Source organism: Rhopalosiphum padi, chromosome 4 (assembly GCF_020882245.1).
Source record: "Rhopalosiphum padi isolate XX-2018 chromosome 4, ASM2088224v1, whole genome shotgun sequence".
Classification (NCBI taxonomy): Eukaryota; Metazoa; Arthropoda; class Insecta; order Hemiptera; family Aphididae; genus Rhopalosiphum; species Rhopalosiphum padi.
In genome coordinates, this window is record NC_083600.1 from 43,462,557 (window position 1) to 43,606,735 (window position 144,179).

General features: G+C 26.0%; 5 protein-coding genes and 2 long non-coding RNA genes across 9 annotated transcripts in view; 3 read left to right on the forward strand and 4 right to left on the reverse strand.

The window, feature by feature from the left end:
- Positions 1–37,581: 37,581 nt before the first annotated feature.
- On the forward strand, positions 37,582–101,074 carry LOC132930905 (calbindin-32). The gene is made up of 12 exons (XM_060997014.1): positions 37,582–37,767; positions 45,299–45,497; positions 64,604–64,689; positions 68,460–68,549; positions 68,656–68,742; positions 68,854–68,910; positions 89,924–90,007; positions 90,244–90,299; positions 90,498–90,543; positions 96,294–96,350; positions 99,713–99,784; positions 100,147–101,074. The coding sequence occupies exons 1-12, from the start codon at positions 37,597–37,599 to the stop codon at positions 100,303–100,305; spliced, it is 1,164 nt and encodes a 387-aa protein (XP_060852997.1). The 5' UTR covers positions 37,582–37,596; the 3' UTR covers positions 100,306–101,074.
- A 3,781-nt stretch (positions 101,075–104,855) lies between these two features.
- On the forward strand, positions 104,856–106,495 carry LOC132930360 (coiled-coil domain-containing protein 103). Its single transcript, XM_060996191.1, has 4 exons — positions 104,856–105,309; positions 105,386–105,524; positions 105,606–105,883; positions 105,956–106,495. Exons 1-4 carry the CDS (start codon positions 105,176–105,178, stop codon positions 106,116–106,118), a joined length of 714 nt encoding a protein of 237 aa, XP_060852174.1. The 5' UTR covers positions 104,856–105,175; the 3' UTR covers positions 106,119–106,495.
- Positions 106,496–107,218: 723 nt separating this feature from the next.
- On the reverse strand, positions 107,219–108,239 carry LOC132930909 (kxDL motif-containing protein CG10681). 2 transcript variants are annotated; one of them, XM_060997019.1, is made up of 4 exons: positions 108,124–108,239; positions 107,821–107,998; positions 107,543–107,742; positions 107,219–107,465 (listed from the first exon to the last, which is right to left on the reverse strand). In XM_060997019.1, exons 2-4 carry the CDS (start codon positions 107,964–107,966, stop codon positions 107,362–107,364), a joined length of 450 nt encoding a protein of 149 aa, XP_060853002.1. In that variant the 5' UTR covers positions 107,967–107,998; positions 108,124–108,239; the 3' UTR covers positions 107,219–107,361. The 2 variants fall into 2 exon arrangements, with proteins under 2 accessions (XP_060853002.1, XP_060853001.1); XM_060997018.1 differs by having other exon boundaries at positions 107,821–108,174.
- Positions 108,240–108,261: 22 nt separating this feature from the next.
- On the reverse strand, positions 108,262–114,130 carry LOC132930907 (acyl-coenzyme A diphosphatase FITM2). 2 transcript variants are annotated; one of them, XR_009662295.1, is made up of 3 exons: positions 112,815–114,130; positions 111,640–111,769; positions 108,262–108,382 (listed from the first exon to the last, which is right to left on the reverse strand). XR_009662295.1 is itself a non-coding variant. In XM_060997016.1 (2 exons), the coding sequence occupies exons 1-2, from the start codon at positions 113,791–113,793 to the stop codon at positions 111,750–111,752; spliced, it is 999 nt and encodes a 332-aa protein (XP_060852999.1). In that variant the 5' UTR covers positions 113,794–114,130; the 3' UTR covers positions 111,307–111,749. The 2 variants fall into 2 exon arrangements, 1 of the variants encoding a protein (XP_060852999.1); XM_060997016.1 differs by lacking the exon at positions 108,262–108,382 and having other exon boundaries at positions 111,307–111,769.
- On the forward strand, positions 108,380–111,497 carry LOC132930906 (pre-mRNA-splicing factor RBM22). Its single transcript, XM_060997015.1, has 8 exons — positions 108,380–108,521; positions 108,601–108,665; positions 109,785–109,838; positions 109,912–110,088; positions 110,157–110,243; positions 110,308–110,522; positions 110,696–110,839; positions 110,906–111,497. The coding sequence occupies exons 2-8, from the start codon at positions 108,612–108,614 to the stop codon at positions 111,318–111,320; spliced, it is 1,146 nt and encodes a 381-aa protein (XP_060852998.1). The 5' UTR covers positions 108,380–108,521; positions 108,601–108,611; the 3' UTR covers positions 111,321–111,497.
- A 19,094-nt stretch (positions 114,131–133,224) lies between the features above and the next one.
- LOC132931026 (uncharacterized) lies at positions 133,225–135,808 on the reverse strand. The gene is made up of 3 exons (XR_009662319.1): positions 135,794–135,808; positions 133,935–133,985; positions 133,225–133,540 (listed from the first exon to the last, which is right to left on the reverse strand). It is a non-coding gene; the product is annotated as an uncharacterized LOC132931026 (long non-coding RNA).
- A 5,889-nt stretch (positions 135,809–141,697) lies between these two features.
- Positions 141,698–144,179, reverse strand: part of LOC132931053 (uncharacterized) — a 4,920-nt gene continuing 2,438 nt past the window's right edge. The window contains exon 3 of the long non-coding RNA XR_009662322.1: positions 141,698–141,839. This is a non-coding gene — a long non-coding RNA (uncharacterized LOC132931053). The remainder of the gene's footprint in view (positions 141,840–144,179) is intronic.

A 144,179-nucleotide genomic window follows, 5' to 3' on the forward strand; every position in this document is an offset into this window, starting at 1 on the left:
AAACATTATTAAAATAAATTTCAATTTGTTTTGATTATGATTTATGAACTAATTTTTTTTGGAAATAATAACTCATGTATAAGTAAGTAAGTAAGTAATTACATAAAAATGGATATATTATAAACAAAATTTGCATAATTAACAATATATCTAGAAAATAATACAACAGTTACCAATCATTTAAATATTAAAATAAAATAAAAATATAACAATAATATTAATAAATAAAATAAATAAGTCAAAAATAAAATTAAAAAAATATGTTAAATTTGAAATGTATAAAAAAGAATGCACGTGGCATATCATGTGGTTTGTCACGCTGCACAGTTTCATTCCAGTGGTCTGTGTTTTGCATTCCTGCTGTTTACGACAGTAACCGCAGCAGCAAAACATTTTGCCAGTATTCGGGATTCGCCTTTCCAGAGGTACGATCTACCTTTTAAGGTTGGATTCTGTCAGTGTTTCCACCACGTCGATACCTTCCTCATTCGATGCCAAGAATTCCTCTCTATCAGGTGGCAACAATTTCTCTCCGGGCCATAATTTCTGCTTGTCAAACGACGGCAAGGATTTTGTTATCTGGAATCCAGTCATGAAAAGTGTTATCGGCGGTATAAACTCGGTGCGCCTGTTTTGCCCGGGGCGCCATCTCAAGGCTGCCGATGGCTTACTGGGCGGTCGCAGCAGTTCGACGACCGGTACCCTTTCGTACAAGTTTGCGATCCGTTGACTTGTACTGCGACGATGGTTCATCCCTTCCACGAGTTGAGGTATATCTGATTCTTGTTGAATTACCGTGTGTTCACTGTTGTCATGTCCGTCAGGAAATCAAACTGGATAATAGACAAATGGCAACTGGTCATCTCCGTCGTTGTCTAACTCACGCGACGCAGATGAAAGTCCCCAATTGGTGTTGAGTAGGTATTTGAACATCATAACAGCAGAGCGTATCTGTCGGAATGGCTCGTCCAACGGTTTTGTAATCACAACTTTTAATGATCCGTTCGTAATCGAATCCGTTATTGTATTATCTCATTAGTGTTAGCCAATTTTCATTTTTAGTTTCACGTTAACCGCAGTCGATTCAATCGATCTTTGAAACGCGCAGCACATATGCTTTCAATTGCCAGCTGATATCTGAATTCTTATATTTAGTAAAATTTTTTTTTTTAATATTCAGATTGTTTGGATTAATTAAATTGTTTAAGGAGTTACAATTTTATGTATTTTAAACCTATAACGAGGTTTGAAGTGATTAATTACTAATTGCTAGAATCTTCACACCGGGATTTACCAGCCCTAATTAATGTTTCACCTTCTTAAACGAAATAAAACAACATAAATAATTTCAATTCATAGTATGTATTATAGTGTGTATATAAATTTATACATACATGTATTTTTATACAATATGTTAACCATGTTATAATTATTAACTATTTTATAATATAACAAAGTTAAAACCTACCAATACTTATACAAGTGCCAATAATATTTCATATATAACATTTAAAAATAAAAATATCTAATTACTAGTAAGATAGTTTTAACGTATTTTAAATTGAATACGGTGGGCAATAATTTACATACTAATTTATACGAGGAGATTTATCGAGGCGTACATCATGCAATAAATATTCTGAGACGATCATAGCTTAATTCAAAAACAAAATTCAGAGGATCTGCTGTTAAGTTATAAATAATTTTTATGAATAGTTTGCAATTTTTTACGATTTTTATAAATGTTGTCAAAATTAATTCTAATGTTTTAATGTTATAGATTTTTAATATTTTTTAATTGAAAAATTAATAACTTATAAGCATAAGTTGTTAAAGAAGTTTTGTATTAATTTTTCAAGCATTTCTTTCAAGAAAATAATTTTTAATCGACATTTATAAAAAAAAAAATGAAATTTTAAATAATAAATAAATAAAATCGATTTTGTCTATAATTAGAATTGCGTAAAAATGTCCGTTTACAGAAGAATTTTATCGACAACTTAACTTATTGTTATCCATAAAAAAACATATGATTGTAAAATGAATACATTTATTACTCCACTCAGTATCTAAAATATGATAGGTTAATTAGGATTTTTCAAATAAAAGGTTTCTCGTAGTTAAAAAGTTCCAAAATATTAACATCTGCATCAAATGTTTAATTCATTAAGTTTCTATTCAAAACTTTAAACTCAAATGGAAAGCAAAACAAATAAATGTTCGTATAGTATTTATTATTTATGCATAATGAGTAAATAGTAATTACTAATTTGTAAACAAAAACGTATAGTGATACGGAGTAATGTAATATCATACACAGTTTAACATGCAGCGTACTTTTTTATATTATAGTTATGTTTGCTTAATAGGTCTCATATCAAAAGTTTAGTGTAGACTTAGTGTATTTGATGAAAAAAAATAAATTTACCGAGTTAAGGGCCTTAACATATTTCGAAGTTAAAATAATTTACGTCTATGCATTTAAAATAGACTATGTACTCGTACAAATGTATGTAATGAATATTATAATTTGATTAATTTACAAAATTCGCTATTATACTAGGTCTGTAATAAAATTCAAATTAATATTGTTTTTATCAACAATATTGTAGTTGTTCTTCAGCTAAATAGTGCTTAACTTGGTCAATCGTTAAGTGTTAAATTTTATAAGATTCGTATACGTAGTCAGAATTAATAGTGTAAAGTAAAGTCAAATTTTATTATTAATGTGGAAAAATAAGTTATGTAGTGAAATTTCAATATTTAAATAATCGTTTTGTATATTTTATTACAACATTTTATATATTATTATATAAGTACAAAATAATTTTGAACAATGTCAATACACTCAAACAGAATAAAAATATATAGAGGAAAAGGTAGTACGTATTTTATATAGTGTAAACAGACTATAAATGCTAAATTTTTACAAGAATTGAGGTTAGTGAAAATAACGTTAACATTTTTATGTGCAAAACAATATTAAATAATAATAAAATACATTGGGTAGTACTGGATTTATTATACACGTGTAAGTCGTGTAACTATTATAATATTTTATAATCACAAAAAAAATTGATACTAAAACCATTAATAAATTTAATAATAGGTGATAATATTAAATGGCTTTTTTTGTGTGCCAATTAATTATGTTTTTTTCGCAAAAGGTTTTATACACCTCGGGGATTTATGCGTATACGTAGGTACAAATTTTGCAATGTTATAGGTAATGCTAGTCATGATTTATTGAAAAAAATTATTTTTCACATAAATCCATTGGTTTACTGTTTGATGATACCACAATACTTTAAGTTTCATATAATACGTATAAAAATACATGTATGGTATCTACCTAAAGAAAAGGAAGTAAAAAAACCTGTATGGATAGGTATAATGTTTGTGTAAAAGGAGCGCGCGTTATCCGCCACGAGTAATAAAGTTCGACGTCGTCGGAAGCGATTTGTTTATTTTTTTTTTCTACTCACATCGTTATTTATTTTGCCGATTTGAAAGATCGTAAACTTTAAAACTCTAAAAAATACTACACGGATTTCTGTCTAAATCTTAACGATACATCACGAATTTGTTACAACTCGGAAACAAAAATAATGCGAACAAAGCGCATTTTCGCTGAGTCGAAAATACACAATAATACATTTTTTTGTGGCAGGACTACGACCCGTGTCAGATATTTGACAAAGTATTGTTTGAGCTTTGTATATTTTAATTAAATATCTAATATATAATACGAATATTATACCTACATATTGTAATGTATTCATAGTGTACCACTGTCCACTTCTACCACAAAATATTTCAGCTATACGCCCTTAGACGAAACGGTTTTTGAGAGTTGAAAAGTAGTGCTGGAATACAGATTTTGAGAGAATTAAAATCTTTTCTATTTTATTAAACCTATTACAGTTTAATTTTTTAAAAATAGCAATTCCCATTTTTTCTACAGCTTTGTATGGTCTATTTTTTCCAGACATTTTTTGTTCTATGAATTAAAAATTTGAAAACATTAGAGTAAGTTAAAATTTAGTTTAATTTACTAATTATCTATAATATATCATGATAATCCATTTTTATCATTTTTTTTGTTTTTATAATTTTATTTAATTGGCTTAAATTATTCATTCCAATGGATAGAGATAAGAGCAAAATATATTTAAAGATATGAAATTAGGTACGTATATTATAAATTAGTGTGTAATATTGTAAGTACGTCCTCTGTGTTTAGAAGTCCTTATTAATTTAAGAATATCGGGGATAAATGTTACATCAAAATAAAATTAATTTTACATTTCAACTTCCTTATTGTTTTGTCAATTTTGTAATAAAAAATAAAGCCATTTTCATAAAAAAATTTTAAAAAAAATTGTCTCTTTGAATGTGTGAAAAAATTTGTGGTTACTATGCACGCAAGCGCATAAAAAAAAAAATTCAAAATTCGTAAATAGGTTCATATCCTTTCTTCAGCTTTTCCGAATTATCAATTTCAATCCTATAGTTCATCGTTATGAAATATTTTGTATCTTATATTTATATTAACCTCTTAGCATAAATACACTGTATAGCAGCATGCAGTGCTGAAGGATATACAACTGTCGTCATTCGTTTTTAAGATTTATTATTCACATAATTCTACATAACGAAACTGACAATAGATATGGATCGCGTAACATTTAATTTATCTATACATTTTAAGAATAAAGAAACCGTGGCTACAGAGTTAACATGTTAATTGAAATAATACATTAACATTATAGTACAACTAGTTAAGATTAGAATTTGATTTTTTTTTTCAAAAATACTATGGTGTTGGATAATTTAAAGGAATGTAATGATATCACAGTTTTTGGGGCACTCTATCCAATATGTCAGGTATAGAAGGGTGTGGTGAGACGTATTCATGTCTCAATAGGCTATTGCAGAAGTATTGCAACTGTAGTGACTTGACGTTTTCATTAGAGACAGTGGGGATATATTTATTTCTCCCTTTCATGTTATCAGCTTTTATTTTTTATTTGAATCAATAAAATATTTTAAATACGTATAGATACATAATATATACTATAACTAATAATACGATTTAATATTATTTTTGTTGTATAGATATTAGAGATATACATAAAATTCGTTTAAACATTAAACGGTATGAGAAAATCTCGAAATGATAAAAAATTGTTACCTATTAAAGAACATAATATTATGTGTGGATAATTTTTTGACTCCCCGTTGTTGAATTTTAAAAGTCTGTGGATCTTTCAGTTATTTATAATTATTATTGTTTCATTCTAAATAATTACCTTTTAAATAATAATCTCTCATCAACATGAAATGAATTTGCTTAATAATTCTCTAAACGTGCATATAACGGCCTGTATAATATATCATGCGTAAATGCATAATATTATATATGTTATTCTGTAAATCACACACACATGGTACGTTCACATATTTCTCGCTACTGTTCGGATGAGAATATACCTTGAACAATGCGTATATGCAATAATAAGTAATGGAATATTACCCGTAATATTATACAGGGCAGTCTACTTATTTTGTTAAACCAATTTCCCAAGTCAATTTTGCACTATAAAAAAAACATTGTTTTATATTATGCATCTAATTATTAATGTATTTATAATACTACATTTAAAAAAAAAAACAATTACTTTTTACCAAATAAGGGGAACTTAATGAAAATAACTATATAAAGTTATGTTAAATTAAGCGAACAAAAGCCTGTTAAGTTTAAAAGTTTAAAGTTAAAAAATATTTAATTCGTCTATGATATTATTTTATCAAGAAATAGAACAGAAATTATAGTACAAGTATTACTTATTAATATTATTATAGTCTTTAATTATTTTTTATTTAAAACCATGCATAGTAAAACAGTAAATAAATGATATATAATAATATATTATATTAATGTTTAAAACTATTCAAATAAAACAATTTTTGATTTTAACTTGATAAGTTATTTTAACAGTTAATTAAACTAGATAAGTTCTCAAATTAATTGGAAAATTATTTAATTAGATAAGTTAAAAAGTTAAAAAGCATCCAACTTTTAAAAATCATTAAAACAAGTCGGGGGTGGTTAAGGTGATTGTAAACTCTCCATATTTTAATGACCTGTAAACTCTACTGGGTTTACTCCAGTATTACCTGGAGGAAGGTATAAATAAACTCCCTCGAGTCTATTTCAATACTACTTGAAGGGTGTATTTAAACTATCTCAAATCAGTCAAATCTATAGTAAATTCATACATAGTATTTATTTAGGTTTGAGGTATGTGTAATTATATTCAAGATACTAATAAAATAAAAAATTGTTAGCTAAATTGAATATACATTTCAATTTAATTTTTATATTAATATAAAAGTAAAATAATAACTCTTGATTTATTGTTTGTTTATTTCAATTATTTTGAAAAATACTAAATTTTTTTAATGTTTACCTTTCAAAATTACAAAATAGATTCAATTTCATATCAGAAACCACTTTTGAAGATGAATATCGAATCATTTTTTAATTACTTATCGTATATACACACAAAAAACATATATCATTGTAAGATTAACATTCATAGCTCCGCTCAGAATCTAATATAAATAAATATTTTGCTTAACTTGAACTGTTTATTTTGTTAATAATGCCCATATTTATGTTTAACTAATTTTTCCATAGTATGCTAGGGTTTTAATTAATTTAATAATAAAACTAATTATACTTTTAATTTCAAAAACAATTGCGAAATAAGTTTCTAAAAATGTTTTTATATTAAAAATATAGTATTTTATTCAAGATACCTTAGTAGTTGATGTCTGACAAAAAAAAAAATCATATGACTACAACTATGATATAAAACTGATACCTATCTAATAACATTGTAAAATTAATAGTGTTTTCAAAATACATACATTGTAATACCATGAAAATCGAAACACCAAAATTGACTTTGGAAATTATGGTGTAGTCGAATGTTTTAAATGGATCACACCGTACACACGATGTAATATTGTATACTTACCTCGTAAAAGTATATATAAAAAAATACTGTTATGGATTTTTCATTACACGCTATACAAATATTTATACAATACATATACACACATACACACGTCGCTCACACATTTATATATATATATATATAAAACACTATATAAGTACTTCAGGTGCGCCCATACATTATACAACATACTGCACATATACGTGTATTATACGTACCACAGATGAGATGAAAAGTTAAAACGGAAAACCGATTCTTAGAGGAAACGACATCCACGAAAATCCTGTTATCGTATTATATATATGTATATATATATATATATATATATATATGGCTATATCATTGTAACGCTCGATTGGTACGATGCTTGCGCGTTGCGGTATTACGTGCCCGTCCCACCATGATGATTCGATGTGCGTGTGTTTGTGTCTGTGTACGAGTTCAGTCGTCGTCGCCAAAAACAATCGTGTCACCCCAAAAGTATCGCGTTTTCAGGCCGATATTGTCGTTGCGGTAACGGCATTTTTTTTCTTTCTCTCTCTCGAATTTCACATTCGTGGCCGTAAATTATGTCAGCGTTGGTAGGTGCGCGTATACACCGTTGCGATAAACAGCCAACGTCGTTACGTTACATAATGTACAGGGTGATTTGGTAAACGCGATTGAACACCTTTTTTTTTTTACTCTCAACTAAGCGCGTTCATTCGAATTTTGACATTTGAAATTCTTAAGTACACTCATATACAACAATTTCAGATTTCAAGATTCATCATACCATTTATAATAAGGAATGTACCGTGGCAATATAGAAACTTGATTTAGTTATATCGTAATAAAAATAAAACTGTCTGCTTAAATGTTTATGAAAAAAAAATATAAAAATATTATGACAATACATTTTGGGTATATTTTAATTGAGATAGGAGACCACTTATTATGAACTTTAAATTAAATTATTAAGTATATTTACCTATTTATCAATTTTTTATAGAAATTTAAAAAAATAAAAAAAAGATCTAAAAATAAAATAAAAAATATAAAATTTCAATGGTCTATAAATAGCTCAAAAAGAGTCAAAACATTTTGAAAATGTTATCGTTAATAGAAAACGATAATATAATCAATTGGTAAATATTTAAAGTTTTTACTAGTTTTTGAATTATAAAAAAAATAAATAAATCAATTTAGATTTATTCATTGTAAAACTTTTTATTTTTAATTTTTTGTTCATTTTTCCCGTTTATAAAAAATATATTGGGCATTTTTTATGTTTAGCTTTTTAAAGTACTAACTAGATCCAATACCAACTACAAAGTTATATTGAAAATCAAAGAGTTGTATCAACTACCTATCGTTTATATATCATACACACACACTAAAAAAACAATAATAACACATAGTAAAATCAATACATTCATTGCTCCACTCTGCAGAATTTAAAAAGAAGTTTGAATCACCATAGAACACTACTCTAATGAACCGAGTTTTTGCAAAAGTACGAAGCAATTATACATATAATAATTCACTATGGATTTTTATTAGCTCCTAGATATTTTAAATATTAATAAAAGTAGCATCGACTGAAACGCTTGAACCATTTAATCATTTTTTTTTAATAACTGTGTAAATTATTTAGAAATAAGGTTGCCAGGGTAAATTGTCTGTACCTGCAGCTTGATCCGCTCTTCCAAATTGTAAATCTCTATAAATAATTAATTGCTTATTAAAATATATTCTAAATATTTTATACATCGATGTTTTCGAAAAACAATAGCTTCAAGGTGTGTAACTTAAAATAACTGCCAACTGTTGAAAAATTTAATCAATATTTGTTGAAAAATATTTCGCTTCAAAATTATTTAAATAAATTAACTACGAGAACTCTGTAGATACAGTTGTCGATTAAGATTTATAAAAACTAATATAGGCAGTAAAAATAAAAATATAATATAAGGACTTCTTATTTTCCCACCATGTATATCTTGGATGTTTAAATTTATTTAAAAATATGAAATGCTTAATAAAAGTTGATGGAAAATACGCCTAAGTGCTATTGAAAAGAGTACTCTGTATAATGTTTATATTTAAAATAAATTTAGTTTTTCTTCTGTGCTTCCACATTACACACATATAACACATATTCATATTTACTGAGTGACTGCCGCTTATTTTACGTGCTTATATTTAGTTGTGAGCATTGCTACTTAACAATATGTAAGTTGACATACAATAAAAAATCTCAATGTTTGTTGTTTGTGATTGTATCTGCGTATGCAGAGACACTAGTAAGATAAAACCGAAATGAGTTACTGCAATTTGTTGACGGAATTCATTATAGATTCTCACTAAAGATTTGATACGGTTTGACTACTTACCGTGTTGTAATTTCGTTATATATATATTTCGTATCGCACTTGGTGAGAAACACTTTATGAATCTTACAAAGAATAAATACAAATAATCGATAATAACTTAACGCAAAATAAAATAAAATAGAGATTTATATTTATAAAAACGGTTGTTCGTAATGTTTAGATGGCTAATAGCTATCAATGAGATACGATTGGTTGATCGCGTTCTTGTAGTGTACTCATCGCAACGTTTTTTAATAGCTAAAGATCTCGTACTACTGCCGGCTACTGTACTGTTGTTATTTTCTTTCAATTTCACAAAGACTGATAATATCGATAATAATTATTTATTGGTAAATAAATACATTGTAATGACAGATGAGAAATAATTAATAATATAGGTATTTCGGGATAGCTATAAAATTATTATGTTAAAACTTCAAATATTTATATTGCATGTCGTATATAAAATTATTCGTAGTAAATGGTTTAGAAATGAACGCTGGAAAGTAGTTGTATATATGGTGTATGTAGGAGCGGGAAATCCTCTTTGAGGCCTATTGTCTTATACACATATGTTAATAAATAATATTAATAATAATACAAAAGAAACTTAAGCACCTCTTCACAATTTTTAATTAATACATTTGGGCACGTTTAACACATTGTGTATCCATATAATATATTGAATGATATTATACTTAGACAACTGCTATAAAACTAGGTACTATGTGCCAATGCACAATTATTGTAATGTTAAAATAGCAAATTTTATTCTGATCGAATTCGATGCATTTGGTAAAAGCTTATTAACTTTGGAAATATATGTATATCTTTCTTAACACGATAATCAAATATAAGCACATGGAAGTTGACGTGATGTAATAGACATAATATCTGAAGATTGAGAATGGAAGTAATAGTATAACTAGTATAATTATTTAGTTCAGATTGATTCACCAATCATACTCATACTCATATTCTTTTAATATTTAAAAATACATTTATTCAAATTATGATTCCTGGAATTTTTTAGTACACTTTTGAAAATAACCTATATTTTCAAATAAGTTAGGTTAGGTTAGGTTATAAGTTTATAGATTTTTCAAATACTTAAAAATATAGTATTGAAGTGTTCTTGAAAATCCAAGAATAGTAATTTGAATAAGTTCATAATATTAAAAGAAAACAGCGATTGAACATGCTTAGTTAAACACTCTGTATATATTATTTTATGATGTTATTTACTTGCGGCATGCATATGGTGGAGAAGGGTGACTACTATAGTTATGCGTGTGATATAAACGTGTTATATTGTTTATATTGCTACCTGAGTATATATATTTTTTTATTATAAGAAAGTCTTGCAGGTATATATATATATAGGCCATTGGTTGACAGCTTTTTACTTACATATTATAATGCAATAATATGATATACACATTTTCTATTGTTACTATATATAATATATAATAATTATCTATTGTGAATTTTAGAAATTGCGTATTAAATTTAGTATTTATTTATTTCGTCTCGTCTTGCTCTAGTAGTTAATGGAAGAATTTAGGCATGTTGTTTTGATTTTTGATTGTTTCCGTGTGTTGGCATTCAGTGAGTAATGCTTGGCGGCTAATATTGTACTCCACATACTGAGTTTGGGAATTTTTAAATAAATCTAAAGACTATATTTTTAAATTTTTAAGATTTTTTTGTATTATTTACGTGTTTAGTGAGCAATACAAACTTCTGTTTTCTCAATAAAAACCACCATTTTAGCTATAAATTATTGAGTTGATAATTTTGTTTTTTAATTTTGATATACTTAATTTAAAATTTAGACTAGTAGTTTTCAGTTATTATTATGTTTATATTAAGGATAAAAGTTCTTTAAAATGGTTTTACAAAAATAAAATTAAGTGTTTATTTTATTTAGACTATGTTTACGAAATATAAATGCTGATAGATTAGTATTAATAACTAATATTTTCAAGTCGCCAACTTTTACATCTTTAATGTATAACGTTAAATAATTCAAAAACTTCTAGTTCAAATTTTGATATTGATCCGTGAAGATATTAATTAAAAATATTCATTAAATAATATAAAGTAGAAGAGAAGATGGTTCACAGGATATTCTATTGTAAGAAGTACAAAAAATGTCATGAATTTAAAAACATACAAGTAATAATAAAAGTTACAAAAAAATCAGAGTTTAAATAATTATGATATCAAAGAAAAAAGGGGTTGAGCATATTTTTTTTCAAAGGATAATTTAAATATATTTTTTGATATATTATAGTAAAAGATTGATTAAAATAATAATAAATTGTACGTTGAATAAACTATTATCAACATCCATAGACAATAATAAATAATAATTACGAATCTTTTTGAAAATTTATTGGTAATATCAGAATACACAATTGTAATTTTAATAAAATAAATACACCGAACAAACAAATCATTTTACATTTAAATTAATTTTTCTTTTTTTTAAATTATGTCTTAACTCCGAAAGTCCAAATCGTAATTATTTAATATTTTGTTTAACATTATTGTTACTGATTTAAAAAACCGTTTCATGTGTTTTTCTACAGTTAGTATTGTAATATTATGTTAACCATAAAGTATTTTTATTATCGTATATAATTTATAATTATACCCCTATCACACCGTTACTTAAAACGTACGTGAGGTGTTTGCTTTTAATAAAACGCTGACAAAATATAAAGCACTTGAATAAAATACTTTATAGAATTATGCATAACAAATAATGAAATACATAATATGCATTGGAAACTAGTGATTTTACAGTTCAATTTTTATTTTAACTTTAAATGCATAAAATAATGCTATTCATTTTATTTCATATTGTTATTAGAAAATATAGATCTGCATATCTCTATTATTTTTTCGACGAGATTAAAATAAAAAAGTAGTTTTAAAAAGTATTCAACACTAAATTATAAATACTAATTTAGAAACAAGTATTGAATACTACCTAATTATGATTATAGACGTTTATTGCACCTCGCGTAGACTTGAAATAGATCGATACACGTTTATTGTAGGTTTCCACTGGGTCTTGTATAAAGGATAGCATATAATTATATCCAGGTTAGTAGGTAATAATAACGTCGGATAAAATATAATAGGGAGTTGAACGGTATGAAAAATTCAAAACAATTGAAATAATTGTATTGATTTGTTAGCCAAAGGTTAATATTATTTGATTAATGCAGGAGTTATGAAGGGTGGGCAGTGTGTTTAAATTTTAAACCAACGATAACTTATTGTCTATGGAAACATTTTAAGAGAGCTCGAGATTTAATCAGATTTTGTTAAATACTTTTGTTTTATGCACAAACTATTTTTTAAGGTAATAAATGGAGTAAAGATTTTAAAAACAATGATGTTTTTAGGAGTTAAACATATACCACGGTATACCGACAACAAGGTCAATCTATTTAATCTGTTCTGTGTACCCATTATTATAATTCTGTATAAAATTTAATACATAGGTATGGATTAAAAATATGTATGTAAAAAAACTGTTTACCGCTTTCATAATATTTCTCGAATAAGAGATATATTTTCATTATTTTTAAATTTAAAATTTAAATGCATTTTTTTCTGGAGTAGCTGTTGATGCCAGTAGTGTACTAGTGTACACACAATGTTGAATAACACTAGCATGTTAGGGGAGATTACTGGACTACAATATTTTAATGTATCAATTCCATTAAAAGGTTTTTCATTTAGACAAGCAAGTTTTAACTTCCACATTAAAAGTTCACCGAGAGTAATTGACTAACAGTGGCGTGGCGCGAAGTCGTCAATGGTGTGAAAAATCACTAAAATTTACTCATCATAAAAGAATTAAAAATATTAATATTATATAAAATTATCTAAATAATTGATTTTAATCACTAAATAAAGAATATCGTCTATTGAGTACCTAATATTAGTTCAAACTCAAAATCAATGAGTAGCGGTGACTGATGACAGTCGCAGTATCGTATCAACATAATGGACTAATGGAGTAAATATAACGATGTCCATTAAAACCACGATAATTAGTCGTGTAACGTATTTGAAAATTATTTATATCTCAGTACCGCCACTCCTTATAATGTTATAAAAATATTAATTTCAATGCAATTTATTTTTATACTAAAAAATTTAATACACAAAATAAGAAAGAAAATTGGAATCGCTTACATCAGCGGTCTTTAACCTTTGTGTAGTGGCGACCCAAGATATTTACCAAATTTTTCATACGACCTTTTTATAAATAATGTTCAATGGCGGTTTAAATTTTAGCCGACCCATTTAAGATTATTTGCGACGCTATGGTTAAGAACCGCTGGCTTGCATAACGTCATATTTCTCATATTTATAGAAAATGCATTGTCGACCTGTACGTTTGTGTGCTGCAGGTTTGGGGGACATTTTACTGAGTATTCTCGGCTTGTTATCTACTGACGGCCAATTATCTTCAGGTCTGTGATGTGGACCACCGACCATTATGAGTGGCTGAGTGTAATTCATACTAGTTTATTGTTCTAATAAAATATAATATCCATTGTACACTCAACTTTGCATTTGGAGTCTGTTTTTTATACAACAATGGAACTCTAATTTTGACTGGAAAACGATAACCAACAAATGAAACCATCGTAATCCACGTCAAAACCAACTGCTTTTTGTGTTAAAACGACAATTTAAACCGAACGTCATATAACCATTATGATGTTTTAGCTAAATATATTATAAAGTATATATAGCTATAATTTATATATATATATATATATATATATACTACTTTTTTACCTTCATAAATGCATTAAATTATTCATATATTTAATTTCGTTTCGAATGAAAATAAATTTACCGGCTAATTTATATTGTTACTAATTTTATTAATTTACAGTATAAATATAATTATTATGTATATACGTTCATAAAATAAATATAAAAGTATTTATGAAATTTTAGTGAAAAGCGCTTATAGATAATTATATTTTAAATATTATACAGTTTATATTATATTTCTTACGTTTAAAATGAAAATTATTATCATATCATAGTTTATTGTGAGTTGTGACGGTATTACGAAAAGATAAATGTTATCATAAGGTTGTTAGTTTGTGATTGCACCACACTCGTATGTGTGCTGTGGGTAATGGGTATAATAGGTAAAACTTAACTAGATGCTATAGAATTTCGACATTTTATTCATCAATGTACATAAAAAAAAAAAATCAAGAAAGTTTGAAATCTGTGTCGATTGAACGTTATTGTTTTTTTCCAATGGACACAAGTATTTTTTCGCAAAATAAACGATATACCAATACACCCTTATTCCCTTATTTAAGTCGTAAACAAAACGAACCAGAAAATTCAATTACCTGAAGGGAAACACGTGACGTTTTCTCACTGGTAATGGTAAATGTGGTTGGGTTAAACTATGTCTATACGCACGAACAGTGTTTCAACAAGAATTTCATCGAGAAACCGTAAACCGATCTACATTTACGTGTATATACTACCACAGCGATCAAACTGTAAAAAGGTTTTATACGTGTGTACTAAACCAATTCCCGGGAAACCTAGCCCTATGAAAATTATGGTTTTTGAAAGTTGAACTTGTATATTATTATACAAAATAATAATAATATGAAACCCATGTATACACTGCCCGAGACGATTTCCGAGTCCTTTCGTTGTATTATAGTCATGTGTGGAACTCTACAAACATATATTATAGGAGGTGTAAAAATTAAATACAGTAGAAATCGTTTATTACGAGTTTCAAACGCCAGTAAATTGTCCTCATTGTACGTGAGGTACCATAGGTAGGTTGTTATCTACGGTTAGAACAAGCGTTCGTTATTCTATAACCTGTTAAAACAAGTGTTCGTTGTAAAATCTAAATGGTAAAAGAGAAATACAAAAAAAAAACAGACAATTTTATTATACACGTGGGTAGGTAATAAAACTAATGTATTTTTATATACATAAATAATTAAAAAAAAAAAATCTTATTCATGTAATATAATATACATGTGTACTTTAATTTGTATTTGTTATACATATTAGGTATACAATTTTTTTTTTGATTTAAATTTAATTTCTGAAAATAATCTTTTATTGATCATTTGAACACAAAAGTACAAAACATGTTATGCAAGTAATATATATTAACAAAATCATAGATAAAATGTACATATCAGCCAAATATAATGAACTGCAAGATGGTGTGGATATATACATACTAGAAAAAATATAACGAATTGCTCGTAATAACTGCATATTTATTCTATAATTTGATGTATTTTACTGGTTGTAGCCGATATCTTGTTATTACCATACTCGTTGTAAAAGTAAATTTTAACATACAATATAATATGGGGTCGTGTCAAGGACCTACCTAACATTTTGATCATTATAAGCAGTATTTAATTCTTATCGATGTAGTGATTTCTACTGTATTAAGAAATAAAAATGCAAATTGAAAAAAACTGAATTGCATTTGAATTTAAGTATATTCATGAATCATTAATTTGTCTTTTAACACTTCACAGCGAAAACACATCATGTTTTCTGACGTTGGTAAGGGCAAAAGAATTGTTCACTTTTAAATACTACTAGGATGGGGGGGAATTAAAACCACATGCTAAACTCTAAAATTTCGTTTTTGCAGATTATAGCTGTATTATAAACTGTTAAGTTTATCATAATTGAACATTTTCATACAATAATATGGAATTTGTAAAGGTATTATTGAAATAAAAAACAATGAAGACTAAATGAAGATTAAAATAACATTATTATTACACTACTATAATAAAATTGTAAAATAATATTTATATTATTATTATTATATTAAAATGTTGGTAAATAATTTTACGAATAATTTTATTTAAAACAAGGGAAGAACATTTAAAAAGCAAATAGTATACAATCGAAAATATTAAACATAAGCCAACCAAGTTAAACAAGATATGAAAGACGTAAAAACTGTATTTTTATTTATCGTAAGGCTTGTTAACATTTTAAAGCTAAAGAAATAATTTATAATCTTAATGCCAGCTATACAAAATAATGTACCATAATAAAACCAAAGAAAACAATGTTACAATTACGACTGAAGAAGCATAACAAATGACGGACATTCGTGTCTTTCGAAATAAAAGCGAAACAGTTATATATTTTTGTCACGAAAAAAAAAAGAAAAAAATTTCTTTTCTTATCCGTATAATGAACTGCAGTGGTTCGTTTGTCCTGGGGTGACTTTGGGCTCTCTATTGTTTCACGCAGTACCAAAACTGTTCCATTTTCGTTAAATTTACAGCGTACTAAATCAGAAATGAATTTCAAAAATGTATAATGTCATTAGGAGGTACCTATATTATGTACTTAATGTTAAAATTTATAAATTTGAAATGTTAACTGAACATTTACATTTTTGATAGAAGACTTTAAAAAAATGTCTAGAGTATGAAATATACTTAATAGAATAGCGTGTACAGTATACATATATTATAATGGCCTGAATGTACGCTGTATGTATATTAAAATTTATTTGAATATTGTAGAAACATGTTAATTTTTTCAGAAATTTCTTTTTTATATTATGATTTAAATGTTTATAAATGTTACAGAAATCATTTATCATAGTGGGAAATCGGGTGTTATGTTTAAAATCTCAATTTAGGTCCCGGAAAAATCTTCATATTTTACAGTTTTACATAACATTGTATTTTTCGATGAATATATACTAGTAAAAACGCGCGTTGTGTTGGATGTATATATTATATTTTATGGTTATAATGGACTACTTCTAACATCTCGTACGCGCTTTATATTCGTTCGGTTATAATATAATAATGGATGACTTTATATATATTCTGTATTTGGCTTAATTTATTTTCGTATCATTTTTACACGCATTGTATCGATGACGCGTATATATTGTGAAAAGTGCTAAACGAAATTTCTTCGCGCTCAGTAAATATATAATAGTATGCATGTATATTGTAAAAAGTGATTGAAGAAAATTCTGTAGGCAATTTTTGAGTTTTGAACAATATATATAAGTACCAAATGCCAACAATGTTAAACTTATCGATTTATCATATAAACCCGGTGACATGGTCAGGCTTCGAGTTAAGAACTTACTGTATATAAGTCAAAGACAAAATTCAAACAATGTGTGCACACTGTACGGGGTTTCTGTGTATTCATGGAGCAAAAGTTAGTCGTGTCCAGGACGTTTTAAGAATACACACAAAATGGAGAAAACGATATAAGAACTGACTTTAGATTATAACAGCAGCCACGCATGGACTTAAAATATTATAATCATATTCGGCGTTCGGTGCACGTTGATATGGTAAGTTATAATATGGTTGTATCAACAAACTATATCGCTTATTATATACAACATAAACTTCTATGATATCTTGTATTTTATATTATACGAACACCTCTATATATAATATTTAATACTCTATATAATCCCTAACTTTCACAACATAAGCAACACGAGCATGAACAATTATCGGGAGTTATATGTGACTTGTTAGGCGACAAACAAAACAATATGTTATATAATATATCTAAAAAGTGGTAAAGAAACACTATTGACTTGTTTTGAACACGTCTTCAACGATTCATTTGACAAAAATACGATCATGACGGTTTAAGAATAAAACAAGTTTTTCTACAAATAAACCGCATAAAGGTTTTAGGATGTTTGATGATAACTATTTATAAGAGGAATACGGTTAATTATAATAATTGTATTATCGTATACTATGCGTTAAAAGAAACCGATAAACAAAAATTAATCTAAATACTTAACAACATATTATTATCGACACTAGTAAATTAAATATAAGCAGAAAACGTTTAAATGTGTATTAAAAGCTTGTTAGACGTTAGTATAAACGTATTGATCAATGGACATTTTACAAAGGAGTATGTGAACTTTCATGTTTAAAATGCACGTCAAACGCAATACCATGTACACGCAATATTCTCGTTGTTAAATGTCAATATAGTTTGTACCAAGACAAATATTATATACATATAAGCTATATAATAAATATACTAGCTATACATTTTCGGTTGTCTAAATTAATAACTATATATACAAGCTAGATATATCATAGTATGCATTACTTGATATTATTTTTTCTCAGATTGATATGCGAAAAATTAGATAGGTACCTAAAATTATAATATAATAATATAATATTACATTTTTGCATTCAGACACTATTAAATTAATATATATAAAATATTTTAATTATTTTTAAAATTGTTACTATTATTATTATAAAACAATAAATGTATTTTATTTTATTATTATCATAATATATTATGTTGTTTTTGTCGTGCTAGCTATATTTGGCACCCTAAGGTTAGGTTTAACCTAAGTTTGCCATAATGTTGTGTTACTATAGCAACGTAAATGGCAGAGGTAATCCGCTTCGAATGAACTATCGTTATTAAAACGTCTAAAATAAATAATTAACTAAAAAAAAAAAAACAAATCAATCTCATATTTTTATAGCTTGAGCTGTTATGTATATGTTGTAATTTAACAGCCGTGCGGTGTGACATACAAAACACTATCAAAGTTATGATTGCCTTTATCCTACTTATTAAATGTTTGCATTAATGTTGTTCTACAATTTTCTTATACAAATATTAAACAAATATTATATGAAAAATAAATTTATTTAATACACGTATTGTTATTTTTTTCATAGTACCTAATTTCCATTTATATAAACATGTTATAGGTATAAAAAGTTCATAGACAATGTTCATGTACATTAATATATGTTCTTAAAATACCGTATAAGACGAAAATCGACTTTTTGGTTTATAATTAACAGTTTGATTTTTTTTTAATACTTTTCAGTTATACACATAAACCGTAATAAGATAATTTAATTCTATTTTTTTAGAGAATAAAAATTAAAAAATCTATTTCGATATTAAACTGTAAGAGTATAAGGTAATTACATTATTATTATTAATATATAGAGTTAACTATAATCACATTTGTGTTTAATTTAAAAAAAAACAGTTGTAAAATATTCTAAATACCTATTTATAATAATAATAATAATATTTCTGTATTTCTTGCTACAAAATATAATTTAAAAACACTCCTACGAAAATGTACGAAATTCAACCAACAGTTTAATACTATTATAATAAAATAACTGAGTTCATAATGGATAATAGTATATGATTTAATAGCATTAAGTGCCGCCTACGACTTAGTTGTGTATTCATCATGTCAAACAGTTTCGTATAAATGTTCATCACAGAAGCTGACAGTGCAGTGTGTGTACAGAAGACATAACTTTTGTTTAATAACGCTGACACCAAACGTGCTGTTTTATAATAAATTAAGACAAACACGCCGCAAAACACTCAACATCCTGTTTTCAGTCGTAAATTAAGACCTAAACATCTATAGGTGGTCACGAACGCACACGAACACTCCGTTATTATATTTCACAGCGGGCGAAAGTTTTATTTTTCAAAAAAACAAACCCCGGGAAGACCGATAAAATAATTTAATAATAATTGTGCTCACATACGTTGTAAAATATGGATCTTTTCAAAACTGTGTTATTTCACACGCCATAGTATGTACATCAAGTATATGTATATAATGTATATTATGTATAGTTCATACCATTATTACACGGCGGCATCTCCGATCACGTCAATTTAGATACAATTTTTAAGTAGGTATAGGACCGGTATTAGCTGTAATAGGTACGTACACGTAATATTGTGAATTGCACTACGATATTAAGGTTTTCTTTTCTTGAATGGTTTTGTTAAAATATTGTTTGAGACGATATCGGTGTTTACTATATAATTTAAAGCTAACCGTCTCTTCATAAATATTAAATATAATTATATTATACATACGAGTATAATTGAATTACCGCAGTACGTGGTCCTTATTGATTGATAAGCATAATATACAATATTGCTCTATGGAAGATATAAAAAAAATTCTAGAGCTGTGGCGGAAACAAAGTTTTGTATTAAAGTTATCATTGTATTCTTAAAAAGTTATGTGATATGAGTTCTCATTATCTAGTATATTTATAATAATTGGAGCTAAATAAATTCAATTACATTGTACACATGGTATATATTCATAAATATTCAAACTAAATTAAATTTAAAATTTAAAAATTTGACAATAATTTATGAAACCATATAATTTTAATTAGAACTTTGTGATATATTATTGTTATAATTTTTTTTTTTTTTATTATTGATCTTAATTATATTTTTGGTAGCACGAGCTTTTGATTATCTTTTTAAAATAAGGTTGTATAAATTAATTTACTCAAGACGATTGATTTGTTGAAAAGGTTTTAAAGCAATCAGACGTGCGGTCAAGGATTCCGGTGTCAAGATTGTGAGATATCCTGTGTTTGATCCGATTTTGAGTGTATTTTAAGTAGTCTATGATATCGGAGAAATCAGTTCTACAGGAATGGTAAATGGGGAAGTCCTCTTTAGTTATCAGAAATCTATGAGTGATTATGGTGTGTCCTAAGTATAGCATATTTAGAACGATTTCTTTCGTACGATTAATGATTAGCTTTTATCATCGAAAAGAACCTCTTTTAATTTCATTAAAGTTTGATATTTTGTTTTATGTAAATGTAATTCCATTTATTTTTAATGATTTATTTTATATATTTGTTTAAGTCATTGTAAGTAATTTGATCGATTAAAGGAGTTTTGATATTATTTGTGGTAATTGAGGCTTGTTTGTCTTCTATTTTGTTACCCATTATTCCTGCAGAGTAATCGGATATCCGCATACGGTATACAACTAGTTTATTGTTATTTGTAGATAATATTCTTGTTGAATTTATTGTATATAATATAGGTTCATACATTTATGAGCTTATGATAAATAATATAATTTATGTTTGATTTACAGTTACATAAATATATAATATATATTATATTGTCATTTTACAGCAGCACAAATTTAACTGAGTTTATTTAGTTGTCCTCTTGTTAATGCTATACAGTTGTTGAAATGAGGAAATTATTTTTCGGTCAACGATAGCTTTATTAAGAATATTATCACTATCTAAGATAATTATTTAACATATTTTTGTATTTTTATGATTAATATACTTATGGATTTCAATTTTATTTTAATTCAATACGCATGATTAAAATATAATTATTTTAGATTCTGAACGGGTAAATTGATTTTACAATAATGTGTCTAAAAATAATTGAAAAATACTTTTAAAAAATTAATACTTTACACTTTTAATAATTAAACTTTGAGGGTGATTTTTGATAGAAAATTTGATATAGTTTGCACTTTTGAAAGAGCTCAAAATAAAAAAATTTACGGTATTTTCAAAAAATTGTAATGTGCAAAAAAAAAAAGAAATTAAGGAAAACTAGGAATTTTAACTAAAAGTTTTTGACAAAATCGATTTTGTTTTTTCATTTCACTCAGAAACAAATAACCAAATAGAAATATTTTTAACAATAATTCAATTAAAATAAAAATATTTGCATAGATAAAATTATAACATTTATAAAACATTTTTACTCTTTTTGATCTATTCATAGTCATTTACAATATCCATTTTTTTTTTTTTTTTTGGTTTTTTTCTTTAAAAATCAATAAATCGATATGTTTCTAGCCGAAAAAGCTAAAAAATGTAATATAAGGTATTATGACAATTAAAAATATCGACAATTTATTGTCACAATAATTTTTATAAGAGTTAAAAACGAAATTCGTCAAAATTACAAAAATTTTCAAATTATTTCGTAGTTAGAGGTTCAAATAAATTCTTTTTATGTATAAGATTTCAAAATTTAATACGAAATTTCTCATAAGTTTTTTTAGTTATATAAACAAAAAAAAATTTTTACCGGAGTCACAATACTTTTTAATTGAAGTTTGAATTTTTATTTTTAAAGAAAATTAGATACTCACATGTAAAATAACCACTTATCCTCAAAATATTTATTTGAGATAAATATTTAAATTTCAAACATTTTATTTTAATAACCAAATTAATTGATGCATTTAATATATATTTTTAAATTCCTATTATATCTATAGTGTCAGATTTTTTTAATTTAAATAAATGTAATGATTTTATAATAAATAACTTTGATAAAAAAATCAATTAAATAAATAAAAGTTCTATCATGAATTGTAAATAAAATAATATTTTGAATATTATAATTGTTTATGATACATTATATTATTTTGATCCGTTGATAGGCGTGGTGTATAATCAACTTCAGTAAATCGGTGTGTAAGTAGTGCGCTTTGCACTGTATTTTTGTAATGAATTTAATATGGTAATATATTATTTTTTTACAAAACTAACCTAACCTATTCAGTGGTAATTACGTGACAGATACATTAGTTGAATAATGAAAGATGACAAATTTGTAAATTTCAAAGGACCATTTTATACATTAATTAAATTACTTCAATCTTTTTGAAAAAACATTAAAGATATAAGTAATAGAATGATAAATTGTGTTAGCCAATGAATTTGTTTTAGATTCTGAGCAGAGCAACGAACGTATTGGTTTTAACATGAGGTTATATTTTTTTAGCTAATTTAATTTAGTTTGTTCTTTAAAGGAGTTTAAGTTGAAACATTTCAAGTAATTTTTGAAAACAATTGTGAAAGAAATGGAAAAACAAGAATTTATGCAGTACCAGTTTTTAATAAAATTGTTTGTATTTTTTAGTTAAATTAAAAAATAATATTTGTAAAGAGTTGAGTTTGTTTTCAAATATTAATATAAACATTTTATAGACATGATTTTTTGATGCGTGCTTTATTATCATCAAATGTGTTTGATTATTTTATTATTATTAAAAAAATATAATTTTGTAAATTTATCAGTTGTTACTTAAATTATCATATTTTATACATAACACATTTTTTTAAATGTTAATACTTATTTTAACCTAACTATACAATATTATATTGGGAAGTTTTGAACTTTCTTAGTTTTTATTCTATAATTGTTATTAAAAATGTTTATTCTTAGTAGAAAATTATGACAATTTATAATACGATTTATTATAAATTGTTTTTATAGAAATTTAAAAATATAAAAATTAATAGTCACAACTTTCTTTAAAAACACTCGAAGTTCAAATATTTCTCATCAATTATCACAAAAATTCTGAAATTATTTGTTGGGATAAATTTATAAAATTTTAATTTTTAATAGTTCAAGTTTAACAAATTAATGCAAAGTTTATCATTAGCTGTTCTTACAGTAACCTTAAAATATATTGCTAAACTATTTTCCGGTTATATAACAAATTTGTTTTTATATATTAATTGTTAAATCCATTCTTAATTTTATTATTTAATATTTTAGATTGTTTTATTTATATAACTGAAACATTATTTTTGAATGTCAACTCGTTTTGTGAGTAACTAAAAGAAAACTTTTCGAATACCGAATTGTTGTTGTTTTCCTTGTCAATATTTTACTATTTGAAATGGTACCAACTTATTTGATATAAATACAGGTATAGAAACTAATATAATTTAGATGTGAATTAACTTTATTGTTGTCTATTGAATTGACTGAGTGATTCCATACAAACGACATATTGGATTACCAGTATCTTTGCTCTTAATAAATAAATAAAAACTTTCTATCTTCATTAAAGTAGCTATTTATTTTCTATAACATGTATACAACTTTAAGTGAGTTTTCCACAAAAAGGATAGCTTGTTGTTAAATATGATTTTTTTAAACTTTTAAATTCTGACCTACTACAATGAGAAAATGTATTTAATTAATATATAATTATAATTTATACATCAAAATTAATTTAAATTTGAAAAAAATATTCTACCATTGGTCAAATAATGGTTATAAGCAAAGGTTTGTAGGGTATATATAATTTTGTATTTGGTGGGATATAATTGAATTCAAGTTTAATATATAAATTACAGTAACTCATTTAACACATACTCAACAGCAGGGCTATACCCGCTTGCTCACCTTTTTTTATATTAATTTTTTAATATTAATATTTTATTGGTATCAAATTTCAACATTCATATATTGCACGTAGTTTCTATATAATACATTCACCATAAACTTTATAGACAATTTACAACCACTTATATACAAATAGATTGCATATTATATTATGTGTTTTTAAGAGATTATACGAGAAAAAAATCCTCAATGACTTATATTGTATCTAAGTCAAAGAATATCGAACGAACGAACAACTAGTTATCATTAGTTTTATGATATATAATATCAATGAAAAGGAGATTTTCGCACAAAAGATACAGTTCATTAATATTTTAAAATCTGAAAAAAAAGCAATTGAAGATTAAATGTAAAACTGTATGATATTGGTAATAGTATTAACAACTATATAATAATGACTAATGATAATTATAAATTATAATATACATCTTTAAAAATAAAATAAAAATGTTCTAAATTTGTATGCTATCACAAAAAAATAATATTATATTATATAATAATATATAATAAATCTAAATTTTAGTAATAATAGCATAATTAAAGTTTTATCAATAACTTTCTAAAAAAATATTTAAATCGTAATTTGTAGATATTTTATGTAAAATAAACAAATTAATAATTATATTCCGATATTTTTATTTGATTTCAAATATTTATCAGGAATTAAATATAATAATAAAATGGGAATTCAATTTGTATGGACAATATACATAATTCAATTAAAATTGTATATGTCATACTGATATAATTCATGGATTCGCCTAATTTCACCTGGATTTCGCTAATCTCTTTATTCGGTGTAAATGTATTATGTATATAATATGCTTTTACTCTTACATAGTACGTCGAGGAGGGATTAAAATTGTATTTCATTTTATTGAAACTCAAATAATAATTATGAACCAAGTCGACTTTTAATAGGTACACTAATTACTGATCTAATTATTTTAATTATTTATTAATCAAAAGTTAGGATTAGTACCATATTAATATATTATATTATATTAACATAGAAATTTTAAAACATTTTAAACGAATATAAAAATTAAACCAGATACTTTTGGTGTGTAATGACGTCGCATTTAAAAGTGATGATAAATCATCTTATTCTACCAAATGAAACTGAGCAATGACCAAAGATGGCATGAAAACGCTAGCTGAAATTTCTTTTACATTTTTCCACGATTGTCCATAGGTTTTATTTTTACTATTGAAAAAATCTAAAATTATAGATTTTCAAAGTTTCTAGAGTAGACTCTAGGTCGGGTTTTAAAAAGCAGTGCTCGACACTTTTTGAACAAATATTTTTTTTTACTTAAAAAGTTACTTGTAAGTATAACGATGGAAAACCAAAAAAAATATCAGGTTCTGAAATTTAGTTTAAAGTGTTCTGTCAAAAACATCATTAATAGATTGACAATTGTTATTAAGGCGTGTTATTATTATTTTGGTACCTTCGTCAAGCTTAACTGATTTAAAGTAAACACAGTATGTGCGCGTGACGGAGTTCAACCTTATGGTTCGATATATAGGTAATATTTTAGTTTAATAATATGATTACAATACAATTTGTCTACATTATTTGTATACATAATTACATTATTTAATAAATACACGTTATGCATATTGTGTATATTATAATAAATAGCATTATCTATATATAAGGGAATCGATAAAAACTAAACTACTTTTTTCGTCTATGTATTATTTAATATTTATATCGAACGATAGTCATAAAATGGTTCACTATGAGAAATAGGAAAACACTTATGTCTGCGTATTAAATATCATAATATATATTTTTTATTTTTTTATTGAAATACATAAGGTAGGAGATCTATTTAAGTGTCTACAGTTTTACATTTATTATTTTGAAAAGTTTCAGTTTTTTTTGAAAATATTATTTTTAGATAATTTTATTTTATTGAAAAGTAAAATTGTTGAATAAATTATATTTGACATTTTTTATCTTAATAATTTTTTAATGAAAAATTTACATTTATATTTTAAAATTCTGAATTAGAAAATTGTCCGGAATATTTCATTACATAAAAGTTAAAAATGAAATTTTTAACGAGTATAGTTTAATAGTTATAATTAGTACAATGTAATGGACCAAATTATTGTGGGGTATCCCCGTGGCCTTGTGTTTCCCAACACCACCCAACAAATCTTTAAATACAAATGATTATAACTAATTATCTAATTGATTAATATTTTATGTATCGAAATATTTCAATAACTATTTTATTCGGGATATAAAATTAAAAATAGATATTGTCATATAAAAAATGAATACAACTTGATTGAAAATAATTATTTAAAATTGTAAAAAATATTTTTTTAACATTTTATTTGTTAATTAAATCAAATTATATAAAAAATATGTTTTAAAAAAAATTTCGAAAATTTCAAAATAATTAGTGAGGAAATACTTAAATAGATCACTTAGTGTACCATAATACGTATCTATATTTGTATCGTTGATGTCAAACTCACATCTAAAATATGTAAATATATGTCTTAATTCAAATTTGTATATCATTTATTTCGAATTCATTCAGGATGAAAATTGATGGTTTGCAAAATCATTTAATTCATAACCACGGTAATGACCATGTAGTCTTGTATTTTTTTTTTTTTTTGACTATTTGTCGTACTGTATCTTTGAATATTATATTTTATTGTATCGTTTGAGCAATTATTTGTTTACAATTACAATATTAATAGTTATTATAGTATAAGAAAGAAAACGGATTGGTAAAACAATAATTAGGGACACAATGGTTTTTAGAATGAAAGATTGTATCCAAGAATGAAAATGGCTCTATTTATATATAATATAGAATGTGAACGTAACGTAATATAGGTAATAAAGAACCATAATACGACAAGTGAACGAATTTTTGCCTATTTCACAGGTTAAATAGCTACCCAAAAACCATTACAGGGGAAACGACAAAAACAAAAACCACTTGACATATCATTATAGAGGTGGATTTCTTGCATCTATTCAGGTAAACAATGTTTAGGTACTAACTCAAATGCACATACAAGTTTAAAAACTAATATATTACCTATATTGACACCAATCTTTACAGAAGTCATTGTTTGTTTTCAATTGAGGGATATAGTAAAAAAATGTACTAAATACATTGAAAAAAAAAAAAAAACGTTATTATTGATTATTGTAAATATTTCAACACAAATAATTTAAATGTAAAATCCATTCAATTTTAATAGTGAATAAAATTCAATATTATTAAGCCAATGAGTGTAGGTACGCGAAGTCCACATATTACACACACAAAATGTTACCTATAAAAACCATATATTATAATTTGTTGAGATCTGTATTTCTATTTATTCGCACACACAGTCTCCTTTTGGCTTTTAATTACAATTTTAGTTTAGTACCACGATGTGCAGTATATATTAATTTTTAATTTTTTCAATTTGATTTGTAAGATTGATATAATGAATTAATACAGTTTACCATCTAAATTTGAATAGTATTATATTTTATTTTTTTTGTAGGTAGACTAATAATATAAATAAGTTAGATTTATTACTGTGCTATGTTGTGGGACTTTAAAATTATCGTGATTTTTAGATCGGTGATTTTCCACTGCAGTGTTCATATAATAAATTTCCATACTATTATTAATTTTACTAATCAAAGCCCTTGTCCCTATTTTATACAATTTATCGTTTCGGCTGTTTCGGGTACATTTTTCTGAAATATATATATATATAACCATAAACTAAAACTGGCACAAACCAATGAACTGTATATGTATATATATATGTTTTGTAATATAATATATATATATATATATATAGTTCATATAGTTGCGATAAAAGTTTTGGAAAACTTATAAGACGATCGTTTTGATATAAGAGAATTTTATTGAGGTCAGAGCGGGAGAGTCAAAAGTTCAAGAGAAACCTATAGGTTTCCAATAAGACTTATAAAACTAATAAAACACAATGGCATTTAACGAAAACTATTGTCTTTTTGTTTTACACAAACTTACATTTTTTCATTGTAGAATTTCGAATTCAGAATTATATACAATTTCAAGTAGGTATACGTCGTAGTTCCAAATTAGTTATAATAACTATTATACTATTATAGGTGTGCCTTAGTCGTTTGTCTGTCACGAGTTATATTTTATTTTTTTTACATTCGATGCCAATAATCATTTTATAAATGGCTATTTCCAATATATTTTTTTTCGTTTTTATTGTTTATTCGATCAATTAATTAGCATACAATGCGTTTATATCACGGAATACTATTTGTCAAATTGATTCATTGATTTCTTTTGTTTAAAGTGAAAAATTATTTTGCATTCGGACACATTTAAAGTCATAAGCTGTATTAATGTTTATAATTTAACAAATATTAAACAAATTTTATAACATAATGCATTTAAAATAAATAAAACAATTATTTTTATACTATTACAATATTGTGTTGAGAAAAAATGGTAATTTTTTAGGCCCCCAATTTTATTGAAATTATGTTTTAACCATTATTCTTCCATGTTCAATAATATATTATACATATTATTTTACATTACCAACTTTAATATATATATATATATAAAGGCACTAAAGCAGTAAAGTTATAATACAATGTCATAATTTCATTTATTATAATATATTTATCCCAAAGTTTATCCTAGTCATATGATATTGCACAAGTTATAATATAACAGTATTTATGTGCTTTGTCAATAACTATATTGATTTTTAGATTGTATTGATACAACAACTATGAACAACTATATTATTTTCTATGCATATTGCTTCAATAATGTTTATCTATTAATTTTAGTGTGATATACTACAAGCAGTAGTTATATCCAAAACATAAGTATAATACTGCGAAAGCAAAATATCCAACAGGTCTTTTAATGTGTATACTTTTAAATAAAATTAATTTTATGTTAGGTGGGTAAACATTTTTCAATTTTATTTTCAAAATAATTAAAGGTTATCGTTAAAAAAAAAATGATCCATACAATCTAACAATTTAGGATTGTTTTTTTAAAGTAGTATTTAATTTTATATTACAACATATAAAAAAAAAAAAATTAATATTGTAAAGAAATATTTTTTCACTTCACTACAAATTAAAAAAAAAAATTAAAATAATTATGAAAAATAATGCTTTTAAAAAGATAATAATAAAATTATACTACAATTAATTATAATTTATAGTTAATTTTATGAAACGAAAATAAAGTAATTATAATTTATAACTATTACCAGTATTACCGAGTACTATAGTAGCGTAACTGACATTTTAAATGTTTTTTTATCAGTGTATCGCTGATTGGACATTTCACTTTATTTAGATAGGTATACAAAGTAATATATTTGTTTACATTACGTTTAAAGAAAAACAAATTCAAAATATTTAACCAAAAGAAATATTTTTAACTTTTAATATTTAATAATATACATATTTTACTCGGAATTATATTATATTTCATGTTATGTATACAATATTGATGTTAGGATGTTTCTCGATATTCTTATATTTTTGTATTTTGAGAATTGTAACTCCACTCCATTAATTTTACATCTAAAAAAAGTCAGAATATCGTGAGACATTTTATTTTTGCAGTATAATGTACATCACACATGTTACAGGATGTTTTGTAGAAATTCCGCAGCAACTTTTTGAACAAATAATGATTGATTATTGCTAGAAAACATTTTTTTGCAAACCATACTACATGACACACCACAAAATATTGTCTTATTATTTGACATAATCCTTTCAGAAAAGTACACCTGTAGGTACAAAGTACATAATATAATATAACAAATTTTCTACAAAATTACCATACAGATTATTCAGATAGATACAAACAATTTAATATAAATTATAATTTAATTAGATAATTAATAAAATAATTATATTTTTTTAGACCGATAACTCACTTAATTTCTACATTAGATTCTTGTATACACGATTTTGTTGACAAAAATTGGTAATTTTTATTATATTTATAATAAAATTAATATTGGCTTGTTTTAGTTTTTAATTAATTAATAAAAAAAATATGATGATGATAATTTGTAAATAGTTCAATCATCATAATCAATTAATTAGCAAAATATTATTAGCGAATAGATATTCAATTATACAGTGCAAAGTATTTTTTGTATTTAATACAAACTATAAAACAATTTTTAATTTTAAAAGTATTAGTTAAAATCAAAATTAAAAAATTAAATACCTGTTCCGATTTAAAATGAAAGATGTAATTAAATTTACGTTAAATATACATTTATTATAATTTATAATACCTAATTACAAGTGTTATCCCATTTAAGTAATACAATAAAAAGTAAACTATCATCAAATTAAACTACAATTAGCATTACATTAGTATACAATTATTTAAGCTATAATATCTGCATCAGTTCTGAAGTTATCATATTATTAAAAATTATAAACGTATTTGAAAAAAAAACATTTAACATTGTTTTTATTTTATTCAATGTAGTGACGTTATTGTACAAAATAATAACAAACATTTCAAAAAGAAAAATAAAATAAAACTTCAAGTTAATATTACTTATAAAATATATACTTTTATAAAATTATAAAGATTAAATTATTTATTAATAATAGATATTAAAAATCAGTTAAATATTCAAGAATTTTTGTAATTCTGAGATAAAATATTCTCTTTATAATAATAAAGAATTCACGATGTGTACCATATTTGAATACAAATAATTAATGAAACATACATAGCTAAAAAAAACCTTGTCATATATAGAAATATCACGTCAAATTAAAATATGGGTTTTATTTTAAAAGTATTTTTAGGTAAACTTTTTAAATTAAAAAACTTTACAGTAAAATTTCCAAAAATATAATAATAATCACTAAAAAAAAAAAAAAATAATAATAATAAAATAATAATCCAACAGATTAATATGTATCATTTTCTTGTATTGACAATTAATATTCCATTGAATTAAATGACATATATAATACAGATATCATGAATTTATTTATAAATATTGTATTCTATAAGCATTAACACTAATTTATATTGATTTTAAATTTTCGCTGTTAAAACATAATTTCTTTGTGTTATGAATAACTTTCAATTTGAAAAATAAAATTATCGAGACCTAATTTTATCTAAGGAATAATTTGCGATATGTGAGTATATAAAATATGTAGTAAGTGTATTAGACATATTATAGTGCATTGTACTTTGGACTTAATGTTTTGTGCTTGACATAACATATTATTACGTTATAACGATACCACTTTGTTGTTTTACATGGTTTAATTTAAATACACGAAATTTTTCTTTTATTTTTCTTTATATTCAATTTTAATAATATTTTCATACATCTGTTCCTTAAAAGATTCGTTGGTATACAATTGTGTTCTATATAAAACAAAAATGTGTGTGTTTTTTTTCTAAATTCTCAAACGTGTGTATTTTTCTTGAAGATTAACTTACTGGCTTTTCAAACTCAATGATGCGTATTTCTCATTAAAAAGGCACAGCACCATGTACTTCAGTTGAAACAAAGCCTATTCTCGGCTGTCGAATAAGCCTTTACCATATTAATCACCGTCAGCTATACGTATTTTTTTTTAAAACAGTTTTGTCGACTTAGGTTACGTTGTTTTAAGAATTCACTACACGTACTTAGTGTTTTTGCTTACAAAAAATGTATATTACATGAAAAAAGTAATTTGCGGTTAAAAATAATAAAACTTTTTTAATGTGGCGTATATTATATATCACACATTTAGATGGCATGTAAAAAATTGTGAATAACGGATTAAATAATATAATGTTGATAGTAGTTATACATTTAAATTGAAAAAAATATGTTACCTATTATTTTAAATTGTATTTATACAATATAACTCGATATTATATGTTGGAGTTATTATATACCCCTCTCCCCCCCTATAACAAGATTTTAATTTTTTAAATCATATTTTGTCTATTTATACATCGAAAACTAAAATATAATCATTCAATATTTGAAGTAAACAATTGTATTGCTCTATTCTCTATTTCTTCAGATTTATTTGTTTTTATTGACAACTTTTTCAAGAACCATGCATTGTATAATACTTACGATAAAACTAACATTTACTTTACCTTACCTTTTTTAAAGTAACACAGATGTTGAGTTTTCAATCGAATGCACGCCTATATGTTATTGGCCTATAAAGCAATTTCACTTTAAAACAATTGTCGAATTACGTTATTACAAAACCAATAGCTTTTTTGTTCAAAGTATAAAAAGAATGAAATATAGACAAATTAATAAATCTATTAATTAAAGGTGCAATGAATAAACAATTTGACATATAATGATATATTATATTCATGATTTAATAAAATATGAATATAGTTGTGAATACTAATGTCTAATAATGAAATAATAAATAATTTAAAAAATATAGTAATGTCTATAGGTTTAAAAATGTTGATTTTATAATAACATTAGGATCGAATATAAGATATAAATAAATTAACCTGATTCGCTTGTTGATGTAATAATTATCATATATAGAAATACTTATAAATATGCAATTATTTAAAAATGTAAATTTATGCCTTCGAATTATATTAAATATACATATATTATAATACATTTACATCAAAGTTATATTTTCAAGGATTAAATACAATTCGTTAGAGGATTAATGCACAATAATTGTATATAATTATTATATTAAATTTTCTTCGTATTAGTATTACATATCTGAAAGTATTATAAAAAAATTTATTATTTCATTACTTTAAATTTTATATTTTATAATTAATTATGAAATCATAATTGACTGTTTTATTTAAAATACCACGACCACGACTGTACGATGTATACTAGGTAAAAATTCAATAATTCATGCAGAGTCAAAACTCTCTGTGAAATTTTTTGTTTAAATTATTTGGAGTAAAGTTGAACGAAAAAGTTTTAAATTTTAATTTCTTAAAAATCTAAATAAGATTTAAAAAATAAAACTTTTTCGATGATCTTGTCATATTTATTATTTATTATTATATTAGTAACTCAAGACAATGCTAAATGATCATTTTTAGATTTTGTTTAAAGATTCATGTATTTTAATCCACAGATAAAAACAAATAATAATAACTATACATTTAAGGAATATATCAACTTTTTTCAGTTTCTGAGCGGAACAATGAATGTATTATGTATTGATTTTACAATAATATGTGTGTGTGTGTGTATGTTTTTTCTGTATAAGCACACGATAAGTTATTGATAAATTGCCTTGATTTTAAAATTTGAGGGTGATTTTGGATAGAAAATAGGATATAGTTGTACTTTAAAGAGGTCAAAATTAAGTGTCTCAAGTATTCTTTTTATAATCCGTAAAAACAAACAAATGTTTACCTTAAACCAGATTTTGACTAAATTGATTTCTTTATTTTGTTATAATTTAAAAACGAACAACAGTCGAAGCATGATATTTTCACTAAATGTAATTTTCGATAGATGGTATAATTTTCAAAATATTTCGACATTTTTGAGCTATTTCTAGACAATTAACATTTTTTTTAAGGGACAATAAAAAATATATGAATGGATAAAAATGCTTAAAAATTGAGTGAAAGGTTTCTAATAAATAGATTATTTTCATATAAAAAAATCAACAATTTATTGTAAAATATAAATATAAATTTAAAGTTGTTTATTTATTTAATTTTTTTTTATTCTTAAATTTAAATTTAGAATTTTGACAAAATTCATGAAAATTTCAAAAAATATAAGTCATTTTCAAGTTAGAAATTCTATGTTCTGTTTATACCTAATATTTAAAATTTGAATGCAATTGTTCAACCTATATGTATATATATATATATAAAATTCTACTAGAAAACCAAATTAAATTATTATGAACATTTTAAGTTTAAATTTTTTCAACATTCAGTATTAAATTTACTCATATAATAACTACTTTTTTCTATACGGTTTTTGTTTATTGTTGTAATTCTAAAACGAATAACCGTAGATACTCAAAATTGTTATAAAATATTTATATTATCATTTGAATTATACGATAGAAAATAAAATGTTTTTTAAGTTAATTTTAAGTTATGTATGGACATACCAATTTTTAATTATTTTTATAAATGTCCATAAAAAATTATTTACTGGGTCAATATTCTTAAAATTGTAACACAATATTACACAGATGTGGTTTATATTAAAATTACATAATCTAAAGAATACATAAAAGCAATAATTTTTATAGACATTTTAAGTTCTGATTTGGACGAAATTACTTATTTGAATAATAAATAACAACAAATTAATTATTTTGTAATAATTTAAAAACATTATTCGTAGAAACTTAAAACTTTTATATATATTTTGTTATTACGAATTTTATTATACGTAATGAATTTTTTTATTTAATTTGAGATAATATTTATTTATTTATTTAATTTTATTTATATTATGAATCTATTTTTGGTATTTTACGGTATTTACAAAAAGATAAAATTACATTTCAAGTTATATTTATATACATTTGTATGATTATAGTTATACATGTATGTTATTATAATAATTAAATTATGCATTATCAAAGAAAAATTATATAAGCATACCGTAATATTAAAATTAAAATAAATGATTTTAATAACAATATAAAAAAATACATATTACAAAATATATTTAGTGATATTATTGACTGACAGACCATTTCCGCTAAGAATTGTTTTTTGTATATACAATTATAAATCATTGAATTCTAATTTAACATATATCCACAATAGTGACACCTAATGTGCACCAAAGCGGTATCCATTTGCCTACCTTTTTTAAAAATAAAAATCAATATTTTTAAAAAAAAAATTTTAAACAAATAATTTTTGAAAATGTCTCTAAATCAAAATTTAAACAAGTAGTTTCTAGGCTATTATTCTTATTCATCGTAACAGTCAGTTGTGTCAGATTCCTTTTTGGAGCCAATCATTTATCAGTTTTATTACTTCGTCAGTAGGTTATCTAAAGAGGTAGTTTCTTTCACATTGCGTGTTGATCATACCGCACTGCAGTAGGTGTTGGTCGTCTTGTTCGTCCCTACATTTGCATTCTACGGTATCTTCTATTTTACATCACACGAGGTTCATTTTTGTTCTTCCTACTTCTACTCTCAGACATCATTTTCTAAGACTCTCATCCAGGTTATTAAAATGTATACACAAAGAATAATATAATCCTTAAAAATTATTCAATCAGCTAATATATTGAATATTATATGCTTACTACTAAACATATAGACTTAAATGGATTATATTAAGCGTTATTGTATAGTTTATAAATAATAATAGCCCCATATCTTCCAAACGTATTATAATGGACATATTACCATAGGTTCAAAACTATGAAAATATTAAAACTTCTCTTTAGAGTTTTGATTTACAATGTTTTATCAACATTTTTTTTTAAAGTCTTCGCTTATATATTTACCAGAAAAATGTGTAGTTTTATTTTTAAAAATAAAGTTTGTATCACCATAGCACTTTTTAAATTGTATACGAAATATAAGTATTTCAAAATAATATTTTCCTTAGGTAAACTGAAAATTCCCAAAATTTGAATAAATCCATTATTAAAGAAACATGAAAGTAAGTATACTTGGTAAACAAAGTAACAAAGTTTCTATATAATATACAAAAGTTATCTGGATTCTAAGCGAGGAATGCATAGGTTTTATAATTACGTTTTTTTTTTATTTTCCTTTTTCTGTTAACATTGTTCCAGGTAGAAGAAGAACTAGGAAATAGTTTCATGTCCGGTACTATAATCAAGTCTGAATGGTATTGTCTGAAGAAGTTGTTTTTCAATTTCCTCAATACATATTTTACATACAAAGGAAAACTATAATTATAAACATTTAACGTGTTTTAAGAAATAGAAAATGACAAAGATTTTTAATAAAGAAGATCCCTGCAGCGTGGTACGCTTGTTTTTTTATTAAATAACTAAAATGCATGGTTTAATGACCACTATACCAATGCCTGTACCGAAACGAGAGTCGACGCCCTATTTAAATAAAAATAAAAAAGCATTACGAAACAATAACTATATTATGAGATGACTTCTATAAAAAAAAATCGATCTTTAGGTTTTATTTATTTATTTTTAGTTTATTATGCACTTTGTGATTTTCCAGGGTGTTCTAGTTCCGTGCGATTGATTTTGAAGAACAAACAAGTCAGCATGATATAAGATAACTCTAAAATATATAAATATAATCGGAATCGAAAAAAACTGATATAAAATTAAATCACATATAGTTTTAAAACTACATTTGTGCAAAATGAAAAAAACAAAAAAATGTATCAAAAATAAAATGTCAAACGATAATCAATCAAATATACATTATGTATCCTCTGGCTGTCAATGAGAGTAAGCCAATGGAAATAATAAATTTCAATAAACGTCACGCGGCTTTTTCGCATATAAATATTTTTTCATTCATCATTAAATTCGTTCTAATAAAACTCACAATTTGAAATATCAGTAATATTCCTACTCGCCGGGGAGTTATCTCGTGCATTGTATGCGTCGTATTTATTGCTATTATTGATAAACATTTAACGTACGTCACGTTATCCGCGAAAACCTTAACGTCAAATAGTTTACCACGTTTTATGCATCGTTAAACTAAAAGAAAAAGAAAACTTGTACTCAATCTTTAATGTGAGGCATTTTTATTTATTTTATAGCAAAAGGGCGATGAGACGAAAATGCTTTAGGACATTTTAGCGAGGAACGACCTTTTTTCCTATTGAAATATGGTAGGTACCATATATGGGTAGTGAAAGACATCAGACGGGCAGGAAGATTTAAATATTAACAGTTCTAAGAGAAACAAAAAATAATAAAAGAATCTTCTCGTTTAAATTTTCGTACTTAGGGTCAAGTTATATTTTCCGTGGTATTTGCATATGCTTCGGTGTAATATATAAAATTGGCCGGCATTCCGCAACGATCTGTTTCCCCTCTGTGCGTATATAAACTTAAAACTTTACAGGGAAAAAAAACATAGAGGAAAAGGGCCAAGGGTTTGCTGCATTATGGAGCCGCGCAAGCGTTCTAGACGCGAACAAAATAGCCGGGGTGATCGGCAGCAGCACAGCTTTAGTCCTCCACGACGAGTACAGGTATCAACACCCACGCACCACCACAAAAGTCTATTGTCACATTCTCGCTCAATTCCACGTTGCCCTCCATTCGATAACACCAAGGTAAACATTATTTTTTTTATAAATTGTAATAATTTTTATCGATTATGTGTCAATAGGGTTTTTACTTATTATTATTCGCAATATTTTAAAATAATTATTTTTACAAGCAATTATTATTAATTGTCGAACACTCAAAAGACGTATTCAGAAAAATTAAAAACCCGATCGCCACACTATTACCTATATTTTATATACATTGTTATTATTACAAAGTATTATTATCATCATAATTTGTAATACTTTTATTATTATTATAATTATTATTTTAACGATGTTAAAATTCGTTAGCTCGAAGTAAAAACTCACTAACTACTAAAATTTGTCTAATATTTTTCGAAAGATTTAGAACTCAATATCAAATTGGCGATTTTATGCTCAAAAAAAAAAAAAAAATACATGCATAAATTATATTAAAAGTATCCTTAAATCAAAATCTCATTATTGATCAGTTTAGTCTCTTTTTAATATTTGAAAAAAAATGTAAATATCTATTTTTAAAAGCATATAATATAATTTAATTTCCCGACATTTCAGTTTTCGTTGTGGATGAGTTCTTACTTCAAGCTAAAATCTAATGAATTTTAATACTGTAATTGTACGTCGAAGTGTATACCAGTGGTGGCATTTGATGTGTATTCAGATGTTAAACGTGGTTTACGTTACGATAGGTCTACAGGTATAAGAGGGGTCGCGCGCAACAAACAAGTTAAATATACTTGAGCCCCAGTTATCGAATTTGACGTACCGATAAGACTACGGCTGCTGTCGACTACAAACGACGTATAATATATAGTAATATTATAATGCCCGTGTAATAATCCTTTGTGCAGATTTCCGATTTATAATCGTGATCGGACTCGAATTCGCAATAAATCGGACGCGCGACACCCCTCGCGTTCGCCCGCCATCGCGGTATTTAAACCATCGTGCGCGTGTGCGCATTTATATCTCATAATATGTTATAATATTCACTGTGCTCCCTCTTGAATTTCGGTATACGACGCACGTAGGGTAACACGCATATACAACAAACGCAGTATATGTACCCTGCAGGCCGAGCAGTGGGTGGGTGGCAATCGAAGAGCAACGCAAATAGTAAATACTACGCGCTATCGAATCGTGTGTATTATACTGTACGGCGTTCAGTCCGTCGTCGGATCAACCGTTTCGTTTGACACGATGTTATAATAATATATTGCGTGTAGTACGTCATGTTCAGTGTGCGCGGACAATGTCAGTATTATACACTGCGATGGTATAAAACATACCTACAGGGTGTTTACAAAAAGCGGGAGGGGAATTATAAAAATCAAATTTGTTTAAAAAAATTCACTTTCATGAACCGTTTGCACCAACCGTCGAGAGCAAGAGATTACAACGTCTCTAAAAATGTTCGATGTTACCCACACCAAACACGCTAAAGACACTTATTATTCGGTTATGCGCGCACAGAACGCCTTCTGTTGAGATATAGTCATCGCGCTAGGAACTGATAGGATTATAATAGGAATATGAAAGCATTCCTCTATCAGTCACAGGATCAGCGTACCAAGAGCCATCTATCGGCGACTAAAACAAAAAAAAATCTATCTCAATCCTTGACGACTGTAGGTCTCCGATCTCGTTTGCCTCGTCAACTTCCCGCGATGCGATTTTTCCAAATTTCCATCAGATTTTGTAAGCCCCTGTACATACAATACGATATTATTATCCGGAACAACATAATCGGACGCCAAAAGAGCTGCCGAAAAATGTTGTCAAGGCGTGCGAGAGAGAAAATGTATATTATACGGCGGTGGTTGTAAAAGCTCATCCACCGCACGCGTACCTATATAATATTTTCGAACGTCATCGTGGGTAAATGCCAGGTGGTAGGGACTTTCTGACCGCGGAAAGGCGGAGGGGGGTCAATGATTTGAATAAGTTTTTATGTAAATCGGTGTCTTTAATATATACATATACATATATACATGTATATAAAACTATATATTAAATTGTAATGTCCGCACGGTAAGTGTGTTTGCGCGCGCGCTTCCGTCAGCATTTATGTATATTATTATTATTATTATTATTATTATTATATTATGCATACACATTAGATTTGGATTTGTGTATACGTATCAAGACTGCATTCGGTCACGTGACCGCAATATCGGATGGCTTTACACAAATCGATGTGACCAACTGTGACCCACAATATATTATTATTATTAAAGCAGTATCACAAGTATAATATATGAACGATGTATATTATTATGTATTATAGTCTATAGCTGGTAAAGTACGTGGAGCCTATTTAAGAATGATTTTTTTCAAAGAAAATTGCATACTTGATTGTAATGTGAATAAAATGACGCATGAATGGTTTATCCCGTTTATATTTTGTTGGCGTTTTATTAAAAAGCTTTTAATAAAAGAAAACCGCGATTTTCGAGAAACGTTGTAATAGGTATAATATCCGGTAATAATAATATTTTATTGTGAACATGGTAATATAAAATTGTGAAAAAATACATAAAATTATTTTTTTAAATCAGTAACATTATTTAGGTAGTAAATACTATATTTTTATAAATTGTAATAATAATGTTCATCGATTGCTTAATTGATAGAGTTTTTGCTTAAAGAAATAATATTACCGTTTGAACTTTTAGAGTTTAAATGAAATGAAATATAATAATATATATAGTTAAATTAAAAATGTTTTGTTTATACAATGTGTTTATTTCATCAAAATTACAATATATTGTTATTTTGTAACCTAGAAATTACGTAAACATTTTCAAAAAGATTCACTGTGAATACGTCTTATGCGTGATGGGTGTTTAAATATGGTCCTTAAAAGTATATTTAAAAATTCATAAAATATAAATTTGGATTAATTTATAAATAAATGAAAAAATAAATGAGTATACTTAGTGGACCATTGTGTATATACTTATATAGTTATATTTGAATACAATTATTTTTGAAGTTAAATCCATATGAAACGTATTATTATACTATTATTATAGCTGATAGTGAAAGATAGTATTATTTAATAAATGCACACATATATATATATACATATATACAGCAAGCAAAAAAACCATAAGTAAAACATATTTAAAAAAATACATATTTTCAAAAACATCAGTTTTCTTTTAGCACAGTAAAGAATAATTTTAAAATTGTATGAATATGGTGTGTTTTTGAACAATATACGTCTTTTTTATATCATGGTTAAAACACATTTTTTGTCAGCGACAAACTAGAGTCATGAGAACTATTGATATTTTGTTTGTTTGCTATAATGCGTTCTTTATTCCAATCAAACGAAGAAAAACATCAATGGCATTCCATCCATTGTTCGGATTTTTCAAATACGTAGCCACGTATTTAACGTGATTTAGATACCCTTTTGCGCAATTATAAAGTTATAACTTATAATTTGTTTTTTGTTGTAATATATAGTTTATTAATAACAATATTAACGATATAGAAGAAGTTTTAAAGACTTTGGAACAGATACATAAGCACATTAAAAAAAAAAAAAATTGCAAAAACAAATAAAATAATTGTTCAATTGTACTAACGTTATCGAACATTATATTTAAAAAGTTAAAATGCATTATTTAACGAAGCATTTAATACAGTCTTAACAATACAATAACGATTTTTCATTATGTGTTTCCGCGTATGATGATTGTACAATACGTGCACTGCGTATAATTACGAATTCAATTTAATATTCGTTACGAATTATTAAGGCTATATTTAGGGTTAAATTTTTCAAATAAAAAAAATCGTAATTAAAAGTTGGTATAACTACTATTATAGTAAATGTCAAACTTTCAAACAATTAGCACCGATATTTACCTTGTAATAGTTTTTAAAATATTTGCATGAAACAAATTATTAACTAGGTCGTTATGAGTTTCAATTTCAGATCTCAGAATACTTTGTTACTGTTTCTCATACTGTTGAGAATTTTTTTACAACTGCCGTAATTTTTCTTTGATTTAAATCCAATTTATGGTGACTCGTTTCGAAATATTATAATTAAATCCTATGCTATCTGATTGAGATTTAGTGAGATAAGGTATAAAATAAATCACACGGTAGAAGTGGCAATCGCTTACAAGAATGCACAGCGTAATCATGTTTTTGCTGAAATAACCTATTCAGTTAAATCAAGAATAATCAGAAAGTTTGTTATAATTACGTATGTCATTATTTATAGATACTCCATTGTCTCACTTTTTTTTTCATCAATGCAATATAAAGCAAATATGTCGTTATTAAATTATAATTTACAATTCCAAATGATCACGGTATGCTTAAGAATTCCATCAAGTAAGCAATACATCAACAGTAATGTTGATAAGATCAGGCGTGTACGTTTATTAGGTACCCATTTCTTTTAGATTCGTTCGCTGTTGTTTAATGTACTTTTTCTAAACTACTGAGGAATTTTGTTAAAACGACCTTTTTAAAGTTCAATCCGTGTTCAATGTACAATCGATTGGTATAAATGGCTCTGTGAACAAGTTTCCCCTCTTTAACTACTCAAAAAAGTATCTTCATAAAAAGAAAACGACTAATAGACACACACACACACACACACACACACACACACACACACATATAGTGCGCGCGTGTGCATCCATACCATCTTAAGATGGTATATATATATATTTATTATATTAATACATATTATGTATTAATAAAAAAAAATCGCGAGAATACGTTTTAATGTAGATAAACAACAGCGGTAAAAACCTTATCAGCGATTTAAAATAATTTTTTCTTTAAGGATGTTGCTTATGAATACTTTCGGAGGGCTAACCCTCTTCCACAAAAAAATCATACATATTTTTTTTCCACACCTATACATGATTTTTAATACTTAAAACTACTTTTTAATAATTACCTGACATCTAATAAGTATTAAATACCAATACAATTGAAATTACAAATAATCATAGAATATTTTGTCACTGAAAATTTTAATAGATAAACGGGTCGAATCTCGAATATCGTCATAAATCTAATAAGTATACGCTAAAAAACATCTAGAAAAACGAGTGACTCTACCACCTTACTACCCATTGCACACATCTTTATAACACAATATATTTCTTCCTCATACTACCATAACACTAATTATTAGCTTGTAGATTTTATTATACTGGATCACACAAACTTAACAGCTGTAAAACACGTTACCGTTATATTATTAATGATTTTGAAAGTATTTATCTGTGTTGCAGCGGTGACACTTACGTGACAGCGTTCACTTTTCATTCTCACACCTTTATAAAATTATAGACATCCGCACGTCTTCGTCTGAAAATACATCAAAAACCATTAGACCTCATTTCACCTTTTCCCACCCAGTCCGTGGACTTGTTTTCAAAACGGTTTATAGCCACACTGCACGGCCGTTAATAAATAATAATTTACGTCAAAATGAAAAAGGAGGATGTACGCGTTAATGTTGTAAAGAATGTCGAGCTAAGTAAACCACGAGCCTACGTTAAAAGCTATTGTATGGTTTTGCACGCAAGGAAAAATCAATGAATTGCCTGTTGATCTATGACCTTAAGTCAAAAGAGACTTGAATTCACACGTCTGCCGTAAAATTTATCGTTTGAGTACTGTACATCAAAAGTCTCTCAAATGTACGAAATTAAAAACATCAATAACAGACCATCACTGAAATATTTTTGATTTCAATTTTTCAAACACCAGCACTAATTTAAGAAGATGCTGTTAATATACATCTGAAATTTAATACAAAATGTTAATACTTGTTTATTTGACTTTTTATGATAGCTATCTTAATTGTGTCTTTTTTAAGTTCATAGTGAATAATCTGCAAACTGTGCACTTTTAATATGGCTCCGTTTACATTGGGTTTTAAGCAAAATTAAGAAAACTATGTATTTACATGGTCTATGATTTAATTATATAAGAACGTTATATTTTTTGATTAAATTAAAATGGGATTAAATTATCGAAATATAAATACACTGGAAACATTTTAGATGGAATTATAAAATCATAAAAGTATAGTAATTATTGTAATAACAATAATAATAATAATATGGTTGTGAAAAGGGACACAAATCTGCGGGTAATTAAAAAACAAAAATTAAAACGGGTTTGTAAGAAACATTTTAAATTTTTAAATTATAGAGGTCAACAAATATATAATTATGGTCTAATTAAAATGTAATCAAATACTTCACGTTTATACTTTATGGGACTAAAATAACAAAGAAAAACGAAATTAAAATGACTTATGAGTAGATATTAAAGTTGATTGATATATTTTTTAAAGAATATTTATTATTATTGTAGGTATTAAACTTTATCAAAAGATTATTTTTCCATAATTATTGTATTAAGTTAAACTCGTAGCACGTAGCCGTTCATAATTTATCTATTATTGTGCATGAATAGTTTGCCAACTTTATACTATATAAATAATATAATACAGTATATAATATATAGAGGCGTATGATAGTGCATTGTATAAATGTAATCATTCGGTAAAGATTGTTCGTTTGGAGTAGGAAATTCTCATTTGAAAAAATGATTGTTATCTCAGCTTAAAAATGTATATTCAATTGAGGATTTAACAGTTATATTTATTATGCTCACTGAAACGACGATACGATTCAGCAAAGGTTTCATATTTATCTTTATTTTAATAAATAATTACTTAAAGAATAATAAATAAATTATTGCCAGCGAATGTTTTTGCATATAATTGTACACTGCTATTATACGCAACGTATCTACCTAGCTATCGACATAAAATAAAATAAACTGTGCCCGGTGAATAATAATAAAGCATTCATTATTATACTATGGGCGCGTATAATTTAATATATCCGGCATCATATACGCCTTTTGTAATATTATGCGGTGCCGACTTGTTCGGCCGAAAATGTAGTTACAAACAGAAACGTGTTTATATTTTATAGCACGAGGAGAACAAGGTTTGATCGTCCTTTGCTGAACTTTTTTTTTTCAATTTTATGTACCGTATTAAAAGTTTTCAACAATTACTTGAGAGAAAAAATTATCTAACCTTCCCTATAGGTACATAAAACTTAAGCCACATTATATGTCTATAATATATTATTAACCTTTTTTAGAATTACCATGTACAGAATTATTGAATTGCTTTTATCGCTTTTACGGTTGTAAATGATCATTATCATCACACGGGTACAGCACAATATTATATCATACTGAAAGTTTTTAGTTTTGATATTTTGTGTTTTTATTCATAACTTGGCCTGTTCTAAACACAAAAATCTTTATAATAAATATAAGACAACACAAGTTGCTCACGGATGTATACACGTTTCGCAGATGTATTTTTTTATTCAAAATAAATATATAATACGAACATCATAACTTTATTTGGATTGTTCAATATTATATATATTTTTTTTTAAACCATCGCGTGTTAAAAATTGTTTTTTGTATATATTATTTCATATTATGTTTTTTTTTTTTTTATGTTATCACGTAGAAAATATACAAAATGAGTTTCTCTTCGGACGCCTCTTCGGCATCGGCAGCAGTGGACGCGGCGGCGGCGGCACAGAAAAAATTGAATTTAGAAAAAGCGACCAACTTTATGAAGCAATACAGAGACCCGCACAGCCGTGAATTGAAAAAATTGTCGGCTAACCAGTTCATGGACGTCTGGAGCCACTATGACAAGGACGGTGAGTTTGTGAGAATAAAAATTATAACAATAAGTTCTAGTTTAAAAGAATACGAAGTTTTATCAAGGGTTTGTATTTAAATCATTTATTTAGTTTTGGGTTTCTGGTTCCAGAACTCAACATTTAAAGAAATACGCTCATAACCCGTTGTTATTTGAGTAAATGAGGTTAAATACGAATGTAAAGAAGTTCATGAAAAATTTAATTCGAAAAGTATGTAGTTAAAAATTATTTTTTAATTTCAAGATGTCTGTCACATACCGAGTAGTAACGTCATGTCGTTACTATATTCGATAAAGCATTCTGAATTTTGCATTTTTTATTTTGTGCGTCAGTCTTATGTTATTGATACGCCATCAAAAGCCGTCTAGTTGCGAAGTGACCACGGACAGCGTGATAAAGATACGCGGTGCGTCATCCGTGTTGTCCTCATTGTATATGTTATTAATTTGATTAAATATTATTAATAAATTAAAATGTTGACATAAAATCCACAAAATAAATAAAACCAAAAAAAATACATAAAAAATTATATATTATCATATGTAAGTAGTAAAATAATAAAATGTTCAGGTTTCATTAAAACCAGTGTATCGGAAAAAATCATTTGGATTTTGAGTGATAGAATTTTTAAGAATTGAAACTACGAACCTTGGCTCTTTGAACGCATTTGAAAATGCCAAAACTCAGAAATCAACTAAACGCAAAACAGATCTAATTTTAGAATAAAATGAAAGTGCGCTTACACATTACCCTATGAACTAATACTATGTGCTATATAGTTTCATATTTTATTTGCCGCTAGACGTTTTTTTGGCTACGGTCGCGAGAACGTTAAAATATAAATTTTTGGTTTTATCTATGTGAATCATAAATCCCAACGTAACGTATAACGATGACGTGTACACATTATAATATATAATAGAATAATCCTGGAAAAATAAAAATACACAAGTGTGGCGTGGATGGGTGGATGGCCTCGGAAGTGCGTAAAGCGACGAGTGGAGAGGGCGAGGGTCGATTGATTTACGGCGAATCGATATAATATATAATATATATACCGATTTCAGTGTTTTTAATAAACGACCAAACTAATTTCAACGCGGTCCGAGCAAATACGATTTGAACGTGTTTCCGTTCCCCGCTGTGTAGTATATACACGGCAGTTATTTTTACTTAACCGCCAATACTCAGCGCGTCTGGCGGTACGTGGATGCCTAAATTAATTACGAAATCTCGACAATAACGCCGATACGGCGATAAGGAAACGTTTAATAAAAATGTAACTGTTAACGTTCTTAAATAATACGTGACCCGACAAATCGTGTTGTAAATCAAATGAGCTGATGTACGTCGATCTAACACTGCACGTAGTGATCGACGAGACGCCAACAACATCGTGTTGTAACGTAATAATTTATCATAGTAATAATATTATTACAAAACGATGTGGAAAACGAAGGGTGAAGACGAGAGAAATAGTTGTTTTTTTTTTTACAATTCAAACTCCTCAACGCCATAGTAACCTTTTGTAACTTGTCGCGATCAAACGTGTTTGTTTCGTGTTTTTTTATTGATGTATTATTACTATGATACGTATTTCAAAGCGATTTTTTTCACAGGTAAACTCTAATTTTCTCAAAAAGTAATAACGCGTTTGAAATATTAATTTTCATTATGTAATTCAAAAACATTACAAAATCCCATTTTCGAAAAAGAAATTGTATTTTGTATACTTATAATTAATAGTTTTTATTTTAATGACGGCAAATTTTAGAGCAGAATTCTTTTCTGATATTATTTCAATGTAATAATATTAAAGTAGAATTCGAACGAGACGTTATAATTAGTTGTAAGTATACATGCATTTTAGATGAGCGAAATAGAGTAGCACAAAGGTACGCCACAAAATGTTAGTCCACTACGCCGCTCATCAGAACTTTAAATACGTTTATAACTAATTATAACTTCTCAATCTAAATTAGAATCTTACGCATCGAACATTTCAAAAAAATTGTAGCTCCGGAATATGAAAGCAAAAATGTACGCTGTCGTTCAAAAATATAAAATAATCCATTAATAATAATGATAAAAAAACAACTTTTGGGTTTAAAAATGTTGTTTTTTTAATGACTTAAAACTATCAAAAATAAAATAACATATTTCCAAAACGATTAAACTTTTTGTGGTAATGAGTGTTTATTCATAAAAAAAAAAATAAATCACCCTACCTCTATATTGTACACACCATTAATCAACGTTAACACGCGTAATACGTTTCATAAAAATATGATGTAAAGCACAATCGTACAGAAAAATTATAATATTACAGAAAGTTCTATACATATGGACGCAGAAAACGATCGTCGCATTTAAAAGTACAATTTTTAATCAAAACAAAAGTTTTAGAAACAATTAAAACATAATATACAGATGTTGGACTGTCGTAGCGACAATACTGAATCGACGAAGAGACAACGATGATAGGAGTGCGATATTGTTTCGTAACTATTATAATAGTCGTAATATACTTTGCCGTTCAACACTATAATTCTCGCTAAGTTGTTCATGAAATATCATGGTGTGTTACAATAAATACCTCTTGGAATGAGTCAGCATGTATTTATTTATAATTCAACCACGAAAACAGAAAACATAACATTCGAATTGTAAAAATTACATTTTACGTATTTAGGTTTTCGCTTAGATTGGTAGTTGAACTGTACTGTAACTGTATAAATATATAATAAAACATTAAAAGAAGTTTATATATTATATGGCACCGATATACATTATAATATATATATATATATATACAAAAAAGAAATTTTACAGTAATGTGTATGATATATAATATAAATGCATTAATATTATAAAAATCTAAAAATTGAATTTATTATGTTAAAAAAAAAAAATATTTTGCAAAATAAAAATGTTATGATTTTTATTTAGGTGAATATAACATTTTAACGAGAGGTTCCTACTGTTCAGTGTTAAATTGGACAAAAAAAAAAAACGACATTTCATAAACAGAGTATTATTTATTAATTATGAATAATAATAACTTTGATATTTTTTTTGATTATATTTTAAATAATTGTGTCTGATTCTTATCAAAACTCTCTTGCATTATGTAATATTAGTTATTACTCATGAAAATAATTGTAAAAAATATTTATTTTTTTTGTGAAAAAAACAAAATTATATTTAAAAAAAATTAACTAAACAATAAATGCTTAATAATATATAGATTGTTAATAACAATAATAACCTTTGATTATAATAGTTTTTGATTCTTGAATTTCTAAATGTAAATAGGTACTTAATACTCACTATATTATAAATTGTTCTCATTATTTTCTAAACAAAGTCATATTATAATTTATAATTTTGTAAAATATTAATACACGTCTAATGAACAGATGTCATTAAGTTATTATATATTTGACTGTATCTTTTAATGCGTTTACAAATCACTTTCAAATGACCACAATATATGCAATAAGTGATGAAAAAAAATAATATTTGACTTACCCACAAACTAACTAATAAATGCATTTTATATTGTAAAATGTATAAATTAAAACCTTTTGTTTGGTTTTACTAATTAATTGTTTGAATGGAATAATTAAAAGAGCACTTGGTAGTTTTAAATATTATGACAGTGAAATTTAGAATCTAAATTAAGTTGAACGAAACGAAAATGAATATAAATTTAAATTCTATCGCGGCGTTGCAATATAAATATATATCTTATCCCACCGTGTAATATAATACGCCTCAACCTCAAACCGTCTTTAGTTTCTGCAATAAATCATTGTCTACCGCCTTAATAATAATAATAACGCCATAATTCAAAACACCCGAATTTACGAGTATCCCAACATCAGAAAACTGTTAAATCGATAATGCTTTAATACTATTACAATAATCCCGATAATTCTCAAATCTGCTTTAATAATAAAATACGTTTTTAACCATACTGCAAATTATTATTTTTTTTCTCAGCCATCGTAAATACCTACGCGCAGTGAGCAAAATATCGCATTAATTAAATTAGATGTAGTCGTATATCCGTAACGAGGTTTTTTTCTTCTCTTCAGCAGTGGCGTAAAATAATCATTACGTTTATTCCGAACGGGCATTATTTACAATAGTTATAATAATAATAATAATAATAATATATTGTACTACATCGGTATAATATAATGTCATCATTAATTCTCTTGTTGGTTTTAAAAGAAACAATTTTCGAGACAAACAAATATTTGAATTATATTTTGTTAAAAAAAAAAAAAAAAAATGTACGTGTAGTTAATGCAAGTATAAGACACGATATAATAATAGAATATAAATTGAAAAAAAAATACACGCGACCATAACAATGTCTAAAAGAGCGTATTTGTTAGATGCGCATAACAATATAAATGCTACAGCAGCACAGCAAGTAGGTACTTCGATATAAAATATAAATAAAACCGAATGACAGGAACTTGGCACAAGATATATGAAATTAAAAAATGTTTATTTACAATACAGTACTAAACACGTTTTATGTATGCGTGCCCGGCTCAGTGTTCAGTGTATTATAATACGCGTGTAGTATGAGAGATTCCCCACGAGATTCGGATTTCGTAAAACGATGCCACGAGAACGATAAAAACTTTGATCGCGGTGGTGTATATATAAATGCATATAAATATAACGTATAGTTTCTACGGCCGTCGTACGTGCGTTACACTATTTGAAACAAAAGTCAAAATATTGTCTTAAAAAAAGCCTATACGTTCCTGCGGGTTCAATAGATATGCCGCAGGCAATCGAATCGTTTCGTTCGCACTGCACACAGTATTATTGTTTTAGACTGGAAATCGACACAAACAATTGCCTTAATCGAGTTTAGAGATGAAACACTTTCTCATAATTATTATTGCCACATTATACGGCAATTTTAAGCACGGGGGAGCATATAAAATGTATTTCATCAAACTAAGTAACAGACTTATAGTAAATATAAATAAAAAATAATTTTTGTGATAGCAATAATTAAGAAGACGATTTGCAGACTTAATTACACTTCATCCCCAGCATATAGACAATGGGCCCATTTGTTGTAATAACCACGATTGTTTACGGTTGGAGAAAATATGTATGTCGCACACAACCCCGATTAGTATAATCCTATAATATACTGTATAGGAACTTATCTACGGCCAATTAAAGTCTACCATAAAAAAGTTTTTAAAGACTTATAAATAAAACATCGTTGACAACTTAATTAACACGGTATTATTTAAAACAATAGTGAAATGGAAGATTAAAAATTAAATAAATAAGTTCAAAACAAAACAAAGAAATTTCGCATCGATCAATGTTGATAAAAGAAATTATAATAATTGTTTGCGTATAATTAATACACAAGTATAAACATTTTATTCGATTTTCAACCAATTTTATTACCTACCAATAATTTGAATTATAAATTGTGATTGTAACCAATTAATAGTAAATACGACGATATCTCCACATGTTATATTGATATTCCCCCATTAACAATCCTACATCATATATCATTACTTAAGAACAGTCATAAACCATAAATCAATCTCAAATTAACATAATATAGTTTATACTCGTCTATTAATGGATTCATGTATTCAATACACGCGAGACCATGTAGTTTTTTGAGTTTAGAATGAAATATATCACAATAAAAATACCAAAATTCCACCATGGTCAGACTCGTGTATTAATATCTATCTTAAGTTCAAATATTACACTATCAACGCTATTATCATAAGTAAAAATTAATTTTTGATAAAAATATCATGACCTTTTTAAAGTTAAATTATAATAATATCAAGACCAAACTAATGCATTTTTAGCAAGAATTTATTTTTAGTAAAAATATCATAACATAAAAAACATCTAATCTCAGATTCAGATATCATGCATTATCTTATGTTTGAAAATTACTCTGTCAAGGACAATCTTATGCATTTTCAGCAATAAAAACTTTTCACTTTTTCAGAATATTGTAGTACAGATTTTAGAGTCTATAATAATTGTTCAGAAAGTTAGGAACTTTAAAAATTCATAGTTAAGGAACATTTTTTTTTGTTTCCCCTGAAAAGTTGAGAAAACTGAGATTAGCCATGATAATTCTTAAGTGACGATAATAAAGTGAATATAAAGCTCGTGGAATTAATAAGACAATAATACTGTTTCTACTTTAAAATCATATCCTTTTATTACTTTATTTTTTTATTCCTGTTTGTACTAAAAACTATACCACGAACCAACTCCTTGTAAGTTGACAACGAGGTTCCATAATTTTGGATTAATTAACCCAATTATACTATGTTATCACTTATCATATTATTCAATTTGCATTTATATTTTAGTTTCTGAACGATAAACATATTGACTTATTTACTATAGTGTATTGATGTGCATTTGTTTTCTGTTTATACCACCTTTAATAACAGTAAACATGCTTGGATTTTCAAATTTGGGGGTGGTTAGAAAAAGAATTAGATTGTTTTTATTTCAAAAACGAATAACCGTAGACTTAAAATTTTCACCAAATGTTTATTTAATTAATTTTTATACATGGTATAATTTCAAAAATCAAAATTTTTTACTTTTTTTTTTAGTTATGCTTGAAAATGTAATACGAAGAATACGAAGTTTCTAATCCGTTGTTTGTATATCTGAATAATATTTAAAAAAAATATAATATGGTATTTAGGATCACATATAACGAAAATTTATAAAATACTAATGTTTTGTAATATAAAATCTATAAAGTCTTAAATTTGTATAGGTAAGGTTTGAAAATTTAACACAATATTCTCATAAGAATTTTAAACTGGAACTAATAAATTAGTTTAATCAACCTACCGTAATACTAAAAGTGAACAATTTGCTTTAATAGCAATATAAAAAAACAAATTATCACGTAATATATTTTGGTAATATAAGCTGACAGACTGTCTACACTCAGGATCCTTTTTCATATACAATGATATTATATCATTGAATACAAATTAATACATCTATTACAGTGATCTTTTTGATACCTACTATACAACAGAACAGTATCCACTTGCTCATTCGTTTTTATGTTATTATTGAATTATTTTATATAATATTTACTGACTTTTAAGTAACATGTTATAACTTTGGGGAAGAGCCTATATTTGTAAAAAAAAATAAGCATTTTAATGATGCAATACTAACGAAACAATTAATACCCATTACAGTGATTTTTGATTATTATTCATATAATATTATACAATAGAAATTTGATACTGTCCGGTAAACATGGTTGTTCAAACGGTACATTAATCCATTAATGATAACGAAATGTCCAAGTTCCCGGAACATAATTAACATATAAATCTATAGCAAATTGGTTATCTGATAAGCTCTTGGACCACTCCCTATATTTATGATTTTTTTTCACTAAAGAATAACTGAATATAAACTGGAACCTTTTAAAACACTAAATATAATAACCTATTATGTGCCTATTCACTTTTTAGATGTACATTTCTATATACATATTTCTTGTAATTTGCTATCAGAACTAATAAATAAAGGTAATGAAAGTAAATTACTTAGTTATTCGAGAACCCTTGAATAACTTACAAGCTACTGCCATCCGGACCACTCGTTAATTCTAGCAGCTCTTGGTATGAATTAATTAGAACACTATCAAGTTTCCATTGTATAATATGTATATTATATTATGTCGTTGTGTTACATTTATTTTACTATCAAGTGAAATGAAAAATAATAGTATTATAATATCAATAAAACTTGACCGTTTTATGATATGATATAAACTACTTTTTTAAATTTTAAATAATAGTTGTTTTTAACATTAAAAAGTATAATATACGTCATAAAAACTTTATATTTTATTAACAATACCTTAAGTGCATAGCGACACTGAACAGCTATTCAGCAAGCTAATCACTTGCTTTGCATATTGATGTAAAACGGTGTAACATTTTTTGGTTGATATCGAGTCAAAAATCTAAAATACAATCAAACATTTTTCGAGTGACGCGCTTGTCAACGTTCTGTAGAGAAGATCAAAGATTTAAAACAATTAAATAAGATACATTTCCCAGGTGGATAATTTTTTTCGAATGTTTATCGAGCGCAGTGATTATCAATAATTTAATGGTGTTAAATTTCCGATTATACGCGTTGCCAATGGATTTGATTAATAATAATGATATGCTCGGAAGTAAGAAGAACAAATAAAAAAAGTTGAGCGTGACTGCAAATTTTATTTGCACATTATTTACCATAGATTATTTATAAACCATGGACTTATGAAGAATGCTATATCGTAATACACGCAAACGTATTGAAAAATATTAATCAATTATTGTATTTAATGATTGTACGTGTTTAATTTATAACGTAGTTAACTATTATGCGATGTAAAAGTTTTATTTTATTACGAATACATTTAGAAATAAAATAAAAAATTAATCAATAGCTATTAAATTATCAAACTATATTATTGAAAAAGGGTTGCAGCGATCTGTGTGATCCTTGTATTATTATATTATAAAAGTTTTTGGACGAAAAAAACATAATGAATGAATGGACGTATACAACAAGAGAGATAATTATTATTTTACTTTTCACAAAAACTGAATTTTTTATGTGAAAAGCAGATTGTTGTTATAAACTCGATAATTATATTATACAGTTTTTAGTTGCTGTAATTATGCATCAACACATATTTGTCTTGTCATTGCATTATTGTTTATTTGGTTTCTAGTAGTATATTTCCATTGGATGTTCGGTGTAATTTATAAAGATAATTTTATGATCTTCTCAATTTTTGTAAAACGCAATAGAAAAATAAGAAATAATTATGAAAACAGCTATAATTTACGACACACCAATTTTCATAAAAATATATTTTTATTTTTGTATCATTTAAACTGTATTAATATTAAATACGTAACATATTAATCTACGTAATATATAAATATAATGTTATTTATTTGAAATTTTAAATACATAGTGGTTCTACATGGTTATTTTTAAAATATGATAGTTAATACTCAAAATATATAAAATTCTTTCCATTCATATTATTCTGTTGAATTGTCACACAAAGTTAATTTCGATGTGTTTCGCTCAGATTCATTATACTAGTTATATTGATTGTTTTAAAAAAATTCTGACTGTTTTCATGTAGTGAATTTTATATTTTTTTATTTTAAGTTTTAAAACAACAAAAAACCACAAACACAACATTGTTTGTTTAATGAATTATTTTTGAGTTTAATTGAAGAAATGTTTATTAAAAAGTACCTACCATCCACATATAATTTAGCCTACAAGATTTGCAATATTTAAAAGATTAAATATTCAAAATTTTAAAAATATAGATCTATTTAAATTTGAAAAGTTTCTTATTTTAATTTTAATCTTTCAACTATAATAAAATATATTAATATAATTGTACCATTATGTATTTAATTACCCCAATTGAATATATATTTGAATTGGCAAATATTATTTATGTATAATTATTAAATATGCAAAATTTTAAAATATCTATTGAGGGATATACATCGTACCCATAATATAATATATTAATTGTATACACATTGTTTGGCACGTTACACGAATATTCTGCTTCACTAGTTTTAGACACAAATAAATTCCATACAAGTATCATATAATTTATGGAACATAATAATAGTGCACAGTCATCCAAAATATTTTAATGTGTAAAACCTTGCTATATATACTCGCTACCAATATTTTTTTTAATATATCAACATTTTCAAATTATTTGTGAATATTATAAAATGCGTATAATATAACAATAATAATAAACCTTATCTAACAAACAATGTATAAATATTGAATAGTCAAGCTTTATGCTATAGTATATTGTATTAAAAAATAATTATAAATGTAATTTTAACAGTAGAAATATTTAATGATGTAACATTTATTTTAACAATAATTTTCGTTACCAGATATTATAGTTTCATAAGTCAATTTTATGTTTAATGGTGGAAAATAATATGCATACTTGACAGTCAAAACCTAAAGACAAAAACATTTCATAAATCTTATATATATATATCAAGACTTGTTAGGTACTTTTAATGAGATGCTATATTTTTAAGTATTTAACTAGATTGGGTTAATTAAGATTGCAATTAGTTTAAGAAAAAATGTTTTGTTCAGATTTCGCATTATTATTCATTTTTTAATACTTTTTTATCTACTATGTATTACAGATAAATACATTTTTTTTTATTATTCATACAATAAATATTCTTGTATATTTATATGATTTATTATTATTATTATTATAAATACTAAATTTAGAAACGCTTAAAACTAGAAAATGCACTAACGATTAAATTATATATATTAATATTTTTTTTCTTAATTGTAATTTATTGAAAATAATTTCCTACGTACATTCACACAAAATGTACATATTTCTTTAAAATTATTGTTAAATTGTATAACCAAAATTATATACATAATAATCAACACTAAAATGTATGATATCAATATAATATGGTTAAACAATATATTTAATATTAACATTTTAAATCTGTTTTATGATATAACATTAAAATGTTAAATTAAAAGTATAATTTAAAAATATTTCTTATTGTTTTAATGGATTTTAATTGTTTAAATATAATATAATATCTAAAATATTTAGCTTCTATTTTTTTAGTAAGCTTATACACTTTTATAATAAAATAAAATACTTTTTTGTCAGCTTAATTAAACTTACACATTTATTAAATTAAATTTAAAAACTTATTTTACCAGATTAATATTCAAAAGAAAGTACAAACTCTACAACAAAAACAGGCTATTTATATAAAACAAAATGTTGTAATGTACATAATATATCAATTATAATATATTAAGAATCATATTTCCTAAGAAAGTATTTAGTCATTTTTATAAAAGAAAAAAAAATAATTATTATTACATTTTATAAAGGATACATAAAAGAAAATTATAAAACTTTAGTGTTAATAATAGAACTCTGATAGCACTCTGGAGATATTTCTGTTGAGCAAAAAAAAAACGCCAAATAAAACATAAATATAAAGCTTGGAAAAAAAGTTGGAATGGTGAAAAAAAATTACAATTACAATTATAATATTTCCTTATGAACCAGACTTCGTTTTTTCATAATTATTTATTTATTTTTCTTATGAAGAATTACATCAATGTCTGGTTATTATTATTATTACTTGATTACGTCTTGTCGAAAGAGATAATCTACTCTTGCGTGTAGCGAAAATGCCTAACCAAGACGCCGTCTAACCACACATTCCGAAATAATATTTTGTCCCTTCAGTTGTTATTATACGTTTAACTGAAGTTAAGAAATATTTGACAGCTATGGTTTCTTAGACACACTTAAATTGTCTATTAGTATCCAATATTTTCTGTTAAAAATGTTGACAACTGATTTATAAGACTTAAATATAAACTTCAATAAATAAATTGCGTAAATAATAACATATTATCTTATGTTATTTCTCATATATTTGAAGTAATAATAATATGATATAATGAGTTATCAAAAATATATTGCTATTGGCTGTAGATTATAGCAATATTATTATTGATCATATAAGTTTCTTTTTGTATAAGCGTGTTTCATGATTTCAAAATCAATACAATTTAAACCGATTGTTGATTAATAATTTATTATTTATTAATTGTAAATCATCATTTTTTTTTATGTGTAAATATTTTCCTCAGTGTATATCACGTTGTTGAAAATTTAAATATTGAAATCACTATGACAATATACTATATGAATTAAACTTCAGTTTAAGTTTTGCAAAATACATATTTTATAATTAAAAAAAATATATATATTTTATTTTATAACTTATACTACGAGCCAAATTTACGAACGTATTAAAAGTTAAAAGATTTATACTTGACAATAAAATTATTTTGGCTGGAATGTTATCGCACTCTTCAAAATAAAACTAAATAGCTGCACAATAGCTTTAATTTATTATTTTATGTCGGCTATTAAATTCAATATAATGCTCTGGTCGTACAATAACTATTTCGTGTGTACGTGACTAAACAATACATGTATAATGACTTATAATATTAGAAATACAAATCACTTTCATTACCGATTTTTAAATCTTATAAAATAAGAAAATATTTTATAATTAAAAATATTAATTAGCCTTATATTAATTTATCTAATAATTCATTTCGATTTATACGAGTAAAGTTATATATGATATCGTCAACAAATGTGAAATTTTGTATAACAAAGTACAAAAAGGTAGACAAGTGGTTACCGGTCTGATTTACATAACGTGTCAAAAATATATCATTGCATACAAAAACGATTCTGAGCGGAAACATTCTGTCAGACTATATCACTAAATATATTTCATGATATGTTTTTTTTATATAGCTAGTGATATTATCTAACATGGTTTTATACAGGTTTAAGAACAACTGATGTAGGATCGTGTATTACATTTTCAATAATTTTGATCAATCGAATATTTTTTTTGTTGACATTTATAGAATGTAATTTTTATATAAAATCGTACACTGCGTATAGAAAAATTATCTTTATGTATCGTATAATATATTATTATTCTTAATTATAACTGTATTGTGGTTTTAATAAAAATCGACCGTGTAATAAAAACCTAATCCCAAATAAAATATTACAACTAATGTTAGTGAACTACCGTATAATGTTTATTTAAATAAATAACTGTAGCACCATTGTTCATCAGTTGTTAAAAAGCAAACTACCCGGGTCATTAAATATCCATATTTTTATAATGTAATAGGTATTTTATAAACGAAATAAGTTATCCCGCGTAAAAAACATATTGTCAACATAATGAAATATTTACATTTATATTATATTATAACAATTTTTTGAGATATAAATAATGTTCTCAAATTACTACGAGGAAAAACACAATGCATTGAAGTTGAACAGTTTTCTTTTCTATTTAAAACGAGACAATTTATTATAAGTACAATAATACAACAATGAGTAAGCAAATAAAATAAATATACAATACGCATCGCATGCAAAACATGATGAGAATATCACACATTTGTAACACTTTTAAATTAAATAATTATAAATATTTCTGTGATATAGGATCCATATTTTCAGATAGATGTAAATGATTTTAATAAATCCAATATAAAAAAATAACCAATTTAAAACTAATTAATCTTAAATATATAACTAATCTATGATTTAATGTCCTAATGTGGTGCTTTAGCTGTCAGTACTTCTGCATTTAATAGGAAAATGTGTTGCTGAAAGAAAAGAACCCATTAGTAACTTGTCCAAAGTTTAGCTACATACACTTTCACGCGCACACACACAAGCACAAGCATACAAGTTTAAAGTTCACAATAGATTGTTTTGTGAAAAATAACGAGAGTATAAAATTAAGACGTCGAAAATGTGTTCAATGTTAGTTACGTCACAATTCACTTAGGTGGAAAATAATAATATATGTGTAAATGAAATCATATTTTCTCCAGAGATGATGGATTAAAATAAAAATTACGAAAAAGAAAATGTACCTGTTACGGATATAATAATTAAACAGTGAAATTAATAAAATGATAATATTTTTTTTTTAGAAACCGAATTCAAACCAAACCGTTTTGAACCTAAACATAGGCTACCTATTTCTTATATATTATAATAGCTAAAATTGTATAATATAGAACGTATATATTTTATTTATTGTATTCTCGTCGTGACGTGAGCACAATAACCATGCATCTATGCGTATATAGTATATTATACAATATACTAAACTACTAAAATAAACTATGTACGCATAAAAAACACAATCTATTTCCTCCTTCGATCGGCACAGGAAATTTGATGTGATATTAACTAGATGGAGAATCAGAGGCGTCGTTCTTTCGCACATCCTAGTTTCCTGATGCCTAAACAAGATCCCGCTCATCCACGGCCATCATCCTGTGTCGCATTCACATCCGCCAAACGTAAATATATACATGTATGCGTACATATGCAATATGCAAAGGTGGATATTAACTAATTAAAAAGTTAAAGACAGCTTAGAAAGTTAATTATCATTCAAACTTTTAGATTTACTAATTCGTTAATTTTCTAATCAAATTAATAACTTAACTAATAAATTAATCTATGATAACAACACTTAGATTTTTTCTATTAATTTAAAAAATAATAAGTTAAATTAAAATTATGTTTATAGGTACATAATATCTATAATTGTTGTAGAAATAAATTAATTAATTACGAATTTTTGTTTAATCACACTGTATACAATAAACGGGTACAAAAAACCAAATATATATTCTTTGATAATAGGGAATTCAGTTGACACAAACGTGTAATTTTCTAAACCATTACAGCTAACATAAAACTTCTACCTTTATACATACAAAAAGAGAGAGCAAAAAATGTATTTTTTACAAAATAAAATGTTAAGTTTTTATTCAATATATTTAAAGTTCCGCAACCACTATAAATCTAAAAACCCAAATTTGCTTGAGCTAATATTTTTTTCTATATTATAACTTAAAATGTTCAGATATTTAGATATTTCGTTTAGTATAATATTGTGACTTAACTAACTCGATTTAACTATTTTTATCAACTTGTCCACCTTCAACAGTATTATATAGGTATGCAGTATTATGTAACATTAATATTATGATAAATACACCTTAATCGTATGTCAAATTTTTCGAGACAATCAAATTAACGTTAACCACCGGAGATTTGAACAAATTCATCAACGCTCGTTCTGAAGCTTATACAGTCACATTTATCAAATCGGCCAATCTCGAAAACACGGTGGCGATATCAAATAAAATCCATGTGATTGTGGTACTTTATTAATGTTTCAAATTATAAGTATGCCATATTAATACTATTTCCTTTGTAATTATCATTATCATTAATTGTAATATTTGAAATTAAACTCGAACCGCCTAATAGTGTAAGTTACTATAATATGATACAAATTAACTATACGAATATTTTCATCAGGATAAAAAATTAATGATATAATTCTTTGAAAATGAAAAATTGAATGTTAAATTATTAATAAAAACAAGTATCTTACATAATATATAGTTCATTAAATAATCAATAATAATTTTAATAGTTATATGTTAAATAAATTATTATGAATCGTAACTTTAAAACAAATGTTATAATCCATTAAAGAACGCGACTGAAATTTAAAAAAAATAAAATTACAAAATATGTTTAAAAATATAAAAATTAAAAAATTAAAATAAATATTTAATTAATAAATCCGAAAATAAATAATATATTTTATAATTATACAATATAAATTAAAACTAAAACTTATTAACTTTTTTATCGACATTTTTTAGGGATTCATAATTTATTATAATTCTTTGTTTCATTTAAGTTGTTGTAATAATTTTACAATATATATAAATATTGGATACATTATACAGACTTGTATTTTGGGTTAAAATAAAACATTACAGTAATATTTCAATCATTTTTTGCATGTTTATCATTTATAAATTCAATTTTTTAGATTATTGAACTAAACTATATTATGCAAATGAATGCAAATATTTTTAAATAAAAGGTGCTATTTAAACTCAAACGAACATTATAAATAGGCAATATATAATGTAATCGACCATTTATACATAAATAAATCATTGTATAGTTCTACGCTATACAATCGTAATTGAATGACAGGTACATATTATAATATTATACCATTCATGTACAAATATTGATTATACATTGATTTATATCAATGACCCAACCTAAACTAACATACGCAACGATTAATAGTCGATTCGCATAAGCCTGTGTTATTTCCAGCTAATATTGAAATAGAAAAAAAATTACCCGTACCTATTTAGGCATATAAATTATTACAAAACATAAAACATAGCACCTGGCTTTACTAACTATGGCGTGACACTCCTAAATAATTATTAAAAAACATGATCACATGATCAGAGGTTTCCTTGCACAGAGTTTCAATATTCAAAATAAAAACTAAAAGGTTCCTACTTAATTTTCATATAATCAAAATATACAGATATTCATGAATCATCGTAAATATCGTGAAACACACGAGTAAGGTTTTTTCACCGAATTTGTATCTTACAAAATACATACCTAACTGTGTTATTGATTGTTCATTGAAATTAAAATTAAAAAAACAATATATATTATTTCAATAAACTAACGTGTTGTACATACGAAAAATGTTCTAATATTATTTTTTTAATAAGCCAAGCCTTAGTTTAACCATTTTGTATTATTAAAAAACATACTGTTGATTTTAATTTGAAAAAAAACGGGTCTGAATTCAACGAGAATGTTTTTGAAATTATTTCATTTATTCGCATATTTATTATACGCACATATGTATATTTGTTTTTTTTATTTATGATGTTTATATAATAAAAAAAAAAACATATTTTATTACAATAATTTTATATAATTTTATAACGAAACAATTTATTATTTCGAACAAATTAAATTTGTGTCAATATACTAATCCGTTGTACGCAATTTACGTGTTAATATTATTTTCATCACTCCAAAATATAGTTTTATCGTTGCGAATCGTTATGTTTCGATGTTTGTTGTACCGTTGTACTTTAGATACATGTTTCAATTTTTACTTTTATTCATAACTAGCCATTATAATATTCTGCAGGTGTAGATCGTAGTATGACCATTTGATTATTGATCCGTTAAACGAGAAAGTGCTATACATTTTAAACATGGCAATGTCCTTATTTCCTTAATGCACTCTACATTACAACTAACACTAAAAACTCATTTATTCATAACACCATTCGCACAGTTACAGCTGCGTATAATAATATTACATAACACGCGTACCATATGCACTATGTATCCACCCACTTACTTTATTCAACACGTATGTTTGCTCGCCACCGATGGAATTAATTTCCATGTCGGATTTTTCTACTCGAGGTGAACTTTTTTTTTTCTATTTGGCCGTGTAATACAATTTTACTACATGGCGGTTTTACTCGATTATGCTTTATGGATGCAATTTTTACGCGTAACATCATGCGATGATAAAAAATAAATGTTATGAGCTATTTTTCATCATATAATAAAATATTATGTACGGTGAACGGCTGTGGTCTTACCGTATTTTATATTATATCATGTACCTATTAAGTTAACTTTGAAATTTTTATTTTTATTTTTTTTTTTGCTATTTCAATATTATTATGTTTTACTCATTTTGTGCGCAACCGTTTTAATCAGAAACTCGCTGCACGCCATCGCGTACATTTATAAAACAGATTCGTACAAAATAATTTAACCAAAGGCAGTCATTCGAAAAAAATGTTATAGAGGGCGGGAAAAGTCCTAATAGATGTACATCAAACAAAAATATTTAATAATGTTCGTGTCGAAAGTAACTGTCATAAAAAAAAAATCGAAGTAGAGATTAATATAATATATGTCCCTAGTGAATCCCTATGACTGCATATAAGTAACAGTTATTATTTAGTGAATACATACCGATAAACTAAACAGTTAAAAAATATAATTGTTTCTGTAATTAGTACGTTTGTAAATTTACTATAATATTATCATAATAAACAAATTTTTAAAACGAATAACTGCCCAGTAGGCGTGTGTAGAATTCATAGTTGGCTCATATTTCATATTATTTTTCAAGTGAATGGTTATGCTGCAATATTTTTAAATTCATACAACGGTGTATTTGTTCAGAATAATAATTATTAATAATCAATTTTTCACTATTAACGAGGAAAAATAATAAACAGAGCTGACTACTCTGTTTTCTCGTCTATAGAAAATAATGATGTGAAAATTAACCCTGTACGCGTATTATATGAATTGAAATTTGAAATATGTTTAAATTAAAACTAATCAAATAATAGAATTTAAAACATCTGCAATTGCAAAATACGTTGATTTATATCGACCGTATTATGATATCGTGTCGTATAAAACGAATATTTCACTTCCATTCAGTTAGTTCTGGGCTTTTTCCATTAATATAATGTTAATATTTACTTCCAACTGTCCAATACGTAAATGTTTATTTTATAATTTCGATCAATAACCAGGAGAAAATATCTATTAGTATTTGTTGCGGACGTTCGTTGTAAAAACGTAGAATTTATTTATTCTATTTATTTACGTCCGAATTAAATGTAATATACGTTCCTACTTTATATTATAATATATTTCAGTAAAAGCAAAACACGGCCATTTGATCTATCGTTTATTTTTTCGTCAATCATATTGTATTCTAAGCATTTAATATTATCTATATTAAGCTTATTCAATCGATTTCAAAGGTAACCCTCCGGCAATTAATGTGTGGTGTGCCTGCGTCATATGCATGTTGATTTGACGTGTTGTCATTAAGCTATTTAAAAGGGCGTTTGTTGTCAGTAAACGAATCTATTGAATCAATAGTCGGACAATTAAAATCATTTATATTTTAACGTACGTTGTGTACCTATAACGTTGCTGCCGATCGGTTAAGAATTAAATTATAAGAAATATTAGATATCAACATCGGCTTTTAACGCAATATTAATGCATTGTTATCGGTATTTTCGGTGTATAACGGAAACGCATTAAATTATACAATGTGCAATCATTGACGGATGAAACACAAATGCCAGTGTTTGCGTTCGTCCTCGCAGTTAAATCCTTCGTAACTGACACGTATAATATAGGTAGAAGGCCATCGGTAACCATAATAAATTATCGAGTCTATTTAAACTGACTTCGAAACAGTATACCATCCCTAGAGAATTTGTGTATATTGATAGAGACTATAAACTATATACCGTATTCTCATACCGAATCAACACACACACACACAAACACACACACGCGCGCGTACGTACATCTACCATCGATATAAGTGTCGTATAGAACAGTGAGTTTCGTGAAAGTTTTTTTTTGCTTCTCGCTGTATTTTTATCGTGTGTTTTATATTTTTATTTTATTTTTCCCACAGGTAATGGATACATCGAAGGAACCGAGCTGGACGGCTTTCTGAGAGAATTTGTCTCCAGCGCTAATACCGCGGACGTCAGCCCAGAGGTAAATTCTACACACGTATATATATACTATCGCTACTATATGTAGGTTTATATAGCAGCCTTGTGTCATTTAAGCACTCTTTCTTTTAAATATATATATGTATATATAAAAAAAAAATAAAACATTAATAAAATTCAAGAAAGACCAATACTGGCGAGAAAATTGGAATTACTTTAACAGTTTTTTCTATTATTGTTGGTCCACCGATAAATAATAAGTCCGTGTTTGAAACGAGCGAAATACAAAAATGACACCGTAAAGTGAAAATGTAAGAAAAATAAATAAATAAATACAGTAAAACGCACAGGCACGGCTAACTAAATGTTGTTCGCAACTGCAGAAACGAAAGAAATAATTTGTTTGTGAATGGTAATATTCTTATGTATAAAACCATAAGAATGATATCAAATATGTTTGAGTATCATCATGATTTTTAATGCCCAATATCATTATTCTCGTGACCAGTGGAAAAACTTGACGGTTGATGGCTTACATCAATAATTACTGCAAATAATTATGATATTAGAAAAAAATTCTGGAAAAAAGTTTGAAATCAAAAAAGAACATTGATAAATTATAAAAGGCAAATCGAAACTAAGTGTTAATTATTGGTGGAAAGTCTTTGTTTATAAATTAATGGTTTCTACAATACAATAGTTGATTTAATGGATTAATAATTGCTTTCGTCGATACCATGCATTATGTCACAATGCAATTTTGTAATGATATTTATTTTGCCATGATAATGTTTTGTAGTTATATGTTATAATACATATTAACAAATAAAAAAAAAAATACTTAATTGTAAGAAGATTTTAACATTAATTAACGACAATAATGACTGAAAAACAGAAAATTTTGTAAGTAATTTATAATATTAAATAATGAAATATATAGGTATTTTAAATAATTTTTTCACCGATGTTTTTTCCCGGACTATTTTACCGTTTACCATAATTATTAATTTATGGTAAAGAAAGAACATGTCATTGTCATCGTATATTCATATACCCTATGCTTGTTTCATTTAAAAATATTTCAGTTTTGAATATTATAATAAATAAACGTCATCTTTTATTTAAGTTTTAATTGAAATGCATTTAAAATTATAGGCTTAAAGTTTTCTTTATGGGCACTTGAAAACAAACCAAGTAAAAATTATTTTTTTTGTTTTTCATTAGTCATCACTTTTAAACTCGGAATTATGAAAATATGTATATTACCGCATATTTTATTCACATTAATACATTTAAATTTTTATTTTTAAACTGATCTAATATACGTAAAATATCAATACTTTAAATGGAAGACTACTAAAATATTTTCATTAATAGTTACCACCTTAAATTCATCGTGTATCGTATAATAGATACGAGTACATAGTGTAATTACCACGTGGTTGTAACCTAAATCTGTTGAACAAATTAAAAAAAATAATAATGTATACATTATATTATTTCTATGTACCTTGTACCTGGTGTTTTAAAATTTAAAGGGTATAGAAAACTACCGTCGCAACTATCGTCCTACGCGCACTATGTTCATATTGACCCATTGTTCGCCTCTCAACCGGAACATCCATACACCGTTCAAAAGGTCATTTTCGTTTCCTTTTTTCATCCATCCGTATTGTTCGTGCTTTGAACGCTTTTGAAATTGCCCGTGTAAAGTGTTAAAAATTAATTTTGGCCCGTGACAGACCGTTTTACTATACCATAAGACGGGTCGTACAGGGTAGGACACAAAACGATTTCGTTTATTTTTAAGCTTACCCACCTTTTTCATAGTAACACGCAACAATACTACGATCCTCAATACCATTAAGTTATGTATGGGATAGCGGAAAATGACTTTACGTCGGAAGATAAAATTAAAAATAAAAATACTGCGGTGAAAGAGATCGATGGCTGCTATGACCGCGTGTCGACAATGATTCATCATCAAGTTTCGTTTTAATGCAAGTCGGTGATTTTCGGACAGCCAATAGGGTTTTTATTTAAACTCGGCTTCGTTAAAATGATAATTATTTATATACTTATAATATATAACCGTTCTTACATATTTTTTTTAAGTTCTACACGTTTATAATAATTTTGCTATTCATTTTTGAGCATTATACGTATATGCATATATTTCTTAAAGTATAAGATTTTATAAAAAAACGAATTAACTGTTGTGTGTGATTACACTCACTCTGATAGGATATAACATATTAATAAATAAAGTATTAATATAGATAGTGACTTGAAGATTAATTTTTGATCTACGGCAGGCGGCTGAATAAATGTTACAAAGTCACTTAATAGTTAATACCACTGCTACATTGCATATAAACTTTTTTAAGTACTTATAAAATATTATGTACTATACAGATATATTATCCTATCCGACTTAACTATATTCTCGCGCGTATAAACATTATAAAATCTGCCTTAGTACGGATTTATCAAGCAACCACCGACAGTTAACCCGCGATCATGCTCGATTAAATTCAAATGGTCTGAATATTTCATTTGTATTTTGATGTACGGCTTCAGTTTACAAAACAATATTTTCAATGGAAAACTAAAAATACATTATCAAAAATATTAAACTGCAAAGTCTATAACTTTCTTGTATAATACTCAATCTTATAGCAGAGCAATCAATAATAATGCCAAATACGTTAAAAATATGATACTAAATAATTATATATATTTAGTGTATATATAATAAATGAATGATCGATTACAATTCAAAATATTTATTATACAATTTTAGAAATAATTTAATAAATAACTATCTTACAATTTATTTTCATGTAAAAACATATAAATATATATATATATATCGTACATATTATATAAAACAAAAACATAGGTACTTACTCTTGAGTATATTATATTATACGTGTATTTTCACCTTATGTAAGACTTATTCTTATAAAATTAATGTTGAAAGCAAATTTCAACTGTCAAAATGTAATTGAGTTATTATATTAAGCAACATACTTATTACATTTAAATTATCTAATTAGTTTTAGCATTTTATACTCATAACTATTAATAAGCGAAAAAACTTGTTTTTTTATTTACTCTAGTTTTATAGTTATATAACGTACGCATAGTACGTATTTAATATTATTTATTTAACATTATAATCATAATTTAAAAACAATTTGATTTAAACTATATTACGAACAAATTTTAACGATAACGTTTTAAAAATATTTAAATCAATTAACGTGTATTTATTTTCGGTAGGTACAAAATTACATATTATATATATATTTATAACTTATAAAATATTAATGTTAAAAAAATAAAAATGTCTTATAAAAGTTTCAATTTTTAAAACATATACTTTTGTTTGAGTAAGTTTAAATAATAATAATAAAAAAATACAATGTCAAAAAAATATAACGAGTACTTAACTTATATTACTTTCTTGTACCTAATATTTTAAATATAATTAAAGGTATGTTTATATTTTCAATCACTTGAAAAAATATTTATTTACTATATACTTACTAAATTATTATAACTAGAAGCTTGAAAGTGTTCTTTTTAAGAGATCCAATATTTAAACGTGTTGTTTAAATTTAAAGATTTTTTTTTTACTCTATATTATTTTTTATGTACAATCTATAAATATAAATAATGAATAAATAAATAATTCTCTTTTGAATATATCATTAAGTTTAAATAATATATTAAAATTAAAATAAATACCAATAACATGTCGTCACAAACGTGTTTATTCAATATTTATTTTTAATTTAACAATTATAGGCGGTTTCGGATGCCATGTTGGTGGAGCTCAAGCAATGTTTCATGGAGGCCTACGACGATAATCAAGACGGGAAAATTGACATCCGTGAAGTAATGAATTGTTGTTGATAGGCGAAATCGTTATTTTGGCGAACACCATTATCCTACGCCTATCCTTTTCCTAGTGTGGGTGATTAATCGTCATTATATTTTACAGCTTGCTCAACTTTTGCCCATGGAAGAGAACTTTCTACTTCTATTCAGATTCGATAATCCATTAGACTCCAGTGTCGAGTTCATGAAGGTATAAGTTATACATTTCTATATGTTTAAATAATTAAAATATAAGTTCTCAAGTAGTACTACATCCGTATATGTTAATCAAATATTTATCATTAATTCGTACCTGTTCTAGATTTGGAGAGAATACGACACTGATGGCAGTGGATATATTGAAGCTGACGAGCTAAAGGTAAATAACTATATATATATATGTATATATAATTTACAAATACTACAGATAATCATATATTTGTATATCATAATGGTTTATTGATATTTAAATTAAATTACAATCGATAATTTCTATTGTAAGTGCTACTCATACGATACTAATAGTTTTTTACAAGATAATATTATGAAATATGAAGATTTATTAAAACTATACGATCATCGTTAACAATTTGCAACTAAATTTATTTGATATATAATATTATATATCTAATTGTTAGCATTATTAAAGTCTTCGTTTTTCATATCCATCTACCACAAATTAGTGACAATATAACATGCAAAGATAATTTATTATTTTATAAGAAGATAAGTATGCTAACCCTTATCTAATTATTTTCAAATAAAGTTCTTAATTTTTTTACTTATTAATGAAAAATATAGAGGTAAAGAAGCACAGTAATTTACTCTATATAAATTATATCTAAAATTATTAATGCAATAAATAGTAGGTACAGTCGAGTCACGATAACTCGAAAACCTTGACAATTCGATTTTTTTTTTATTCCCCTAGAAATATAAATTAATATAAATTTGAGTTAGATACCCCGAATAATACATATTTTAAAGCGAATTTTTATCTTCCTTCAATTTCAAGTTATCGCGACTCAACTGTATATAGTTTTTTTTATTAAAATTATTAAGTAATTATAAATACAAATTTTATCTTTCGTGACAAAATTAAGATGTACCTATTTGTTTAATTATTATTAACATTTATGAACTTTTAATTAAAATAAACCTTCAAGCTCTAGTCGAGATAGTTATTATTCCTTTGGCGACTGCAGTCTTATATACATTTATGGGTTTGTAGAACTGAAATAGAAAAATAATAATAATTTTAATTTTAATTATTAAAGTATATTTTATTTCATGGTTAAAATATCGAATAAACACGGCAAATTGAATATAAATACAAATATGTTTATATTTTATGTTTATTTTTCTTTTTTTTTAATATTTAATATCTATAAGGGCACAATAATTACTAGATTAATAAATAAACATATATTTTCATTGAAGCTTAGATATGGGAAGTCCGTTTATATTGTGAAAATAATAGTTTTTTGCGATTTTGAGATAATGTTGTACGTCCTGTGTCCTAAAGTATACTTATCTATATATGCGTATATCTCGCCAAAACTAGATTTTATATTGTTATGCGTGGAATGTTATTTGATGCATATTATGATGGGGTTAAAATATGTAACTAAAATAACAGAACTCCAAGTAAATCCGACATTATTCCCACGTGGTATTTTAATTATAATTATTATAGATACCTCCTACCTATTTATATGTATAGCTACCTACGAAAGTTATATAACTGGCACGAGAACAAATGGATGAAACTCGAATATTATGAGGTACAAATTCCATTAAGTTCTGTGTAAATGTCTCGCAAAATCTACGAAATAATCATTTTAAGTCATTATAATCAGTCGCTGGGTAACAGTTATGCAAAATCATTCTGGAGGGATAGTTTTTAATTTTTTCCAAGTTAAAAGGTATATCGAAAGTGATTACCGTGGTAATGTAACAAAGGATACAAAATCCGATCGTACGTGCCCCATAAATTTCATCTGCTGCGCATATAGTCCTTTTAAACCAACCACATATATCTACTTGTGTATTATAACAACGTGAACCTCAGATAATAATTACTGAGCTAAATTCGCTCTAATTGCATTCAGTAGGTAATAAATTACAGTTCCCAAATTGGATAAAAAAAACGGTGGTTGGCTCGATTTTTATTTGTTTCTATTTAGCTATAAAGTCGACTGAAAAAAAATACTGAACGTGATATAAAAACCATGAGAACGGAATAGATAATCTCTTGAATTCGCGTGGGGAAATGATATGTAGTTATACCTTTTGAAATCTAAATGTAATAATAAATTTCAGCTTAAGAAAACGAGATTTTCTGAAAGTTTTAACTCACTTATATTGGTTTAAATTCTTGAAAAGTTTCAAAAAATTAAGTGAATATAAAGATAATACATAAATAGAGATTCACTATTTATAAAAAAAAAAAAAACAAATCTACCACGTCTTAATATTAAGAAGAGATACTTTTTCTAAAGTATTTATAGATTTACTATTTTTTGAATAACAATCTGACTTAATCGTATTATTGAAGTTAAAAAATATATGATAATTTACTGAAAAAATATGACACTTATGTCTTATACACGAACGAATTGCAAATTGTTTCAAAACTTATTAGCTCAAAGTCTTAAATAACATTATTTCAAACTGTGCTTTTTTTATTTTTCATAATTCATTACTCGACATTTAACGTTGTTGGTGTTATAAAATATTAACTTATTTATCTAAATTTACGAGTAATAAAACCTACATAAAATATATAATCATGTTTGCGATATGGGTAACGATATTATTTTTGTTACTTCTATCTGTAAATAAAATTATTATCGATTTGTATGACATAATAAAACTGATTTTTATAACTTCATTTTAATGTACATGACATTATATTGAAGAGGGTTTATTTTTTTAGTTTTCCGTATATTACTATTAATAATCGAGTGTTATGGAAAAATAATTTTATTTTACAACTAAATTGGCACTTTTTTACATCGCTTATAATTTTGAAACTGCTATCTTTTCTAAATAAATTAATTAATTAAAATTAAAAACCATTTTATACGAACATAATATTATCAACAATATTTTCGGTTGTACAAGCATTGTATAATATATCATCGATTAATTTGCCATTAAAAATTCATCGTGCATAATAATATAACTATACCTTTTTTACGCCAGATACGTGTATACAGGAAACTTGTTTCTAAAAATATAAAACAAACATTTTAATTGGTTAAATCAATCTTAATTATGCATCAGGGCTTTTAAAAATATGCAAATTAAGAGTTGTGCTAATGTTTTACTTTATCAGAGATTTTTTTTCTTAAAATATTCAATTTTGAAATTTGAGCTTCTTGAATTTTAAATTAAATAATTCTTTACAAAAAAAAACTTAATTCAGTCAACAAATACTGTGTCACAAAAAAAATAAATAAAATATATTAATAATAAAAAATAATATTACCCTGAATATTTACCACAAATAGTAGATTGGTTAAGCGCTACCAAATACCAATCCAATTAAACACTGTTTCTGTGGTATTTATGAAAAATTCAAGTATTGTTTTAATAAATCGGCAAGTTATTTATAAAAAACGACAAAATACGAAATATTCAAATTATGTTAATCAGTTCTAAATTAATGTAATTTTCATTTCTATTTATTTTTATAGTGAAAAGCTTATTATACAATAAAACAATTATTACTTATATAGAGAACGATAATAAATAATAAGATTAGCTCAAAATACATATAATCAATGTTCAACAGTCATTTTACTATTTCATTTTTTATTATTGTATGCATCTATTACACAATTTACACACCGATTAAAAATAGTATTCGATTAAAAGTTTTCCTTCAAATGAATCCAAATAAATATTTATTTTCAGTAAATTAATTTCTCATAAGTAAAATACAAACGACTTTACGATTAATACATAAAATAAAATAAATGCATCATCCACAGATAGTAAATAATTTGATGCTTCTTTTCACGGGTTTTAAATCTTGATATATTATTATTGGTATCAATATACTTTATACCTCAACAGTTCATTAATCCAGAAAATAATATTTGATTTAATCATTTAAAATAATAATAGTATTTCGAAATCTACATCGAACGTGTTAAAATAATAAATTATTGTTTTATTTATTTTACATGTTACAATCGAGACATCATAAATCAGGTCTTTTTATTTAATAAAATATAATAATTCAGATAATATAAATTTAATTTGTATTATTAAAAATTACCTATTAATTATAAAATAATTACAACAACCAATGTAAATAAAGCCAAAATTATATTTACTCAACGTTGAGAAACATTTAGATAGTGTAAACTAGCGATTTTGCGGTATCATTAGCATTCAAATTCTAGCTCTTTGCTTATGCGATTATTTATGTCCTACGTATTATATTATTCAGGTAATACGGTTTGTATACAACTTACAATAATAAAATTTCACAGAAGAAAATTACTATAATTGCATTAAAGTTGCATTAATAATAACAATATTAATAAAACAATTTTGTCAGGATCAAAACTTCAGTGATAATATATTAACAATAATTTATGTAATAAACCAAAATTTAATTATGACCAACCCCTTTGTTTACCCATATTGATTTATTCGTCCCATCGATTCAGCCACAGACGTGGTCATTATGGTCCCACAGACGTCTAACTAATATATCAAACAATATATTTACGACAAAACTTCAAAGTAACATTATTGTGACTGATACTACGGATTCAAATGTTGGTCACGTCATAACACATCGAACATTCTGTGAAAGCTTAAAATCATCAACCTTAACATTTTATCGCTACGCTGCTTCATTATTGTAAACTTTTGGATAACATAATATTATAATATTGCGGTTCACTTACATACATAATTACCAATCATGTGAAAATACTTTTAAAATTTTATTGAAATACAGTCTCAAATACATCAATTCAAAAGTATTTAAGCGCAAATAAAAGTACTCAGAATGCATAAATAATAAAGAAAAAAAAAACAAAATAGTTTTCAAATTTATTTATACAAGTATACAAAGTTAATTTTGTAATAATTTATTTTAAACGTTACTGTAATGTCATTTATATATATATAAGTATCATTAAAACTTTGTACTATACCTACTTAATTTTATACTGAAATAAATTTAATTTTTTTTAATTTAATTAAAAAATAAATAAACTCATGACTATTGGATATCGTATATCTATAAAATTACGAGTGAGACGATAAAAAATATTGCATCTTTAAATGTTCAAGTGAAAAATGAAATAATATATGATTATCTACAAACAATAATCTAAATTGTAACAAAAATATCTTTTGATTTTTGAAAAGTATTTATTTAATAATATTTGATTTTTAAATACGAATACATCTAAGATAGTATTTAAAATACTTTCCAAGTATATAAATTAAGCACACTGATCGCATTATCATTTTGGATAAAACAACATTGATTTCAAGGTCCCAGTAAATTTCCCAAAACCTATTTGTATGTACAAAATAACTGGTTATAATAACATTTAACGACATTATCATAAAAATCAGCGCTTATAATATAACCTGCGCTTAAACGACCGTATAATATTTTATGGCATATATTAATCTAATATTATAGGTGTAATCAACCCCCAGGCATATCACATATAAATGTATAAAAAAAAACAATTTTGAGTGTAACGACAAATTTTTAACCTTTTTTTGGGTATCGTTAAAAATTATACCAACTGTATTTGAATACGTTAACTCAAAAAAGTTGTCTATTATATATTTTTGTGTATTAAATCACACACACACACACACAAATTAAACAGTATGTCAATATTTATATTGTAAGGACACCAAGTCTATAGTCTATACTACCACATTTTCTGCGAAAACCAAATTTAACTTTACGTGCTTTCTCAACGCCTCGCATACACGCAATATGGGTTGGATTTTCAAGTTTATACTTTTGTTTTAATCGATGAAAGGTCACAGAAATTCACAATTCTAGTTTTAGTTCTCCACACCTTCTGCATGTACGTGTTGGATAACTGTGAATTATTTGACACATACCTAAATCTCGTCGGTCTTACTCGGAGGTGTGGATGACGGGTTAAACGTGTCAACCGCATACATGTCAAAATGTCTACACTTATCATCACGTCAATTTCTAATTTTTCATCACTTTTGTTAAATGTTTAATGCTATATTTTAAATATATAATATTTAATGATGCTTTTGCATTAATTTTAATTTGTAGAGTGATTACATTACTTTAAATATTTTTTTTTAAATAAAAAAAATATATAAATATGATAATTTATCGTAATATACCAATAAACATAGACACATATTACATAGTTTTTGATAAAAGTATACAGATATTTTGAAATAATCATTGTGATCACCTTATAAATTATAGACAATTAGATATTATAGCAAATTGATATGATTATTTTTATTCTAACAATTTCTTTAACTAAAGTTTGGTAGTTAAAATTTTAAAATGTTTATTTATAAATATATATGTAGTATGATTTTTGTAATAACTAGATATAATAATTTAAAAAGTATACATGTTAAGAGTCAAGTTATTAAATTCCAATATCTTTGAAAATATACATACCCACTATATAATCACAATATTATACTACTACTTCTGCTATTAATTTAATTTGACATTTAAAAGAGCCAGCGTGAACTCAGTACTCGTATTTATAAAATATAATTTTAAACAACTTTAGCTATTAATATAAAAATCACGATTCTGTTTTCATTGCCTTTAATGGAAATTGACAATTAAAACTCTTAACTTTGGTATTGTATAAAAGCGTTTTAAATAAATTTACATAAATTATTTTTAATTCAGTCCTTTAGTGTACTGTATTAAGTCAATACCGGAACAACATATTTTCATTGAAAATTGAAAACAAAACAATAAATTCAATGTTTAAACTGTAAATTAACCAAACAATTATTAAGCGATGTGTTCCACTTTTGTTCCTGGATTTGAATATATTATCAATTTAACATTTGAATCCGCCGTGAATTGCGTAACCTACTACATTAGTTTAAATAACCCTACATAAAACATATTTTTAACAAAATAAAAACCAATAAATGCTTTATATATTTTAGATTCTAATAAGCGAAGTAATTATTTTACAATTATTTGTGGTTTTTTTTTTGTGTGTGTATGTAATATGTATACACGATAAGTAGTTGAATGCGTTTTAATTATGCGCTAGTTACATTACATTTTTTGAGCATTTGAATTATAACTTTATATGACATTGGATCCATAAATAACTGTCTTTTCAAATATTTTTGGTATTTTTTTATAATTCAAAAACATTATTGTTGGGTACATTATACAACTTTTACGTAAATTATTATATTTTGTACACACAACGGCATTTTCGAATAAACTAATTTTAACAACAATTAATTCAACGTGCTAAATTACAAATAGCAAAATGAATTACTTTATAGAAATATCGAAAATATAATATATAATTAGTCTATGTCTGATAGATCGTCTTCGCTCAGATTTATTTTTCGTGTACAATGATGGTATATCACTGAATTTCAATTTAACACATCCATCACAGTGACCCGTTTGACATCTATACAAAAGTATAGCAGAGCAGAACTCAATTGCCACCTTTTTTTTTACGTAACTATGTTCTGGGAGTATATTAGAACGATTTTAAAGCTAAAAATTGACAACACATCAACGGTACCTTAGTTTGGGCCTTAAACCTTAAGAGTATATAATATAACTTTTTTTTTTTTATCAAAACCTGATTTTGTGTTACGAAAAAACGTCGTCAGATAAGCAGTTATTATTAAAATAAATACTCTTATTTGTATTCAAAATAAAAGTATATAAAAATTAAATAATAAATTAAAGCTGAAGAATATTGAAATACGGAATAATAATATTATAATGAGCTTTTGTTGGAATACAAAAACATTTTAAATGTCTAATGCTGGAAAAATGTACAATAGGCAGGCGCATTACTATAACAATTTGGGACAATTAAATGAGAGATAGAGAATATCACAATGACACAATCCGTAGGCTCGTTGTATAGTATGCAGACTACAGAGTGGGAAGTTATTCGACGAAATTTAATATAGTTAATTAATATTATTATACTATATAATGGGGTAATCCTTGTTAATATGGGTGAGTTTTTTTTTCAAAATACTTTAGACGGTACCCTCTAGATTTTCAACCCTTTCAAGTGTCTTCCCTGTGTTTTATAGCCTATTAGGTAAAGTTATAATATACACGGTAATAATTTAATACAAACTATATTTATTATATAATAATATTCCATACAGCTTTATTCAAATCATGTCTAATAGCATATAATTATGGGGTTTCGGGGGCGAATGTCGAGAGGATGATGAGAAGAGCTTGCCGGATTAACGTCGTTTGGCGTGTTGTTAGTACTCAAATTTTCCCGGTAAAGGTATCAGCGTTCGATCATTATTATTATTTTTATTATTACCGTTGCCGTTGTTGTTGTTGTTACATCGTTGGAATTTACGGATTTGTCGGAGCGAAAAGTCTCGTCGGAACGATAAATTTAATGCCTTCGCCGTACACAATAATAATGGTGTTTCGTGTCGTATGTTTTTTTTTTCATCGGTGTGCGGAAAAGCTCGGAGCACGCGACTGCCGTCCGGAATATTATCGAGTCGTCAATTTTTATTTTTTCATTTCTTTTGTCGCGTTCTTATACTTTTATCATAATATAACCGTACATTGTTATTCCGATCGGAACGTCGTCGTAGTATTACTGCACGTGCATACAAATACAATATACAATGCGCGCGGATATCGAAATGGGACGTGCGCGCAGACGTATAAATCTTAGCTGTCTAATAGTAATATTAAAATTTCTGATCACCGCTTGGCCCCAAGTGTAACGAGTAATGACGCGTCATTATCGCACATAGCTGCTATGAGCCCGAGGCTGTTATAACTCGCTAAGTTCAATTATTGTAAATGAATGCAAGTGTAAAAGGTTTAAAGTAAAGAATTACTTTTCTTTGTTTTTATTGTTTTTAACTTGTAAAAGTTAATTAGAAAAAAAAGTAACTTAACTTAGTTAAAAAATAAGTTACATTGTTTTTCAAACTCAAAATATTTTACAACCCATTTATGTTTAGGTATATCATAGTACGATAGATAATTTTAATAAAAGTTTACAATGCAGATACACAAAAACAGATATATCTATATAATAGAAATAATAAATATAAGAATAATATACAGAAACGGATTAGGCAGTCTCGTCCAATGATAATAAATCTTGTTAACTGATACTGTAAATTATTTAGGTTAATTATTAATTAATAAATTAGTTTTTAAAAGATCACGGATCTAACATATCATTAAACATCGAACTGGGTCACCTAGTTATGTTATTGTTATGAAATTTAAAATTGAAAAAAAATCGTAATTTTTCCATGGAAATACATAATTATAGGAAAGAACTCGTATACATTATATTTTATCCCTATCGGTATCCCATTAATAGTGCATTAAACTCTTCGATAGTCTACAATTTGTTATTTACAATAAATAATACTCATTCAGATTATTATTATTATTCCCATAAAAACAATAATTAATATATAACAAATTATATTTTAAACCTATATAGTGTTTATTTAGGTAAAAATTAACTTAATATGACAATAAATTAAATTACCTGATTAGTATAACTATACAGTATTTCATGCTAAAAAAATAACTCATTAAATTAGAAATTAATTTTAAAAGTAATTTGTTATGTAGTTTAGTTAAACATAACACTTAACTTTTTATCTCGTTAATGCCTATACAAAATACTTACCTATAATCAAAGCCACCCACCACCACTCTTTCGATTGCCACCAACATACATGTTATACTGTAGTGAAGAAGGTAGACATAGACGAATGCGTCCCTCGAGAGACGTGAAACCCCGCGACGACCGTGCCAAGTGTAATACAATTATAAATTATATAATATATATATATATATATATATATGCAATCTACTGAAGCTCACTGACCTATCATGCTCAAGGGAGGGTTTAGTAACCTCTCACTGCCACCTTCTTGGATCTGTTTGTTTTAGAATTTTTTTTTCCGTCATCCGCATCTCTATAGAACATTGAATAATAATTTGTGATAACGGAAACAACGAGAGGTCATATAAATTGTATATTAAAATATGTTTGTGTATACAATTTTCAAAAATTTCTTATAAGTAAGGACATGTACGTAGTTTGCTGAGTATACCACCTCAATTTTTTCTTTTATTACTGATTTTATTCAAATTTTATTAATTGGAATTATTAAGGACGAGTACAGCTATACTCCATATTTTCAAATAATTACATTTTTTATGCAATTTAAGAGTCGTCCTGTGCCGATACAAACTTAATTTTGATCAATTTTAATCATCATCTTTTGTATTGTAAATCTTAAAGGATGTAATTAATTTTGTTTAATGTTTATGTATGTAAATCGAAGTTCTCACAAGTAGTTTTTGATTTATTAAAATATACGTATTGAGGATAATTACATACTATAAATTTATAAATAATTATAGGTATACCTAATACATATTAAGTATACAATATCCTGAACGCATACCTAGTTAAAATTCCATAATATATATATATATGAAACACGCAAAATTCGATAGAATCGAAACGGTAATTATGTGGTATATAGGGTTTAAAGAGACATCGACATGTACATCATCATCACAAATTTTTAATTTGTATAATATATACCTTATACCCCCCCCCCCCTATTTTATGTGTATGGCTCCGTTTTGACGGTCGTGCGGATTTAAATTATTATACTGTAGTCTGTAATGTGCACGCGTGCACCACGATAACGGAAGGTAACGAATAGTATCGCGGATACAGACAATAGTGACGAAGCTTGCGAACGCTTTTCTTATTTTCGCGGAAAAAATATTACGTAACAAATGGCTTGTCGGCAAAATGCGCTCACGTAAACGTATACTGAACACATATAACAATATATATGCGAAGTATATTATACGAAACCGCTGCAAGTGCACGTTTGAACACATTTCACAGACACTGTGACTGTCGACGAGAAAACTTCATGACGTGCATGATATATTATTGTACTGATATAATATAATAATATATAATATTTCGTATATATATATATATTATAACAGGTGGTGGGTATCTAATATAATAATGTATGCTCACCTATACGTAGTTTACGCGAAAATGTTTTAAATTATTCGTGGTTGAGTATACAGGACGATTCACAGAGCGTTAGATGATAAATGAATCCAAATTCAATATTTTGGAATTTTTAAGTATATTATTTAAGGAACATGTAACTAATTGAGTATTTTTCTATGCGCATCAAAATTCAAATGGGTAGTTTTTGAGTTATTATTTAACCTTATTTACAACAAATATAAAAGATCCACGGTAATAGGTGGAAATAGAAGAACCGTCAATGATAATTTGAAAATCAAAGTACCTAATTAATATAAATCTATTGACATTTTATGATATTTATTAAAAGTATAAATTCTGGATCAAATATTACATAAATATATATTTTATATTTTTAAGGTCTATCATTAGCATATACACATTTAAAATTTACAAACCGAAATACCACAGAAAAGGTTGGTTTTTATTTAAAAGTATATTCTTAAAAATCTCTAGTAGATAAACATAACATCATTAATTATAATATGTCTTGTGACAGGCCATAAAACACATTACTGATCTTATGTCGTGATCTTGAGGTATGTTTATTTATATCAACAGGTAATTGTAAGTAATAGTTTATGATAGAAAATCTTTTTTCGACCCCGAGACATAAGATATATTAATACCAAAATAAATTTAATACTCATCTCCATACTCTATAGAGAACTCCATAAATGATACAGCAAATCAAAGTTTTTGAAAATATAGTGCTCAATTAGTCAACTGATGATGCTTAAAAACACCAAAAAATTAATTAATTAATAAATGAAAAAATCGGGTTGAGCGCATGTTAGGTGAATTACGTGATAGCACGGTATTTCGTGTGCGCCACAATAAGAGTCATTTTTCTCGCAACGTACCCGTATAATAATATTATAATGTAATGCATAGCTGATAATATACATAATACACGTCTTACGTTACATTTCAGTTCGATATGATGCACAAAATATGTTCGCACAAAATATACACATATTAAAAAAATATTTCTATTGCGAGATGGTGAGAAAGAGAGAGAGCAATCGCGATATATATATATACGTATACATCCGATATACCTATACTATCCGATTATTATGTTATTAAAGGTACAGATAGGAAAACATTTTTCTCGTGAGATATAACTGTACATGGTATGAGTATTGAAATACGCGAAACTATCCTATAGAATGGGTGAAAGCATGGTGGAGCGAGAGAGGGGTCAATAACGGTGTTATTTGACTCCTTCTTCTATATGGTTATCGATTACAGGTCTCGTATACAACACCGCCTCAGCGTTCACCCAAAGATAATATTATTATTATTATTATTATTAGTGTTATTTATGTCGTAATCATAAATATCCAACACAATTTGCCAAAGTAAACAATTTAATTGAAGACGCGCAGAAGAAAATTACGTTATATATATATATATATATATACATATAATGATTACGGACTGCGTAATGATCATAATACATTTATGTGTGATTTTCCGTTTTATAGAGGTACATTTTTAATTAATTTTCCCCGCAAGTACCTATTATTTATCAAACAAGCAAAAACATTTTAACTCATTTAAGTACGTTCTTTTAATATAATATTTGTTTAAAAATATATTCACTTTGTGCGTCACATAAAATGTTTTGAATTTAATTTTAATTCTATTAACAATAATAATGTACCACAAAGAACCTATACAATAACAAAAAACGATAAGCCTATATATATACATATATACATTATATTATACAGGTTTACAAAAAGTATTATAGCAAAAAATATTAATACTGGAATTAATATTTTAATTAGACGATAAAACATGTGCAAAAAATAATTTAAAATAAATATAATACATCATGTTTTATTTATTTTAACGAATTCAATTAGTTAAATTGTATACAACTCGAACACTGTTTTTTATTAATATTTATTAGTTTATTACTTATTAGTGATAATATTACAAATTTAATAATATATTTATCGCCTCGTTAACCAAATCAACAATTGTAACTATGCACCAATAATTACTGACGGACAGGCGAACACAACAAGAATATAATATACCTAAACTTGGACGAACTAACGCAAAATTGATTTGAAACTTATTTCGTGTGGTTAAATTAATCGATATAATGTTAAATATTCAGTGTAACGTGTTCCGTAAAGTCGATAATATATTTCATGATAATAACACACGTGTATTGTATACGTATTACGAAAATATTTTATTCTCAAAACTTTTTACCTTTACGTTCCTCGGATGGAACATGTAACATTATCGTGTTTAAATTTACGATATACCTTTGTACTAGGCATAGTTTATTTTCCGAGTACGTCAAAACTTTATAACCAATACGTAATAATTTTCATCATGGTTTTGGATACACCTATACCTTCATTTCATGTTAATATATATTTTAATGCATAACGTCTCAGTTCGTGATTTTCAAAACTCAATGTCTAAAAGTTCATGACGTGTGGTTAAAATATAAGAACGAACCGTGATAATGTGTACTTGAAATATGGCTCACTGGAGAATATAATATATTTATATATATATATATATATATATATATACATATATTAATCACCTAAGTGCTGAAATCATTAAAATTAATGTCAGATAAATTCAGTTAGAGTCTAATTTAAACGGACGTTTTACTCGAAAAATAACTGCAGGTTGGTAAGCATATTACAGCCCATTATAAGTGCGTAGCATATTAATTCAATTTTGCATTATTACGTCGGCATGATTTTAAAGGAATAAATATACATGATTTGAATAACAGAATTCCGATATAATATATTTATAAGAATGGTAATACTCGAATTTTCGTTTAAATTATTCAAACTATATAGATGAGCCAGTCAACTCTAATAAATGGACGGATCCAGAAGATGCGGGGGGCTAAGCTCACCTCGTCAGACTTCACGCCACGCCTATATACTTATATACATATAATATTATGAATCCACATTTATCAAAATAAAAAAATTAGTCTAATAATTTATTTATATAGGTAATTTAATGAATTTAAAGAATTAAGTAAAAATAATAAAATCTATATTTATTTCATACTTGAATTGCACTTGAATCCTGAAATATTAATAAACAAAATAAGTACATATATATAATATATATATATATATATTACTATAAAAGTAAGAAATTTAAAATTATAGTGTAGTACAAAATGGTTCAACGAGCAAAATCTCAAAAAAAAATTGTTTAGTATGCTATTGCGTACCTATGTACCATATTTCCAAATAGATGATTTTAATATATATAAATTAAAGTTTGATCGAGTAGTTTCTGAATAATTATTAATATGTTTAAGCTACGGATAACAGTTCTTAAAAATAGATTTACATAAATATAAAACTTATGTAGGTAATATTAAATCTAGTTTTTACGTATTATACTCTAAAACGTTTACATTATAAAATGTCGATGAGATAATATTAATTACTGAAGTTTTCAAATCATTTTAACCCTCCTATCTTTCAAACTTAACATTATCGTATATCTATTATCCTTAGTAACAAAATTAAATAACTCAAAAACTACTCGTTCAAATTTTGATTTAGATACATCAGCAGTTTTATTTTAGTCATTTAATTAACAATTTATAAAGAAAAAAAGGATTATCTTTATAATAATGATTTAAGAATAAATATAAATAATGGATTTGATACTAATATTTAAGAATTAAGAATTTGTACAATATGTATGACGTGAGTTTAAATAAGTGCCCTACCCTCAAACCATAACTCTGGATCCACCCCTACTCTAATAAATAGTTTAATCGTCAAACTAACGTATCCGTCACTTTTCCACATACATATTCCCGATAGGTGGAAATATTTTATTGATTAGGTATTCATATTAGTGTTCCGCAAATAACCGTGCGAGATTCTTCAAGAATATTATTTTTTACCAAAAACATTGACCGTCTAGTGTCAGCCTACCGATACTGTTAGTGTTGCCAGCCCCATTACAACCGTGCGTGCACGAATTCCCATTCCAATTAGTCAACCTTCATGTCCCGCTGTATAGGGAGCTAAACAAGTATATATATAATATATATACATACATATATGCTTTGAATTTTATTTTTTGTTGAAGTTTAACAATATCTAAAAGCCAGAGAAGCCGCGCGTGGACCCTACTTTATTAGATTTCATACGCTCCCGGGGGGGCCCTAAATGGGGATTTCATATGCAGCTGCTCCTTCCCTTCATATATATACACAGTCCACACAATGAGCATACGTCCGCCACCGACAACGCTCTAAACTTTACTAGGTCAAAATCAAATTCACGCGTCCGCCTGCAACAAAAGTAATATAACAATAACAACGTGTAAAATAGCCAATGTTCATAAACACTTGGGACGCGTTGATTTATGCGAATGAACTATATTAAATTATATTGGTATTGTGGTATGTTGTATACGTTAATATATATACAATATATATTATGTATTATATATTATATATATATATATATATACGCTATACAGACTTGTCTAATTGATTCCGACGGGAATAGCATTCGCCATATACAAAAGTTTAAGTCTACAATTGTCAGAACAAAACCATAATAGTGTACTTTATACGATGTATATACACTCAACAACGCGCCACGTATTATAGGTTTTAGTAACAGTTGTAGGTACACGAGTAGGTATACTCGGTGAAATAATCGTATAAAAATATGATTTACGTAGTAAAGAAAAGGGCAATTCTATACTGGAATATTGCGCAGTCTGCATGACTCATATATGGGTCACAATAATACATTAATTCATTTTAACGCTACCAAAACAATACTATACAATATATCTATATAAATAATAATAATTATACAATGAATATAAATATATATAAATTATGGGAATAATTTCACCATAAATTATAACTTAAATCGAGAAAAAAAAAGTAGGAATATAAAATAACAATAACATCATCATATCCGTGAATATAGGTTAAGTATACCTACACAGCATCACGATCCATACATTGTAAACGGGCTTTCATACGTGTTCCTCGATAACACATTATAATAATGAACTCTATTGATGGTTATACACATATTAGATACAACACATTTTTTTTATAAAAAAATAAGCTCCTACTTACCTATTAATTTTTGTAATTAACCATAAAACAAACCATACATAAAAGCATAATAATTCGTTAAAAAAATATATATAGGAGCCGCAACTATCTCTTCGTAACGTGGGTGAACGAATAAAACAGCAATACATATATATCGTTCCGATTGACAATTTCTTGGCTCAGTATTTAAGGAGTAGGTACTATATATTATTATATTTAATATTTTGTGTACGTGTGCACAGCGTATAACTAATATAAACGTATATGCTAATAAAAACTTAAACGGACTTCTATTAGTTAGATTAAGTATGACTATTTTATAAATTAACTATTCATTCAAAATTCGATATTATTTTACATAAAAATTCTCAGAAAAATAAAAATGTTTAGGAATAAGACGAAATATAATTAAATAAATTATTTTATCGTTTAAAAGAGTAAAAGAACTTAAAAAATCATGACGATAAAAAATAATTAAAATTATGTTATGTTTTTCAAAAATGTAGTTTTATAATTACTTCAATTTATGTAAAAACATTTTTAAAACGTTAATACTTCCGAAATGATGAATGTTTGCCGTTAAAAGAATCACCATGTAAACATGTATAATTACATAAGTATAATATTGAATAATAATATACACACGTTAGTTTATATAAGTTCATCGTCGTAGCTACAGCTGACCTTCTGTTACAGCTCGTAAACCAGACTAATCTTGAATTTTCCCTTTTGTATCCGAACGTAAATCCCTTCCATTTATTAAATACACTCTTGTACTGCGATAGCATTGTCCCGTGTGTATATACGCATTGTTTTTTCAAGGATTAATTTCGGGACATAAATGCCCTGTCCCGATTTACTGCGATTCTCAGTCACAGCTGATAGTTTCCGCCATCCGATTAGATTTGCACGAATTAAATTATATTCCTATTCAAATACCCATTATAAATTGTGCACGAAGATTACACGCAATAGTGCAATACTGTGTACAACGTAATAATATAATCTGATTCATTGTGAGGCCGTGAGGGATTCGTCAAATTAGAGGTATCCAATTATTATTTACCACAGAAAATTATGTAAAAATCAAAATAATATCAACCGTATAACAAAATAGTGTACGATAACAAAACGATCACAGTTATTTATACAATAATAGCATTGTGCCTACATGCCGATAGTAAAATCAATACGAATTGTCAATGGTGCAACGATGCAAAAATGTTGATGTCAATGTTTCAAAAGTAGATCTGAAATGTAAAAATTTGTATTTTATATCGTGCGAATTTATAATAAAATTTTCAAATAATTATAGACCATATAGTCATCATAAGATACACGTCTTCGTAGTTAGTATATTAACATTTTTTTGCTATTTTACAATATTTTCTATCGAGTAAAGCGCATTTATCACAAATCTGAAAAATAAATAATCGAGATATAAACTGTATTGTAAAATGTATAAAGGAACTGTTTAATGTTTAAAGTGAAAAAATATTGCATGAGAAACCTTTTTATCAATATAATAGAAATAAAAAAAAAACTATATTATGCCCACAACAATTTTTTATTTCATTGTGTAACTAGAACACATTTTATAGTCAACAACTCTTTTTTATTGCTTTTTACAATAGGCATATATAATATATATACGTATAATACATCCAAAGGTATTGTAATATAGTAATTTCATACTTGCACTTTAATCCTTGTTCAAAGTATATGATATAATATAATTAATTATTTTAACCTGGAACCAATAATGTACATCGATATAAAACTTAACGTGGATTATTAAGATCCCAATTCCCAATAGTGCTACATATATACTCGTATACATTAAACAGTAATCTTCCAAGGGGTTTGTCCTATTTTCTCAATCAACTTTAATTAAATGTACCATTTGATACCGTCTTTAAGATTTTCTGATTAATGATAAATTCGCAGTGTAATTGATATTTAACTATTGTACACTAATTAAAATGAATACACTTACCGTATCATATTGTACCATTCATAAATAAATTACATCATTTCAATATATCTAATCGAGGCAAATATTAGTTTAACTTAAATTTTAAAATTAAAATAACATCATATTATATTAAAATCCAAAAGTATTTATATGCCAAAGTTCGTTTAATTCGCATTGATTATAATAATATAGTTGTATAAATAACAAATTGTAATTTAATTTATGGTTTATGAATAGTTTATAAATGTAAATGGTACCTTCTGTGTATAATCATCATTAAAGTATAGCTGCCACGTAGCAATCAAAATATTTAACATAAAAATATATTTTTTTACACAAAATACACGATTCTATACAGTTTATAACAATTTAATTAAATTAAATTATATACATTATTTTAACAACCAGCTAAGACTGAAATTTATTAAAAATTAATTGTCGATTATGAATTCTAAAATCGATTATATCTGTAAATAAAAGTTACATATCACTCATAAATGTCCAAAACCGCATCATCTTAAGTAAATATAAATAAAAAATAGACGTATCTATTATAAATAAATTCACAGTAATTTCATTAGATGTAATACACAATAGAGATATAATAAATAAATACCGCAGGTGGTTTTTTTTTAAAGTAAAATATATTTAAGACATTTCTATTTAACTATTTATTTTAGCAAATAGTGAATCACCTTTATATATTAACGGATGAAATCTTTACATAATTTTAATATTAAATTCCCCAAGAAATTATTTCTATGAAAATTATGATTTTATACACAGCATAATATTATACGTTTTATCATATCTGACTATATTATAATGGTTTACTAATAAGTAATTATTTTTGGTCCTAAGTAATGAAACTGGGTATTCCCGCGTGTTTAAATAGGCCTTTGTCATTTCGTAATCTAAAATAAAAACATAATTATAATTTATATAACTAATAAGCCCGCGAAAGTAGTCCAATATTAAGATTGATGCACGTATAAAAATGTTGAGAATAATAATCCCGTTGCGGAGAGTCTTAAATTTTAATTATAATAGTTTCCGTTTAAAAATCGTGAGTTTGCACTTTTAACTTTTAACAAACAATAAGGAATGAATACACTTTATTATTATTATAAATAAATATATACCAAATTAAGAAAGAAATGTAACAATATTATGATACGGTCGAATACAAATACCATAAATGCATAGTGTTCTAGTGTAGGGTCACTCGTCTCATTTCACACAACTCACTGCAAGCTATAGTATAATTATAGAAAAAATCAATAACTTTGATAAAATTACAAGTATCTAACATTTTTTCCAAATAAAATGGTCAGGATATCATGCGTTTACCGTACGCTTGTGTATATTTGTATTTTGTTGTTTCTTGGCTACATATTTAAACTGCTTGGAAATGCCAAAAACCAACTCCTTAAAGTGAAATATACGTTTAACTTTTGATACGAATACAAAGGTTGCACAATTTGGAAAATTCATACTGTTTGCTAAACAGTTTTCTGGAAAAAAAAAAAAATACAATCGTTGTAAAATCAATAGTACATCTTCGCCTCTCCCTACACGCTGCGCTTGGAATCTAATACGAATTTATTTTATTTATTGAGACTTCGAGATGTGTTACTTATACATCGTCTAATTTGGTTTTCAGAAATCACGCTTATCTGTAAGCATATTGTATCATTTGTATCAAAGTAACTTTATATAACTAAAAATATTTTATAATGGATAATAATAATTAGTCGATCTTAAGTAATATTCAATATCATTATGAATTCATACTTCAAATTACATTATTACTTACAAACATTACAAATGTCGCACGCATAATATTTGTACACTTCTTGTTATTGTACTCAATGCTACACGCATATTTATTTTTCATAATAATTAATTATATTTTGTAAAAAGTTCTAAGTACATTACACTAATGGTTCTATTTTAAACTGTTTTAACGTTAGTAATATTCAACGTTTTAATAAAATAAATACACCTTGGAATATTTTAGAGTATACCTAAGGTAAGGACTTTGATTTGTTTATACAATTAAAAAGTGGTCTATGATGATACAACATGTGTGTCTAAATCAAAATTCGAACGAATAGAGTTTCTGAATAATTATTAAACTTTTAGTACTATAGATAGTCACCATAATAAGTAATGAAAATATAAGGTTATGTTGAATTAAAAACTAAGATAATTAATATTAATTTATTAAAATTTTACAGTTTGTAAATATACCCAAAGTTAATAAGTATTATACTAAATATTACATAGGTTTATATTATATATTAATTTTATGTAGATATTGAACCTTTAACGTATAACCTATTATATTATATAAATTGTAATAACTCAGAAACTACTCGTTCTAGGCTTACCTACGAAAATTAAAATGTAATATACTCGTTCGAAATTCAATTTTGTTGCGTCAATATTTTCAAAGTAATCATTTTATAAACATGGATTATAACAAAGTACACGTTTGTATGAAAATAAATGACTAAAATTTCCAAAAACAGAAATTTGAACATTATTATAAAAAAAGGTGATCATTTTTGGTAAATCACTCTGTATATTATAATACAAAATGTCATCTCCAAAAATAAAAAAAATGTTAACTTTAACTTTAACAAAAGATGATATTACAGTTAACATTCACACACACACAAACTCGCATATTTATATATATAATCCTATACACTTTATTACAATCAATCAGAAGCTTTTAACTTGATTTACCGTTTAGATAAGGACGTTCTATTTGTGGTGGTGACAAATATTAACTTTGAGGTTTTTCGTTCGCTCATATTATATAAAATGTTGACACAAAACTAAGTGGTCGCCAAGCTTTTGTTTGTTCTAAAAATATCGTATCGAATGAGTTCAAAAATTGATAAAATTACATCAAAACTTAGGAATGAAATATATCTATATAATATATGTGTATTTAATTTTAATGTTATGATTTCAGAACTTTTTAAGAGATTTGCTGAAAGAAGCGAAAAAAATCAATGACGTGTCAGAGGACAAACTCATCGAATACACCGATACAATGGTATTTATAACGAATACGTAGCACACCGTTTTTATAATTAAAGTAGCTTTCGAAACTATATGATACCTACCTATATATATCATTATATTTGTATCTCGCGTGTATTTGTTTTCGGCTTCTGCTTTTATACATTTATTTTGCCCTCAAACCAACGAACGATAAATAATCGTCGTGTTTATCGACACTATTCACGCCATGCGACTAATACATTAATGTTGTGTACTTTTATTCCCCAGTTGCAAGTATTCGACTCAAATAAGGATGGGAAATTGCAGCTTTCTGAGATGGCCAAGTGAGTGTTTAGTTGTATGGTGTTGTGTATTATAAGCACGCACCATAAATAATAAACGCGCTGTGTGGCCGCCCCCGCAGATATCGACGATTTTCATCGATAATATTATATTGATTTTGATCGATTCGGCGGCGGTGGTGCGCGCACAGCCGTTGCAGTGTTCGTAAAATATTAATCTTGTACCTTATCCTCGTTAAGGTTGTTGCCCGTCAAGGAGAACTTTTTGTGCCGGCAAGTGTTCAAAGTGAGTATAATATCAATGTATAATAATATTATTATTGTACACGCGTGTTATATAATATTTTACTAGGTGAACACTCATTGTTTAATATTTATCAACGATTTTGAACATATTTTTTTCGCATAATTTTAAGTTGTTACAATAAAATATTTTAGAAAAAGTCTATATATTTACTATTTTTATTGTAATCGTGTTTTAGTTTTTACTATTTTTAATAACAAAATTTGTTTTCAGTTCCACATGCGAAAACAGTATATTTTCAGAGTATTTTACTGGATAAAAATTTACGAATTTTCGAATTTTAAATAAGTAGTTTACGAGTTTTGAGTATTTCATTTTTGGAGAAACGGAGTGGTATAAGAGCAACTTACACAATGTTAGTCAACAAATTTCGTTTTGTAACGACTTAAAGGTATTTGTAACAAAAAATATTTTCAAGAACAATAATAATATATTAAATAATGAGTGTTCTTCCACTAAAGAAAAATCCTATTATATAAATATATGTTTGCCGTGTACATATAATATGTACTGTACGTGTACTGTACGGTACGTCGGGCAAACTACGTAGGTGAATACGATAATAAAAAAAAAAAAAATCAACAACGAAATTAGGTACCGTAATCGCGTGTTAACAATAAATATACAAGAAAAAGGATAGCGCTCGGCGCCTGCGCGAACGACTTCATCGTAGCTATATGAACCATTTAAATATATATATTTATATCCGTTAACTTTTGCCTGCAAATAAACGACCACGATAACAACAATAATAATAGATACTATAGCAATACGCATATTACACGGTTATTATTATTGTATGCGAAAAACTATAAGTACTATGCGCACTACCCTTACTCGTATATATAATATATATATATATATATATATATACCTACGGTCAGTTTCGTTGATATATACAGTGTAATTTATCAAGCATGCTCACCTTCTTTTCAAAATCTGAATTTTTAAATAGGTATATTTACCATAGTTTAAAATTGTTTAGATATTTTACTAGGTACCTTACTTAAGAAGTGTCGTGTGGAGATATACACCTCGCTTTTTATCGTAGCTGATATATTTTCTGAAAACGTCAACGTATCAAAATCAAAATTCAAACGAATAGTTTTCAATGTATTTGACTTTGTGTACTAAGAATAATAGGTTTAATAACATAGGTTTGCCGTTTGGAATATTTGGTGAATAATACGGTAATCTAAACTAAAAGTTTAATAACTAAATAACTACTATTTCGAATTTTAAATTAGATGTATCCAATATTTTTTAATATTATCCAATAAATAATTTACACTCAAAAAGGACTTCTTTCTTTGAAAAAAAAACAAGTTTTGTATAAGAACGGGTCACTCCTTATGTAGTACAAAAAAATCTCTAGAATTTGAGTGAATTTATTATTGAACAAAAAATAGGGATAAGTATCCTTGTTGGATCACTCTGTATTATATTATGCACGTAATATAATAAATCTGCGAGAATACAAAGGTTTCAAACACGGATTACGTGTCTACGATACAATATTAGTAGTAGTGTTTTCGAGTATTATCAAGTCCAGCTTAATGGCAGAGAGTGTGGTCTGGTCTCGTAGTCTATCTTTAACTACAAAATGTTTTTTTAATGCGCATATTCAAAAAAATTTCAATAAATAAACTAAAATAATATTCAATACAATTTCGGAAATATTCAAATTTAAAAAAATTTAAAAATAAAATAATGTCTTTGTTTTTTAATATTTATAAATATTATCATGAACACTTAAAAGTGATTTTGTATTATATTTTCTAAATTTTTGGATCACAATAACTATTTTTATTTACACTTAAAAATAACTAACGTAATATTAAGAAATAATATTATCAGATAATTCTTCATAGGTATGCTACGAGGGGACCATAATTTTCTTGGATTAATTAAAAAAATAATAATTATTATATTATGTCTGCGTCTGTTATGATAAATGACTCCTTTGACACGCCTTTTCCTTTGTGTATTACATATTACATTTATCAATTATTATTGTCATGTTTATGGAAATCAGCTGAAAACCAATATTAAATATGAAATACTACTCATATTATAATATATTATATTTTATGAGAAACGTTAGGGACAGAGAAGCCAACATTTTTTTCCCGGTTTTCGACGTTCTTGCGCGCACAACGAAACGTCTGATACACGGACTTATATATAATACAATAAAACAGCCACGGGGTCAAAAGGTGTTGTGATCGAGAGTGAGGTCTGAGAGTGTTGGGTTACTGAATCGGGTCCGGATATGACAGACGGAGACGAGTATACAATACGCGGCACTGAGTGTTAGCGTTTTTTCTTCAAAATTATCGATCCGGCGAGAGATATATTATTATTGTATATAGGCAGTAGTACCTACTTATATATACCTACACCGTCAAGACGCCACTGCGTTATTTAACGTATAATATACATATATTATGTTTGACGCAAGACTTCGGACAGAATAAAATTCAATTTCCTAGTTTTCCACACCCCACGCGTCCGTCAGACGATTCTGTAACAAACAATAAGTTCATAAGTCCATTTTTTTTTTTTTAGTGTCTCTTAGTCACAAGCGTTAATAAACACTTTCGTATCAATACAATCATATTTTCGTAAACGATTTTAACGGTCCATCGACATAATATTTTTTTATTTTTTCCCACTTTGTGTATTAAAAAATAAAACCAACAATTAAACATGAACAAAAAATAAAAATGTATTTATAAATATATTTTATAATATTCATTTATTATAATATATTATATATATTATATATTAATTAATAATGCCTTACTCGATACTTGATTAAGAGTGTTGCATTAAACGACGGTATGATTTGTTTTAAATTTTCGATACAACGATGACTCTGTGTCTATTTGTTGCTAGTAAGTTCTACGATAAAGTTTAACTTTAACTAAAGTTATAAGTTAATTTATTACTATATTATTACTTATAAATGTAAGTTAATTTAGATACCCATCTTTTAAACTTTATAGGTACCAATATCCAATTTACCATAATAATTAACCGATAATTTATAAATTATTCCCATTATCTATTTTAAAATACAGTTGATCAAACTCAAATTCAGATCCCGTTAATAAACTATAAAATGTTTTTATCAAAATGCGTTAAATGTGTGCTTAAAAGTTAAAAGTAATAAAAACTAAAATATACATCGCCTGCATTAAATAAAAATTGAAAAATAAATTATACTGAAATTTTGAACATTTACATCACAAAACGAATTTATATAGAAACGAATTCTATAGGAATAGGACCTTAGAAAAACATGCAAACTCATGAACCTCGCCATGAAGTCTAACCTTAAATTTACTGTTATGTAGAACCATCGGTTTGATTACCATATTTTCGCGATAATTCCATGACAAATTGTATAATATAGTAAAACAGTATCTACTTATTAGAAACAAAACCATAGTGTTGAATAAGTTAATTTTATTAAGTAATAAGTTACTTATGTACTCGTTACTCAAATAAAATTGTAATGGAAATGCTTTATTTTTCGCCTTTACGTTAAAAAAAACAATTCATACGTATTTCTCTAATTTATTTCATCAATTGTGATAATCAATAAAATAGAAAACTATATACAAGTTAGTAATGATTATTATTCAAAATCTCGTTTTTAAAATGTTTAATATGCTTTATAAATATCATATATTTAAATTCTTGAAATTAGTGTCCCGTGAAGATGCTAATTTTTATCTTTGAAATAACTACCCATTTCTCCTATCCAAATTATTTAGTGAATAATTTTTCTGAAATGTTGACGTATCAAAGTCAAAATTTGAACGAATATATAAATTAAATATAAAAAATAATTTTCATTATATTTTAGTTAAATTTTTAACAAAATTAAGTATCATCTTACAAAAAAAAGTATCGTTGTTACGATATAACGCGTTATCTACTATCGTTATATTTCTAACTCAACACTATAAAATCTAATATAAATCTAATATTTATATGTATTTAAAAATTATGTTATGGATACTAATATCATTGTAATTTTGTACTCAGTGGTTCATGGACTCATGGCCAGTTTTTTTTTTATTTATTTTGTTTATTCCGTTATGATTTCTAAATAAAAGCTATTTGTTGTATTAAAGTATAAATTTTTAATAAGACGTGTGAATCAGTCGCGTACATGTCAACACGCGTCAATTAGTCGCTCACGTTATATTTACTTATTATATTATACATATTATAATGTCATTCATTTCGACACACGTCAATATTGTAATATAGCAATTAATTATTGAAGCTTTACTTGGTGTGTACACAAAATTCCATTAATCATGTACAAAGTGATTCCCCAAGCATGCACACCCCTCTATAATCATTTAATAATATATATTTTGTTCAAATTCTGATATTTGGAATTTTTAATAGTATAGTTGACATATGGCATAATATACTCAATGACCATATTACATTACATCTAGATTTTTCTATACCAAATAAAAAATATCATATAGTATAATATATACTATAATATATATATATATATATATATATATATATATATATATTATAAATAAACGAGTAAGAATGTATTTTTTTTTATTAGCTTTAAAATAAATGTTTAGGAACCGTTATACAAGTTAATATATATTGGTAATAACTAATAACTATTCATTTTTATATTACACCAGTGATACTGATCAGATTTCATATGAGATTTTAAAAGTAGAAGGGCCCACACTGGGATACTAAAACGGGACTGTTTGGTCTATAATTTTATCAATAAAAATAAATAAATACGATAAACAAATTATTAATAATAAATTATTATTATATAGCTCTAGTGCCCTAGTAGTTTCTATTAAAATGAAATTTAAAAAAAATGGGAAGATGGTGATTCCTTTGATGTACGATGTCGTAATATTTTTAAAATACTTCAGCCTCATAGTAGTCACACACACACATTTTTTCTAGATTACGTCATATTTTAAGATCTATAATTTTGTTATGATAATAATTAATAATTTAATTACCGTTAAAGGTTAGATTGTCATGTACGCTCAAACATCATAATCCACTATAGTTTAATCCAAAGAACATTACACGAATTTAGCCACTACCGAACCTATTTTTTTCTGATAAACAGTATTTACTTGTTGTATACATTAAAAATTATAATTAATAGTAGCATACGCAATAATATCGAATATATTCTAAATAAGGTTTAGTTATTTTAATATAAAAAAAATATCCCCAGCTATGCTAAATTTAAACAGAAATAAATTGTTGATAAACATAGGTAGATTATCACTCCTAATAAATACCTAAAACCTTTACTTGATATATATTTATATATATATATATATATATTTCTATTTTAAATACCCGAATTCTTCAGATCCTATAGAATCATTTTTTTTATATAAACAACAATAGTTATATATATAATAATATCTACCAATCAAAGTAAAACTTAAATACTAAACAATTCTTCTTTTTTTTTTTTTGTCGTCAAGAGTAATAATTTAAATATCATTATTATGTTATGGAAATTTATGGTTATAATTAATTACTCATAAACATAAAAGACAATGTTCAATTATTTAAAGTAAACATTTTTTAATGATTAAATTAATATGCAAATACCTTAAAACTAATCCTTGTTTGCATATTATAATTCATTAATAAATTTAAAAACTTATTATTCATTCATAAATATTTATTGATTACAGGGAGCAACAAAATTGACAAAGGATGATATCGAAAGAGTATTTTCATTGTATGATCGAGTAAGTATAATATTAATATTAATATAAAGTATAAGATTTATTTTGAATAATTTCAAGACATAATAATTTTTTTATAAAATAGGTATAAGTATGTTAATTATTTGAACTATATTTAATTATAGCAACTATCTAAAGTCCAAATGATTATTTTATTAATTGTTTAAAAGCAACAGATATCAGAATTATCAGAATATCATTATCATTGTTTTCAATTTTCACTTTGAAAATATTAAATTGTTTATTTAATTTATTCCCTACAAATTCAAAATATTATCTTATATTAATTATTTGTATGACTATAGATATTTTTATACAATTTTATAATCAAATTTATTGTTCTTTTTACTTTTTATTTTTTCTTCAACCTTTTAATAAAAAAATAAATAAACTGTGACAGAGCACATTTTTAGTGACCTTTGAGACATCTTAAAGACTTAAGCGGTTAATTGAACTGTGTAATATCTAAACCTATGGTTAAGCTTTTTATTAAAACTAAAACATGACACAAAAATGGTATGAAAAACATTTCTTTTAAATTAAATTACACTGCACAATATAAAAAGGTTAATGGCTTTTATATGGTACATTTATTTGAGAAGGCTGCAAGAAACAAATTAACCATTAAAAATATTTATTAGTAAGTAGGTACCTACATAATTTAATAACGAAGTGGATTTTTTTCTTATCTGTCTTTATATCTCTCGAAATATTAAATGATATAAATTTATATTCAGTGTATACAATAAGTATTTTTTTTTTTTTTTTTGTAAATATTTATATTTCAAGATTTTCATAATAAAAACATTAATAATAGCATTACTTATAGGCTATAGCTGAGTTAACAAAAATCGACAGTAATCCGTTTAACTGATACTATCATAGTGTTATCACAAAAAGTTGTTTTAATAAAACATTTCAGTAAAAAAACTTTTATTACCTATCTATACCTAATATAACAGATAACTATTTATAAACTTCTACAGGATATACTTTTTTGGTGAAATAAATTACGTATCGTTGGAGTAAACTGGTCGAGTTTGATTTCGATATGAAGTAAAAAAGTCATTTAATTGTACCATTTCTTTTTCAAGAATTGTGTACATTTTACATTTTCATACTATTATCATACTTCTATATTTGATTTTCTGAAGAAAATTACATAATTTTCAAGTGTTTATTATAGATTCATCAAATAGCTATTAAATTTAATCAAAACATTGCAAAAATTGTATTAAATGAACTGATCTATAATGGATACGAGTATAATCATATTATTATCATATTACCAAAATGGTCTTTCGCAATAAGAGACAATAATATTATAGACATGATTTTATAAGTTATTTTCCGAATGAAAAATTCCCCAATAAAAGAACATTTTATAAAAAAAAAACCTATTGCTTACAAACATTTTCAAACTACGTCAAACTTTATTCGCGCAAAACGATTTTTATTTTGTTGCTTACAATTTTACTGCATCATTAGACAAGATAGTCCACATTTAGTAAAACATTTAAAAAAAGAAACATAAATAAAATGCATTACTTTATGAACAAATATATACTGAAGATATAATATAATTAATAATTATACTAATTTATACTTGTGGCTTTTTATAAATTATAATATCATATAACTGATGCATTGCTTTTTGATGTAATCTAATATTCGTATAAAACCAAACACGAATAATAAAATATACATTTATTTAATGAAACAGATCTTAATTTTTACTTAAAACTTATTTGTCTACTTTACAATTTTGTTTTACAGAAATGACTTCTACGAAATTATTTCGTAATAACTATAAAAATATATTAGGTACATATTGCATATTTGTATACAAAATATTATGATGTATTAAAATATATTGTATTTAATTCACACAAAAGTTTTCAAAATAATTTTATATCAAGATGGTTTTAAGTTAAATTATTTAATAAATAAGATACATAATTACATTTTTAATCAAAATACATATATATATATATATATTTATAATTATATATAATTAATTAATATTTTAATTTTTAACTAAGTTATTTGACAAACTTTTTACATAAAATAAGACTTTTAAAATAATTTAATTAATTATAATTTATAACTGTCAGAGAATAATACCAGTATTAAAAAACCGACTATAATTTTATAAAAACTAAAAACATTATTACCGTCTACTTAATATAATATATTGTATTTTTAGTCTTGTGATTTACACATAGCTGCACACGAATTGTTCAAAACCCTAATAACTTAAAAAGTTTACTGTGTCGCTTTTTTTAACGGATATATGTGGATATCAAGATGGATGAAATGGATTAAGAAGTATGGTAAAGCAAGTCAAAACACGCCTCTCCAATAATACGCTTAAGTCCAAACATTTTACTTTTACATTATGTCCATTGTGATTTTGGTCATTTGACAATAATATGGTCTTAACTCTACCGAATCCTTTTTCGTTTATATATATATAATATAAACGCAATAAGAATGGATAAGAACTCTTGAGTGCAAGTGCGCTCTTGCGTTAACGTACATTGTTTAGTTTTTAAACTATAGACAATAGACATTATTCATAATAATATGATGTATACTGTGAAACTTCTAAATACCAGACACTTTCAGTCACCCAAATTTCTTTTACTATTTAAAGGAATTGGGATGAATGAAAAAATGTACAATATCAATAAATATTAAAACATGATATATATTTATTTATTTGTAATTATATCCACGATTTTTGTATTACTAACACTAAATTTGTCTGAAAACGCAATAACACACGAACGCTAATACTTTTGTTGCACAAATGTGAAATTTAAAAATGTTAATTTTTTCTTTTAGTGTTAACAGTTTTCTCTTACTGGCCGTTGCGTACAACAATTTACTTCTATAAAAGACGTGTTCAATTTAAAACCCACAAATACGATTAAATACAAATTCCCATTAGGACAACATCACATGACAATAAAAATATTTTAAAAACTTTTTAGCGGATACGCCGAATGTGATGGCCAATACCTATGATAGATAAGATAAATTATAATAGTATATAATTATATGCAAAATGTCCATTGTAATAAATATACTTAGACAATATTACAATAAAAATGATCAAAATCTAATTATAAAAACTCCATTATTTAGGTAGTGTCCCGTATTTATAGGTTTTTCTATAGATGAGACGTAGTGAAAAGGGTCCTGGTTCTCGAAAAAAACTATTTGAAAGTATTTGAACTATTTAAAGGTGTCCGTTAAAGGAGGTTTCACAGTTGTTGTATACTACAGCATGTGTACGTGTACACATGTTTTGAAATTAAAAAGTCTAATATAGCGCCTATACTCATGATGATTATTTGCAGGATAACAATGGCACGATTGAAAACGAGGAACTTCGCGGCTTTCTAAAGGATCTGCTCGAGCTGGTTAAAAAGGTCTGTTATTTTATAATATTATGCGATATTATTATATGTGCCTACAGCCTACAGGCTACAGCATGCACAATGTATACACACATATACTTAATGCGCCTATAGTATATACGGCATATTGCTACTCGCAAGGTCCTTAAAACAATAATATTTTATTAACTCTTCAATTTTATACACTTATATGTATATAGGTATTAGGTACCTATATATAATACCTCTTATACCTATAATGCCATAATGCCTGTATAGACTTAATGAAATTGTCATCGCCGGTGTATTGTTATGACGCGTGTTGTTATAATATTATAAACTTACCAGAAAGGTATACTGCAGAATGTTATAATTACTCACTGTTGGTTTTGTAGGATTATGATGCTGACGACTTGCAAGACTTCGAGGAAACTATACTGCGAGGGGTGGATTACAACGACGACGGGAAAATCAACAGGAAAGAGTTGACAATGATACTCCTTGCACTGGCGAAGCACAACCAGGAGGACGACTCTGCCGCTAAAAAGGAATAACTGTTTTTAAACTCAAACCAATCGTCGTATGCAGAAAAAAAAAATAATAATAATAAGTAATCGTGCACACTATTGCGTATTTCCGTGACGAAATCCGTATGCATTTGTTGTTATTTTGATATTATTATTAACTAAACTTAAGTACGTTTGTTGTTTTAAATTTTAACTGTAGGAATATTATTCTGTTTTGTTTTGTTATTATCATTGTAACTCGGAAGCAATAATTTCCATTCCATAATAATATTATATAATACTAGGTTAATGGCTAAGAATTTCATTCTTATTGCACTATACTTGCACTTTTGTCTTTCAATTTTCGTTTTAATTAATAACTAAAAAAAAAATCATCTCTTCCAGAGGTAAATGTAAAACAATAATCATACCTAACAGTTGTTTTTATAGCATGCATAGATGCTGTAATATTATAAAAGATCTACTATACTAAAATAATTAATACGCTACTTTTTGCCAGTTTTCATAGCCTATTAATATAATATGATTATAATTGTATTCATTTTTAACTTATTAACGTTATACAGTAGTCATTATTTTAGTGAATAGTATTAAATGTTTAAAACAACCGTTACTCATTATAGTGTTATTTTAATTGATTGTTTCCGATATTCTGATATTAGTGCAGTAGATATAAATAGTTATATTATGTTTAAACTTTAAACGTACATATATTTTAAAATTTTAAATCTTAAGTGTTCTTTTATTATTATAACTCGTTTCCGTATATACAAATAATATAATAACTATAACTGAATATGCACATAGTTTTTAATTATTTTTTAACTCTAAAATATAATAGAACTATTATATGGGGATGAAATTACAGCATTGTGGACCCTATTTTTACTATAAATTATTTTTTGGATTATGTTTTTGAAAATATTAATGTATCAGATTAAAAATTCAAATGAGTAGTTTCTCTGGTTTCTCGGTTAATAAAATGTTTATACTAGACTACTAAAACAGTTATTAAAAATGTTTGCTCTAGTATATTATGTTATAATTGAACGATTTTTATAAATTATTAATGTTAATACTTTAAGAGTACACCATACCCGCAGTTGTTTCTGTATTACTAACGTACATCATAACAAATTTGCGTTCAGTAAAACACATTATGTAATGTTAACTTTAATATTAGAGTAAATTTACCTATTATCAAATTTAAAGATGAGAATATTATCAAGAAAATGACAATGCTTTTATTAATATAGTCATTTTAAAGTGAGATAAAGCTATGCACAATATTACAACTTTAAAATGTTCATAACTCACTTTAAATTGATAATATCAATAAAAAAATATGTCATTTTTAGATAACGTTCTTACCTTATTAAGGCCAACATCACAACATGTAGTGAACGCAAATTTGTTATGATGTACGTAAAACAGACAACACATGCGAGTATGTAGCGTCCTCATAATATAAATCACTATTCACTAATGAGTTTAAATCACCATAGTCATATCTTTCAAACTCATTATTATGAATCTATAATCCCTAGGTTAAGTTAGATCACAAATAACCAAGTTCAATAACTCATAAACTTTACGTTTGAATTTTATGTCTGAAGTGTCACATTATCCACTAAATAATTTACAATAGAAAGGGGAGATTATCATTTGAAAAAAATAACCAGAAGTTTGTATCACCTTAAGACACTCTTTTACTACATAAAAACTCAAGAATTTTAAAATATGGTTTTAGAGTAAAAATATCATTTCTGAAGAAAAATATGGAGCGTTTATATTTTATACCTATTTGAAAAACTCTGTGAACATAATATTATCTGCAATCATGGCATAGAACTGTTGACCACCCGCAGGCACGTATCCAAAGGAGGTTCGTGAGATCTGAACTTCGCAAGAAATTTTTAAAAATAAAAAACAAAAGGTTTAATCATGTAAGAAAATAAACATCAAAATTGTATTCAAAATTATATAGACCACCCCTCCCCCTAGGTTAGGTTACGAGCTGGCCCGGTAATTAATATTTTCCCCTTCGTGTCCCACCAAAATATTTTATAATTATTATTGTGTAAAAAAAGCAAAATAAAACACATTTGAATGTCCACATAGAATTTTATAATAAAATTGAAGCATTAATTTGTAACAACAATGTAATAATTATAATATAAATAATATAATTACTAATTATATCAAATTATCAAACTAAATGATAAATAATACAATTTAATATGAGAATTTTATTAAATTCTGCGACCCGGTGTTATATTTTCGTGGCCCCGTAGTGGGTCGCAACCCACCATTTAAGAAACGCTGTTGTACAACAATGTGTTCCACTCTTGATTCCATGCAGTATTGCAGTATGCACTATTTGCACTATAGTCTATGGGGGATCATACTTGTACATAATTGCACATTGTCTGGTAAATATAATTTCTATCACAAGCAACTCAAAATTCAAATATATTTACAGGTTTATAATATTTTAACAGTAATGTTCTTTCTCTAATGGCAGAGTATAGAAAAATTCTTATTACTTCTGAAGAAGTTTAATATATAAACAAATTGATCAAAATAAAGAAAAGGAAATTACATTTAATAATTTAACTATAAGTTCACATAGCATATTATACATATTTTTATATCAAAGCGTATTAAATATATATATATATACTTTTTATTATTAATCATTACAGTTCAGTGTAATGTTAGTTGTGAATAATAATAATTATTGTTATATTTAAGCTCAACGCTCTTTACATTTTAAAAGGTCATTGTTGTAACTGTAAGACATAGGTATAATATGAAGCCAGTAATTTAAATTTAGGTTGGTTTTTGTACGTCTCGTATAGTCGTATACCTGTACGGCTTTTACGACCATGAATGAAATATATTTTAAAACAGAACAAATAGCATTTTATATGTATATCTTCATAATATATTAAATGCATTTAAAATTCAAAGAGATCATCTGTACAACTTTAACGATGAGTGCATACAATATCTTTTGTGTGTAATCTGTGATGTTCTTTATAATTTATTTTTAACTTTATATTCTATGTAACAAATGCAATCCCTTCAAAAATGTATATCGTCACTATACTATGTACGATCAGAAGCATAAATACCATTTTATAGGTACCCTATACGTTAAAAGTATTCTTTTCGAGTTAAAAAAATTTAGTTCAAAATTTTAACCTATACTTAAATTTAATACTAAAAGAGACTACAACGAATACAATAAATAATTTAATAGGTATGTTAGATTAAATAAATAATACTTATAGTTGTCAACTATGTAACTTAGCTTTCAGCGGATATCAAGTGTACAGCGTAGGTACCTATTACCTAATATATAGTACCTATATGGCTATATCACCGTAATATATGTGTTAAACTTGAATTCAATGATAAATCATCATAGATTCATAAATAATATAACCCATATAGGTACGATAAAAAACATTTTAAATTCTGATGAAGACAGTTTAATGTTTATACTATAACTTTTTGATAACTAAGGTAGTTAGGTTAGGAAAAATGTCAATGACTGTCCGTCTGTCCACCAAAATTTTAACGAACCATTAATAAAACAAAATTAAAACTCTTGTTTGGATTTGGAAAATTAAGTAATACATTACATTTTTTTATAATAATAGCAATATAAACCATATTATTATAATAAATATTTTTACATAATAACTAACTTAATCATTTTAATTTTAGAAATTAGAATCTTGCTTTTAGAATAGTGAATGATTTTATGATAACTTCATGTCTTCATTTACAAAAAGACGACTCAATTGTTAGAATAATTGCCTTTGAAACAAAGCAGTTCGCGATAAGAGCAATACCACCGGGATTGTTGAATTAAATTTAAATATGAATTCATGCATATTATATCCAACACGGTTGACATCCAGTATCTCGGTTTTGTGGCCCGCATATTCTATTTTTCTATTTATTATAATAAAAAACTGTTTTTTATACAATGCACAGAAGACTCGTGGATTATTTTTACGATTTATTATGACTATAAATTTTAATGAATCAAAGTAGATATTATAATATAAGTATATTATTATATAGGTACAATTATTTTTCGTAAATATAAAATAGGTAAGGACTTTTCTATTTTTTTTTTATATACTATACTGAGTATTATAGGTGTTAATCGAATTATGTTTTTGTCAATTATTTTACACAATATATTACGCGCTTTTGACTTGGCACATTAATACCTATAATAATAAGAATAATAAATTAATAACACCACGTTTGCTGATTATAATATTATTTACCTATATATAGCTAATATATAGGATCTATGCACATGACGCCCCTAATCCGCACTGCCAGTCTCTGCCGCCCACCGAAAGCAGCAAGCTCCGGGAACGGTTTTCCCGGGCCGAAACATATAATGCGGTTTTTTGATCTCGATACCGTAGTGTTGTAGACTCGGGATCCCGACACCCGCTACCGCCACCTGTCTCAGCAGGCGCTGCTATCAAGTCCTGGGCACGGTCGGCATGGCGACGGGGCCACCGAAGTAAACAACACACAACGCCGCGCGACCCGCTCGGGCACACCACAACGAGCAGCTCATGGAGAAAACGAACCGCGAGGCGGAAAAAGGAAAAGGTAATCAAATTTCGACAAGCGATATTGATAGATAGCTGCTGCCAAGCGCTGGACAGCCGCGGACGGTGGTTGTAGCAGAGCGTCGACGGACAAAAGACGACGGTAATCGTTTTGTTATCGAGTGCGAAGAAAAAAAACACATCGTACAGAGTGCTGCTTTGGCGCACCCCGTGTTCGCGGTATAGTGGAAGTACCCCTCGACCGCTGACCACCGGCATCGCCGACGACATCCCCCGTCCCGGCACTAATGGGTTCATCTGCCGATTTCAAGAGTCTCGAAGATGAACTGATCGACAATGTGGAGAAGGACGTGCGTTACTGGCAACAGAACGACGCCAAGTTGAGGGCCGTGAAGAGCGTGTCTACTTACCAAGAGTTCAGGTAAATTTCGGGCTTCTCGTCCGCGGCGGCAATCCCTCACCAGACATAGATTTTCAACGCACGCCACCTTTTGCAGCGATATCGTCAAGGCGGCTCATTTGCGTCCGCTGTCCAAGAAAGAAATCGAGTGCAAGAGCAACCCTTCCTCGGTGTGGAATAACGTAGTGGCAACTCACAACATGCAGGACAGCAAGCAGCTGAGTTCTGATTTTGTGGTGAGTACCCGATAACGATTTCAATCTACAACCGTGTACGTTGTTTCATGTGCGAACTGTTTTTTTGTTTCCTTCTGTTAGGTTGCCGATGTCGACATCAAGGATAACATACCGAGCGCTTGCTCTCCAATAGTCCAAGAGTTTATTTTGAGTTTCCACCGTCTTAGCACAGCCAAACACAGGTACAAGTATTTGAGTTTACATGGTGCTGAAAATGTGGCCGCTACGTTTCATACCGAAGAGATACCTCCATCTATCCTTGTCGAACTCCTCGAAACACTACTCATATTTCCGTCAAATAGTGTTCCCGACATAGTTGCAGTCACCAGACTTTTAGATGTGATCACCGGTACAAAAAGGTATGACTACCTCAGCTGGAGTGAAATACTACTATAGACTAGTATTTTATTAATTTCTCTTTTTTCATTTAGATTTGAATTAGCCATTGAGTTTTTGAGTTCAACTGAATTGGACACATTGTGTAATCTGTTCAACAAACTAGAGGAGAGTCTCAAGTCTGGTCAACAAGATTTGGCTGAACAAGGAGTGACTGAATGGAGTTTGAGTACACTGAGAAGAAAATATAAAGTTTAATCAAATAACGATCGTTCAGTTTTAATAGTGAATATATTCCTGATCCTCCATACCTTATACTTACCTACATATCACATAAATCCTTTTACCATTTTAAGTGTTTATAGCGGAAGAATAAAATAACGACTGTTATTATGGTCACATCATAGATGCAATTTCTTTATAACATCCCATTTCAAATATCCCAACACACAATTTGTGGCAATATGTATTATTTATTTTATTTTTATTATGAAAGACTGATTATACTCCCAATATAATATTATAATTATACTGGTTATCATTTTATTTTGCTTTATAATATGTTGACAAAAATTTGTATTTGTTTTTTTTTATGTATTCATTATTACAAAAATATAATATTTAAGACCAAATTATGTTCTAGTTGATAGTTAAATCTGGAAGACCTCTATCAATTCCTTAATCCTAATATTCTAGTACTGTTTTATAATTTTAAACATATAAAAAGACCTCTTATGAAGTAAAAACACATTATTTAGTAAACAAAAAAATTAATAAGCTAAATTATTAATTTAGTATTGTAAAAAAATATTTTTGATGATATTAAAATTTAAGTCACTGACTTAAGGAACAAAACAAAGAGTATCAATTTATTATTGTTATTTGTTAAATTTATAATTATGTATCGAAATAATTTTTTTATAATTTAAATATTTATTAATTATCATAAATTGCTTATACTTTTTACTTTTGTATTTCCATCAATTCTCTTGATCATAATATCATAATAGTACTAAGTTTAAAAACTGATGATAGTACAATAGTATTTGAATATAAAAATATTTTAATAACAGCTAGTTGTTAATAATTAATAATTATATATATTACATTACACATTATTTGACTTTACATAATGTACCTACTTTGAAATTTTAAAATTTGTTTTCCATTTTTTCTTAAATCTGATTATATTCTGTGATATTATTTTGAATTATTATTTTGCTTGACCAGTAATGCTATCTTTACCAATATTATTAGTTATAGTATATTATTCAATATTGATAGTTTATCATTTAGCTTTATTAATCTTTTACTAATAAACCTAAGAAAATATAAAAAAAATATTTTAAGCTAAGAAATTTAACAAAATATGTTTTATATTTGAAACAAATAATAAACATAATATATTATAAATAATCAAACTGTACAGCATATATTAAAATTGTTATGATAAATTTACTGAGATCATGACTAAAAATTTTGATGAAATAAAAAATGAATTTTAATTTGTATCGGAATTATATGGAGAAGCGGTACTTGCGCTACCACTAGATGAACTATCAGCAGGCTTTTGTTCTAGCTCTTTTTGCTTTTCTTCTAAAATACCTGTAATCCATCAACAACAATAATATTAGTAACACACGCCTTAAGTTTACAATGTATCACAAAAATAAAATCTTTACTTTTTTGGAAGTCTGGATATTGGACTTTAATCTTGGACCTGATCGTGGCTATCCTCTTAAATGTACTATCTAAGTCTTTGCGTAACTCTGTCAACATTTGAGTGTGCTTCTTTAGTTCCTGACTTGTGGTTTTTAGGTGATTCATAGACAACGCATTGCAGTTGGTGAGCATTTCGTTGGTTTTCTCAAAACGCTGCAACCTTAAATCAGAGACAAACACACATACACCATCAGAATAAATAATGAACTCAAAGTTTTGCACTGTGTTAATGGTTTACATCTCTTTTTGGGCAATGATCATGGACTCCACATCTTCCTGGTTTACAATACCGGCTATACCCTGTATGAACACCTCGGGTGCGGTATAGTTCTGAAAGCACTCGATGCTCGGTGTTTCATCTAAATCGCTAGTAGTGTCTGCCATCGAGGATGCTATGGTCAGATGATCGTATAAAGCTAAAATTGATTTATAGACAATAATTACTACAGGAATAAAGAACTGAAACCGTATTAGATACGTAAACAGTTAAATCAAGTTTCGATAACGAAATATTAGGATTGACAGGATTTACTGAACTTACACACAGTCAATTCTAATTTTTTATTTAGTAGTAAATAATAAATAATAATAAAAATTAAAAATCATCATAACAATACTACAATAATAATTTATAATAATTCGCAGGACAGTAGTAAGTTGATTAGAGATAATACATTACTATCTACATCTATAACATCCGTGGTAAAAATCAAAAATGTAACGTCTTTGATTTCTTATCAACTTTTTGAGGTTCTGACTTCTGAAAAGTTTTGTCTTCACTCTTCTGTAGTTTTGTGTACCTAAAGGCCAAATTCATAAATCACAGTTGACACAGTTTAGTTTACATTTTCAATAGTTAATGTTAATAGTTATACTTATAAATTAATGTTTGTTCTTATCCATTAAAAATAAATCACAACAAGCCGTGAAATCGATCGAGTAAGTTAACAATATACTATTTAATAATAATAATAATAATAATGTTGTAATGTATTGTTTCGTTTTGTTTGATCATCAGCGTTTTCAAATATGTCGCTGTCCAAAACGACAAACACTTATAATCGACAGAATTGGGAAGACTCCGTAAGTATCTCTTTCACAATCTATTTTACATGACATTTTTAGCGAAGGCTAAATTATGGTTTTATAAGTCATGTTATCATTACTAAGTGAATTTTGAAAGTTTGAATTTCAACAATATGAATGTGTTAAATTTTGAAGAAATTTACTTGGACTGTTTTAAAAACTTTTTTATTGATAATTAAATAGTTATAACTTGTATCTGATATTTTATATGATTCATTAACATTAAAGTTAATAAATATGTGCTGTAAGTACACCGTATTTATGTTAAATAGGTGAAATAGTTTTAACAGATGTACTTAGTACTTACATATTTTTATCAATTTATAGTTTTATTAGTAAGAAATAAAATATATTATATAATTATATATATTACATGACTTACATAACCAAGTATTTTTCTAAAGTCATTTTTATAATTACTTATTAGAAAAATAGGCAGAGTTGAATTAAGGGTTTTGACACCCATAAGCTTTAATACATTTGTCTCCTAATTCTATACATTGATATTTTTCTCCAATAAAATATTATCGCATTTATTAATGTGTTATACTAAAAAGGTTAAATTCAGATATGAATTCTAATGACTGGAAAATTAACATTAATAACTAATAATATTTGGCTGTTGTTACTTATTGTTGATATTTCTACATATCTTGAATAAATAATTCTTGTTATTAAGTTAAATTTAGGTAGTGGTTCTAGTGTTCATTTGTGAGATACAACTAATTATGAATAAATATAGTAATATACATAACTACGACTATGGTTTATTTTGAACACTATTTTGTTGATATTATTTCATAAGATTATAATATATTCAAATTACTTATGCTTTTATTTTTAAAATAATGTTTCAACATCAAATATTATTTTGTGTTATATCAAAAAACAATATGCTATTTTGTTTGTTGCCACCATAGACTGTAGGCCTAAACAGCTTCAATGGTAATACAAACTTAAAAATAGGTACAACAATTTAGTGTTCAATATTTAAAGATTTATACAATAAACATTTACAATAAGTATCTACTGCTTTTGACAATTATGTTGTATCAATGATGAATTCTAATGATATTAGTTTTATAAAAATATCCTAATGTCTTAAATTTGTTTTAGGACTTTCCAATTGTTTGTGAAACATGCTTAGGAGATAGCCCTTATTTGCGAATGGTAAGTGTATTTATCTAAAATAATTTGACATTTTTTAACTGTTATTATTTTTTGCTGTCCTACTTTTTTTTAGGCAAAAGAAAAATATGGTAAGGAGTGTGAAGTTTGTGCAAGACCATTTACAGTATTCCGTTGGTGCCCAGGTGCTAGAATGCGTTTCAAGAAAACTGAAATATGTCAAACATGTGCACGTCTAAGAAATGCTTGCCAGACATGTTTATTGGATCTCGAATATGGACTTCCTTTACAAGTACATTTATTTAAATAGTAGTCGATTGATTTGATATATTGATAATTTAAAATTTGTATTAATTATAGGTTCGAGATGCTGCATTAAAAATTAAAGAACAAATTCCCAAGTCTGATGTTAACAAAGAATATTTTGTTCAAAACATGGATTCTGAAGTAAGATAATTTAAATTTATATTTACCAAAAGTGTTAATAAATTAATTTATCTATTATATTTAGTTAGCCAAGATGGATGAAGCTGGTGGAAAATGTCAAAATGCTAGTGATGTATTGGCTAAAATGGCTCGTAAAGCTCCTTATTATGAACGTAACAGACCACACATTTGTTCATTTTGGGTGAAAGGTGAATGTCGACGAGGAGAAGAATGTCCATACCGTCATGAAAGACCTACAGACCCAGAGGATCCATTATCGAATCAGAATTTCAAAGACAGGTAATAATTTATAAATAACCTCACTATATTGTGACGCTCTCAAAATGTGCTAGTCTTACACATTTTTACTACTGGATTTTCAAATTTTTACATTAAATGTTTTAAAAATTTGTAAAGTTTTTAATTTTTGTAACTTCTTTTCTGAAATATTTGTATTTGTATTTTTTTTTTAGATATTATGGTGTTAATGATCCTGTTGCCGAAAAAATGATGAACAGAGCCAGTGAAATGCCAAAACTAGAAAAACCAGAGGATCAAACAATCACAACACTTTATGTTGGTAACCTGAATGACATAACTACAGAAAAAGATTTGAGGTAAATATTTATAATAAATGTACAATTTATAATAGTTGCTAAAGATTTTGTTTTTTTAATTTTTAGGGATGTATTTTATCAATACGGAGAAATCCGAAATATTACTCATGTAGCTCATCAGAATTGCGCATTCATTCAATATACCACACGAGCTGCAGCTGAAGTGGCAGCTGAGAGCACTTATGGCCGTCTAACATTAGGTGGACATAAATTGAATGTACGTTGGGGTCATGCTCAAGCACGTAAAGATAAAGAAACCACTAGTATAGCAGCTATGAAAGAAACCAAAATGAAACCTTCACCAGGATTACCTGCTCCATTACCCCCACTGCCCACAGAGTTACAAAACAATTTTTTCAACATTGCTCCTCAAACTGTGCCTGTTGTTGCTACTCCTTTCATACCTGTCATGCCAACATTACCTCACCCAAGTATGCCGTATATGTCAACACCTCTTTATCCACCTGGTACAAGCAAATGAAACTTTTTTTTTATTATAATTCATTTTTTACATTCTTTTACTCTATGATTTAAATATAACAGACAACTCAATTATCCCCAATTATTATATAACTACATAATATAAATATCATATTTAGATATAATTTCAACTTATATATATGTTTGCTGAACTAATAAAATTCTTAAAAGACATCAATTACGTAGTTTTTATTGTGTATTTACTTAAATATTTATGTTCTGGGTGAAACATCTAACTCAATCATAACCTGATAAAGCTAACTTCTAATCTAAGTACTCGTATCAAAATAGTTATTAAAAAATATAACTTGATATCTTACTTAGGATTGTCATAGAATTCTGTTGATTGGCTAACTTTTTATTCTTCGGTGAATTTATGCATTATATAGTTCTCTTATAATTTAATGTAGCTGGTAAATCTTTTTTCTGATTACATAATTAAACCATAATCTAAAACAAATAATATTTAATTGACAGATGTTTACTGTATAAAAGTTATTATTAAAAATAGTTAACATTTCAATTAAGTAGTAGTGCTAAGATTTTGTTTTTTCTTTGAACAAATACATTATAATAATATCAGTAATATTGAAATAATAAAAACATTATGAACCTACAAATCTTAGAAAACTGAAATTAATTTTAAATAACATGATCAATAAAATTATTAATTTAATTAAAATGCTCGGGATGTTTAAAACAAGAAAATTGATTAAAAAAAAATATTTAATTTAATATCATGAAATATTGTTCAACAAAGTTAGATAAATATAACAAAACAATAATAATAAAAAACCTAAATAAAAACAATCAAAAATATATATATTAATACAGTAGAGTGTCAATTATTCGCACCACAAAATGTTTGTACAAATTTCTTTTTTGTTTCATTTAGTTAAAAATTTGTTATGTTCATTTAAACGTATATAAATTATAAAATACAAGATTATTTCATTGTCTACTACGGCTCACTCTAATGTATCATATTATAGATAAACTATACATACAATAAATTAGTTTTTAACTTTATTTTTAATGCATATTTGATTATCCATACCCCTCTAGGTCCCAATTAATGTGGATGATCAACGCTCTACTATATATTGAAAACAAAAAAAAATTTTAAAACTAATAAAAATTGTTATTCAAAATGAACACATACATAATGGCGTGATGAATTTGAGATTTTACAAAAACTATAGACAAATATTCCAACAATTAACCCACCTAAAGTTTAAAGGCACTTTTATTAACTTCCTCTAATGATAAATAATTGAGTATTAAATTATTATTTATTGGCCATTACCCATCCATCCACCCACCCATCATCACTATAAAAAAACTCAGGCCGTCTGACAATTATCTCTTCACCACGCCACTGCACATACAGATATAATATAGTACTTTACCCATATATGGATATACAGATTTTGTTATTGAAAAAAAATACAAAACACCAATATATTGTCATGACATTGTACTAATAACTAAATACCTATTTCACTCTTTTGAAGTGCTTGATTTTTAAAGAATCCGTCACCAGGCAGAGGGGGCAAAAATGACGAGCTGTACCAGGCTCTGTACGTTACAAACCAAGTCGACATTGCCACAATACCTGCCAATAGTTTTTCGGGCATCGTGTGGAAATACATCATCGTTGTGATAAGCATTAACTCCCAAACAGCCACAAAAATTGTGATTACTAAGAATAAAATTTGTACACAAGGAGTCATCTGCTTGTAGACAGTTTTCATCTCTTGCAATTCCTCTTCCTTCAGATTGCTAAATGTGGTAGCTACACTTTTGCCTTCTTTGCGTGCGTTCTCTTCATTTCTCAACACGTCTTGAATTTTATCCCAGCCAATGATTGGCCTCGCTTCACTTATCATCACCAATGTACTATATATGAGTATGAATACGTGACCGGATATGTCAAACGATTTCCACTGGTGGCCAGCAGACTTGCACGATGATCGGCCCAGTCCTTTGCCTCCAGAACACTTGCCATAATAGTCTTCGAGCCGGTTGAAAGCGTTCGTCCAAAAGTACCAGAAAAACGTGGCAACGACCAGGCGACTGGCGTGCGCGGTAATGCTGGATCGAGAGTTGAGGCAAAATACCTTGCTGGTCGTTATCAGAAACGAAAGCGTCCACAGCAAGGTCCAGAACCAGCCCAACTTGACCAGATACTGGTTGAGAAACGTGTCGCTGCTGGCGAAGTAGATTTTCGGGAACTTGATGAAGTCGCCGACGACGGAAGCGACCAGCAAGACCAAATACACAAACAGCCGTTTGTGCGTCGATAAAAACAGATATTTTCTGCACGCGAACAGCAACACCGTCAAGAATATGCTGGACACGGTCGTCGGTTCCCTGACCAACAGCGTGCCTTTGGTCTCGGATCTCATGGCCAAACCCGTCGGTATGTAGTTCGACTCGATCGACCCCGACCGAGTGCTGCGCTTGGTGGTCATGTCTGGGGCCGAAACGCTAAGATCGAATCGCCGTTAGTCTGCACACGCGAACGACGTGCGAACGAGAGGTATTTTTAATTCCGCAAAGTAATGACACGTAATCCGGTAACCGTATCACATCGTTTCCGCAGTCCGTACGTCCGACGATTGATCGCCGTTAACCGTGTCGGTCCCCGGCAACACAGAATACAGCAGAGATTACACTTTGGTACTCGCGCAGTTACGTCTTACTTTCACCTGTTATTCAACGTTCGGCATTCGGTAGTCCATTACCGACATGAACATTAATTATTTATTCATTATTCGTGATAACAGTACTATAGTGATTCTCGTCTTGTCACTGTTTTTATCAGAAGCCGAAAGTCCGTTTTTTTTTCTTTGCCGTCAGTTGAAAAATCTAAAACATCCGACTCTTCGCTTTTGCAACACTGATTTCTCGATCAACACCACGATCGACTCCAGAACACAAAAATTGACAGAAAATTCTACAATTAGTGCAATAATTAACACTAATCGACAATCGTGTTGCACCGGCGTAAATAGCATTTAAAAATTTAAAATTGATATTATAATATGAACACAGACATGTATATAAGTAACAAGGTCTTATTTATCGCATTTCGCATAGATATGTCATATATACTCATATGACATGTACTGTGTGTAGTGTGTACCTAGTGTCAAATGTCAATCGCGGACAAAAAGTCCGTTTTAAAAAAAGTTGGACAAAAAGTCCGAGCATATTTTTAGTGTCGGACAAAAAATCCAAAAACTAATATTTATTTTAAATATTTAAAAATGTTTATACCTACACATATTATATTATTATATTTTCGTATAACAAATAACGGAAATACACTATAGTAGATATCTATAGTAATGACAAATGTATATTTTTATATTACTTGTTTAGTTGTTTATAAATAAAATAAAATTCATTGTTTGTTGAAATGTATTTAGTTACAAATAATTTTTGATATTGTTGTTCCTAAGATATATCGTGTGATTGTACCTATGTTAATATTTTTAAATACATGTATCTATTACATTTATCTATATGAACCTATTAAAATTAATAATAAATTATATAATTATAAATGCAAATAAGAAAATCAAAAAAAAATGTAATAATATCTTAATGTATATGATATATATTGTTTACAAACATTTTTGAATTTTAAAAATAAGTATTAATTATATAAATTATTTTGTATTTTTGGACTTTTTGTCCTATAAAAACTAAATCCGGTCTTTTCTATACCTACACTATTTAGAGTACCCGTATCAATGGCTTTATAATTTTAGACTTCATATTATGATATCTATAGAATTAGTATACATATGTATATTATTATTGTGTACATTCAACATTATAGTTATTTATTAGAAATATTTTATAATAGTTTAAACAAAATGCATGTCATTTCAACAATTAAATCGTATTCATAAAAAACTAGAATATAATAGTCATGAGCAGCGTGGAAGACGGGTACTTAAACAGTCTGCTTATCACCGCACACAATTTAGAAGACAAAATTATAGCCAGTGTTGTAGTGTTGCATTCCGAATTATATAATATATAATATACATATCTACACTTAAATATGCAGATTAACACACTCACAATCATAAAATACCTCATCAGTATTGGATTGTGCAACTATATTTTGTATTTGTATTATTAAGTTATTAATAAATAACAACATAAAATCCAATTGTATTTAAAATTAAAAAATAGATTTTGTTGAGAAAAAAAAAGTATTTCTCGTTTCTGATTTTCTATTACATTTAATTGAAGAAAATACAAATATAATATAAATCTTAATGTACATAAATATATTTTATTGTTTATTGCATTATTATTACAAAAGTGGTTCTTAATAAGGTAATGTATTTGAATGAAACACTTTATTTACGCTTGATTGTAAATGTACTATTTTAAGTCCTTATACTGAATAATATGGATATATATACTACATAGAACATAAATTAAAATTAATAATTAAAAAAAAAAATTAACAAATATTTTGGCTATTGCATTGAATAAAACTTTTTTAGTAAGTTTCATTGAAATAGTCATCACTACATCGTCTTAAGGACCGCCTCAAAAATGCCACGATAATATTCACTGTGAGAATTAGTGGTTGTCCTATTATTAACAGCACAGAATGTGGTCAATGGGCCTAATGGATTGGTTATATAAACTAAAAAATTAATTTGAATTAGATTAGTTGAATGTTTACCAAAATAATATCTTAAGAATCGTTTATAGGTATACAAATAATATGAAGGTAAGGTTTTCCCTCAAACCCTGTAACATTTTATTCAATACTTTATTCAAGCAATGATACCGGGATCGCAGGTAGTGTCGATGACTACAATAATCTGAGGCCAATATATATACAGATTATTGATTACAGTATACTCATTCAAATTATTTGTAAACCTACACTTAATTATTACTTGAAACACAAAATCATAACAGAACCCAGTTATTATTTTGCAACAAGTAACATGATCAAAATATATACTACATATAGCCACATATATGTAATATTTTGGTATTTATAATTAATATTGGTATAAAATAATTCATACGATCTCGAGTATCTGGATGATTGATAGCCATTTTGTATTGGACTGCCATAGCTGTTAAAAATAAACTGCATTATGATAAATTACTTATTTTTAATGATATAATTATTTTATACAATAATAGTGAAGATAACAGTAACAAATTATTACTTATTTTTTTTATACATAAAAATGAGGTGAAATTTAATAAATGTAATTAATCTTTATAAAGATAACAACATCGTCACACATTTCACAATTATACTAATTAATATCACTATACATAACAATACCGTTAAGTTCATAATATTGTATTATTTTTTTGAAAATATTATGGGCTAATACATGTTTATAATTTTTATAATTTGATATTAATTTATATAATATATTTTATGGTTTGAGCAATCTAATTGGTTGGTAGCATAGTTAATTTAATTTGTTATCTGTCAATATGTTTCCTACATATTAACAATCAATATGTTTCCTACATATTAACAAAGTTTTGTATTTACTTATTCAAATTTTACACATGGAATTTTTACCAAGAAAAACTTTTTTAAATTGTTATATCTGGTCACCATATTATATACATATAGTTGATTGAATATTTAGATTTTATTAATACGTAAACATTTTACACAATTACACCGTTAAATTCCTACTTAATTGCAGTATACGTAGGTACATACAACAATTCATATATTTTAATTTTTAATACATAATTATTATAATATCATCTCATAGTGATATATGAACCCCTGTCTGCAATAGTAAGTAAAGTAAGCAATTGTTAATATGAACGGGCAGAGACACACGGCCACACAATCTGAAGGAATCCGCTGAACGGAAAGTTCTGAGTTTGAGCGTGTCCCTACCCGCCTACCGTGTCTTACTGTCTGTGTAAGAATCAGTGTAGTACAGTCAGATTGATTTAATTATTATAATATAGTATAGTGATAACTTAAAACAACGCATGCAAAAATGCAATAAACCTACAGTAATACTAATACCATAACCAATACCCTAAGCTAACCTATTGACTATGGGCTATTATACTATAATACGTTTTTAAATAGCAATAACCAACAGTTTACTTAATGATTAGACTGACAAATCGTCTTAAAACAATTAAGTTAAAAACATACGTACTTAGCACTGCTTTTCCTAAAAAAAAAAAATTATAAACTGTAATTTTTATGTAATATTTTTTTGTGCGTGATTCTAACGTAAATCAAATATAAAATATAAACACGCCCTTTCAAAATTTTCTGTTATAATACTACTTGTGAAGAGTCCACATGTTTGCTTAATGTGAATAATTCTACTAGGTTAATGATAACGGGCGGTGATCGTTTGTGTAATGGTAATATTTTTAACCAAAAAAATTATAGTCAGGATTGGGGACTATCATTTGTACCATTAGAGTTAATGATAATAATAGTCATACACAATTATGTTTATTGAAGGATTTTACCCATGATTTTTAATTTAAAAGTATAGTGATTATTATAAAAATGATGTTCCACATATTAAATTTATGAAAATATATTTAAATATAATATACTTACTCGCAAATTCTAGAAATCAAATCATAAACATACTAATTAATATATTATTATATGTTATACTTTATGATACTATCTCTTAATATTATAAATAAGGTGAATTCTTGATATTGTTTTTATACAAATATATCAATAAGCTAAAATTTTCAACAATTAACCAATAACGTTTGTGAAACACTAATACACTATTCCTATATAAATTCTGAGTATAGCAATGAAAATATTTATTTATTAATATTTAATATTAATTACAATATTAAAAGGAAGTGTTAATAGGTTAAACATTGGCAATCCTCATCATTCTTTCATGTGGTTTATCAGTATATTATAGTTTATGTTAAATATTGAAACTTAATATGGATAATTATCATGAGAAGAAAAATTTCATTTTTTATTATTAAAAAATAAAACTTATTACTCACCTGATTGTTCTAAAAGAATATAAAAAAAAAAAAAAATAACATTAGTTACAAAATATGTAGGTATAATTGCCCTACTATATATGGTAAATTATTTTGTTTAAAATAATTAACGTATACAAATCGAAGTCTATCAATGCAACTTATGAATAATCAGAGTTTCGTAATGTTAAGAAATTCCGTAGAAAAGCTACTTAAACTTTAAACTTTATAGATAATAGATAACAGTTAGATTTTTATCTGGATAAGATAATACTCAACACTCTCAACGCTGTATATCCTAAGGAGCTTAATATTGTAGCTTTGAACCAAACAATTCTAGTTAGTTCACAATTAAAAATAACAGTATTTATTAACCATCATTTGGTTAATTAATTAAACATTGATTTAAAAATATAATAATTACTCTGAACATTGTATTCTGAAAAAAGTTATTATAATTTTTAGTAATAACTTTACATTAAACATATATATATAAATTAAGGTGTTTTATTAATTATCGGAGATTAAAATTATTATGTATAAAATAATTCTTAAAATTCAACAACTTATTGGTTTTGATTAAACTGTACATTTTACTTTATAAATGATAGCTACATTTATCAGTATCAGTGCTGAACGATAAAAGAGTAAAACCGATGATTCGGTGTACTGTAAATGTAGTTATCAGAATATTGAGAAAGAAGTATTTTTACTATTCCAATCAATGAAATAAAAACATATTTTCTCATATCAAATTAAAAATTGTAAGCCATATGTCAAAATACCATAAATATAAACAAAAAATAAAACAACAACGCACGTACCGGTGACATCTGTAGGCAATAATTTTTTAGTTGATTTTTAATATGTGTAAAATATATTGAAATACACTCATTAAATAAAATGTATTTTATTTTTTTGAACATTGACATACATTGTTAATCTTATATTCTGAAGCAGAATATTTTTCAATGCATCAAAATTGATAATCGGACGAGTATTCGGTGAGTAATGTGAGGTGGTACATGATTGGTATCCTGTAAAATATTGGTCTACTACACTGCAAACTTTAACTTAAAATATATATTATTTCCAGAACTCAAAACATTATATATTTGCATATTTTATCGGGATATAGGTAGGAGAAATAGTATTCGATACATATTTATTTTTTTGATAAAATGATTTCAAATTTCAAATTTTTTATCGCATATTATTAAGATTTATTTTCTTCGCATCATACATATATTGAAAAGATTTATTCATTTTCTTGCATATTCTATAATTTATAAATTTAATTAATAAGAAAAATGAAATCATATGACATAATTTATAAATTACTTGTCCGAATTCTGATTTTAATGTATCGAAATAATTGCAAAATAATTTGCTTCAAAATATAAAATTTTAAATGTATGCTGTTATTTACAAAAGTATAAACCATGCAAATATCTATAGATAAAAATTATTTAAAAATATGTTGTTTATTAACTGTAAATTATAAAAAATATTTTCTAAAACACAATTATACATACAAATAATATTTGAAAATACTAATACTAAATTATCTTTTTAATAAATATAGAATCTGTTTAATTATGAATTGCCAATCAAATATGTGTGGTTTTTAACTAGGTATCGACCTTTCGAATGCTCTTTTTTAACAATAGAAGACATGATTGTGGTATAAAATTTGCGGTTATGAACGGTAAGTCAACGATTATGACGTCCGTCGAAATAATAATAGATATAAGACTTATCAAATTAATTCTTAATTCAATATTCTTTTCGTAATTTCAGTTCTAAATTATTATAGATGCTGTAAGTTTATGGTGACGATTGCCTCGCATAATAAGAAACAATACTAAGAGAGCATGATAAAGGCCGATGATGACAAAGCCACGAAAGTTGCACAATAGGCGAACCTTTTAAAATTACAATCAGCTACAGCATCCTAGCGAAATTATCAGAATAATATATACAATAGATACGACGTTTATTGAAAATTGTAAAAATCGCGAAGACAAACAAATACATAGTGTCCGAGGTGTACAATTTATTCGGCGATGCGCTATAGCTTAAAAAGGAAAATATTGTTACCAGAAACAAAATTGTAACACGCAACGAACCAATATCGCAATTACAATGATAATAATTACAACAATAGTATTGAACAGTCCAACTAAAAAAATTATAAATTGGTTCTGTGTTAAGCATATAGGAAAAAAATTGATTTAAAAAAAAATCAAATTAAGAACTTTTCTTTTAGAGTATACGTATTTTGGTAATGCAAATTTGAAATTTCATAAAAATAAAATTAAAAACACTAATAGTATTACGTACCGGATAACCTATTACAGTGTTCCATGTAGATTAAACCTATAGCATTTAATACTGTAGTTTAGAACTAAACAATTCTATTTAGATGACAATTAAATAATAGCTGAATAAAATACCAATTTAAAAAATATTATAAATACATACATATTTGAACTACAAGAACAAGTTATTATAATAATTGTTAGTGATAAAGCAATAAATGAAAAAAAAAAACAATAACTTAAAATGTACATAATATATAATAAAATTTGTGTTTTAAATAATCTACCTAACCTTAAATGTGCATATCGGTTATATAAATTATATTTATTCCTAAATATCGAAAACTATCGACGTGTTCAAAGGGGTACGATCCGATTATCAAATTTTTGTTGATGGCTGTGTCTCGTGTTATGTGCTATATAAATTATAAGCACATATAACTATATATAGTTATAAGTTATAAGTCCCGTATTCCTACTGGATGCAATTCATTTTTTCACAGTTGTATAATGCATTTGAATATAAATCCTACTTAATATGAATAGTATCTATATCTTCATATTCATGTCTACCATTATAGGAAATTGTGAAATACTCAGATTTTACATTGTTTTTAGCAGGCTACCGTTATGGTAAGTAAGGTAATTCTCGTAGTGTTACAACAGGTTACCTAACCTGTCGAAAACTGAACTTCAGCAATTTTATACAAAAAAATAAACTGACAATGTTGCAGTTAGAATCATTTTTCTGTTCCAAAAAACAAAATATAAAACACACATTCTTTAAAATGCTCCACTTAGAATCTAAAATTGTAGGTCCTTCACACGTAATGCATAAATTATATACAAAATAAAGAAATAATACGTACGTTCTGTATCTGCGAACAATAATAGTTTGGTTCATTTTTAATAAGAAGGTACAAATTATAATACACAATAGACATTTTAAGGGCAATATGTTCTTGCCCAGCCACGTGGCCCATTTCTTATACACAAAAAATCCCATTGGGATTATAGAATATGTTGAGCCAGTGATTCCTACTTAGTTGTCACGTCGGACAAATTAGTCAAGATTCTAGAAGATATAGATATCTCGTCAGATTCTCATTTGTTTTACATACAATTTATGATAGAAATTTTAGCAAAAATAACAGTAATTTATCAAATTATAGTTTAGCGTATTATATTCTAAGTAAACATCTCTTATTTATTTTTTAACTTAAAAGATTCCTATGTTTTAATTCTTAAAAATATAACTATATTGTAAAATTCACGCAACAATATACATCAAGAGAAACAAAAATTACAAAAACAATAAATAAATATTTACCAATATTGTCTACAAAAATAATGTATATAATATCGTAGTATTAATAAAATTGTAATATTATACAAAAGTAAATTTGCATTAGTGTTCAAAGTGGAAACCTAAATTCAAAATGGTAAAAAAAATATACATACCAAATATTGCTGAAAAAAAAGATGTTAATGGATAAATAAAAATGATTTAAGCAATTTGAAAAGTGAGATTAATATTTTGAACTTGATAAATAATAATGACACAAGAGCAGCATATTATTATTTTTTCATTTATATTGATTACTGTTTTTTTATATGTTGAAAATTTATAAAATATATTATGAAAAACGTATCACATAAAAATATAAAATAAAATTGTAAAATGAGCAATACAATTAAAATAACAAACAAATTACGTACTATAGAGTTCCCCTAAATAAAAAAAATACATAATATAGGTATGAGTGATTATTTTTTAAGTTTAATTTAATTATTTTAAATAAACCTTATACAATTTAGTTTACGTACTTAGTAAATCTATTTAAAAGCAGTTAAAATAATATATTGTTAATAACATAAATCATAATAACATAATACAAATATATTTTATTACGAGATAATCTCAAGATTTTTAATCGTCGCTTAACAAAATCAAATAACGATAACCGGATTTGAAATTTATATTTCAATTTTTGTTACAGAATGCAAGAACGATATTTCAAATAGCAGCAATTTATTCATTTAATTTATAATTGACTTCAATACATCAAAGTATAAAAATATTTAATATTTACCTTGCCCACCTTCACCATCTATAAAAACAAATGTATAATTTCTGAATTAATTAATATGTACATTAAAAAAAAATTTTTTTTTCTTTACTCTATAATTCAAATTTTTTTTTGCCCTCTTGTTATTTTGAACTACTCAACAATTCGAATTCTAGGTAATTCGAAAATTTTCAACAGTCCCGTAAACTTCAAATTATCGATAGTCGACTGTAGTATAATACAGCTATACTAAACAACTTGAAATTCAATAAATTTAAACTAAGAATTAGATATGTCTATATAAAATGTATCAGAAAAGCAAACACTCACTAAGTACTCCAGCTATAAAATAAAATAGTTATGTATTAGGACATGGTTAAAAATTATTGATAATGGTGAAAATAAATTAGCGTTATACCGTTATAAGAGTATACAATTATAAAATGTGGGTAGAAATCAAATATTTTTTAGTATCTAACCGAACTCTAACGTAACTCTTTGATTATAATACATCGAAGGTTTCACGAACGAAGTACATATTTTTAATATTTTTTGAACTACAAAAGTTCATGAGTATTATTTTGCCTTTTCAGTAGATTTTTTATTTTATAATTCTTGTAAAACTTGTTTAAACAGAATTTTTCTTGTAATGCTAATTACAGAATTATAATTTGTATTATCCCAAAATTTACAATTTCTTTTTAAATTTCTAATTTTATATGTATATTAAAAGAATATTGTGATTGTCATAAACACACATCATTGTAAAACAGGAATAATGCATAAACAATGAATTTAAAAATAATAAACATGCGTAACAGTGTATTTATTGACATGTATAGGCAATAGAAAACACTGCAGAAAACATTTCTTATGTTTTATTATTTCCGTGTTTGAAATGTTTATGGAATTTCAACTAATTCGATTTCAATTCAGTTCTTTTTATTTAAAACCAGATTCAACTATCAAACTCGAACTAAACGATTTAATTTCAGACTGTTTTTTTATACTTCAAAGAGTTCGACTCACTTCTAATAAAAATCAATTATTTATGTTTATAAATCAATTTTCAAATAATAAAGTTATGCTGATTAAAAATCAAAAATAATTTATGGTTAAAAACATTTTTTTTACTAACTAACTAAAATATACACTCATTATATATTTAATTAAAAATGTAATGATATCTGAAACGGTTTATAGATTACTGGTTCGTTATTGATTTGTCACAGATGATGAATTTAATATTTAGTAGTTTAGATATTGAAGTTAGTATTAAAAGCAGTTTACTCTAAATTTATAAAATATATTACCTAAATTCGGTAATCTACTTCATCGATAAAATCTTATAGGTACTTACAGTCTGTAAACCGTTACAGAATTATAAAAATCCTATTAAACTTGTTTAATAAATAAAACAATTAAAAAAAATCACAGATAATACACACCCGTACGATCTAAAATAACTATATATAAATAATGATTATTTACAATAATAACAGAAAGTAACATTTGTTTTTATATTTATGAAAATATAAACATAGTATATTGGAATAATAAATATATTTCAGAAACCGATTTTTGATGGTTATTGTAATGTCACAATCCAACTCTGGCAATATTTATTCGAGTAGTTATATCGGACGTCAAACGTGAGCACATTAGTAGGTCGATCTTCGAAACGCTTATTCGTTGTGTTGTCATCAATTTACGTTACGCATACTTGATGTTGTCGGAGTGAAAAATATGATTTTATTTAAACATGGAGAGAGGTGCGTATTACTAAAATAATACAAATGAATACAATATAAAATAATAAAGACGAAAATGATATAAAAAAACTATTATTTGTTTTGTAAAAAATAGTAACTGCGACGGTCGGCGAGACCAGTAAATTAGTGAAATCGCTGTATCGCTATTGAACAATAAAATATATAACCAGTGACAACACAACGAACTAAAAGTTAGTGTTTCAGTATCCTACTGCTGTTAGCACGGCTACTTATTAACCAGTAAGCTAAACTTATTATAACAAGAAAATCAGTAAAATATTCAGTCAATTATAGTGTAAGCAGAAAAATGCAATAAGGAAATTTAAAATACGTAAAATATTAATCTACAAGGTAGGCAGGCAATGGTAATATAAAAGTGTACAAATTTTAGATTGATAGAATTCATTGTAAAACATTTACATTTTTAATTTAAAATAAATTGTTTAAAAGTTGTTTCTTAGAGCCTATTATATTCAAGAGTTTTCTGAAATGTATAGAAAATAGTTGCTATGTTTTTTTAAATAAGTGTACAACGAATAAAACATGACAACTCATTTAATAATGTGTTATACAAATTTAATTAAATTAATGTATAAATCCACTATAGGTGGTACTAAAAATTGCATTAAGTTATTTTCAAATCATTACCATTATCTTCTTGAGGTAAATCTATCCTCACATTATCTGTAAATGTTAATACAATAAATAAATATTATTAAATTAATAATATAATATTAATGTGAAATTAATTAGTAAAAATTAATTAATTTTAGTCAATTTGAATTGCATATTTTATTTTAACTGTTCCCTATTATAATTTTTGACCAGCAACCTATACATTTAGTACATTTTGATATGCACTATTGATTTTTGACAGAGTTACTTAAATTTTGTATAAAAAGTATTTAGATAACATGATGATGCACTTATAACAAAAAACAAATGTTAGTCAAATCAGTTAATTATGTGCCTGGTATATTCAGGAAAATATAAATAAAAAAGTGAAGCCTAGTATTTAATATTAATATTTTATACAAACATGATAGAAAAAATACATAGAACATAACAACAGAACCTCAACCTTTGATCACGTTGACGTGAAGACTCGGACTGGTCTCTTAGCGAATCTTTATTGAAATCGATTCTTACAAAATTGAACCACAATATAGGAAGAGAGATATACGTGAATTTCTCCATCATGTGTTTATCATAATTCGGAGTATTCGATCAGTACCCAGATGGTTCGTTTTGATGCGTTTCATACGCCACACAGAGGGGGTCGATTGGAATGATCAACATCACTAGCTTCATATATACGGTGATACATGATTGTGCAGATGGTTCATATCGGGTCGAACTTTATAATAACACGATTGAGGAATATTATAGTTTAACAATGCACCTCCGAAAATGACACAACTGCGGACGTATGTTGCCTAGTTTATATATTATGCTTCGATAATGTAGGAATTCTGAGCATGTTAAATGTAGTAGGTTACAAGTCATTCCTGTAGTATTGTGTTAACGGTTGTTATAGTAAAGTGTTTTTTTTTTAAACTATGAAAGACTGTCAAATTATTATATTAATAAATAATTATAGTATGTAAATACAATTATGTAGTTGTCATAAAGATATTTTCAAAACCACGCAAATGCAAGTACTGATACTGTTGAAAATTCGTTAATACATTTTGTATAATGATTGTTAAATATAAAGTATAATCTAAGATCATTAATGTATAGTTATCGAACCGAAACAAATAAGATAAATTATAATCAATTTATTAATACTTAACTACTACTTTCATTATACTTATTTCCTATATGCATTATACACTTATAATTTTTACGAGTACTAATGTATAAATGTATAATACTACTAAACCACCGAAATTGTCAAAGTTTACGAAATATGTAAAAACATGTGAAATAAAATATGTTTTATTTTATTGCAAATCGCGTGAAATGAATTTATCACTTATAATACTAATACTTAATTTATCATGTTGTAGTAAAAATATGTATTTACATACAAATCCAAGCCCCAATAATTATAAATATTATGTTAATGCTCACCAAACATCTAAACGATAAGCTCATCATCAAATTAATAATCTTTGGATTGATAAACTGAGTTGCACAACTTAGCAACGTTTTACTGATTTCGCCCGAATTCGTGTCATTTTTTGGGTACAAAATAATATATATTATTATAAGGGCACGGAAGTTGATCTATTTTGCAATTTTTTTAGGAACTTTTTAGACCATGCTCTCCTGACCACGAATATGTTTCGTCAGCATTGAACAATTAATTTTTATTTTGAATTTTTAGTATTTATTACTTTTAAGTCATATTTTGACATTTTTAGATACTCTCTCCACATTTTTAGTCATTTTTACTGATTTCACATTAGTTCACTACTTATCGTTTCTTTTCGACAATTATGCCGATAACTTACGTAATACTCTTACCACAGACTAAGTTTAGTACCTATCCGATTTTATCTCACCGATTACTGTTGTTGTTGTTGTTGTTGTATTGTGATGAATATTATTATACCTAAATTCTATAATTTTTTATAGTATTTTTCAAATGGCCAAAAATGTTTTATTTAATTTTTAATGACATTTTTTGTAATTTTTATGTCATATTTGCATTTTTTTAGATAATTTTTTAATGTTTTTAAGGTCATCAACTTTCGAGCCCTAATAATTATTATATTGTAAAATAGTCTCAAATACAAACTAATATCCTTCAAAAAAGGTTATAAATACAATAAAATAACTATCCCGCATTTTAAAGCTACTTACCCGAAAATCCAGCAATATCTATTAGTATATCTGTTAAATTTATAAATAATTTTAATTCAATAATTATATAACACTATGCTTGAGTTGCATGAACAATTGATTAATTTTCCGCTTCAAAAATATTACATGATCTATAATAATATATTTTATCGATAATTACAAAGTTCCGAGGTTACTTTTGAACCACTAATCACCTAATTCGACTAGATTGAATTTTCTATCAGAAACTAATCTTAAAGTTGGATATTCTATCACATTTTCCACTATTTATTGTTAAAAGAAACACACGCGCACAAACAGAAAAACACAAACATCATTGTAAAATCGATATTTTAATCTCTCTTCTGAAAATCTAATATATAGCCTACATTATTGTTTACGTTACGCATTTAACTGCTATAGATACATAGTTTAAATTCTTTTATTAAAAATATTCATTTTTTCGGTTCAAACAGTTAATGTGATATAAAGTAATTAGGAGAGTGACAAATAAATTACATACCTACACACATTCCAACATATTATTTTATACATAATTATAAAGAATTGTAAATACATATCAGAAGCCTCGACCATCATTTAAGGATACACAATATAATATATTATGAACATTTTAATATTTTGTATTAGGACTATTTTAAGTTAGATACTATATTATGTGTACTAATAATAAATTAAAATATATTACATTTACAATTGGCTGAAAAAAAAAATAAAATATACAGCATTAATAATTATTATGATATGCATTTTTTTACTTGAGAATAGAAATAATTCAACTATCTCTCCGATTATTTTAGATACACTTTTTCAAATTTAAACGATTATATTAATTTTATTGTAAACTGATGTAGAAAAAACAATATTAAAATAATAGTTTGTAGATATCGTATCACCACATCAGGTGTATAATATTTCTTGACTAACACAATGTTCATTGAGTTCTGAGTATAAACAAATTTAGCGAAGTGAAGATTTAATATTTTTTCTAAAATCATACACAATATAATTTCCTATCTATTCCCCCCTCCCCCCGGAAATAAATCCTGGGTAAGGCAACTGAAAGTAATAATCAATTAATAATTATAATTTATTTTTGTTTCTAGTTAATAGTAAATCTTCAATATCTAGTTTCAGTTTATAAATAATATGTAAACGATTCTTCATTTCTAGACACTATTGTATAATACACCATTTAAATATCGATGAAATACAAATTTTTAAAAAAAATACTTATTACACATAAATAAATTTGACCATACCAGCATAATCCAATACAATATCACTTCTCGTTGATAGTTGAATTCCTAAAATTGTAAAAAATGGTATAAGTTATTTACAAATATCAATATATAAATAATAATTATTATAAAAAAAAATTAATTTTTATCAATAAATATGAACATACCATAATACTCATGGCGATATTTTGGGAATGCAGTTGTTGGAATAATCAAAATTTCAAGAACCACAAATGTAATAGTTATAAAAAAGTGCTTAGAAAAATGCATTTCAATTATTTAATACGCAGAAAGAATATAAATTATGCGAAAAACTTAAAAAATGAATTAAGAATAAAAATCATTCTCAAGCTCTTTTATAAGCGGTTCCTTCATAACCCACCATGAAATGCAAAATAAAAAACTAATTTACAAATATTTAATAACAACTACTATTCTTTATTTCTTACTAATTGTTGATATTATATTGCGTAAATGTTATATTAACACAATTTGGACGAATTTATCATTTTTATTTCGTTACAAAACTTACGACAATCGTTTGTTTGTATAATTATAACAATAAGATTTTCTTAATATAGTTTTTGAATCATACTATTTCGTGTTGATAGTTTATTTTTTAATCGGAACAAAATTTAATCTGTATTCACATGTTATACAATAATTAAATTTGATGAGATTTAATTGACAAAATTAGGGAATTCACCCAATGAAGGTATACTATGGAGTGTGTAGAGCCCGTGGAAAGTGCAATTAATGAGTTAGTTGTGTCCCAATGATAAATGTGGGGTAAACGAATTGTGTCCCAATTGTTTTATGAAGTTTTCCACACGTTATGTGTGTTGATAAAATATAATCAATATTTTACACAACTATAATCAACGTATAAAATTATAAAAACGGTATCATTTAAATTTATTATTTTCTATATTGCCAATAACACTACGATCCTAATTCATGATTTAAATTAATTTAATGCGTAAAGTAACAACAATTTTGTCATTTATTAAGGATTGGTATAATGCAAACTTTAAAAATACATTTTTAAAAACATATTTTATCCCTTTTTTTGTATCAAAAGTTAAAAGTTTTGATATTAATGAATATATTAAAATAAGCGATGATACATGTCAAGAGATATACATATAATGGTTACTTGTATTTAGCTTCGGTAAATATTTAGGTATGCTCAGAACTACATTAAACGCATCACTCAGGATAGCGTTTAAGAAAACTTTTCATATGAATACAGATATACTTTATATTACTTATGATTTACTTATTGAATTTGGAGAAATCTCATGTAAAAAAAGTAGGTAATAAGAAATCTGCTTTTTATAAATTTAAATGTTAGCCGATTTAGGCGTATCCATCATGTATGATGTATGGTTTCGTGGTCATGTCGAATGGTGATGTATTGGACCGTCATATGTTTTGAATCATTTCGGATCAAAGAGTGGTTGAGTATCGTAGGGTTAGCGGGAGGTAATTATTGGAAATTTCGTTGACGGATTTCCGTAGTATATAATTTTGAGCTCTCATCGAGAAAATCGTAAGTCAATCGGTTTGCTACCTGACCTATATATTTTAACACATGTGTAAATAATTACGTGGTTATGTTTAGCAAAAAAATACTGCAAACTGGGTAATCACGTTTAGTGTGTAATGACGCAAGTTTATTTATACTCTTAATAACGTCATAGTTAAAAATGTAGGTTAGGTAACCATAATTATTCTACACGACAACAAATTTACACTTGTTTAGATTAAATAAATATAATACTGAGTTTGAGGAAAAGATCTCTTAAATATAGTGTAACGTGGTCAGGGAAATATTGTTACGATATTAGTTATCCAGAGAAGGTTTTCCATTTCTTATTGATAGATTTCCGTAGCTGGGGGTTATAGCACTACGTTTAAGGTTTTATCAATAATAACGTTTGGTTTATACATCATTATAATATCATAATATTTAAAATACTAAAATAGTACTTAAATTTAAAGCTAAAAATATTATCTAGAAACTGTTATGCGGTTTTATTGATATTATCATTTCAAAATGAGTTATGAACATTTTAAAGTTGTAATATTTTATATAGCTATAATTTTTTTTTAAATGATAATATCAATAAAACCGCATAACAGTTTCTAGATAATATTCTAAGCTATAAATTTGATAGTAGGTAAATTTACTCTAGAATTCAAGCTAACACAATCTTTTTTTTGGAACATGTCTTGATTTTTTTAAAATAATATTAAAAATATGAAAATCAAGACGTATATATAAACACTGCACAAAATATTTTATATTTTTGTCTTTTCTATACACTATTTGGAGTACCCGTGTCAATGGCTTTATAATTTTAGACTTAATATTATGATATCTATAGAATTAGTATATGTATATTATTGTGTACATTCAACATTATAGTTATTTATTAGAAATATTTTATAATAGTTTAAACAAAATGCATGTAATTTCAATAATTAAATCGTATTCTTAAAAAACTAGAATATAATAGTCATTAGCAGCGTGGAAGAAGAGTACTTAAACAGTCTGCTTATCACCGCACACAATTTAGAAAACAAAATTATCTCTGTTCTCTCCAAAAGTTTTTTTTTAATATCTTATTTAGACAATTTTATATAATTTATCGAAAATTACAAAAATCATCATCTTTAAAAGCTAATAACTTACTCATTTTTTATATTAGGAAAAACTCTCTGAGAGAACACAGGTAATATTATTCTTTATATTCTGTAAAAATTTTGTTTTTCAAAAGTTAATGTATCTTGAGTGGTTCTAATTCTTGTAAATGCTTTCTCCACGTTCGAAATATGGGCATGAGAGGTCCTCTTAATAACGTCATATTTCATATTAATTTTTTATTTTTGGAGGAAAAGAGTGTCGTGCGAATTTCGAAACTAGACTTGCGAATTCGTGCAAATTGCGTGCTAAATATCTGTAAAAAATGCTTAATTTCAAGATTAATAACCGTTGTTTAACATAATAAACGGGTGTACTGTGTTTGCGCCTAAATACCGTATTTGCGCCTATATGTAAAAACCTCGATTATGCGCTTAATAATATTTTAATACGTTAAAATACTTGTTACGTTTGTTATTTTTATTAATATTTTAATTATTTTACTGTAAGTGAACATAATAATTTACGAGTATAACATATATATATGTAATGCACTTGGAAGGCAGATATGCCTTTGTAATTTATATTTAGTCATATTATATATATAATATAGATATAGATATCTACTGAATATGTCGACCGCTAAAATCAGATTTATAATATTTTTAAGGTGATTAAATAAGTAATATATAATAACCGAATGTGTAATTACAGAACATCAATTTATTTTTACTTTTTTACTACACAACTGTAGAATCTTATGAACTTACCTACTTTTTTTTTTTAAATATTGTACAATTTTGATTGGATTGTTTGTAATTTAGTACAAGTACATGTTTTTATAACAAAATAAAATATTTATATACTTTATAAATAATCTACATATTTTAAATTCGCCAAAAAAAATATTGTTATTTTCCCGTAAAATTATTTACTATCCCTTGCCTTTTATTACCATTACGCGTTTGGTTTAGTTACCTCTGCTTAGTTCTAGGTCCATAACGGCCGTAACCATTTTCTTCCAAAAACAAGATACAGTTTTCCTCCACTGTCCTTTTTCCTCCAAAAAAAAGGTTGTTTTCCATTTTTCACCACATTATTTTTGACTAAAATTATGTCTATATTCCTCCAATATTTTAGCCAGTGTTGTAGTGTTGCATTCCGAATTATAAAGATAGTATATGGCTAAGATAGAAGGATCACATTTTGTACGTATCTGTAGATTAAATTCTGATAATTTCTAGGTATGTAATTACAAAATGTAAAATAATTATTCATATTATGTCTAATTTTTATTTTATTTAAACAGGTATTCATTTGTTACTTAAAATGACCTATAATTATAAAAAAATATAATATTATATACCTACCATAGTGATTTTAGTATATTTTATATTTTATTCAAAATGTTTACATATTGTCTGGTTGCATTATCATCAATCACTTATTATTAATAATTATTTTATTTATTGATTGATGCGTCTTTATCACCTTACGTATTTTTTTATTATATTCATTCAGTCATTCTGTTTTTAGCCACCCGCCAAGTTCGGCGCATACGGTGTATTTTACATGATAATTATAGTTGAAATATTTAATTTATTATTTTATTTTTAATTTAACATTCTGACAACGAATGACGATTTTATAATCTTTTTTTTTGGAGGAAAATGGATAATGGAAGAAAACGGTATCTCGTTTTTAGAGGGAAATGGACGCGCCCCTTATACATATTTACACTCAAATATGCAGATTAACACACTCACAATCATAAAATACCTCATCAGTATCGGACTGTGCAACTATATTTTGTATTTATATTATTAAGTTATTAATAAATAACAACATAAAACCTAAATGTATTTAAAATTAAAAAATAGATTTTGTTGAGAAAAAAAATGTATCTCTCATTTTTGATTGTATATTACATTAAATAAAGAAAATACAAATATAATATAAATCTAAATGTACATAAATATATTTTATTCTTTATTGCATTATTATTACAAAAATGATTCTTAATTAGGTAATGTATTTGAATGAAACACTTTATTTACGCTTGATTGTAAATGTACTATTTAAAGTCCTTATACTAAATAATATGGATATATATACTAAATAGAACATAAATTAAAATTAGTAATTAAAAAAAAAAAATTAACAAATATCTGGGCTATTGCATTGAATAAAACTTTTTTAGTAAGTTTCATTGAAATAGTCATCACTACATCGTCTTAAGGACCGACGTAAAAATGGCAGTATAAAAATTTTTGTGAGCAGAATTTTTTAACCCACTGTTAACAGTACAGAATGTGGTCACCGGGCCTAATGGATTGTGTATATAATCTAAAAAATTAATTTGAATTAGATTAGTTGAATGTTTACCAACATAATATCTTAAGAATCGTTTATAGGTATACAAATAATATGAAGGTAAGGTTTTCCCTCAAACCCTGTAACATTTTATTCAATACTTTATTCAAGCAATGATACCGGGATCGCAGGTAGTGTCGATGACTACAATAATCTGAGGCCAATATATATACAGATTATTGATTACAGTATACTCATTCAAATTATTTGTAAACCTACACTTAATTATTACTTTAAACACAAAATCATAACAGAACCCAGTTATTATTTTGCAACAAGTAACATGATCAAAATATATACTACATATAACCACATATATGTAATATTTTGGTATTTATAATTAATATTGGAATAAAATAATTCATACGATCTCGAGTAACTGGATCAATGATAGCTTCTTTGTATATGATTGCCATAGCTGTTAAAAATAAACTGCATTATGATAAATATCTTATTTTTAATGATGTAATTATTTTATACTATAATAGTGAGGATAACAGTAACAATTATGACTTATATTTTTTGTAGATAAAAATGAGGTGAAATTTAATAAATGTAATTAATCTTTATAAAGATAACAACATCGTCACACATTTCACAATTATACTAATTAATGTCACTATACATAACAATACCGTTAAGTTCATAATATTGTATTATTTTTTTGAAAATATTATGGGCTAATACATGTTTATAATTTTTATAATTTGGTATTAATTTATATAATATATTTTATGGTTTGAGCAATCTAATTGGTTGGTAGCATAGTTAATTTAATTTGTTATCTGTCAATATGTTTCCTACATATTAACAAAGTTTTGTATTTACTTATTCAAATTTTACACATGGCATTTTTACCAAGAAAAACTTTTTTAAATTGTTATATCTGGTCACCATATTATATACATATAGTTGATTGAATATTTAGATTTTATTAATACGTAAACATTTTACACAATTACACCGTTAAATTCCTACTTAATTGCAGTATACGTAGGTACATACAACAATTCATATATTTTAATTTTTAATACATAATTATTATAATATCATCTCATAGTGATATATGAACCCCTGTCTGCAATAGTAAGTAAAGTAAGCAATTGTTAATATGAACGGGCAGAGACATACGGCCAAACAATCTGAAGAAATCCGCTGAACGGAAAGTTCTGAGTTTGAGCGTGTCCCTACCCGCCTACCGTGTCTCACTGTCTGTGTAAGAATCAGTGTAGTACTGTCAGATTGATTTAATTATTATAATATAGTATAGTGATAACTTAAAACCACGCATTAATTATTATACGAGCAATTAGTTGTGGAGACGTCCATAACAATAGAAATAAGATACCTATCCTTCTACAATTCTACATTAATCTTGTCTATGTATGTACTTGCAATCACTGACAATATGCAAATTACTAATCATGGTCTAAAAACTTCAACTTCAAAACTTAAAAAAATTAAAAGACATAAATAACTTGAAATATTTATAAAATAATTGTACTAACGATTTTTATATTATACAGTACACGTAGCATAAATTTCTAAATATTTTCTAAAAACTTATTGAAAATAGAATTTTTCAATTTATTTCCAAAGATATCGATAAAAATGATTTCCTCAGTCAAAAAGCTTAAAAATGTAATTCAATATTCCACAAATTATGTTCTATATGTGTATCAAAATATACTTAAAATAAATATTTTTATAAGTACGTGTATTCGAAGTTAAAATTTGGTCAAAAACACAAAAATTTGAAAAAAAAACTTTTGCAGTTTAAAATTTATAAGATTTGTACTCTTTACAGCTGAAGTTTGATTGTAAATGTAATAAGAAATTAACAAAATAAATAAGCTATATGTGTTTTAAGTTAATATTATGATGAATTAACATAATTTCACGACGAATAGCAATATTAATTGTTTTGTTATAATTTAAAACTTTTTTCGCGGTGAGTTAGTATTGACAAAAAAGTGATTAATAGTAATATTAATGTAAAATATAATATTAATTTTATACTTATATGACGTAAAAACATATGAAATGGATACGATAAAAATGCAATAAACCTACAGTAATACTAATACCATAACCAATGCCCTAAGCTAACCTATGGGCTATGGGCTATTATACTATAATACATTTTTAAATAGCAATAACCAACAGTTTACTTAATGATTAGACTGACAAATCGTCTTAAAACAATTAAGTTAAAAACATACGTACTTAGTACTGCTTTTCCTAAAAAAAAAAAATTAAAAACTGTCATTTTTATGTAATATTTTTTTGCGCGTGATTCTAACGTAAATGAAATATAAAATATAAACACGTGCTTTCAAAATTTTCTGTTATAATACTACTTGTGAAGAGTCCACATGTTTGCTTAATGTGAATAATTCTACTAGGTTAATGATAACGGGCGGTGATCGTTTGTGTGATGGTAATATTTTTAACCAAAAAAATAATAGTCAGGATTGGGGACTATCATTTGTACCATTAGAGTTAATAATAATAGTCATATAAAATTATGTTTTTTGAAGGATTTTACCCATGATTTTTAATTTAAAAGTATAGTGATTATTATAAAAATGATGTTCCACATATTAAATTTATGAAAATATATTTAAATATAATATACTTACTCGCAAATTCTAGAAATCAAATCATAAACATACTAATCAATATATTATTATATGTTATACTTTATGATACTATCTCTTAATATTATAAATAAGGTGAATTCTTGATATTGTTTTTATACAAATATATCAATAAGCTAAAATTTTCAACAATTAACCAATAACGTTGGTGAAACACTAATACACTATTCCTATATAAATTCTGAGTATAGCGATGAAAATATTTATTTATTAATATTTAATTTTAATTACAATATTAAAAGGAAGTTTTAATAGGTTAAACATTGGTAATCCTCATCATTCTTTCATGTGGTTTATCAGTATAGTATAGTTTATGTTAAATATTGAAACTTAATATGGATAATTATTTTGAGAAGAAAAATTTTATTTTTTATTATTAAAAAATATAACTTATTACGTACCTGATTCTTCTAATAGAATATAAAATAAAAAAAAATAATAACATTAGTTACAAAATATGTAGGTATAATTGCCCAACTATATATGGTAAATTATTGTGTTTAAAATAATTAACGTATACAAATCGAAGTCTATCAATATTAATACTGCAACTTATGAATAATCAGAGTTTCGTTATGTTAAGAAATTCCGTAGAAAAGCTACTTAAACTTTAAACTTTAAAATATATTCTTTTAAAGTAAACACACAAATTTCAATTAGTAATCAAAACGTACTAAAGTAAAAATCTTTGGATGTTAAATTATTTTTTTTAATCAGTTAGAACATTTTTAACAAGTATTAAATTAATGTTTCAAGAGAAACGTGCAAATTTAATTTTGCAAAAATTAATAATATTAAACTATTAAATAAGAACCAACTTATTGCACCATAAATATAAGGTATCATTCCTTAGTAATCTCTGATTTATCTAACCATGTATATTGTAGGTATATAGCACCTATATTTCTTAATATTTTTTTAATTATTTTTTAGTTTCTTCTAGGGAGTTTGGACTTTCCACGTTTCGACCTGACATAATTGAATTATTTAAATTACTCACACATCTGTGCCAGCATTTAGAAGTTCGTAGTACGAATGTGACAAGAGAGTTAGGTTATTGACTATAGTGGTTAGTGACTAAAGAGTAATAACTAATAATAATAGCAATTGTTATCGGCCGATCATCGTCGTCGACGTACGGCGATAACACGAACGAAAATAGTATATATTGCCAGAAACATAATAATAGATAATAGATAACAGTTAGATTTTTATCTGGATAAGATAATACTCAACACTCTCAACGCTGTATATAGATCCTAAGGAGCTTAATATTGTAGCTTAGAACCAAACAATTCTAGTTAGTTCACAATTAAAAATAACAGTATTTATTAACCATCATTTGGTTAATTAATTAAATATTGATTTAAAAATATAATAATTACTCTGAACATTGTATTCTGAAAAAAGTTATTATAATTTTTAGTTATAACTTTACATTAAACATATATATATATAAATTAAGGTGTTTTATTAATTATCGGAGATTAAAATTATTTTGTATAAGATAATTCTTAAAATTCAACAACTTATTGGTTTTGATTAAACTGTACATTTTACTTTATAAATGATAGCTACATTTATCAGTATCAGTGATGAACGATAAAAGAGTAAAACCGATGATTCAGTGTACTGTAAATGTAGTTATCAGAATATTGAGAAAGAAGTATTTTTACTATTCCAATCAATGAAATAAAAACATATTTTCTCATATCAAATTAAAAACTGTAAGCCATATGTCAAAATACCATAAATATAAACAAAAAATAAAACAACAACGCACGTACCGGTGACACCTGTAGGCAATAATTTTTTAGTTGATTTTTAATATATGTAAAATATATTCTTTATACTGTCTGGGTGATTATTTTATTGAAATACCTTCATTATTTAAAATGTATTTTATTTTATGAACATTGACATTCATTGTTAATCTTATATTCTGAAGCAGAATATTTTTCGGACTATTTCAATGCATCAAAATTGATAATCGGACGAGTATTCGGTGAGTAAAGTGAAGTACTACATGATACCCTGTAAAATATTGGTCTACTACACTGCAAACTTTAACTTAAAATATATATTATTACCAGAACACAAAACTTTATGTATTTGCATATTTTATCGGGATATAGGTAGGAGAAATAGTATTCGATACATATTTATTTTTTGATAAAATGATTTCAAATTTCAAATTTTTTATCGCATATTATTAAGATTTATTTTCTTCGCGTCATACATATATTGAAAAGATTTATTCATTTTCTTGCATATTCTATAATTTATAAATTTAAGTAATAAGAAAAATGAAATCATATGACATAATTTATAAATTACTCGTCCGAATTCTGATTTTAATGTATCGAAATAATTGCAAAATAATTTGCTTCAAAATATTAAATTTTAAATGTATGCTGTTATTTACAAAAGTATAAACCATGCAAATATCTATAGATAAAAATTATATATAAATAAAACTTATTAAAAATATGTTGTTTATTAACTGTAAATTATAAAAAATATTTTCTAAAACACAATTATACATACAAATAAAATTTGAAAATACTAATTCTAAATTGTCTTTTTAATAAATATAGAATCTGTTTAATTATGAATTGCCAATCAAATATGTGTGGTTTTTAACTAGGTATCGACCTTTCGAATGCTCTTTTTTAACAATAGAAGACATGATTGTAGTATAAAATTTGCGGTTATGAACGGTAAGTCAATGATTATGACGTCCGTCGAAATAATAATAGATATAAGACTTATCAAATTAATTCTTAATTCAATATTCTTTTCGTAATTTCAGTTCTAAATTATTATAGATGCTGTAAGTTTATGGTGACGATTGCCTCGCATAATAAGAAACAATACTAAGAGAGCATGATAAAGGCCGATGATGACAAAGCCACAAAAGGTGCACAATAAGCGAACATTTTAAAATTACACTCAGCTACAGCATCCTAGCGAAATTATCAGAATAATACGAGTATATACAATAGATACGACGTTTATTGAAAATTGTAAAAATCGCGAAGACAAACAAATACATAGTGTCTGAGCTGTACAATTTATTCGGCGATGCGCTATAGCTTAAAAAGGAAAATATTGTTACCAAAAACAAAATTGTAACACGCAACGAACCGATATCGCAATTACAATGATAATAAATACAACAATAGTATTGAAAAGTCCAATTAAAAAAATTATAAATTGGTTCTGTGTTTAGCATATAGGAAAAAAATTGATTTAAAAAAAAATCAAATTAAGAACTTTTCTTTTAGAGTATACGCATTTCGGTAACGCAAATTTGAAATTTCATAAAAATAAAATTAAAAACACTAATAGTATTACGTACCGGATATATTAGCTAAACAATAATTTTAATCGTTACTAATTAGTTATAATAACAATTAATAAATATTAAAATCTATTAAGAATTAAGAATTATCAAAATATCAAATTATTCATTATTTCGGTATAGAGAAACTGCTTAAGCTTAAAACTTCGAAATTTTATGATATCTTTTTTTAAAGTAAAAAAAAATATTAGATTCGAATCAATATTTTCTTCGTTAGAGTCATTTGGTTGTTAATTTTTACGTAATTAGACATTTTTAAATGTAGATTTCATGAAAAATAAAATTAGGTATTTAATTTAAGCATTAAATTATTAACATGTCGAAAATAAGATTTTATTTGGTAACCTATAACTAATTGTTCCATGTAGATAGCATTTAATACTGTAGTTTAGAACTAAACAAATCTATTTAGATGACAATTAAATAATAGCTGAATAAAATACCAATTTAAAAAATATTATAAATACATACATATTTGAACTACAAGAACAAGTTATTACAATAATTGTTAGTAATAAAGCAATAAATGAAAAAAAAAAAAAACAATAACTTAAAATGTACATAATATATAATAAAATTTGTGTTTTAAATAATCTACCTAACCTTAAATGTGCATATCGGTTATATAAATTATATTTATCCCTAATATAAATTATGAATATAAATCCTACTTAATATGAATAGTATCTATATCTTCATATTCATGTCTACCATTATAGGAAATTGTGAAATACTCAGATTTTACATTGTTTTTAGCAGGCTACCGTTATGGTAAGTAAGGTAATTCTCGTAGTGTTACAACAGGTTACCTAACCTGTCGAAAACTGAACTTCAGCAATTTTATACAAAAAAATAAACTGACAATGTTGCAGTTAGAATCATTTTTCTGTTCAAAAAACAAAATATAAAACACACATTCTTTAAAATGCTCCACTTAGAATCTAAAATTGTAGGTCCTTCACACGTAATGCATAAATTATGTACAAAATAAAGAAATAATACGTACGTTCTGTATCTGCGAACAATAATAGTTTAGTTCATTTTTAATAAGAAGGTAAAATTATAATACACAATAGACATTTTACAGGCAATATGTTCCTGCCCAGCCACGTGGCCCATTTCTTATACACAAAAAAAACCCATTGGGATTATAGAATATGTTGAGCCAGTGATTCCTACTTAGTTGTCACGTCGGACAAATTAGTCAAGATTCTAGAAGATATAGATATCTCGTCAGATTCTCATTTGTTTTACATACAATTTATGATAGAAATTTTAGCAAAATAACAGTAATTTATCAAATTATAATTTAGCGTATTATATTCTAAGTAAACATCTCTTATTTATTTTTTAACTTAAAAGATTCCTATGTTTTAATTCTTAAAAATATAACTTTATTGTAAAATTCACGCAACAATATACATCAAGAGAAACAAAAATTAAAAAAACAATAAATAAATATTTACCAATATTGTCTACAAAAAAAATGTATATAATATCGTAGTATTAATAAAATTGTAATATTATACCAAAGTTAATTTGCATTAGTGTTTAAAGTGGAAACCTAAATTCAAATTGGTAAAAAAAATATACATACCAAATATTTCTGAAAAAAAAGATGTTATTGGATAAATAAAAATGATTTAAGCAATTTGAAAAGTGAGATTAATATTTTGAACTTGATAAATTATAATGACACAAGAGCAGCATATTATTATTTTTTCATTTATATTGATTCCTGTTTTTTTTTATATGTTGAAAATTTATAAAATATATTATGAAAAACGTATCACATAAAAATATAGAATAAAATTGTAAAATGAGCAATACAATTAAAATAACAAACAAATTACGTACTATAGAGTTCCCCTAAATAAAAAAATACATAATATAGGTATGAGTGATTATTTTTTAAGTTTAATTTAATTATTTTAAATAAACCTTATACAATTTAGTTTACGTACTTAGTAAATCTATTTAAAAACAGTTAAAATAATATATTGTTAATAACATAAATCATAATAACATAATACAAATATATTTTATCACGATATAATCTCAAGATTTTTAATCGTCGCTTAACAAAATCAAATAACGATAACCGGATTTGAAATGTATATTTCAATTTTTGTTACAGAATGCAAGAACGATATTTCAAATAGCAGCAATTTATTCATTTAATTTATAATTGACTTCAATACATCAAAGTATAAAAATATTTAATATTTACCTTGCCCACCTTCACCATCTATAAAAACAAATATATAATTTCTGATTAATATATTAATTCTAATACACCACTAATTTTTTATGATTTAGTTTATTTTCTTCTTTAAACAAAAACGACGCACCAACATTTCAGCTTATAAACTTGTAAAAGTTATAACTTATAAGTTATTTAACTATCTGTATCTCTTGTAAATTTAAATATTTTGCTCCTACTCAACAGTCAACAGTAGTAATCACAGTTTTTGTTTACATAAGATTTCAAATTTCATTGAAAATCGATATTATATACGGTCAATAAAATCATAAACCATTACTTAAAAATATTCTAAGTCTATAATACAGTCGACTCTCGATAATTCAAAGCTTCAATAATTTGAAAACTTCGGTAATTCGAAGTAAATAATCGGTCACTTGAAAGCCACGCGGTAATTCGAACAAAAACAACGCATTTAAGTACAGTCGGTAATTCGAAATTAAATTTTGGGAAAATTGACCACTAACACATGACAATTCGAAGTATCATTCGTTCAACGCTCGGAAATTCGAAGTATATATTCAAAAATGAAACTAAAGTCAATGAAGCAGAAAACCATTACAGATTTCTTCATAAAATAATAATCTTTTATAATAATAATTAAATTTACATAGTATAATAAATTATTATATAGTTTTATTTAAAATGTAAAAATAATAAATAACTCTAATATGTACCTTCTAATTTACTGAATTAATTATTATGTACAATACTACATTTTTTTTCTTAACTTTATAATTCAAATTTTTTTTTGCCCTCTTGTTATTTTGAACTACTTAACAATTCGAATTCGAAATTTTTCAACAGTACCGTCAACTTCGAATTATCAATAGTCGACTGTAGTATAATACAGCTATACTAAACAACTTGAAATTCAATAAATTTAAACTAATAATTAGATATGTCTATATAAAATGTATCAGAAAAGCAAACACTCACCAAGCACTTTAGCTATAAAGTAAAATAGTTATGTATTAGTATATGGTTAAAAATGATTGATAATGGTGAAAAAAAATTAGCGTTATACCGTTATAAGAGTATACAATTAAAAAATGTGGGTAGCAATCAAATATATTTTAGTATCTAACCGAACTCTAACGTAACTCTTTGATTATAATATATCGAAGGTTTCACGAACGAAGTACATATTTTTAATATTTTTTGAACTACAAAAGTTCATGAGTATTATTTTGCCTTTTCAATAGATTTTTTATTTTATAATTCTTGTAAAACTTGTTTAAACAGAATTTTTCTTGTAATGCTAATTACAGAATTATAATTTGTATTATCCCAAATTTTACAATTTCTTTTTAAACTTCTAATTTTATATGTTTATGGAATTTCAACTAATTCGATTTCAATTCAGTTCTTTTTATTTAAAACCAGATTCAACTATCAAACTCGAACTAAACGATTTAATTTCAGACTGTTTTTTTATACTTCAAAGAGTTCGACTCACTTCTAATAAAAATCAATTATTTATGTTTATAAATCAATTTTCAAATAATAAAGTTATGCTGATTAAAAATCAAAAATAATTTATGGTTAAAAACATTTTTTTTACTAACTAACTAAAATATACACTCATTATATATTTAATTAAAAATGTAATGATATCTGAAACGGTTTATAGATTACTGGTTCGTTATTGATTTGTCACAGATGATGAATTTAATATTTAGTAGTTTAGATATTGAAGTTAGTATTAAAAGCAGTTTACTCTAAATTTATAAAATATATTACCTAAATTCGGTAATCTACTTCATCGATAAAATCTTATAGGTACTTACAGTCTGTAAACCGTTACAGAATTATAAAAATCCTATTAAACTCGTTTAATAAATAAAACAATTAAAAAAAATCACAGATAATACACACCCGTACGATCTAAAATAACTATATATAAATAATGATTATTTACAATAATAACAGAAAGCAACATTTGTTTTTATATTTATGAAAATATAAACATAGTGTATTGGAATGATAAATATATTTCAGAAACCGATTTTTGATGGTTATTGTAACGTCACAATCCAACTCTGGCAATATTTATTCGAGTGGTTTTATCGGACGTCAAACGTGAGCACATTAGTAGGTCGATCTTCGAAACGCTTATTCGTTGTGTTGTCATCAATTTACGTTACGCATACTTGATGTTGTCGGGGTGAAAAATATGATTTTATTTAAACATGGAGAGAGGTGCGTATTACGGAAATAATACAAATGAATACAATATAAAATAATAAGGACGAATATGATATAAAAAAAACTATTATTTGTTTTGTAAAAAATAGTAACTGCGACGGTCGGCGAGACCAGTAA

What these genes read in the sequence shown, in the direction of transcription:
- LOC132930907 (XM_060997016.1), bottom strand. Translation starts at nt 113,793, where the DNA reads ATGACCACCAAGCGCAGCACTCGGTCGGGGTCGATCGAGTCGAACTAC. An exon ending in ACTTCAAAAGAGTGAAATAG is followed by an intron (nt 111,770 to 112,814) that starts GTATTTAGTTAT and finishes TATTTGTTTTAG; the next exon opens with ATTATGGTTTAATTATGTAA.
- LOC132930909 (XM_060997019.1), bottom strand. Translation starts at nt 107,966, where the DNA reads ATGGCAGACACTACTAGCGATTTAGATGAAACACCGAGCATCGAGTGC. An exon ending in ATCATTGCCCAAAAAGAGAT is followed by an intron (nt 107,743 to 107,820) that starts GTAAACCATTAA and finishes CTCTGATTTAAG; the next exon opens with GTTGCAGCGTTTTGAGAAAA. An exon ending in ATATCCAGACTTCCAAAAAA is followed by an intron (nt 107,466 to 107,542) that starts GTAAAGATTTTA and finishes GATGGATTACAG; the next exon opens with GTATTTTAGAAGAAAAGCAA.
- LOC132930906 (XM_060997015.1), top strand. Translation starts at nt 108,612, where the DNA reads ATGTCGCTGTCCAAAACGACAAACACTTATAATCGACAGAATTGGGAA. An exon ending in TTCAAAACATGGATTCTGAA is followed by an intron (nt 110,244 to 110,307) that starts GTAAGATAATTT and finishes TATTATATTTAG; the next exon opens with TTAGCCAAGATGGATGAAGC. An exon ending in ACTACAGAAAAAGATTTGAG is followed by an intron (nt 110,840 to 110,905) that starts GTAAATATTTAT and finishes TTTAATTTTTAG; the next exon opens with GGATGTATTTTATCAATACG.
- LOC132930905 (XM_060997014.1), top strand. Translation starts at nt 37,597, where the DNA reads ATGGAGCCGCGCAAGCGTTCTAGACGCGAACAAAATAGCCGGGGTGAT. An exon ending in CTCCATTCGATAACACCAAG is followed by an intron (nt 37,768 to 45,298) that starts GTAAACATTATT and finishes GTTATCACGTAG; the next exon opens with AAAATATACAAAATGAGTTT. An exon ending in TGCTCGAGCTGGTTAAAAAG is followed by an intron (nt 99,785 to 100,146) that starts GTCTGTTATTTT and finishes TTGGTTTTGTAG; the next exon opens with GATTATGATGCTGACGACTT.
- LOC132930360 (XM_060996191.1), top strand. Translation starts at nt 105,176, where the DNA reads ATGGGTTCATCTGCCGATTTCAAGAGTCTCGAAGATGAACTGATCGAC. An exon ending in TCTACTTACCAAGAGTTCAG is followed by an intron (nt 105,310 to 105,385) that starts GTAAATTTCGGG and finishes CACCTTTTGCAG; the next exon opens with CGATATCGTCAAGGCGGCTC. An exon ending in AGCTGAGTTCTGATTTTGTG is followed by an intron (nt 105,525 to 105,605) that starts GTGAGTACCCGA and finishes TCCTTCTGTTAG; the next exon opens with GTTGCCGATGTCGACATCAA.